The following is a 124979-nucleotide window of genomic DNA, read 5'->3' on the forward strand; positions in this document are numbered from 1 at the left end:
ATTATGCAGTTCTATCTTCACATCAGTCTCCAATAAATAAACAGACACTCATTTGCCTTACATATTATATTAATAATTTGCTTGTTTTGTTCAAGTTCCTTACTTTATTTTATAATTTTATCACATTCATTTAATAATTACTATTTGTAACTATTTTAAAAAGGAAATTTCGTTACATTTATTATATTAATAATATGTAACAAATAATATAACTTATATATGAAATTTTATCACAATGAATGAATCATTAAAAGCTTCGTATATAACAGGAATGTTAAAATCAAAAAACAAAAACATACATTCATTTTATTAATCATTGCAAGTTTGAATTATTTCAGAACTTCGTAGTCTAGGGTTTATGTTTGATACGAAAGTATCGTAACATGATATTTGTAGTGATGGAGCTGGTATAGTACATATGGGGAAATAATTATTATACAAACGCCAATAGATACTGAGCAGTTTTAAAAATTGACTGCCGTTCCAAATTTTACTACACGATTTCGACCGATATTTGTAATATTTTTACATTAAACGAATGCAGTACGTAGATATACGAGTAATATCGGTAAAATTACGCGTTTTATATCATCCTAGATGTATGATACTAAGACAAACGTTTTGAATCGATCCGCTAACCCGACGGACACGCATGAGTTTGACGATCGTGCGCGAGACACTCGACGAGCATGCAGGCAAGCGCGTTGCGAGTGACGCTAGACAGACACGCTGGAGTACGTGCAGGCGTGCGGAAGACCCTAGACTAGCACGCAGGCGCGGCCGAGGTCGTCGTCGTCGGGAGGGACGGGGCGGGGCGGGTGTGGAGCGTTCGCGGGCACTCGCGGCACGTAGGCGTCGGCGTGCAGACCGCGGCGCTCGTAGAACAGCAGGTAGGCGGCGCCCGCGTCCAGCGCCGGCCGCGCGGACAGCTCGCGACACGACGAGTCGTTGTAGCACAGCCACGCGCCGCTCGGGTTGCGAGCGTACGCCACGTAGTGCCCGCCCGACAGCTGGCCCGAGTGCGACTGCGGAACACATGCGGTGCAAGCTACTGTACACGCCCGAGGCGATCTGCTACTGAGTCTCGTGGTGGCTTATTATTTGTTGAACAGCTAGACTAGATTTGTAACATCTATAATACAGAACTGTTTTAAGTGAACATACACCACCACAACGAGTCATCTTCCTCTGGTGAAACAAAATAACACGTCGTTTACCTAATAGGTGATCAGATAGTAATCAGATTAAAATCTATAATCATCATCATCATCACTTCACCCTAATATAGTCCACTGCTGGACACAGGCCTCCACAAGTTCGCCCAAAAAATAGAGTGAACTCATGTGTTTCGTCCATAGTCACCACGCTGGGCAGGCGGGTTGGTGACCGCATGGCTGGCTTTGTCGCACCGAAGACGCTGCTGCCCGTCTTCGGCCTGTGTATTTCAAACCCAGCAGTTAGATGGTTATCCCGCCATCGGTCGGCTTTTTAAGTTCCAAGGCGGTAGTGGAACTGTGTTATCCCTTAGTCGCCTCTTACGACACCCACGGCAAGAGAGGGGGTGGCTATATTCTTAATGCCGTAATCACACAGCACAAATCTATAATATACTTAGAAGATAAATATACTATTTTACCATTATTTTTTGAATAATAATTTAATATAATGCATTTAAATATTTTTAATGAAAATATAAAATGTTGTCATTAACAATGTTTTTAATCTGTACTGAAACACCGACTAAAGTACGTGACGTCATTTGTTGAATCAAGCATTGGCCGCGTTCCGCTAAGCGTCCGCATCATGTTTTCACCATGCCGCCATATTGCGAGCACACAGCTGACGCCTGACACTTAACAGCGCGCAAATATGCGTTCCACTTATAAAATTCAACCACAACACCCGCGGCGTTTTTTACGTTAGTGGAACGGCAATTTTAGCGGTCGTGATAGATGGGGTTGTGGGCCTTAGGTGGAACGCGCCCATTGTTATTACTCCAAATGACGTCACGCGCTCTCAGATGAATAACGTGACGTTTTGGCGGGATTTTTAAACAAATTATATTAAAACATGACTTTGAGTACCTAAAAGGCTATAAATAAATAAAATTTTATTTTTTATGGAAATAAGTATCCATAAAGAATTATTTAAAACGATTTCTAAAAATTTGTCCTATTCCCTATTTTATTTACATTTCGTAGATCTGTGTATCGTATGGACACTGTGCAGTAAAAGTTTTTTTCTAACACACTTATGGATCAAATCGTTGAATATTATTTATTTTGCATTAAAAATTCTCAACTAAAAGACGCTATCACATTTTTTCACAAATATCGGTGATTTTCAGGTACCATTTTAATTAATTAGGAGTTACACTGCGAGGATATCTATATCTCATCACATATATCAATGAAAATGGTTTCAAATGAAAGATAATATATTAATATATAGAGTAACTCCATAAAAATTCTATAGCCTCATACAATTTTTTCACAGAAATACGTTTTAACCATCACAGAGTTCCTTGTGTATACTATGCTTGGACGAAGTTGATACTTTACAAATTCCCACTCAATCCATAACTTTGCAACTTAAGATCACACTTTATTGTCTTCAGATTCACAATCTATTGTCTTTTTAATACATTTGGTTTATATATATATATAAAAAATAACAAATGAAAGGAACAACACATCAATCTTCGCAGTCTAATGTCTTTACACTGCATTTGTTTCTTTTTTTTTTTAATATCTATATGAAGTGAATGACTAGACCAACTTTGCTAATTCTTTTCTTGTTGTTTGTTATTGTCAGGAGAAGGTTCTTATGAAAGACAAAATTAAGAAAATGCGCGAACAGAAGAGTGGTTATAAAACTTTTTTTTAATTACATGATATTATATTATTTTTATAATTCGAATCCAATATTCCTAGTTAAGACAGGACAACGTCTGTTGGATCAGCTAGTTTATTGTATATTTTAAAATTACTACAAAGTTTTTAAATATTATTTTATATAGATAACCAAATGTGTGCTTTTGTCTTCTATTGTATTGCTATTCTATTGTAATCTATCGTCTTAGAGTATTAGCGAGTATATTTTATCACGCATTTCTTAACTTTCCGCAACACTCTATGTTACTCCTTTATTACCTAATTGTCTACGTAAAATACAAAATGTTAAAACTACGTATATATAACTTTTAATTGTATGTGATTTTGAATTATAAAAATGAAGCGAATTATTATGTCGGTATTATATTTTATTGTATAGTGGGGCGAACGAGTAGTAGATACCCTGACACCTTTAGACATCCTCATAAACAGAGTAGGAGAGAGGTGCCGTGAATTGACACGCAGATAGTAGGTACTTAGTAACAGTTACCAAGTTCGACTTAAAACTTACAACCTAAATTTACTTAATACCAGTAAAATTAAAAATTAAAACTTACTAATAATATTCAAGTACCAAGATTAGTTACGTCGGTATAAAATCGAGCAGACAGCGATTTCAATGTGTGCGTACGCGTATGTTAATCTGTTACGATTTAGATACTTAAACTTAAGCAAGTTCAAAACGTGATAGCGTCCTTAATATTAAGATATCTAATTTTAAAATAAATTGACTTAAAATAAATCTCTATGTTACTGATACATTTATTTGGTACGATTTAATCAATAATATGAATAGGCACATTTGTGTATCTATCTACGTCTGGCTCTGTTTGAGTACAAGCTTAAACTTACCACGACGGCATAGAGGCGGTACTTCAGGTCGAAGGGATCCTGATCGGGCTTGAGGCGGTGCTGGTGGTAATCGACAAGGTTGTCGTCAAGCACTGGCGTGTGCGTCAGACTCGTTGACTCCAGCCTCTTTCTCTCCCTAATCTCCAAGGACTCTCGACTATTTCGATCGCTTGGCTCACTTCTCGATACGTCATTTGACATTTCAACGGACTTCGCCTCATCGTCAGAATGATCAGAATCACTCTCCGATATGCGCTCGTCGACATCGACAAACATGGAAGACCGTTTTTTGTTCATGTTCGACAGCTCCATGTGCCGGAGTATCGTTTCCTGAGGAACGGAGGCGAGGTACGGGGTGGGATCGAAGTCTTGGAATGGAAAGTTGACAACTTTGTGTGATTTTATCCACTTGTTGTTGACGTACTGGAACCGCTTCAAGTGAATAATCTGGAAAAGAAAAGTAAGTGTTCAATTGAGTTTCGCTAAGTAGAAGTTTCAAAATGATTTTAGTATTTAGTTGACAGCAATCTGGTCCAAACCAAATAAAAACTAATGATTTTGTTCGACTACACTTTATTTTTCTTGGTGGCGCGCTGCTTGGCGCGATGGCGCGCGCAGTGGTAGCACTGCTCCAGGCGCCCCTTGCGCGTAAAGGCCCGCAGGCAGCTGGCCAGGTCTCTGTGGGTACTCACGAGCACGGGCGGCAGGCGCCAGATCTGCAGCTTCTTGGTGGCGGGCTGCTTGGCGCGACAGCGCGCGCAGTGGTAGCGCTGCTCCAGGCGCTCCTCGCGCGTGAAGGCGCGTAGGCAGCTGGCCAGGTCTACGGCACGCGCGGCCGCTGCGGCGCTCGCCGCGACCGATCCGTGCTCTACAAAAGCCTGCCGAAACACGCTGTCTTAGATACTATATGCTTTGCAAATCTCTATCGTTAATTCCAATAAAAATATTCAGTAGGTTTATTCCATGTTATTCCAAATTATAGCTGCGTTCGATCATCGTCCTAACCTTTTCTCTCGCGGCTTGATACCGCAAATGTAGCGCCGTGGGATCCCAGTCGACGGCCAACATAACGCGACCATCGAGCTCTAGTCGTCGGAGTGTACCGCGACCAGATGTGTCCTGAAAATGTGACATGCACTTTTCTTAATATCAATTGTGTAACGCAATTTTCATTTAAGCAAAAATATGTACAGTGAAGGCAATGAGAAGCGTAAGTAATCCGTATGTATATATAACTAACATCGTTATCGTCGAGCCGCGAGCTGGTTTGCCGGTTGAGCTTGGCCTTCGCGATGGGCGAGTTGGAGTCCGGCGCGTCCGCCGAGCGCGCACCCATCGAGCGTCGTCGTGCGCGCATCGTGCCTATAACGTACAATCACTAAGATTTCTTTACATTACATTTACTTACAGCAATAAAGCTTTGCTTTGTGTTAGAGTTGAGGAAGTGTTTTCTGATCTGGGTCGGAGCGTAGATAAAATCCCTCCTATCTCTCGTTATCATCGCAGACATATCATGTCGATTACTTATTATTCATGATAGGGCAACGATTCGTCAAATATGCTACGCGCAGCCCTAACAATTCGTGTATATTATTGAAGAGACCAACAGCTGGACATTTAAATATTGATTCAGATAAGCTTGAATTTATCGGGTATTTAGCAATGAATAAAAAACCGATAATGGAGTCCGAGATGCGCACCGTTAGCGGCGACGAGCGGGCGGTCGTCGCACGGCAGCGCGCAGCCGCGGCACAGCGCCGGCCAGGCGCAGCGCGCGCACCACAGCGCGCCCGCCGCGCCGCTCACCGCGCGCAGCGTGAACGGGAACTCGTAGCCCAGGCTGTCGTCGCTGCGGGTCATACGTGGTACTAATGACATTTTCAGTTGTAATTACATTTTTAGAGGTTACTTCAAAAGAAATGACCTGAAGGTGAAAACATTAGGGCGCGTAATATCATGTGAAACAGTATCGTCGAGAGTGACGTTTTACCGAATAAAGTATCTTGCCAATGAATGATAGATATATATTTAAATATTACAATAAAACTGTTCTTAAGGAGCAAACTCCAGTAGTAATTATCTAAGTGCATATTTGCATATCAAAGGAAATGGTAAAATGACCGAGCAGTATCATCAGTATAAGCTGGATTGTGTCGTATACGACATATTGTTTTCTAATGTTTACGCGAATTTTACTCATTTAATGAAACAACTTTTTTCGGATTTTATCGCGGTTTATTATTAACTTTTGATTCCCGACGTTTCGGATATTTTACAGCAACCATGGTCACGGGAGGACTGGTTGCTGTAAAGTATCCGAAACGTCGGGAATTAAAAGTTAATAATAAACCGCGATAAAATCCGAAAAAAGTTGTTTCGTATACGACAGCTAGTTTTCGTGGTGTGTGGTGTGTGTAGTGGTGCGCGCTTGCACCCGCCCTCACCAGTCGGTGGCGTGGTTGGCGGCGCAGGCGCGCGCGCGCGGCGACAGCAGGCGCGCCAGCTGCGCCCACACGCGCGCGTACAGCTGGCGGCCGCTGGCGCCGGCGCCCGCGCGCACCAGCAGCGGCACGCCGAACAGCGCCACGCGCGCGCGCTGCCACGGCACGAAGTACGCGTCCACGCCCACCTGCTTCCTGCGCCGCGAGCGTCACACGCCTCGGTTATCATGATGAGACACTCATCGATTACGAGTCACATAGAAATGTTTCATTTTCGATTTGTAAGCTAATTACTTAGACGAGAGTGAATATATTGCAAAATCAAAATCAAAAACAGCTTTATTCAAATAGGCCCCAAGAGCACTTTCGAATCGTCATTTTACAAATTAAAACTTTAAAAATTAATTATTATTTTTGTAAAAGTTAAGCTACCACCGATTCGGAATGTGGATTCTGCAGAGAAGAATCGGCAAGAAACTCCACAGTTATTCTTTTGAAAAATAATATATAAACTGTGTTTTAATACAAAATTAGTAACATGTTGCATAAAATACAGCGTCACTAAGTCCACACATCTTTATCAACTATGTAATCCTGCACCGAATAATAAGCTTTCTAATATTATTTTTTTAATAAAAACTTTAAATTAATGTTGAGACAATTCAGAAATTGTTTGTGGGATTTTATTATACATACGAATACCATAACCCAGAAAGGAGACGTTAACTTTGCGCAGTCGGAAACTTGGAGTTTCAATTTTGTTATTCCTTCTCGTGTTTACAATTGCACAACTTCTAATTGGGTTTTATTCGACTTTTGGATCGAACGGTGCGTAATTTCTGTTATATATCTAATGTGTCAATAATAATAGATAATCCAACGTAATAGTATTTTATTACGTTTTGTATAGCAAAAGAAATTGTCACAGAATACAATCAACCGACATATAACATTATTTGAAATAAGAAAGCAAGTTAGTCTATTTCCGTTTCCCTGAGCTCGAAAAGTCGCATTGAATAGTGATGTCTAACAATTTCTTTGCTGGCTTTCGCCGGTACCGCTCACCTGTGCACAGCGACGAGGTAGTGCACGTCCGCGGCGGGCGGGGCGGGCGGGGCGGGCGGGGCGGGCGGCGAGGGCACGCGGCGCGGCGCCAGCGAGCGCGCGCTGGGCGAGGGCGAGGGCGGGGCGCGCGCGCGCGGCAGCGTGTGGCGCGCCAGCAGCGCCTCGGAGCGGGAGCGCTGGCGGGCGGGCATTCACGCTAGACTACTCGCTACACTTCGCCGAGTATTTATACGAGAACTTGTACGAGGCTATAATCGTCGTATAAATACGTAATATATATGAAATTAAGCTTTAATTCGGTCGAAAACTGTAAAATTAATTTTAATTAAAAAAATCTACAACTATCATTTACACATTTGTCTACGAAGAAACCCCAAAAAATGGTAAAAAAAATGTAAGCAAAACAGTTATTAATGTGTCAAATTTTAAGAAAGCTTATTAAGTGACTATTTACAAAACGAAATATTTACACAAAAAATACCGTGACCAAAAAAAAAAAAACAATATAAGTACCCGCATCTAGCCAAATGAGCTTGGAAAACAATCAATGCATCAAAACATCGTTATTATTTTATTAAAAAATATTAAATCTCGCTGATACTCTTTTAAATAAAATATAAGATAGTTTTTAATGATATATTTAAATATATAACTCAAATTACAAGATTTAATTTGCGGTGATTGTTTTCCAATAAAAACTTTTTAAAACATAACTATTCTGCTTCTGTGAGAAACTACAATAAACATTTTGACTCAGTATTATTGATAATTTTTTGCAGTTACAATGTTTAGGGTGCTGTGAGCAGTGAGTGAATGACGATGTGTAGGGGAGCTTACTACTTATAATTCTGATTAAATATGATATTCAACAATAAATTTGTACCTTTAGTTTGCCTGTGTGTCAACAGGAAAGTGAAATCTTAAAAGATTTTGCGATTAATCCGTAAATAGAATTTTTACATCATATTTTCTGTATTACCTTAATCGTAAATTTTGGCAGAGAATTTAAATTTAAAATTATCTTAATATTATATATTTATTTCTTAGCTATGTGGTTACGTCAGCAAAGAATATAGTCAGCCCTTCTTTTCCTGTGAGGATCGTAAGTGGTGACTAAGGGATAACAAAGTTCCACTATCACCTTGGAACTTATACAGCCGACCGATGGCGGGATAACCATCTAGTTGCTGGCTTTGAAATACACAGATCAAAGACGGGCAGCAGCGTCTTCGGTGCGATAAAGCCAGCACTGCGTTCACCAACCCGCCTGCCCAGCGTGGTGACTATGGGCAAAACACATGAGTGGGGTGGCCTGTGTCCAGCAGTGGACTGCGATAGGCTGAAGTGAAGTGATATATTTATTTCCATATGATTTTAATATATAAAAGTATATATGTAAAAAGTACAAAGCTGTGTATGGAATAAATTAAAAAAAACCAACGTAAGTAAGAAGTGTCGAGAAAAAGTGTAGTTGCGTTTTTTTTTTTATATCGCTCCCATCCAGCTCAGTGCGTGTACCGCGCGATAAGAAACTACGTTCCAGAAAAACTAAAGATAGTAATAACGTGTTTAATAAAAAAAATGCCGTATTTGTCTATGTGTGTGTGTGCGTGTGTGTGCGTGTGTGCGTGCGGCGCGTGCGCTAACCTTGAAGCAGAAGAGAGCGGGCATGCAGAGCGAGGAGGAGGCGCGCTGCGCCACACTCACCTCGCCGCGGCCCGCCGCCGCCTCGGCCTCCGCCTCGGCCTCCGCGTCGACTTCTATCTCGTCCGCGTCGCTGCCCGCCGCGCCGTCCACCGAGCCCTCCGTCACTCCCGAATCCGTCTCGTCGAGATCCAGTTCTAAGTCTGAAAGTGATATCGCTTTATGTCTGTCTCAATTCGAGTCTTCAAAGTTAATTTTTCGGTTCTTAGTTTCAGTCTGAATTTATAACAAACATTTATTAATACCTCATTAAAATTTTGTACTCGTATTAATACTACCTTACGCCATCTCAACAATCGCTTAAATTTGATTTATGCTTTCAGTAAATTTTCATATAAAGATATTTTTGATAAAGAAACTAGTCATAATTAATTAAAAAAGCAAACAGAAACATAAAAGTATTTGTTGTTCAAGAGCGAGACATGTTCGCGACGTATTATCAAATTAGACTGTAGAATTTCTGGTACTGTACTATTTTATGCTTAACTGAAAATAAAGAATGGTGTAGCGGCCGTAGCGTGCATTTCATATAGGCAGAAAGGCACTTCCTACCTTGGCATGTTACTAAAAATGATATATAAAACATGAACATTACAATTATTTTTGAATACATATTTTTGAAAAAGACATAAATCATAATGCAATTTAAATCGCTTTAAAAAAAAACCCGCCGTCATATATGCGATATCAGCGCTACGTGCGCATCGAAGACGGGCCTTTTATGAAACCTCTGCCTATAATCGCATAATAAATGTTGGCAATGACAGTAAGACATTATATAATCCTACAATTTTATAATGTCGCGCGCGTCATATGGAATACGAACAAAGTATTGTGTTTTTAACATTGGTCGGTTTAACAACGAAATTAGGCACTGCCTAAGAATAACCTGTCAAATTAAATTGTCTTGAATTCGATACCGTTTGTACTAATAATTATGATTTTTGACACGGTCGCGTAATCGCAACATTACACAGAGTAATATTATGACAATTCACTTTAATTTTTCGTTTGTTTCGGTCTTGTTATTATTGAAAATATTAATATATTAGTGATGAATAAGTTTACTTGTGAAATATGTAACGAAGATATGTGTTTGATGAAAGTAAATAGTGCATCGAAATTCAACACGTTCGATTTTACAGATAAATTAAAAATTGTTCAGACGTATCGATTTAACACATAAATAACAATGACGTTATAATTTTTCATTAATTAATAAATAAACAAATACTTTCATTAAGGATACAATTTCGTAACGAATTAATAGTGTTATCAATGATTTCCTATGTTTGACACAAACGAAATTATCAGAGTGCCGGCCTTATGAGATCACTGTGTCTATCTAGTAACTGATTTGTCTGATGTTTCATTTGTATCACTTACTCATGAGTTACCCAAGTCTAATAAGTATCAGTTGGTTGCTGCACGTGTATTTGTATGCCTGCATTATTAGTATAAATGCACTTTACGTTTCCAATAATTTACTTGTCTGTTCTTGAAATTATCTAAAAGCCTCTATTCCCAAGAAATTTAAAATAAATTAGGAAAAAATTGCGAGAAAGTAAGTGCAGTATGGCTGTTCAAATTTTTTTTGACTGCCTACCCTGTCTAAAGACTTTATGCACGCCACTGTGTAGCGGCGGAGTGCAGTTAGTAGGGACGTACCGTGGTCGGGCAGGTCTGGGTCTGGATCGCGCGGCGGCAGCTGGTAAGCGACGAGGTCGGCTGCCAGGCCCGACGGCCGCTCGCCGTCCGCCAGCACGCGGCCCAGCTGGGCGCCCGCCAGCTGCACCAGCAGCATGCTGCGGGGGGGGGGCACACTTATTAACTAATACCATTTAACAATTGTGTGTTGGAGCTTTTTTTATACGATAAGTCAGCAAACAAGCATACGGCCCACGTGTTGGTAATTGGTTACCGTAGCTTATAAACGCCTCCATCAACAAAAGCATCGCAAGCGTCTTGCCGGCCCTACCACCAAATCGCCCCAGGAGCTCTGGTCGACTTGATCACCACAGAAACACAACATTGTTTGAGTGGAATATTATTTAGCAGTGATCATCTGCAAGGTCGAGGTACTTCTCTAGCAGAGCTGATCCAGATTTTTAGCACGATATTTCCTGCTTTGGCCTACCTAAATACTGGAACTATTTAGTACAGTGGTTCTTAAACAGGGACCAAACTGGAAGCATATCATATTTTTCCCCAAAGCAGGTCCGTAGCAAAACATATACATTTTGACGAATTATCCCTCATCACTAAAATGTTAAGATTTTAAGAACCACTGATTTAATGTACAATATTATTCATTGTAATGTAAAGGTTTGTTATAGCCATTTGTTACAACCATAAGGTTGGGCTGTCAGGTTGTAGCCTGACAACTCACAACAAAATATATTTTACAACTGTTTTGATCTGTAGTTCAAGAGTCTTGTAAAATATTGTTTAGAATATAGGACTTTTTGAACTACAACCTTTGTTATAAGATAGGCTACATTCAAATAAAGTATTTTATTTCAATTGTTTATATGTTTAAAAAATACTCAAAAGCCACCAAAAACTTTTAATTTGAATAGTGTTTTATTGTAATTTAGCTTTTCAAATATATCAGTGTTAAAACTCACGATTCTGGAGCTAAGCCACAGAGTTCAGATAAATTCTTCTTCAAGTCTAAATAGGTTCCTTCTGAGTTGACCCGCACGCCGTATTTAACGGGCACTGATCCATCTTGGAGTATCACTAGAAAAACATTAATATAGTTTATTGCATCAAATCAAAATACAGGCAATAACAAAATAGTGTCACACTAACAACAAAAACTTCTTCCAGAAAACTTGAGGGTGAACGGAAATGTTTATTTAAATCTATAATATATATAAAAGCGAAAGGTCACTCATTCATCACGGAATCTCCGAAACTATAACACCTACAAACTTGAAATTTGGCAGGTAGGCTCCTTATAAGACGTAGGCATCCGCTAAGAACGGATTTTACGAAACTCGACCCCTAAGGGGGTGAAACGGGGGTTGGAAGTTTGTATGAAAGTCCTATGTTTTTGAAGTAAGAGACTTAAAATTTAAAATGTAAGCTCTATAGATGGTGAAAAGGTGACCAAATAATGAATATTTAGAAATCAACCCCTTTTTGGGGTTAAAACGGGGGATCGTAGGTTGACTCACTGATCACGAAATCTCCGAAACTATAACACCTACAAACTTGAAATTTAGCAGAGAGGTTCCTTATACAGCGTACACTACCGCTAAGAATGAATTTTACGAAACTCGATCCCTCAGGGGGTAAAACGGGGGTTGGAAGTTTGTATGAAAGTCCTATGTTTTTGAAATAAGAGACTTAAAATTTAAAATGTAAGCTCTATAGATGGTGAAAAGGTGACCAAATAATGAATATTTAGAAATCAACCCCTTTTTGGGGTTAAAACGGGGGATCTTAGGTTGACTCACTGATCACGAAATATCCGAAACTATAACACCTACAAACTTGAAATTTAGCAAGGAGGTTCCTTATACAGTGTAAACTACCGCTAAGAATGAATTTTACGAAACTCGATCCCTCAGGGGGTAAAACGGGGGTTGGAAGTTTGTATGAAAGTCTTATGTTTTAGAAGTAAGAGGCTTGAAATTTAAAATGTATGCTCTATAGATGATAAAAAGGTGTCCAAATAATCTATCTTTAGAAACCAACTCCCTTTTGGGGTTAAAACGGGGGATGGTAGGTTGACTCACTTATCACGAAATCTCAGAAACTATAACACCTAAAAACTTGAAATTTGGCAAGTAGGCTCCTTATAGGTCGTAGACATTTGCTAAGAACGGATTTTACGAAACTCAACCCCTAACGGGGGGTGAAACGGGGGTTGGAAGTTTGTACGAAAGTCCTACGTTTTTGAAGTAAGAGACTTGAAATTTAAAATGTATGCTCTATAGATAGTGAAAAGGTGTCCAAATAATGTATCTTAAGAAATCAACACCCTTTTGGGGTTAAAATGGAGGATGGTAGGTTGACTCACTTATTACGAAATCTCCGAAACTATAACAGATACAAACTTGAAATTTGACAGGTAGGTTTCTTATAGGACGTAGACATTTGCTAAGAACCGATTTTACGAAACTCGACCCCTAAGGGGGTGAAACGGGGGTTGGTAGTTTGAATGAAAGTCCTATGTTTTTGAAGTAAGAGACTTGAAATTTAAAATGTAAACTCTATAGATGGTGAAAAGGTGTTCAAATAATGTATTTTTAGAGATCAACTCCTTTTTGGGGTTAAACCGGGGGATGGTAGGTTGGCTCCCTCATAACGAAATCTCCGAAACTATAACAGATACAAACTTGAAATTTGGCAAGTAGTTTCCTTATAGGGTAAAGACATCTGCTAAGAACTGGTTTTATGAAATTCAACCCTTAAAGGGGTAAAACGGGGGTTGGAAGTTTGTATGAAAGTTCTATATTTTTGAAATAAGAGACTTGAAATTTAAAATGTGTGCTCTATAGATGATGAGATGGTGTCCAAATAATGCATCGTAATCTATATATATAAAAGAGAAAGGTCACTGACTCACTCATCACGAGAACTCAAAAACTGCTGGAGGGTTCATCCATCCAGGATGGACAAAGATGAAATTTGGCAGGGAGGTAGATTATAGTTAGTAGACGTCCGCTAAGAAAGGATTTTGCGATATTCCACCGCTAAGGGGCTTAATTGGGGTTGATAGTTTGTATGAAACATATAAGTTCGCCTGATAGGTTATTTATACTGCTGCCTGAAAATAAAACTAAGAATGTGGTGTATAGAGAGGTTTTATAAAAACAACTATTAAATTATACTAATTGTGCCTTTTAAAAAGTTACTCAGTGTGATAGGCATTTCAAGTAACTGAAATAAAACAATAATCTGCGTTAAACATCTTAATAGTAATGCATATCTTTATAACCACGTGGATGTAGTCGCGGGCAACAGTTAGTGTATTATAAAACAAAGTCTCCAAAAGCGTATGTGATAGATTCCCTCAAAATCTACTGAACGGATTTTCATGCGGTTCAAGAGGAAGGTTTACGTAACGGCTAAGCCAATTTTGATGAGAGTTTCACTGGAAGTTTGCCGGGAAAACTTTGTGACACACTGATTTCAACGCGGGCGAAGCCGCGGGCACAGCTAGTTATATATAATACTGTTATGGTATCTATAAATATATAAATTATATTTATTATTGAGACTGACTAAAAATATCGTGAATATAATGCTTAATCTCTATGTCTTTCGACTATCCTAAAAAAACTAGAGCATATCAGCAAATATTACTAAAAATAGTAAAGTTAAAGTTAGCAGAAACACATATTCCCAAGTCTTTCTTAGATTCAAATCAATTATTTAAGAGTTTAAACTTCTCAAACTTCTTTATTTATATATGTAATATTTCGACAAACATTGATCAAAAAAAAAAAAAAAGAAATTTAGCTATATCAGTCGGCTGTTACCTGTAATTAGCTATATATATATATATATATATATATATATATATATATATATATATATATATTTAAACGAAAAGGCTTCTGAGTTTATAAGATAGGTATAAACGAATTGTTTCATTAACTGATCGGGAACTAGTAGCCATATAAAATATCGTCAGACTACGAAGTAGTCAGTATTCATTATCAATATGCAGTTCAATTGGTTACATACATATTATGTTTACGTGTACATGTAGTGTCATCGGTGTCCATACCTCGGACCGTGGCGCGCACGTAGCTCTCCATGGGCAACGGCAAGCTGAGCATGTTGAAGGTGTCAAAGCGGCGCGACTCGAGGCCGCAGGCGCTGCAGCGCACCTTGGACTTCAGCTGCCCGTAGAACAGCTCCGTCATGATGGACTGGTTGCGCTCCGTAAACGCGGCCCACGCCTCTGCCGCTAGTACCTGCGGACAACCGCTACCTGTAGTGAACATCCTGCAGACGTTAACGCGAAAGTTTGTAAAAATCTGGTTGCGGTGGGGATGAGAACGATTGTGATAAAATACCTACATGATGAACTCTTGTGATGGAAAACGACTGACTTGGCAAAGTGTCATGTTAATCATTTTGGTGCATGTTGTCCACAAAATATACAGTATGTGTGGCCTGACATAATGGAAACAGTCGTATCCATAGATTATACACTTATATACTGGGTCGTATCTGTTGAGGGAAGGAACTTAGGAATGCCTGCTGTACCTACATGTACTTACACTGAGAAGTATGGATATAGTTCGAAATACAGTGTCTAGGAAGCTAGCTGAGAAAGTCACGCCGAATAGAGACGCTCGAGTCGAGAGAACCAAAATCGATCCGTATTACGTCTATACTGTTCAAAAGTTGGTTCCACCTCCGTCTAATACGTTGTATCCTTGAGCGTGTGTGTAAGCTACGCCAAAACGATATTTTAGGATTCACTACTTGTAGAAAAAAAAAAAAACACAACAACAAAGATCCCTATATCGATGGCTCCTAAGTATACTGAGTCAACTCTACTCCTAATAACTTTATTTTTTTGTTACATAGGTAGATAGGAAATGAAGTAAATATTATTAATATCTTAAAAAAATGAAATAGTCAAAAGTTGTAAGTTGACTCAGTATACTTAGGAGCCATCGATATGATTCGATTTCCCTCAAAGAGTAGAAGCCAGCAGAAGGCGCACCTGGTCGGGGCGGTCGTCGGGGCGGTCGTCGCCGTCGGGCGGCGCGGCGGGCGCGCGCGGCGCGGGCGGCGGCGCGCGGTTGAGGTCCTCGTGCAGCGCGTCCAGCAGCCACGCCAGCAGCTCCTGCGCGTCGTGCTGGCCGCCGCCCGCCAGCGCGCGCGCGTGCCGCGACACGCACCAGCGCACGCGCAGCGGCGCCACCGAGCGCGCGCTGCTCGACCACACCTGCCCGCCGAAAATGTTCCATCTACACTTCTATTACTCCACGTATAATGTTATTTCACTGAGAAATTGAATTTTTTTTTTACAACTAGATCGGCAAACGATCGCACGGCCCGGCCGGATTATAGACGCCCGCAACACCAGAAGTCTCGCAAGCGCGTTTCCGACCGTAACCCCAACCTCAGAGGCTCTTGTCACCTTATTCGCCACGGAAACACAACAAAGGTCGAAAGCAGTAGCTGTGATATTCACACTAAAGCGATGTAACAATATTTTTTTAATCTGTATGTATAATTTTTTGTGTAATACCCCCCCACACATGAGGAAATTATAAACATTTTTTAATATCAAAAATACCGACCGTTTCAGCGAGGTGAGTCGAAGCTGCGAGTTTTATCCCCGCTGAAACGGTCGGTATGTTTGGTATGATATTAAAAAATGTTTACAACATTTTTTTAAATTTACTTAAGTTGAACTCTGAACGTTTTCCGTGATTTTCGACGGACTATCAGAAAATAAATCCACATGTTTTGAAATTATTATTATCAACAACTATATTATTGTCAACTTTACCCTTTTCAGTGTTCTTACCAAATTAATTAAACTCACTCATTGCAAGCACAATTTGCATTTTATGTAAATAACAGACTTTAAAAAAGGAGGAAGTTCTCAATTCCACTGTAGTTTTTTGTGTTACATTGCGGAAGTGATTTTTTTTTTTTTTTTTTTTATATCGATATATATCCACGGGCTTATAATGCCCGTGCTCTTGTTATTCCAATTATTTGTTTGTTACTCTCGATACCTTGGCACCTACATATGCAACTTAGAGACTAATTAAACTAAGCTTAGTATCACTAATCCTACGTGAGTCCACCGACCAAAACTTAAAGTTATGCTAACTTAATTTACTTATATATATAATTACTACTATTTATTATTACTTTTTCCTTTTCTTCACTTTTATCTTACAATTGTCTAGGGGTAGAAGCTGTGTACATTTCTTGAAATTTTTGTATTTATACTGTTATTTTTATTATCTAAGTTTATATTTACACTTATATGCTAGTTATCATATATTTACACTTATTTCCTAGTTACCTTATATATACACTTATGGCCTACTTACAATATACACTTAGCCTAGGTTACTGTTAGTAAGTTTTTTTTTTTTTTTTTTTTTTCGTTTATACCATACCACCATATATGTATTTTTTTAAAATTAATATTATATAATTAATCTTAATTAATTTGTTACACATGTTAAGTATAAATAATTTGTACACGTTATGTTATATGTAATTAATCCTATTTAATTTAGTAATTATTATTTATATTTATATAATTAATCGTATTTAATTTAGCACTTAGTACTTATGTTTATATACACACTATTTATTTATTCAACAAGTGTCTTCACACGTCAATAGTTTTCAACATGTCGAGCACACTCTCAGTGACGGTGGCATCTCTGTGATGAATCGCCATCTTGAGACTGTGCTCGAGTATTTTCTTATCCGCGGTCTCCGCTGCCCTCGCCACAAAGCGACCAATTGCGTCGTCACGGTCGTCGGTGTAATAGACACAGGTGTTGGTGTGTCTAGTCACCGCGACTACAGCGTGCGAAACGCTGTCGTGGATCCTGAGCCTCCTCGCCTTCGTCTGGAGGACAATGACGTCCTCGTAGGTCTGGCCCTGCGCCTCGTGGATTGTTAAGACGCGCGATCCCTCCCCGGATCCGTATCCCTGGTCAGTCAGCAACCTCTTCTCCTCTTGCGTAAAGACCAGGTATAAGGTTCGGTCTCTTCTTGCAGGAATACGCGCGCCCGTGAGGCTCTCCACTCGCAAAGATCGGATCTTTGGGCTTGAGCTGTATACGTCTTTATAAACTTCGCTGATGGCAAGGGCTACGTCTTTGGGATTTCGATGCGTGCATGACAACTCGCACGAGATGGTTGTTATCCGGGTTGGTCTGCAGTACCGCATTTCGAACAGGTTGTCCCTGTCGATGTACGGCAGCTGGTTTATGTCTCCGATAAGGACTACCTTCTGAGCTCCTGATAGTCGGGCGGCCATTACTATGGCTCCGAAGTGGTTCATGAGGGCCTCGTCCACCGTTAGGCGGTTGATTTTTGAGCCCTCGTTGAACCCATTAACTAGAACGGAGGCCATAGTGCGCACCTTTTGCTTGGCTTTGTTGCCGTAGCGGTGCGCCAGTTTTTCTTTTAAGTCTTTGGCCGCCTCGACTGTGGTCGTAATCACGACCTCCGTGTCCTCATCGAAGTCCCCGACTATGCGAGTTGTCTTGCCGCATCCCGGTACCCCGTTTATCCACTCCAGTGATGGTAGTTCCCAGGGCACGGTCGGTAAGCCGTCCCGGTCGCCCGAGATGGTTTTCGCCATCCGTAGCATCCGGTCCCCCAGCATTACTTTCGTGCATCTGGCCACTACCACCACTGGGTCCCCTTCAGGTGTTTCGAAGGTTTGTGGCTCCTCGTCATTCCCCTCCGACTCGACTGCGCTCACGAAGCCTGCTGTGCTGTTATATGCTGCCATATACCTACCCGGCATCTTGCCCTTGAGTATTTGTCGGGTTTCACTGTTGTATATGGCCGCTTCGGCTTCCTCGAGTTCCACCTCCAGTAATCTTTGGTGATCGTACTGGTAGGCCTGCATGATCTTTTTGCAGGTGGCCAGGCTTACCTCGCGGTTTGCCTTTATTATCGCCAGGAACTCGATTAGGGCGTTCTCCGCATGTTGTAGCGGTGTGGAGGCAGGTCGAAGTCTCGGCGGTGTTACATGTCCCATGTCGGCCTTAGTACGAGCGGCCGGTGACGCCTCCGGGTGCCTCGGACTATTGTGTCTGGTGAACCTGCTCAGCGCCGCCGATTGCCGCTCACCCTGTCCAGCCTTTTTGGGAGAGAGGTGATGCGGGAGCTTGCCTGGTTTTGGGGAGATGGTTGCGTGGATAAAGGTCGCCAATGGCATCGAGCTCGGCTTAGGTTCAGGTGTGGCCTTTGCCTTAATTCGCTCTGCCTTCTGGGTCTCGATCCGTTGTTGTAGGCGCTCCGAGCCGCAGAGCGTGGACTCGTCGTCGGCCGGAGATGCAGGAGGTGTTGGTGTTATGGATTTCGGTCTTAGATATCCGAGATCCTCCCCCCTGTCTTCGTAGACTATGACCTCACTGTACTTGGAGGCCATTAGGCAACCGTACCTATCAGATACGTCGCCTCTATCATATCCGACCCTCATCGAATCCACGCTAATTCTTTTGGGGATTCCACCGGGGGTCTCGCTCAACCGGCGTAGCCACACACTAGACTGCGTAAAGGGGGACGTCTCTCCCCACTCGAACAGCACGATGGATTTGTTATTCAAACGCACCAGACGGTAGGTCGAGTCGCCCTTCTGTTCTTGCGATAGCGCTGTGATTTTAGTGCGCTTTATACTTGTCTTTTGCGTGCTACCCTTTAACAGTAAAGCGAGCCCCGGCGAAATCGCCAGCCGATCGCGTCCTTCGGAACGACAGAAACTTATTCCCATCCTCTCTACTTCGCTGTCCATGAACAGAGCCACGCATCTGGTTTTAATTCCCACTACTTCGCTTCCGTCCCCTTCGCTAAGCGAGGATTGTGTCATCCCGCTGTGGGTCGGTTGCGGAGGTGCGTTTTGGTCGGCTCTATTCCTGAACAGTTTCTGCAGCGAGGAGGGCATGACCTTTGTTATTTGACCCAGAAGGGTGCGGCCAGGAGAAATCCGCGGAGCCGTTGAGCTGTTTCTCTGAGTGGCTTGTTGGACACAGTTTTGTTGTGTTTGTAGTTGTGCGTTGTGTGTTTGGGTGTGTGTTGCGTGGAAGACGGTGTTAGCGCTCTGCGTGGGTATTACAGCAGGTGGTGGAGCGGTCGTGCTGTTCCTTTTTGCGGCTATATTGACGGCCTTTCTCGCGAATGTGAGGAAGGCAGTTCTGTTTTTTTCACTCTCCAGGATGGTATGGAGCGATGTCTGCTCAAGTTTGATCTGGAGTTTGAGTTCTAGATCTAGCCTATCCTTACTGAATCTCGGGCAGTCCAGTATAACATGCAGAACTGTCTCCTCACAATTCGGATCGCAGATACATGAAGGACTGTCAGTGAGGTGGAATCTGTGGAGATACGCCGCAAATCCTCCGTGGCCGGTCAGAATTTTTGTGTCGACAGCTGTTGGTGCCGATTTCCTTACCAGCCTGCAAGCGGTCTTTACATCCGGTAGGAATATTTTCGTGACCGAGCCCGTCTCCGAAGAATTATATCTTTCCTGCCACATCCTGACAGTCTCTTCCCTGATCTGCCTTCTGACATACGAGATGGGTACTCTGTCGTAGTCAGGTGCCGTCTTTTTTGTTAAGGCCGCCTTTTTGGCCAACCCGTCCGCTCTCTCATTGCCCGGTGTTCCAACATGGGCCCTCAACCAAAAGAACCGCACTGTCTTATTCTCCTCCCGGAGCTGTCTGATTCGACTCTTCATTTCCAGGGCCAGAGGGTGAGTCACTGAGGGGCTCCTCAGCAGATCTAAAGATGACCTCGAGTCGCTCAAGATGTTAATGGAGCATGACTTTGAGGTTTTTGCCATGTCCACGGCTCTGAAGAGTGCGTACATCTCCGATTGAAAGACAGTGTTGTGCGGCTCTAACCGGAAAGTAGAGTATCTTACTTCCCTGCCTTGGTCCCAGCATGTGAGGGCGGCTCCTACTTTACCCTCTATTTTGCTTCCGTCGGTAAAGATGAAAGGCCCGACGATGTTGTGTTCTTCAAGGACTTCGGGGTTCAGATTCTCTAAGCGCTCGTACTCTGTTGTCATGAGTAGGGAAGGGTGGGGATTTTGTATTGGTCCCACCCTGCGCTCTAGCTCTCTTCCCGGTGGAAGAAGATCCGTGCTGTGACCTTTTTTGGTTTTGAATAGTATGGCCGCCTCTCGGACGCGAAGGTCTAACGGGAGCAAGCCAGTGAGGACTAGTGCCGATGTCAGAGACACCGTTCTGTACGCCCTGCACATTTTTTGTGCAAAACCTCTCTGCAGTGAGTCTAGCTGCTTTCTTATCGACAGTTTCTCTGCTGCAGGGGACCATACGCTCGCTGCGTACAGAACGATGGGCTCTATCACCGCCACATATATGATCCGTACGATCTCCCCATTCAGACCCCAACTCACTCTCGCCGCGCGCGCGAGCTGTTTATAGATGTCCGCCGCTTTTTTACACACGGCGGATACGTGCGCGTTGAAAGTGAGCTTCGAGTCCAAAATGAATGCGGAATGCGGAAGTGATTTGGAATGACTTTTGACATGACACCGTCTAATAAATCGATGAACGCCGGCTGCATGCACGAAAAAGGATGACTCATTGCAGGGTTACGCTCATTGTACGCTTGCGCCGCATCTACTTCTCTTCCACTCGGTTGGCCTATGCGTCCTAGGAGATGTTTTGCTATGACGTTGTCACGTTAAAATATCGTCAGTAAACCAACTTTACAGAAAACCAATTTTTTTTTGTCTATTGAAAAAAAAATTTGGGTGATTTTGCCACCACCTTTTGTGAGGCGCCCGAGACCAAGATCTCCGCGGGCCCTTACGCTATGTCTACGTTACTGTCTACCACGAAGCACAAAAAGCTTAGTTTGGTAACATACAAAAACGCACAAACATTCTCACAAACACACTTTCGCGTATACATTCAAGCATACATACACAACCATTCACATACAAACACATCCATGAAGACGCATACACATGGCATACAATATATTTGTTTCCTTGATGTCTCAGTTGTATTTTTTTTTGATGACTAAAGAGAAAATCTGTTATTCTGATAGTTAACCAGTACTAGTAATTTCTCGCAAGTACTAAGTAGAACTAGTAGATGACAGTGTGAAAAACCTTCTAAAAGTAAAAATTGTACATATTATTTTGTAAACATGAAAACGTTATAACTTAATATTCTTATATAGTTAAAAATACTAATAAAAATAATATCATAATAAATATTAAATATACAAACAGAGACTTGTTATTTACACATGTCACGTTACCTCTTTGCAAAGCTCGCCAAAGCGTATGGCGAGCATGCCTTTGGTCCCGAGCGGGTTGGTTGTGTTCACTTCGTACAGGTGCATGCCGCAGTTGAAGTATTGTGTGAGCGTGCTCGTGTTCCACACCTGTGGAGCGGTGACGTAATGTTAAGGGTGGAGAGCAATGGTAAAGAGAGATCTTTAACTCTCTTTCTCATTGCTCGTTACAGTATTATTGGTACTAGAGAGATTGATTTCTAGTTCCCAGGATACAGATCTTTGTATGTGTACAACAACGCAAAAATTACGTCCTATTTAATTATTGTTTCTAAAATTTAATAGAAGCTGTTGTTTATTTTAACTTATCTTGAATTTTATTTTGTGAATTTTAATTTCTGAAGAGTGACTATTTTATAAATATTCAACTATCTTATCATTGACAATTATTTTATTATTTAAATAGCTGATTTATCCGATATACTCTTATTATTATTTTCTGTTCATAATCCAGTCATCGGGACAGCGTGTAAGCGATCCCGATATTAGACTAAAGGTTCGGTATACATATATCTATCGAGCACTCACGCTCTGCAGCGCCGCGTTCATGTAGCAGGTGTTGCCGAGGTTGTGCAGGCCCGTGGCGCCCGCCATCTGCGGCGCCGTCAGCGTCTCGCGGCGCTCCGCCCAGCGCGCCGCGCCGCACGCGCCCGCCGCGCTCGCCCTGCGGACACGCGCTGCTGAGCGGGAGTTGTGGTTGTCGCACATGGTGCACGTCGTAACGCTAAACTTACTAGCTTTTTATTCAAATTTTTCTTTAAACGGTTCATACTCAATTTTTAATTCGAGTATTTCGATATGTGATAATTTTATTTACGATGTTTTCTCTCACCGTCAAGCAAGATATGAAGCGATAAAATTGTTTTTGCACCTATGAATGTTCGATACCTAAACTTCTATATCCTATCTTTTTCCTCCCACTTAAATTAGTAGAATTATTTTTGCCACTAATATTTATTACCCAAGGTGAATACTCGACACCGGACCATTGCATGTATAAACATAAGTTTCCCTTCGTTAGTATAGACAGAGTATATATTCTGAGAGCAGTGTATGTCCGAGGTCGCACCCGAGCGCGCCGATCTCCTCGGGCCAGGTGAGGTCGGGGTTGCGCAGCTCGAGCAGCAGGCGCGCGCGCTCGGGCAGGCACAGCGCCAGCAGGGTCGGCCGCTCGTCGTTGAGCAGTAGCGCGCCGCCGCCCGCGCCGCCCATCGCACTCGCGCCCAGCGCCCACAGCCGCACGTCCTCGCGTGCCAGCCCTAGCGCGCCGCACAGGAACTCCGTCACCTGCTCAAATGGGCCACTCGTTACAGGAGCAGTTCACAGACGCTTTCTGGCTTTACATGGTGATTATTGTCAATTAAAAATATGACTGTCTAATTGAAAGTTAAAAAGTGTATGTACCGTCGGGCAAGAAAGTGGTGTACCACCTTAAGGTTGAATGCCGCTTGCCGATTCATAGGTGATAAAGATTAGTTTCGCTTGCAGATTGATCTGACAACTTCTATTGCCGTCCTTATCTGATTATTGATAACGATACTATTTATACCTAATAGAGTTTAAAATGTCATGTATAATAATGATGTATGAATACTTATCAATTAGGTTTACGTCATTATTATATGTCTCTTTCAGTTATATCTTTTAAAAACGAACCTTGTTGTAACTTTCGATGACCAGTAAACTAAATCAAAACTGGTACACCACTTTCTTGCCGACCGTACAAAGAAAACAATTGGCAAAAAATCGTGAATACGCCCTAAAATGAATCTAATTACAAATCGACCCAGTGTTTCTAAGAATTCGTCTTAATTCAAAAGAATTCAACATATCTCAATAATGGATCTGTGTCACATTAAGAAATAATAATGAATTCAATGATTAATAAAATAGATATTTTAGTTCTTTTTTATATAAAGTTCAAGTTATTTAATATATTGAATTATAGGATCTACGGTGACCTATCATTTAAAATTAACAAATAAAGTTGATTAACACGATTTAAACTTTATCAAAAATATTGGTTTAAATAAATAATTTAGTTTTAAATTCCAAGTAAATAAAAACATTTGGTTCGTTCTACATAAACATTATAATTACAATTTAGAATTTAACAATGACAATCTTGCTGTTATAATTGTCACAAAATAAGAGGCCCGTTTGGACATTTGACAAATACCCTAGAACAGTGTTTCTCAAAGTGGGCGATAACGCCCCCTTGTGACACTATAAAATAATTTATTCTCTTAGTGGGCAGTAGACAAAATAAGTTTGGGAACCCCTGCCCTAGAACGTAACTTAGTACGAAACTGTAAGAAACTATAAAAGAATTCTTAATAACATAAAGTGTCTTTAAAAGATATGTACATTTTTTGGCGCGTTAAATAATATGATAGAATATATTGGGAGTATTCTTTTCTCGTTTACTTTATAGTAGCATGCAATTTCTAAATATTACGAAACGTCTCAAAAACAGTTATATACTAAATCTTTTTTTAAACACTAGTGCTGTAATTAATTAATTACTAAATTTCACCAGCTTCATTCGATTTTAATCGTAATTAAATGTTGTGTCGTGATCTTTACTGAAAAAAAAAAAAATAGCTTAGCGGTCAAAGTCGTAAATAAAATTTTGATTTGCCTAATCGCGACAAAATCCGAAAAAAATGTTTCATTATGATTAAAATTCATGTAAACAATAGAAAAAAATATAAAAATATAAAATAAAGACAAATTGACCTTTTGTACCATTGTAATATTTCATATTTCATCACATTACATAATCAAATCGATCAAATGCTCATACAAACTTGAATCGATTTATCGTGGGTATCAAATACCGAGTTGTATGTTTACTTCGCTATTTACGTCCCGATGACATAATATGTCCAAAAGGGCCTATTATTTTGTGACGACTATAGTAAAAGACATTGCCTTAGTAATATTTGTCGAATCGAATAACTACGGCTTATCTCATGGTAAGCGATTACCGTAGTTTATAGACGCCTGCAATACCAGAAGCATCGCAACCGACCCTATCCCCAATTCCTCCCAAGAGCTCTGATCACCTTACTCACCAACAGGAACACAACACTGCTTGAAAACAGTATTATTTAGATGTGATCTCCTGTATGGTGAGGTACTACTCCAGTCGGACTGCCTCATATTTTGAGCAGGGGATTTTCCTGCTGGGGCCTACTTCAGTTAGTACGTTTTTTACTGACGCAGTATTTACTGTAGTTAGAAAGGACGTATCGACGCACCTGCTTGACGGTGGCGAGGCGCGAGAACGCGGCCGTGTAGGCGAGCTGTCGCTCGGGCGGCGCCGGCGCGTACAGCGCGCTCGCGCCCGCGCCCGCGCCCAGCGCGCCCAGCGTACTGCCTCCTGCGGGCCGCGCCGGTCATGTTACATTCTCGTAATTACGACACGCTGGCTTCGATATGTCACTGATATTCTAAAACTTATTTTTGTGATTATATCTACAAATAGCGATTAAAGACTAGTATGACGTCTAATGCCATAACTGTAATGAGTCATAATTTTATACAGAATATTTTTGTTTGATATCTGATGTATACTTTATACATTACATATAAGACGTCTATTAAGCGGTACATAGAAAATTTAACAGACTAAAATGACAGGAACACTAAATACAATAAGAATATTATTTTTCAGTCAAAAGTCGTGTCACGGTGTTTGTAGTTAAACTCCTCCGAAACGGCTTGACCGATTATCATGAAATTTTGTGTGCATATTTGGTAGGTCTGAGAATCGAACAACATCTACTTTTCATCCCTTTAAATGTTAAGGGTAGTCCACCCCAAATTTTTTTTTAATTTCTAGATATTATGATTTGGCGTTAAAAAATACATACAACCCTAAATCACCCTTCTACCACCAGCCCCTATTTTTAAATAGCATTTAGCGGCAAGACAACGTTTGCTGAGTCAGCTAGTATAATATATAGTTGTACGGGTTAACGTGCACTGAGCAATATGATTATCTTGAGTTGACTATGGACAATGGAGTCTATTAAAAGTGTATAAGTATACACTTTATAATATATTTATAGTATAAGTATACTTCGTTGAGAACAAGTTGTGTTCAACAGACGCCTGTGGAGCTGGGTCACTCACTGTGCGCGCTAGGCACGTGGCGGTAGATGTGCAGCTGCAGCGGGTAGAGCTCGAGCTCGACGTCGGCGCCGGGCGGGCGGATGACCTGGCGCGGCAGCGGGTCGGGCGCGCCGTACCACAGCGCCAGCGCGCGCCACAGCGCGTCGGGCACGAGCTCGAAGTCGCGGTGCTGCGCCAGCGTGGCGTCGCGCCGCAGGTGGCCGCCCTCGCCGGTCAGCGTGCGCGCGCCGGGCGCGGCGGCGCCGGGCTCCAGCAGGCGCGAGTTGTCCACGGGCCCCGGGTGCGGCGGCGCCCGCGGCGCGCCGCCCGCGCTCACGCCGCTGCTGCCGCCCGCGCTGCCCAGCGACGCGCTCTCCGCGCGCCACAGCAGCGACCCCATCGACTCTGCGCCGACACACGCCCACGCGTTATTCGATTGACGTTTGCGATGACATTGATAACTCGATATATTCATGATGAGAGAGATAACTAAAAATTATTCGTCAGATCTCGATCAAATTTAAATGGTCCTCTATTTCAGAACTTACGATTAAAAAGATACACTCAGTAATAATTGTGTTTGCTCGCAAACGAAAAAAAAACCGACTTCAATTACATCGACAAGTAATACAACGTAGATCGACGAAAAAATAGTGAAGCAACTACGCGTTATCAAAGATTACTCAAAAAGTAGTTATCAGATCTCGATAAAATTTATATAAAATAATATGATAAACATCAGCTTTCGATTAAATTAAAAATTATCAAAATCGGTACACCCAGTAAAAAGTTATTACGGATTTTCGAGAGTTTCCCTCGATTTCTCTGGGATCCAATCATCAGATCCTGGTTTCCTTATCATGGTACCAAACTAGGGATATCCTCTTTACAACAAAAAAAGAATTATCAAAATCGGTACATTCAGTAGAAAGTTATGCGGTATAATACAACGTAGGTCGACGAAAAAAGCGTCAAGTAAAAACGCATTATTAGATATAACTCGAAAAGTAGTTGTTAGATCGCAAATAAATTTAAATGGGACCAATTGGCACACACCACCTTTCGATTAAAACAAAATTTGTTGAAATCGGTCCACACGGTCAAAAGTTCTGATGTAACATACATAAAAAAAAAAATACAGTCGAATTGAGAACCTCCTCCTTTTTTAGAAGTCGGTTAAAAAGTTGTGAGATTACACGTATTAAAAATGCAGTCTAATTGAGAAACTCCTCCTGTTTTTCGATTATTTTTTTCTTCTACTAATTTGCATTTACTACTGCATTGAAAGAAACTAATATAAGTTTTGGATTGATAGCAATCCTGTATCACAAATTATCGATACTTAAACTGTTTCAAACTGTAACAGATGCTAAATATCTTAACAGTCAACGTGAACTAGACGACGGGCACGCCCGCAGTCGCGCACGCGTACCGGTGGAGTTGGTGGTGAAGCTGTCGTCGCACACGAGGTCGTCGAGGCGCGGCGGGCGGCAGCAGGCGTGCGGCGGCGCGGACGCGTGGTGCAGCCAGGCGCCCCACCAGTCGGCCGCCACGAGGTACCAGAACTGCCCCACGGCCAGCCCGCGGCACGTCTCGCGCCGCAACCAGCTCAGTACTAAGTTCAAATACCCTCGTTAACACTTCATTCACGAGAACGGAATTATTTCGCGTATTATTAAGTATGTTTTTTTCATACAACTAGGTCGGCCAACAAGAGAACAGCCCACCTGATTGTAAGCGGTTACCGTAGTCTACAATCACGCCTGCAACACAGAAGCATCGCAAGTACGTTTCCGACTCTACCTCCGATATTCGCGAGGAGTTCCGTCCACCTTACTCATCAGATGAACACATCACAGCTCGAAAACAGTATTATTTAACTGTGATCTTCTGTAAAGATGAAGTACTACCTCAGACGAGCTGCTCCAAACTTTGAGTAGCATATATCCTGCTGTGCTTTACCTCAATAAATAAATTAGCAAAAATCTCATGATAATTACATTATACAACACACACGCAGCGCGACACTCACCGACGTCTCGTTCGCGATGGCGGCACTGCGGGCGCAGGCCCAGCACCACGTGACACACGTCGAACAGCAGCTCGAGGAAGGGCGTCACCAGCGCCTCTGCGCTCTCTACCGCCCATATTAAGAACTCTTCGGCGCGAAGCGCTTGCTCTTCTACGTTCTATATCATAACAACATAATCTTTATCAAAACGTTTATCTGAAATCACTTTGTATCACTAATCAATGACTCTTATAAATGTAATAATTAGCAATAATATGTATTAGATTATACATGATTACACATGTATTCGTAATAATAGTCATTGGCTCAGAATATCCTATTTTATCTTAAACATGACTGCTATTACAAGCAAATTCAATTCAACCAAGATAGTAAAATACAACTAGATTCATGTAGACAGATTATATAATATTTACAAATTATTTGTAACAAAACACATGAGTTCACGCCATTTTTGGCGTGAACTTGTGGAAGCCTATGACCCGTAGTGGACTGCGAAAGGCTGCTGTGATGATTTACCAAATGGGTTAGACACCAAATTATCAACTTAAGCCATTATATCGAAATTATATCACTGACGGAAAATAATCATATCAAGATCAAATTCTTCATTTCAATAAAGCGGTAATTTTTAAAATATTGTTATAATAAACAATCTTTTAATACTGGAATACCATTTATTTTGTACTTTAAATATAAATACTTCGAATCAGCAGAGTTGGATTTAGGAGAGGGCAACCGGGACTATAGCCCCGGGGCATTCACAAAAGAAGGGCCCTACAATAGACTTCAGAAAAAAATTCAAATTCAAATCAGTAAGCACCAGTTAACCAATTTCTTTCATATTTTTTCGTGTACTTTTTAAAAATATATCCATTTTATTTGGAAAATAATTTGGGGTCAAGGGGCCTCATCTCCCTTGTTACCCCGAGGCCTCCAGACCTCTAAATCCAGCCTTGAGAATCAGCTTAGCCTTTGTAGCACGCAAAAACCGAACGAACGCGAAAATTTCAAAATAATTACTGTAAAATGGCATTTCAATCCTATAGACATAATCTTTAACGAAGTTTAGTAATGGGGCGGAACGCCAGGTATGCAGTTGCGGCACGACGACTAGATGAGGATGTGACGACATGACAACATGAGGACACGACGAACAGATAGGGAGGAGGCAGTAAGGAGGGATATTTCGTAGAATAATATCTATTACTAAAATTATTCTACCTATACTATCTATTCTAATTATCCTATCGAGATGAGACTTTCTGAGAGAAACCGGTCAAAAGACACAGTAAGAACACTTAATGAAGACTGTGCACGAACTAAGCACTAGAGACTAGTGTACTACCTAAAGAGCATTCCCTCATTTTGACAACTGATAGCAAAAGGAAGGTATATTCATTTTTCCATATAACTGATAAAGTGATGTAGCTGAGGTTAGAGCCATCTAGTGATGAGTGCGTTATTTAAAAATGTCATCTTATTTTAATAAGGATTGTTACAAACGTTGTATGTTGATCAAATACTCTTTAGAATAAACAGAGAAAAAAAATATGATATGAAAGTGACTAAAACCATAGTACTAATATTTTTCCGACTCATTTGTCAAACCAAATTCCCAAACGAGGTGAGTCAAGTGTTTTAGTAAGTCAGCCAACGTAACAGATTTGTATAGCGTTAGTAATGTGAATAATTGTACCTAATCCGTTTTAGTAATGACTGTGAGCAATTATCTTTAACTAACAGGTAAACAAATTCGTTGGGTTTTTCCTGTTAAGAATTAAAACTTATATAGATAAGATAAATAAAAATTAAATTAAATTTAAATAAATATAAATAAAACCTTTATAAAAAAATAAAAGAAATATTCCTAACTAGCTTTGCCGGTGACTTCGACCGCGTGGAATTTAACAAAAAAAGTTATTATTCAGTTCGCAGTTACAAAATAAACAAATTTCTAAAATAAAAGTAGACTAAGTTACTCCTTAGTCTACTTTTATTTCAGAAATTTATTTATTTTGTAGCAGATTGCGGAATAACCATCCAACTGCTGAAGACACTGCTGCCCGTCTTCGGCATTGTATTTCAAAGCCAGCAGTTGGATGGTTATCCCGCCACCGGTCGGTTTTTTAAGTTCCAATGTGGTAGTGGAACTGTGTTATCCCTTAGTCGCCTCTTACGACACCCACGAGAAAAGTGGGGGTGGCTATATTCTTACTGCCGTAACCACACAGCACATTATTTGTATAGATGTATAGATATAGATTTAGAACAGACACGAGACCCGGCACAAGTACGAAACAAATTATCGAATGACCAATTTTCATTTCATAGTTTAGGTATCGTTTAGTAAATCATACGTAACATTAATTTAGAAAAGTTGATAGGAAACTTACCTTATCCGAAACTACTATATCTTCACCATTAGTGGGTCCGAGGTGAAATACAGGTTTCCTACCCTCGTTGGGCACTACGACCAACTTGTCTCTAAGGTTTAGCAAAATCGTCACAGGATCGAAGCCCTTCTCGCTTTCGGATTCTCCATCTGACGGTGTTGAGGAACGCGAACCCTGATTCTTTAAGGCCTCGTTAGCAACTGTGCACAAGATTTCTACCATATCGTGCAATTCCTTCTTGTTCAGAATCCCATCTCTGTCCAAGTCAAATATCTTGAAAAGAACTGTAATAAAAAAAAAATTGTTGTTTAGCTGAGCGAAATCTTTAAACTAATTTTATAATTAATTAGTTAATATTTCTACAAGTGGTCATTAAAACCAAATCATTGACCATACGTTTCGCTACGCTTCAGCCTGTAATATCCCACTACTGGGCATAAGCCTCTTTCCACATGTAGAAGGATCAGAGCTTAATCCACCGCGCTGCTCCAATGCAGGTTGGCGGATATATTCCCTACTATGAGTAACGATCGCTATCAGGTGTACATGATAACAACCGCGACCGACGGCTTAATGTGCACTCCGAGGCACGGTGGGGAGACCCACAAGGTCTGCACAAACACCCAGACCATGGCAAACACCTGTATGGCCAATACAAATGTTTGTCATGTGCGGGGATCGAACCCGCAACCGCCAGCGCAACAGGTACAATCCATGGTTGTAACCGTTGCGCCATTGGCCATATATTATAAGAAAAAAAAAATCTTAAATAAAATTTTCGGAAAAATAGCTGACGACAATGTGAGAAAAGTTACTTAAAAGGTATCAATAACATTTTTCAGTGGCGTAGCGTAGGGGATGCCGTATAGTGGACGGCATACGAAGGGGGGTCGAAAAAATCACCACGATTTTTTTCAATTGACAAAAAAAAAACTTCCAAATCGTGCCCTTAATGTAACTCACATAAATAGATAGCAGCATTAAGAAACTGCTCCTATGTTTAAGTCGGTTGATAAACATAAAAAAATTGCTTGCAATAATTGTGTTAAATTAATTTGGTAAATAAAAAATTAAATGAATTGGCGGCAAATTATCGGTGGGAAGAGGACGGCAAATTGTCTGGCCCTGGATGGCAAACAACCACCTTTGATATACTCGTACTTTTTATTGTAAATAAAAAGTAAAAAAAAAAACTGAATATCTATCTAATAAAACGTATGTAAGTCACCAAATAGTTTAGAAACTATTAATGATATCTGCACTAATTATACATATAAAGTAGAACTTGTTTTTTTCTTCATTGAACGCCCGTGATTTCAAAATAACTGTGTTTTTCCAAGTATATGTAGTTATTTGCGCAATACTAAAACACAAACCAACGATTTGAATTTTTTTGTCGGTGTCTGTCTTTCTGTTTGTCCAGCCTAAATTTTCAAAATGGTTGAACTGATTTTTATACAATTTTCACAAAACGATAGAAGAGAGAGAGAAGTTAGAGGAGAGAGAGAGAGAGAGAGAATCCTAGAATTCCTGCAAAATCGTGATGTACACGGGAGAAACCATGTTTACCGCGCCCGAGCACCTACCGCCCAGATAGGTAGGTACATGAAATAAGCAAACATTTTCTACTAAATACGACAACATTGAGAACAAATTTGTTTAAAATATTTTGTTTATAAACGTGCTATTTTCAGGATCTACTGGTTCGATTTGAAAATTCTTTTTGTGATGAATTTAACCCATTTACCGAGAAAGGCTATAAGGTATTTTTTCCTCAAATTAACGCGAGTTAAACTGCAGGGCAGAGCTAGTATTAAATAAATGTCATGACATGTTTGAGTTTAGCTACTGCTCCAAAAACGTTCAATTACGTTTATGGGTTAACCAATCTAACAAGTATTTAAATTTAAAGTTGTTAAAACCGATAATAAAACAGCCTACTTCAAACATTTGTGTAATGTTATAGGTGTCGTCTAGTGGAATGCATTTATGAACTCTTTTGTTTATAAACTCGCTTAAAGTATCACAGCTGTTCTACAGCAATGTCAAGACTTAACATGCTAGTTTGGTTACGAATATTCGCCACACGTGCTTAACCTGCGACTTTTGTGCTTAATAGGTACTATTTATTGCACGTATTAATTTTAGCAAGACTTCACTGTACCTAAATTTCAAAAATATCTTTGTGCATTCTACCAGATTTTCAAAATAAATTATCACAAACCGACCAAAAAATTATAGTACGCATATACATTAGGTACACACCAATTCATATGTATTTTACAGATGACAATAAATTAAAGGTGTTATATTTTTGAGGAATTTATTCGAATCACACATTTTCGAAATTGATCTCTGGCTTATACTATAATAATAATAATAATAATAATAATAAACATTTATTCATACTCACACACATACATCGATATACAGTAAAGACAAAAAAATAGAAATCACAATATAACAATTCTATTACAATATAACTATATAGATATTATGACAAATAGCTAAATTCGAAACAATGAACACAATATACAACCGAAATAAAAGACAATGAAATTAAAAAACAATAATAATAGGTACTACCCACACAGAATCAACAATAACAATTAAAAAAGCAAAAAAAAAAAAAACAAAATAATGAAAAATAAGCAAAATGTATATAAAAAAAAAAGAAAGCGGCAATCTGTATAGCGATGTACTGATGGGAGCATTGAAATGGATGACGCTCGGCATTTGTTGGAGAATCAAGACTCCAACGCCGATTTTCAGCGTCACCCGTAAAGAGATAGGCGGAAAGCAGTTCTTATATAAAATATATTAATAAATCTATAATAATAATAAATTTTGAACATTGGTACACATATAATAAGATACTAAAATTATATACATATGATAAGGCAAAACAATTAATACGTCTCACTTTAATGAATAAAAAAAAAATGGATAAATTAATATAGAAAAATGGATTGATGTATTAATTTTGTTATATAATAACACATAAAGTAACTCCTTAAACAATGACAATTCCGGTTGCGCATATTTCTGTTAACTTGTGTATATATATTTTAATACTACCTTACATAGTGTCAATTTCTCGTCTCCACTATGAATTGCTTATATGTTGTATTGCGATGTACCCTACCTATTCATTTTTGTTTAATTTAGTTCTTGTTATTTCTCATGTAAGTGTTTTTGTGAGAAATAAGTGATCTTTAACCTTATACAGAAAAAAAAAACCATAAGATTTATTATGAATATTTGTACATATTATAAGACTCGAAACACAAAATTGATTTCAATTCAATTAAAATAAATTGATTTGTAGTGAGCACTTGCTCGTTGCTTATACATATACACACATACACACACACACACACATACACATATATATACATACATACATACATACATACGCACATACACACATATACACATACACATACATATATATACATACATACACACATATACACATATACATATACACACACACATACATATATACATACATTCACACATACACGCAAATACACACACATACATTCATACATACACACCGATTTTTACACCATAATTATTAATTAATAATTATGGTGTAAAAACATATGGCATGTAAATACTGTTTAAATTAGTAAGTATTCATGTAACCAATATTTTAAAAGCAATAAAAATTAGCAGTGTATTTGCACATCCAACAAGTGTTTTTTAAATTTAATTTTGAAATTATTAACCGTTTCAAGAGATCGTAATGGCGGAGGTAAATTATTCCAGCACTTAGTCGCCATGTACCTGAAACTACCTCGAAATGCTGCTGTTCTGTGTGCGCATGTGATGAGCATGAACGCGGATCCTCTAGTGTTATGATTATGCCTATCACTCGCCCATTGCAATTTATCATAAAGGTAAGGCGGTGTTCTGTAACGAATTATGCCAAATAATAGAGTAGCAAAGTGTAGTTCCATTCTTTTGTCCATACGAAGGATCTTAGCCTCGTTGAGGAAGGGCGACACATGCGCACGGAAAGGTACGTCAAAACAAAATCGGGCACATGCGTTCTGTACTTTTTGTATTAGTTTTTTTGATCGAGAGAGTAGACACGACCCTATCGCGGCATCAGCGTAATTAAACTTCGACAAGACCAATGACTCACATAGCTTTACACGTAGGTCAACAGATAATGAATTTCTTATTTTATATAAAACTTTCAGTCGGTAGTAACAATTGCTTGCGGTTCGTATGACGTGTTTCTCAAATTTTAAACCTTCATCCATCAAGATGCCCAAATTGCGCGCCTCAGCAACTCGTTCAATTTGCTCGTTTAATATTTGGATGACGGGAGGTGAGTACGTCATTCTTTGTACTTGAGATCGGGTGCCTAATAAAATATATTTGGTTTTATTTGGATTTAACGTCAGTGCATTAGCTTGAGACCACTTAGCAATACGGGCAAGATTTTCATTTAATTTTTCAACAGCTGTGCGTATATCAGCAGGCTTACAAGATATATAGAGCTGTATATCGTCTGCATAAATGTGGTACTTACAGTGTTCGATGTTCTTGATAATATCAGCACAATACAGTGCAAATATTAAAGGACCAATATTGGAACCCTGCGGGACACCTCTATATGTATGGCTGAGGTCAGAGCATACTGTAGTACCATCATGATTCTTTACCTCAACCACCTGAGCACGTTCACTGAGGTAACTGTCGAACCAGGATATCGTGTCAGGACAAAAGCCATAAAACCCGAGCTTTGACAGTAAGAGTGTTCTGTTAATCGTATCAAACGCACGTGAGTAATCCAAGAGAACGAGAATAGTACCCTGACCTTCATCCTGAGCAGACAGCACATTGTCAAACACATCCGCAAGCGCCGTTGTAGTACTGTGCCGCCTACGGAAGCCGGACTGAGTAATGGGCAATATCTTATTTGTATCAAGATATTCAGTCATCTGATCGCATACTACTTTTTCCAGTATTTTTGAAAGACACGGCAGTATACTAATCGGGCGTAGATCCCTAATGTCAGTGGCGTTATCTTTCTTAGGCACAGGCCTTACAATAGCCGTTTTCCACATTTTAGGAAACGTATACGTAGTTAAAGATCTGTTTACTATTCCCGTCACGACATCAAGACTGTTAGGCAGCGTTGACAACAACATATCAAGCGAGATACCGTCCACCCCTATTGCATTCGATTTTAGGGATTTTAAAATTCTCAAGACTGTACGTTCGTCTGTTGGTTTGAGTGAGAAATTAGATGTGCAATACTTATTATTTTCGAAGAAGTGAAGGGTTCCAACGGGTTCCAAAGGGTTCCAAGGGTTTTGTATACAAGTAATAAAGACTTCAAAATCTGTTCCCAACTGAGAAAGATCGAACATATACAAAAATACAAACGGATATAACCCCCTAATTTCATATTAAGTAAATGACATATACAATTTTTATATTTGGTGATAAAATTTTTAAGAATTTGGATTTTAAAAAAATGGAGAAGAGAAGATATTATTGACGGTTCGGAGGGCCCCTGATCTAACATATCAGATTGCAGGTTGAATGGTTACCGGCGAGCCGTGATCAAGAAATATACTGTCATCTACGTCTTATTCAAAAAAAAAAAAAATATTCCTCTTCTATTCGTAATATTATTTTAAAAAAAATGTTATCCATACGGACATATTTATTACACAATACCAATATTGGGTGACATTAATGTCAATCAATTTTTAATTTACTGTTGGTTATAAAAAAAAATCACTATCGTATATCAAATTTAAATTTAAAATGATTTTAATACTCCCAAAAAAACAGTCAGAGGCGCAATACGCATAAGTAATCGTTTGATTTATTTCTAATTAATATACATTTTAAACGTGTGAACTATTTTCGTGTAATTAATTGAATGCTAAATCAATCAGATCCCCCTTCCGTCTTGTTCATCTTTAGTATCTTTCTCTAGATTTGCTTATTTCAAATAAGGCTTTTTACCTAGTCGCTTGTGCTTGTGTATTTCCGGCCCATGAGAACAGTCGCAGATATTGTATTATATCAACATCGTATTGACACAATCTACTCGTTCTTATTTTTAATTTTTACTATTTTTTTATTTTTATTTTACAGTTGCGACGCATTAACACTATTAACAGTTATACGATACGTAAATAGAAAGGGCCGGACATCCGTTGAATTTGTCGCTATAATCTATAATTCTACACAAACGATATAACCCAATGTTACGAATACTAATTATTATAAGTTGATGGGAAATCTTTGATAATGTTTTATGGTCCAGCAGTTACCTTAATGTATACAATACAATAAAATATAAATCAACATTTTTTACATATTATTTATTTAATACGTGGTATCGTTTATATATATCTACTATATCAAATTCTTGTGTCGCGGTATTTGTAGTTAAACTCTCCCGAAACGGCTTGACCGATTCTCATGAAATTTTGTGCGCATATCAACATCTATTTTTCATCCCCGTAACTGTTAAGGATAGTCCACCCCAAATGTTTTTATTATTAATTTTTAGATAAATTATTTGTCATTTATTTTTAGTTAATTAAAAATTACAATTTTATACGACGCGTTGGTGCAACGGTCACAGCACTGGTTTGTGGCTGTTGCGCTGGCGGTTGCGGATTCGATCCCCATACATGACAAACATTTGTATTGGCCATAGAGATGTTGGCCGTGGTCTGGGTGTTTGTGCAGTCCTTGTGGGCCTCAACATTGTGCCTCGGAGAGCGCGTGAAGCCGTCGGTGCCGGTTGCTATTATGTATACCTATATCGATAGCGATCATTACTCATAGTAGGGAATATATCCGCCAACCTGCATTGGAGCAGCGTGATGGATTAAGCTCTGATCCTTCTACTATATGGAGAAAGAGGCCTATGCCCAGTACTGGGATATTACAGGCTGAAACGTAGCGTAGCGTACAATTTTTTCGATAAATTAACATTTATTTATTGGAACTGCTAGCTCTGACGTCACGCGAGAAGAGACATAAATGTGTCACAGGCCAACGTTTGGGCCGATCGTGCCTCTCTATCGCTCGTTCCGCGCTGTTGCTTGCACGCTTAGGCTCAGGCGGAACGTGACACTTTTTCGTGCATGCAGCCCGTGTTCATTGATTTATAAGACGTTATTATTACATCAAAAACGTCAACTAGTAAAAAAGTTTAAAATAATCTTTTTATTCACAACAATATCTATGTAAAGAAGATTAAGTCGTTAAAATAAAAATAAACGTTTCACACTCAACGGCAGGACAGTAAAGCAGGATTTTATCCTGTGTCGGGGTTCCGAAAATACAAACAATACACAAGTACAAACGCCCAGACAACGACAAGCATCTATATGGCTAATACAAATGTCTGTCGTGAGCAGGGATCGAACCCGCGACCGCCAGCGCAACAGCCAGTGCTGTGATCGCTGCGCTAACGCGTCGTCAAAAAGTAGCAATATTATAAAGTACATATTTCCAAATTGGTGACTAATATACTAATATACTTTTGCTCGCAGAAGTTTCATGAGTGCTAGATTGAAATTGATTTTGAACAAAAAACAACTAGTGTAATAAACAGCCTGATAAACATTAATAAGTCACAACAAAAGTAATAAATTATCACCTTTCTAAAAAGTTTATAATAAATCTCGCCGCAATATTTTTAATCTGTGATAAATAGTGTCATCCTTGTGTACGTTATAATCGTCAATTGTCCGCGATCGAAGGATTAATTTATATCCTATTGAATTGGGAGCAGAGATAATATTACACAGAGAGCTTATCAAAGTTGCGTGAATAGATACTTCATTCGCAAATAATGGAACAACACAATCATTATCAAATAAGATAGAATTATAATTGTACCCGTCATTCATTTACATTTAATTATATAAGTACTATTTATAGTAATATAAATAGTTCAAGTGTGCAGCTGAATGGAAGTAGACTTTACTATTAATTTTTAATTTTAAATTTTAGGTACTATTATGAAGAAGCCAATTTTACGTGTCAATATACTGATTATCTAGATACTGATTGAATTTGTGTCAAAATTCTCTACCATTGTATAGAAAGTAAAATCTGATAGATTGGTATTTTTCTTTGTACCAAAGCTAGGACGTAGTCTGACACTGAAGGTTTCATGCGTTTGGTTTCCTTAAACATTTCTTTCGCTGCACTTTTTACTTCATTCGTGGATACAGAATACCGGCTGTTGGAGTGTACGTATAGAGAAGTCACAAAATGTTGTCTTAAAATTATTATTCTAATTGTAGTAAAACAAGGACAAATCGCAACCTTACTTAGAATCGAGCAAATTATATCTAGAATGTATCGTACATAATGCACGATAGCATCCTTACATACGTAATTACGTGTTGTAAGTGAGCGAAAGATATAAATAGTTTGACCTTGACTGATTATTATTAATCGTTTTATGGTAACTGTATTCTTAATTCTCTTATTGACTCACAAAAGAAATATAATTGTGATATTTTTATGTATACGACAAATTTTGTAAGGATTTTAAAATTCTATACAAATGTTTTAACTTGGGTAAAAAAAAACACATCATAGTAAAAGCGATACGGAAGTGTACCGATATAATTGTGTTTGCAGACAAACGAAAAAAAAACCGACTTCAATTACATCGACAAGTAATACAACGTAGATCGACGAAAAAATAGTCAAGTAACTACGCGTTATGAAAGATTACTCAAAAAGTAGTTATCAGATCTCGATAAAATTTATATGTGACCACATGACAAACATCAGCTTTCGATTAAATTAAAAATTATTAAAATCGGTACACCCAGTAAAAAGTTATTGCGGATTTTCAAGAATTTCCCTCGATTCCTCTGGGATCCCATCATCAGATCCTGGTTTCCTTATCATGGTACCAAACTAGAGATATCCCCTTTCCAACAAAAAATTTTTTATCAAAATCGGTACACCCAGTAAAAAGTTATTGCAGATTTTCAAGAGTTTCCGTCGATTTCTCTGGGATCGCATCATCAGATCCTGGTTTCCTTATCATGGTACTAAACTTGGGATATCTCCTTTCTAACAAAAAAAGAATTATCAAAATCGGTACATCCAGTAGAAAGTTATGTGGTATAATACAACGTAGGTCGACGAAAAAAGCGTCAAGTAAAAACGCATTATTAGATATAGCTCGAAAAGTAGTTGTTAGATCTCAAAAAAATTTAAATGGGACCAATTGGCACACACTACCTTTCGATTAAAAGAAAATTTGTCGAAATCGCTCCACCCAGTCAAAAGTTCTGATGTAACATACATAAAAAAAAAAAAAAAAAAAAAAAAAAAAAAAAATACAGTCGAATTGAGAACCTCCTCCTTTTTTGGAAGTCGGTTAAAAATAATAGTGTCGGCATAATTACAACTCCTAAGGAAATTCCATAATTAAAATTTTATAAAACGAGAAATCCTTTCAAAAACTTTCACCACCGTTTTACCACTCATAAATATTTAAAAAAAAATATTTAATTGTTAGCAATATCTTGATGGTAATTTTCACAGTTGTAAGTCCACTTTAACACCTCCCTGCCCTTTCTATCTCTTTATGGAGCGAGTTTTTTAAAACGGTTTCTTAGCTGACTGCAGACTGATGACTGATGCGCAAATTAAACATACGATATAATTTTCGAAATTTCACGAATAGTCAGTGAATGATTTAAGTGACCTTCCGGCAATATATTTATAGATTTGTTTAAGGCTTAGTTGTTTGTCCTTATAGATGATAGTGCCTTGGAGAGCACGTAGAGCTGTCGATTCCGGTTTTATTATAAACATCTGCAGTGGCCAGAAGAAGAAGGAGGATAAAGCTCCAACACTTGTTCTTCTGTCTCAATACCTAATTTTTATAACTATATAATTTTTTATTTATTTTCTGATTCAACTAATTCAATAATACTTTGATGACCATTATTTTACAAATTTATCAAATAATAATAAAACTCGGTAACTATTTCCTCGATTACAAGCACTCATAAATTACATCAGAAGGCTACCAAAGCGCATTGTTCTGCGAATTTCAATATAAAAGGTTGCTCACACTAGACGCAGTGTGTCACTTTTTTTTCGAATTGTCGAGTGCTGTTGGCCCCTATCGGCCTTAACAGCGTCACCGGTGAGAAGTGTGTCAATCTGTGGTTGGCTACTCATATATAATAAAAAATTATAGGAGCTATAATGTACCTAATTTATTTTAATATTGGATATGTATGGTTATTTAAAAGTTTAATATCAGTTATACATAACATTTTTATTTCAGAAATGCGATTGGCTTTTTCGATTTATAATATTCCTTTAGCATTTTTTGAAGTAAAATGGTGCATGCGTGATGAGTGTTACGAAAAGTGTGATCGGGCGAGAAGAACGGAAGTTGAGAGGGATATATAAGTTAGTGAAGATAGAAAAAGAGGTACGTTTTGTATATTATTTTAGGGGCAACTAAAGATGTTTTACTTCAGTCGTGTGGTCTAAAGCACGCTCATTTTTTTATTTATTCCTTCCTATACTTATTTGTACCTATACATAAGCTGTGTGGCTACGGCAGTAAAGAATGTAGCCACCCCCTGTCCTGTGTCGTAAGAGGCGACTAAGGGATAATAAAGTTTAACTACCACCTTGGAACTTATAAAGCCGACCGATGGCAGATAATCATCCAACTGGTGGTTTTGAAATACAAAGGTCGAAGACGGGCAGCAGCATCTTCGGTGCGACAAAGCCAGCTCTGCGGTCACCAACCCGCCAGTCCAGCGTGGTGACTATAGGTAATACACACACGCCATTTGTGGAGCGAACTTGTGGAGGCCTATGTCCAGCTGTAGACTGCAATAGGCTGAAGTGTGTGTGCGTGTGCGTGTGTGTTTGTGTCACATATTTAGTATTTTTTATATATTTGTGATTTTGAATGCTAGTTGTATAATTTTGACATAATTGCAGTCCTGAAAACCGACGACAAATATGACATTTGAAACTGTTATACGTTACCTACACTTACATTCTAAGCGCTCTGTATTGAACCGCATAGTGTGTAAGTCTTTTTAACCGTCTGAACATGATTTATCTCGCAACCACAACATCTCTTAATAAAGAAAAGATTAACGAATAATAAAACTAATCTTAATTATTTGTTATTTTTTAAACTCTCCAATGTTGTTGATTTAAATTTACTAACGTGTTTACAACGCTTTTCGTATTTCTAATAATTCTAAATTACTATTTTTAAATTTATGAATTATGTTTCTATACAATTTGAGAGTTAAGTCATAGAATATACTCTAGTACGCTTCGGCCTATAATATCCCGCTACTGGGCATAGGCCTCTTTCCCCGTGTAGGAGAAGGATCAGAGCTTAATCCACCACGCTGCTCCAATGCGGGTTGGCGGATATATTCCCTGTACATTACGATCACCATAAATCTATATTTTTGTACTGTATTTTTATATGAATTTTGTACTAGCTTTGAATATTTGCGTATTCAAACGAATGTTGTAGACCCTTGTAATAATTCTGTGATGTACATACAGATATAATGTTCAACAATTGTAATTTTCTTTCATCGTGAACACTTGATAGGTAGAAGATATTAATTACACGTTTAAATGTGTACGACGTACATAGAATATAAATATAACTTATCAAATAATCAACTCGGTAAGCCTATCTTTAAATAAATATTATATACGTACGTTCTTATTCGGTCATATATTAGCTAAGAAGTTTTAGAGATTGTAATATTTAATTAATCTTTAGCTTCTGAATTGTTTAAAAATGTTTTATAATTATACAACTCTAAATTGGAAATAATAAATGAAATAACAACATCTTTCAATGCAAGATATGATTTGAAAATACATGCACTTCAAGTCTTTTTAGCTATAGGTCCCTTGATACTTAAATTTTTTGTACCATGTGTACATTACGAGTGTTTTAACTCTAATTACATATCACCAAAAATAAATAGTAAAACAGACAATTTGAACTATTTCTAACTAACCTAACTAAAGTGTCATACTTGAATACCGGATTTACATTCAAACTTTCGTTTCCTAGCTCAATTCTTTGGAATCGAATACCCAAATACAATTCTTCCTACTTCTCATTCGGTGTTCTTTAAGTAAGGGCATTTACAGGCCAATTTCAGGTGATGACGAGTCAGGTCCTGACTATGTTACTTTCTAAGTTTATAAGTTTTAGATGTACAAAATAAGGACAGGCAATTAAGAACTAGTGTTGTTACTTAATAAGAAAAAAAATCACTTGACGTGGGTTCGACGCCAGTCGTTACAAACATTTGCATTTACCCACAGAAATGACCGTTGTTTGAGTATTTGTGTTTTGTTTCGCGTCAGGTGTGATCGCATGATATCCTGGAAATGCTGTTAAGTGTGGTATGTTTATTATTTCAACTTAATGACTTACACTTGAGCCGCTCTGTGGTTGGTCCCCGGCAGGCGGCGCTGAGGCCGCAGCACAGTTCCTTGAAGTCGACGTGACCGTCGCGATTCTCGTCGAAGGCCAAGAAGGTGCCCTCGAAGGCGGCACGCGGCAGAGGCGGCGATAGCAGCGCGCGAAGGCTGCTCGCGTCCAGCTCGCCCGTCGGCGCCGAGTTGCGGAGCGACCAGAAACATTTCTCTAGCTCTATTATATCCTACCAAATGCAAAGCAAACACTATAACAAATATGTATTACAATTTCTATGTTAGAAATAAGGAAACTACTTTCTAAAAGTGAGTAGAGTTATTCAAAAATGAGACCTTTTTTGTGAACTTTACGTTTTAAACCTGACAGTAATGAAAAAAAGGCTTATCCAATTTGGAGCAATGTCTTACGCTTACATTCATTTAGGCGATTTATTTTTATTTATATAGACAGATTTTGTATTTTATCATAGTCTATACTAATATTATAAAGAGGAAAAATTTGAATGTTTGTTCGCATTGAATAGACTCTGAAACTACTGAACCGATTTTAAAAAAAAATTTCACTGTTCGAAAGCTACACTATCCGCGGAAGACATAGGCTATATTATATTTTATTTATAGTTTTTAATTTTGAAATTTGTGTTAAATACCCTTGCAAAGCCGGGGCGGGCTGCTAGTATAATATATTAATCTTAATAAAACCTTGTGATTGGAGGAGTAAAAGAAAAGTTAAAACTGTAAAAAGTAAAGTATGTCTAACATTAGATACTCGTTTAGGAAATAGATGACGGAGCTACTAATAAAATAAGCTTACGCTTACGCTTCAGCCTATAATACCCCACAGCTGGGCATAGGGCACTTTCTCCATATAGGAGAAGGATCAGAGCTTAATCCACCACGCTGTTCCAATGCGGGTTAGCGGATATATTCCCTACTATGAGTAACGATCGCTTTGAGGTGTACACGATAACAACCGGGACCGACGGCTCAACGTTCTCTCCGAGACCAAGGTATGGAGATCCACAAGGACTGCGCAAACACCCAGACCACGGCAAACATCTTTATGATCAATACAAATGCAACCACCAGCGCAACAGCCACAAACTAGTGCTGTGACCGTTGCGCCAACGCGTCGTCGTAAAATAAGCTTATTTTGACTTAATTGAATCCCGCCCCTTTGATCGATATTGACGAATTAACGTTACGTTAAAATTTCTGTAGTTAAATGTTACATCATAAAAGTTAAAAAATACGAGATGAATTTAAAAGTAAAACTGGCTTATGTTTTACGTTTCTAAGTGACTAATCGAAATTTAATATATTTATTTTTAATTTTTTATGACATTTACACAGTCTAGTTAAACGTACAAATGTCCCAGCGATCAGAGTTTAAAAACCACTTCCTTATATGGGTAGAAGTTATTGTAGTAGTTAATGAACGTGTGAACAATTCGTTGTGTGACCGTAGACGATAAGCTCACTGGAATTTTCCTTTGAAAATGTATGTTTTAGTCTAATTATCAATTTACAAGATCTACGACGGATTTTAACCGATTTAATTTTTTTACATAAAAATAATGATCAAATAACAAAATATCCAATAGAGTTGAATTTTGCTTTAAGTCTAAGAATAACTTTTTTACACACATAAAATCGATGGAGAATTTGGGAAGGTTTTATTTCTACTGGTGTACCCTAGGGTTTCTAGCAAAATTCAGCTCAGTCAGTTTTTGTAATTTGAAATTAAGAATTAAAAAAAAAAAACAGTTGATCTAATTGCCGTAAGCTAAGTTCGAGCATAATTTTTCATTTTCATTTCATTGTTTCGAAGTATAATTTTCGTCAATAATTTCTACTAATAAGCTAAGGTACTTTTGCGTCTGTAATTAATGAATGAGTTGTTGTTTATATTTCTGTTTCCTTTCATCACGCAAAATCTTATTTTATTTATTTTATTTATTTACTTATAAGGGATGGTACACAGTACAGAAAAAATTATAAAACAAACTAGAATGAAATATAATCAAAGAGGGCAATTACGACCGATTAAAATTTAAATTAACAAACGTGAAAAAATAAAATAAAAGGAAAAACACAAAAAAAAAACAAACTTGTTTTCATATTAAACCTATAAATACCCCTGGGAAGTATAATTTAAAAACAATTAACTCTATATGGAAGGAAATATAACATAATATATAATAATGATAATAATAATAGTGAACATTATATAAATATTTATGAAATATATGTAAATTATAATATTTAGTTGTAGTTTTGATTATTTTTTTAAAGAACTGTTGTTTTATTTTGTTTTGAAAAATATTTTTTGAACCATTGAAAATATCTACGTTTTGAAATTTCAAATTGTATGAATTAGGTAATCTTGTAAGTAAAGAATTCTGTGCATAGTAGTTTAGAGCAGTTCGGGACATAAAATAAGGCATTGTGTCTTGTGCGCCGTGAAGGGTTGTTTAGTATAATGCGTTCAACAAGCTCCGGGCAGTTGATGCGGCCACGAAATATATAATTCAATAGCCCCATGTCTAATACCTCCCTGCGTTCCGTTAACGTCAGAAGGTTATAAGCTCGGCAGATATCTACGTATTCATCACTTATATCGGCTTTTTTACACTAAATTTAAGGTGATGAACAAATTGCTTTTGTACACTTTCAATGCGTTTTATATAAACATCATACCTTGGAGACCATATAGGAGCAGCGTATTCTAAGATGCTTCTAACGTATGCATAATAAACTATTTTGAAGCTAAGAGGATCTTTAAAGGGACTACAGGTTCGTATGACAACACCAAGATTTCTTAGTGCTTTAGATCTAATTATATCAATATGAGAAGACATTAACATTTTGGTATCAAAATATACACCTAAATCACGGACCATATTTGTTCTGCCAATTTTAACACCATTAAAATTATATTTAAAAACAATGGGGTTATTTTTACGAGTAAAACTAATAATACATTGACATTTCTGAATACTAACATTTATATTGTTCTTTGTATAGTAATCAAATAGGTTGTTAAGATCATGTTGTAGCCGCTTACAATCATCAACCGTGCGTAAGCTCATGTATACTTTTTTGTCGTCAGCATAGAGTGTTTTGAGTTTACAAGAACCGTACTTATGTCATAAATATACGCGCTATAGAAAAGAGGGCCGAGAAATAATAATAATATATTCCTAAGATAGCAAACAGAAAAACAAATAATATTTTATTTTTATAACATTAGTACAATGTCTCATTGACTTTGATATGTCATTCGAAAACAATGTAAAAGATTTTATCGAGACATTTGGTTATACGGAAAGTCTCCGCTCCAGGCTTCAGACTTATCAGAGAAAGATAAGATTTATCAAGTCATGATTTTACGATGAAAGTACTAATAAACTAAATTTTATTATAAGTTGAAGCAATACAAGAAAGGAGATAAATATTAGCTAGGGAATTGATTATAATTAAACCGATATTTAGCCAAACGAATCTGAAACGTTACAAACATTTTATATTAATAGATTGTTTTCACAGACAACGAATATATATTTTTTAATAGCTTTCATCACTTTTGGTTGTATTATGTAGAATATTAATATTAAATTACGTTAAGTACAAAATTATCTATTGCAATCACTTTTACTGGGTTTTACGACTAGTAAACAACAACATACGACTATCATTATGTTGTTACAGTAGGAACACTTAAAGGCCTTATTCTCCTAAACAGGTCAGACCTCTGACTACATATATTTTATGGTATCTAATTAACTGCATATAACTGCGAGACCAGACTATATAGTGTATATATACATACTATAGTGATAATACACAGCTGTATTGGTAAATTTGAAAATGAAATCGATGATCGACTATTTTGTTAACAAGAATTATGCATCTAGATTGATTATTTTCATACAATTGCAATAAGACTTGCGCGTTCAGATCAATTTTAACTTGAACAAACCATAATTATAACTTCTCAACCATTAATATACTTCTACATGTAGAAAGAGCTAGCCAAGCTGTAAGATATTATATATTCTACACTGAAACAAGAAATAATAATATAATAATTGCATCTGTTTAACATTTTTTTTCTAAACGTCCTAGAACCTCCCGTAATAGTTTCATATTCATTGGAGAACATAAATAAACGTACAATTTTTTTTTATTTTTTTATTTTACGAATTTCCTTAACCTAAACTTTTAGATAACGTGTCAGGGTAAGTACATAGCTATTTACATAGTGATCAGGTAAATAAATAGTGTCCATACCTCGTTAAAACAAAGTGAGCAAGCTAAACCTCTTTGTGACAAATTACTAAGTTTAACGTATATTTTCTTATATCCTTTAGCTTATATATAACAAGGTTGAATGGTGTTTATTTACTTACTAGCTGATCCCGTAAACGTTGTTTTGCCATAATGTTATTAACCCCCCCCCCCCCATAACTAGAGTTATGAAAAATAGATGTTGGCCGATTCTCAGACCTCTACCCGATATGCACACAACATTTCATAAAAATCGGTCCAGCCGTTTCGGAGGTGTACTGTTACTAACATTGTGACACGAGAATTTTATTTATAAGAACATTTAGGGAACATACAGTTTAGACATACATGAAAACTATACTGTATATTGCAATGCTATAATATTACCTCACATAACGAAAGTCTTACGTACACATAATAATTAGATTTACCTACTGGTGTGAAAACATTAGTACAAATTAAATTGAGGGTTCTTCAACAAGAACTTTGTTTTATAAATCAAACGCAATAGTCCCATAATTTTGTCAAAACAAAAAGAGGTTGAAAACTTTGATAAAAGTATCGACATCTGTAACCGCGATCTAGGTGGACATTTATTAGATATCATTTTTCATTAAAAAATACCAAACCTTAGTCTTTTTTATACAATAAAAAATTGAAATAGTTGTCATTTAAATTTAGTTTTATTTTGATTTAAGAACCAAAGTTCTTGTTGAAAACCCCTATATTAAGAAATTACGCTTTGTTGTAAAACCGCTACGAGGCTAACTTCATAGTTGTCCATTGTTTCCATCTATTCTATTTGGGAGCATGCGCTGAGAATCTACTTTTATAAAATATCATAGTTCTTGCGCTCAAAAGGGCTATGAAATTAAACGTCAAAAAGTAAGTTCAATAAAATTCAGAAATATACCGCCAGTACACAGCCTAAATATAATTCGACATAATGCGCATTCGCAAACACGTTATGAAATGATTAAAACAAAAACACATAAAAGTAAAACTTTTCAAATCGGAACCCAACAACTACCTACTTGCGAAGGAGGAAAAATGTTTTAAGCACTTAAATTGTGTGCTTAGAATATCTTGCAAGAAAGTTAAACTGCAAGGCTTTTTACTTTTAAAATAGAGAAGAAAAATTTGTAGCTCAATCAATCAGTAGTAACCAACGGTTTTACGTGCACTACGAAACACGTTAGGGACAAGAAAACACACACCAGACCATACTATATCAAAAGCAAATACTTGTTTAGTTGACTTCTCGAACCACTACACTAGAACGGTATTCTCAAGACCGATGTAAAAAAATTGGATATGCGTTTTTTTTTTTTTTTTTAGAAGAAAAAGTAGACGATGAAGAGGATCACCATTAAACCTTTTATTTTAAATCTAATTTTTTATTCTTATTTGTTTATTATAGTAACACGAACTTGTTTAAAATTTAGAGTAGCTATCGACTGAAGTTCTAATAGCAGTCTTGTGGCAGCTCAACAGCGGGAAAAGGAAAAAATATCTTCTATAGGAAGTATTACATTATGGAGTCATAACTACGCTTGTTGTATTATTGTAATGTTAAATAAAATCATTCTAAAACATCGTATAAGTACTAAAACTAATAATAAAATTAAAAAACAATATAACAATAAAAAATGAAATCGATTATTTTTATGGCTTATCGCTGAGATCAAAAATACATAAATATATGTTATTGCCTCTATGTAATATATTTATTTATTTGTGCCTATTTATATGTTAGCGATTTGTTTATAAACTTTGAATTAGGTATTCATAAAATCTATACTAATATTATAAAGAGGTAAAGTTTCTAACTTTGTAGGGGGTAATCTTCGCAAATACTGATCCGATCACGAAAATTCTCTCATTAACAGAAAGTTACACTATTCAAGAGTGACACAGGCTATATTTTATTGTGATTGAACAAAAAAAATCACAATTACAATGTTAATTACAATACTCCTCCGAAACGGATGGACTGATTTTTATGAAATTTTGTGTGCACATTGGGAAGGTCTGAGAATCGGCCATCTATTTTTCATACAGCTATAAGTTATAGGGGGGGAGGGGGGGTTAATAACATACATGGCAAAACAACGTTTGCGGAGTTAGCTAGTAATAAATATAAGGTCGAAATATTTTTTTTTTAATAAAATAAAAATATTAAAATGCGGCCTTGTGCACAAACCACAGACTTGTCAGTCGACATTAAATCGGAAAACAGTTATTTCGCATATTGTATATGTGATATAAACATTGTTTTCTCCGACATATCGCTAAAATAAAGTTATATTTCAGAAGACATAAATTGTTTAATAACTATGAAGAATTATTATTGTAAACTAAATGAAACAAAACACAAAATATAATGCCCTGATAAAAGAAACTTTCTAAAAAGTTTTACGTTTGAAGTAATCGTGTGATCTTTTTTTTTTTTATTATTTGTTTCGAGTCTGATATTTTTTTTGCAAAATATTATAGGCTATAAAAAACTATGCTATTACAGAGAAACGAGAGAATTCTTCACGCGGATACATCGATATGTTGAAACTCTCATTGAATAAAAATAGTCTAGTAATAGTCTAGTAGTCTCAACTAGACTCTAGTTGAGTATAGGCGTTCACTTTAAAATCTATCGTACTATGATCAAACCTGGAAATTATTATAGAGCACTAAGCATTTTTATGTAGCAGGAGTAGGAAATAGCTAAATGTAGGCAAAGAATAATTTTGTTGGCATTACCGACACACTAACTTTACGTAACATAACTTTAATACCTAATAGTCAATTTACTTAGTGACTTCGTGATATAATCGTAGTTAATTATAATAATAGCGCTATATTATAATTTCCTACTTGCGTACATCAAATTACTGATAAACGACTAAATTAATCTATAAAACACAGAAGACAGTCTGTGCGAGCCATAAGAGTTATATTCAAACTTTGTAATTCACTTTTTCTGCACCTTATACTAGTGTTTTAAATATTAAAATATTAAATAGAAGGACTATTTAGAAAAATATTCGTATATTAATGACAAAAGTTGCTACTGCTACTACTACGAGGGATTTAAAAAAAGTAATAACAATAAAAAACACCTAACATTGAGGACTTAAGATTATGTTAGTTATATCTGTCATATAATCTCGAAGTTGTTCAGGACACACCATTCAACTAGGCCGAAACAACTTCGCGAAGGAAGCTGATAGGAGGATTCCGAGGGGGGGGGGGCGGGGGGTTTGGCAGTCTTCGTCGAGTGTTCACTTCGAAGATTCTACGATGCTTGAAGACAAAAGTTTTAGAGCCGTCCTGCCTGTTTTAATATACGGTGCCGAGACGTGGACACGGACGAGGTTACTATAGTCCACAAGTTTAAAGTCGCTCAACGTGCAATGGAACGGGCTATGCTTGGGGTCTTTCTCAAAGATAGGATCAAACATGAAACTATCGGCTATCATGTACATTACAGGTAGATTTTATTTGGGAGGTTAAATTTTTGTTGTTTCTGACTCTACCTTAATTCCGGTGCTGCGGTAAGTGTACTCATGCTCCGGACTGCGACTATCACGCGTTATTTTCGAACAAATTTACGTAAAAACGATCTTTACTGCAAGATCAAAATACGATACGAACTGACCTTTAACGACTGACAAATAGACACTTTTAAACAAAATAACACGTCAGACATAATATTCTAATAAAATTAGTAACATTGCGTGCTAGAATATAGGTATAGAAATTCGAAAAATACCCGAAACCGAATCGGAGCACCCCACTGTCCACGTGGTCTTGGTCTGCCCTCCCCTTAAAGTGTTTTTTTTTAAGCCGGAGGCGCGGAGGGAGGGATTAAAAATTTAAAAATTGAACCTCAAAACTTCAACCACGATATCTCTGTAACAACGGGGTTTACACGAAAATAGTTGTCCGGGGGGGGTGAAAAGCCACACTCCCCCCCAACCCCATAAATTTCTCGCTGGGATTGTACACAATTACCAAACTATCCTCAAGAGAACGAAAGTTACCGAGCCCACGGAATAAGCAAGTTGAAATGGCAGTGCGCTGGTCAGGCCTATGTCCAGCAGTGGACTGCGATAGGCTTATGTGATATATATGTCACATGTTAGCGAGAATTTTTTTTTCAACAAATTTGAGTAAAAATAATAATAATGATAAAAAAATATACTATATATAAAATCTTATACTAATCGTAAATTTACGCTATTTTAAATTTATTTTACACTTTTAAGCTGTTTAGGTATATATTGTACTTGTAAATACTGTAGAGGACATAAAATCACCATGAAAAGTTCAAGGTCAACATTCCTTATTAATTATTTAAAAAACGTTCGAAATTATTTCATGATTTAAAGCAAGTCGAGCGTCCTTCAGCGAAGTCGTTATTAAAAACTCCAATCGTATGTTTCCTTAACAAATAAACTATTGTAACATTTCTCAGAAATATGGTCAGACGGTCAATAAACGTTATCGATTGGCGCACATACAAAGTTAGTACGATTATCGATTGGTTCGTGACTCCCAATCAATCACAATCAATTAACTGATTGACAAGGAATTGGTTCAATTATATTGACATATCGGTATTTGAAGAGGGTAGTTTATACACTAATGTTACTTAATCGAAATTTTTGTTATTGAATAAACGACGTGAGTTTCATATTGCGTTTACGAATGATTTTAAAATTTTATAAGCTCCTATCCATATTTTTAGGTCAGATAATTTTATGTATATAAATTGAATTTTTTAACTAAAACTATATACTTATCTTAATGTATTATAGAAAACAAAGTTTTCATCATCATCATCATCCCTATCGCAGTCAACCGCTGGACAAAGCCCTCCACAAATTCGCGCCGAAAATGGCGTGAACTCATGTGTTTTGCCCATAATCACCACGCTAGGCAGGCGGGTTGGTGACCGCAGAGCTGGCTTTGTCGCACCTTAAACGCTGCTGCCCGTCTTCGGCCTTTGTATTTCAAAGCCACCAGTTGGAGTATTATCCCACCATCGGTCGGCTTTATAAGTGCCAAGGTGGTAGTTAAACTTTGTTAACCCTTAGTCGCCTCTTACGACATCCACGGGGAGAGAGGGGAGAGAATATAGCCATATTATTTACTTACGACACATCACAATAAATACATAGTCGATTCCAATAACAAAATCTGTATCTGCAAATTCTATATTTTTATAACGAGTTTTATGAAAATGAATAGATATTTTAAGTATTTGAATTAAATTAATAATGATCAATAGTTGTAACTATTAATTAATGATACAATAATTTTTTTGTCTTCTGAGTGCATGATTACCAATTTTTATGAAATTTTGTGTGCATATCGGGTAGGTCTGAGAATTGGCCAACATCTTTATTTCATACCCCTAGGTTACAAGGAGGAGGGATTAAGGGGTTTAATGACATATATGGCAAAACAACATTTGTGGGGTCAGCTAGTTCAATATATTTATGAGATATTTCTACTTGCATATATTAATCGCAAAATACATTCGCATATATTAAGATGCAGTTTATTAATTGAGGTGAAACAGGTCTTCCTGGCCTATTTTACCTCACCCTGTCAAAGTCTATTTATATTAATATCATCATTTCACAAATAGTGTTATCCACAAGTGGTGAAACAAGCCTAAGTATTAAGAAAATTGTAACATTCTACTTTTGAATCAACTAACATCAAGTTAAAATTTAAAAGAAGAATTATAAAAATATATAAAATTACAAATTCCAATTTAAATTTAACTGACATAGTTTTAGACTAACTATGAATTGCTAAATAAGGTCATTCTTTACAAATAATACCTAACAGATGCAGTACATCACAATCTTTTCTACTAATTATAAATAAAAAATATAACATATTTTACATAACAGACACATAATAGGTAAGTGAAAACAAAATATATAATCACATCTTATTAAGATGAGACTTTTTTTACACAGACAATGTATTCACGAGGAAAATATCTTTCTGAGGTTATTGGTGTATAAATAAAGATAGTACATAATGATAAGAGTGCAAATATAATGAGTTAGATAATATATTGCATATTAACCTTCTAAATTTATTGTTACTCAACATTTTTTTTTAATTTATTTGTATTTTTTTAGATATAGCTGTACTCGCAATTTCATTTACGTGAATATATCTGGATACTCATTATTCTTTTAATGGTGTGATCCTGACCCCGTAATAATTACGGGATAAAAAGTATATCTTGCCATGTGATCTCCTTTATCTTATTTTAGCCATTCCAGAGACAGTTGAATGACTTATCGACATACATTTAATTTTTTTTTAATTTATAATGGCAATAAAAAATTTACTATGATGACTTGACAAAACACAGTAAATTTTTTGGTATAGAGAATCTAGTATTTTAATTTTATTTGTTTTTTATTATTTAAATGTTTTAAGCTATATTTTTTAAATTTATTTCACAATTTAAAACTTGTTTTTGCATGCACAAATTATTGTATTTGATAGAAAAATCTAGTCATTTCATATCTATTTGCGCGGTAGGTTTGAAATTACCAAACATTGAGTCGCAAATGTGGTTTTTTCAGCATCAGTCTCGATTTCGCGAGAATGCCAGGATAAAAAGTAACCTATTTTTTGCTTCATAAACTCCTCAATCTTACAGTGAAAGTACAAAAAAAAAGATTTCAGCTGTTCCGAAGATTGGCCCGGACAAACAGAAAGAAAGACAAACAGACTAAAATTTTATTTTCTGCATATATTTTATATTACCCAGTTTTTGGTTAGCTTTGACACATAATTTTTTCATTATTATAAGGAAGAGATTTCAAACAATAAAAAAATAACACTTTCTTAAGTAAAATAATAGCTTTAGTAACTACAATAACTTACCCTTTCCTCCAGATGAGTAACACCAGCTAGACTTTGATAAAATGTTGGTGTCTCCAAGTCTTGAACTACATGGCTCCTATCATACAGGAGCCACTTTGATAGCACTGTGGCGTCTTTGTGAATAAGTAGCCAGGAACGAAACTGATCAAATGTGACTTTTTCTCCACTGCCAAACAGGCTTGTGAGAATTTCCACTGTGCGATGTGCTTCTGTTACTGGAAGGGATGAGTTTTCCAAGTGCAGGGCTTTAGCAAAGTCCTTTTTGTAAATGTATGTGCCATTTTCACTTTGATTATTCACATATAGTGTCCAGAGGAACCTGTAGTTATCAAATTATAATTAAATTTTGATTGTTCATAAATATTAATTTAGCACATTGATGTCATTCAAATATGATTTAAGATCTTTCAAATTTATAGTTTGGATATATAACTGAAAATATACGAGTTACTAGTTTTAAATATTTTACTAAGTAAATAATATAATTGAATTCATATTTATTTATAAAATATTGATTGTGGACATTATTTCACAGAAATATTCTCACTTTATCTTTTCTTCGATGTTTCCTTTAGTTAGGACAACAACACCACAGAGCAAGTCCTTGAATGTAATACCGCGTTTGGTACCTCCACAAGCCTGGTACAACCACTCTGCAACTTCATACGGAACTCCATCGCACAACACTTCATGGACAAATGCTTCCAGGCTCAGGGTTGAGCCGTTTGCTCCCGCACATCTCTTAAATGCTTCACGTATACGCCTCAATTCATTATCAGACACTGCAAATCAAATAATACATTGATATTTTTCGCTACATACAACGCACTTTATTTTTTAACACTGTATACCTCGTTTAGCCGCATCTTCGTAAGATATAAAACTTGGTTTTGAATCTTTCGCACCCATAGTCACTTATTTGTAACGATCATAACATTTTTAGGCGTAATAAACACAAAGAAACAAAAAATTATTACAGCTGACAGCTCACGTCGTATGATCTGTAGCCATATTGAATATTTTTAATTTTTCCATTACATACCTTAAAAATACGTTCAGAATTCGGATAATTCATTCAATAAGAAAAAAAAAATTCTTAATAACAAAAGACCGAAAAAAATATCTTTTTTTCTTAAAAAAGTGCTTTATAAGTTTTCAACACATAAGAATTATCTTATCAATTAATCAAAGAGTATTAACTAATAAGAACCATTTAAAATTATATATAAGTCAGACAAAATATATACAGTAAAACGATTAGTTAGTCGATGAGATTATTATTACATTATGAAACAAAAATTGAATATGTGATCTTCAAATTTTAAAGTAAAATAACACATTCTTTATCTCAGTCCATTCCTGATTTATTGCTTCAATATACACCAAGTTGACTAAATCTTATGAGGATACATAAATATATAACTGCGTGTTTATAGTTTTTTCAATAATGTATTGCGATCTAAATATTAAAATTTATTAAACAAAAAGAAAGAAAATTTTTAATGAACGAATTTCTGGGACTAATTTTACTAATAAAAATAAAAGTCATCAAAACATGTGACGTAGTATCGAAAAAAATTGTCTGTGCATATTATACTGTAAAATTAAAAACATACCTATAACGTTGCACGGAAATCGGAAAGATCAACATACTTTTTAAACAAGATTATATTATTTAGTTCTATAACTTTGTTTGATAAAAAATAAAGTTGTTCGTGTGTAAATTAATTTAGTTTACTTTTATTCAAAATTCTTACTATCTATATTATAAATTATTTGTTTATATAAGACAAGTTGAAATAAGTTTAATCCTATGTCATTTCGTCAGATAAATAGAAAGCGCTATGTCTTGACAGATTGTTCTTTGTTGTGAAACACAGGATTGTTTTTTTAAATGTCTGTATCTTTGTGCGTTTTACGGATAGAAATAGACGAAGAACTAGCTGAAATGGGTGATAATTCAGCTGAAGTCGGTAAGTGAGTGATAATTTCTAAACAACATGAATAAAGAAATTTCAATAATATAAAGTACCTACGTTTTCCTCCTTTCTTACTAGTAACAATAATTAATTGAAAAAAATATGTATATAGAATAGTAACAACTTTACTCAATTTCAGAACATGCCAAAGAACAAAAGAAGAAAGACAGAGGTTCCCGTGATTCTAAGATCATAACAGTGGAAACTTATGCCAGTGTTTTAATGGGTCCTAATAGTGTTTCTGGTATACTACCTACTAGTTCTCGCAGATCGCCTCGTGAGGGCAGCACCTCTGAAGATGAGAATACTATTAGTTTCTTCTGTGGTAATCCCCTGGTAGAAGTTACTAAAGGTGTTCTACACTTGTATAAAGAAAAGTATGTATATTTACTTTGTACATTTTTATATATTACTCTACACTTATAATAATTGACGACGAGCTAGCACAGCGGTCATGGCACTGGCTTTAGGCTTTTGTGCTAGCAGTCTCTGTTCAGTCCCCGGACATGGCAAACATTTGTATTGACCATACGGATGTTTGCTCTGGTCTGGATGTTTGTGCTTATGTGTTGTATGTTACAAGACACCCAAAACATGAGGAAATTCTAATAAGGACCGTTGAGTGTGAGGTGTTTAATAATTTATTTATTTAATAATAAAAATAATTTTATTTTAAGTGAATTGAAAGAAGCTGAGGAAGCTAAAACACTGTGTCTCCTGTCAGTGCCTGGAGCTTTAGGTGCTGCTGATCTATTAGCATTTGCTGCAGCTTGTCAGGAAGATATTTCACATGTAAGGGTCTTAAGGGATGGCTCACCTGATCATTACATGGCTCTGCTTACGTTAGTATTTGAATAATTTTTTTTTTTTTTTTTATACTACTAGGTCAACAAACAAATGTATGGCTCACCTGATGGTAAGCGATTACCGTACCTTATAGACACCTGCAACACCAAGCATCGCAAGTACATTGAACTTACCACTAATTTCCAGGAGCTCTGGTCATCTTACTCACCACAGAAACACATTTTCCTTGAAATAAGTATTATTTAAGCTGTGATCTCCTGTAAGGTTGGGGTACTTCCCCATTTGGTCTACCATAGATTTTGAGTAGGATACATCCTTCTGTTCCCTATCTCAGTGAAAAGTTTCACCGAGATAGAGCTATGTGTATATAGAGGCCACTAAAAGTTGTTTTTGGCCAAATTATTGTTATTCTGTTATTTAATATCATTTCATATTTGCTCTAGCTTGATTAATAAATTAAAATAATTTTAATGAGATTAATTCAAAAGTTGGTTAATTCACCTGTTGTAGAATTTACAATGGCTGTAATAAAAGTAATGTAATGATAGTAAGGTTTCATCTTCATTTAAATAGGTTTAGAACATGTCAGTCAGCGAGAGAGTTCCACTCTGCATTTTCTGGAGTACCATACAGTAGCTTGGAGCCACAGGCTCTTTGCCATATGGCATGGGTGTCACGAGTAGAGTGGGCACGTCATGGAGCAGCTCCACCTTCCCACACAGAACTGCCTACCTGTCCAGTATGCTTAGGTATTATTTATTTGCTTTAAATTATATTTTGGCTAAAAAACTAGACAAAGTATCTACAATTTTATTCTAGTCTTTGCTGTTATGTTAATTTTGAAAATTAAAAGTGAATGTGAGCTAGATAAATTATCAAAAGAAATAGCAAAAAAAAATTGCCTTGAGATTGATTTTGATAAAAACTGGTTATTTGATTTTAAAAGTTAATAACATAAAATGCTTTACTAGCATTGATCTCTTTTTCAGATAATTAGCTTACACGGTATTGGCTATGTTTCAGAGCGCATGGATGAGAGCGTGGCGGGCGTGCTGAGCGTGCAGTGCGCGCACGCGTTCCACGCCGAGTGCCTCGTGCGCTGGCGCGACGCGCGCTGCCCCGTGTGCCGCTGCGCGCAGACGCCGGAGCCGCGCGAGCGCGCCGTCTGTGCGGAGTGCGAGAGTGAGAAAGGTACACAAGAAGGTGCCAAGTCCGACATAGACAAGTATAGTTCGCGTCATGTAAAAAGAACGCTGGCCTTGAAGCTGCGCAGAAACGATTTATCGGTCTATTTGGTGGTACGGGGCAGGGGACGGGAGTGTTTATCACGTGTTGCATGCTTGCCGGTGTGCTATTGGTTGGACAGTTTGACGTCGACTCAAAATACTATCGCGCACAAAAGTTTTAAATTACAAAATTCTCCATTTACTATTTATTTCACTAAAAAACAAATATCAATTTATCATTTTAAATACATAAAAACTATTGAGATACGAATATCGAGAGTACAGATAATTAATATTTTTGAATACGACATTTCAATAACTAAAAAATTTGTTATTGCTTTTGTTTAAAAAAAAAAAATGTGATTTTGTAAAGTGATAATTATTATACTTATTTAGTCCGAATTATTCGCACTTGTATTTCTAGTATTTTTTAATGTACCCACCAATAACCATTATACGAAGCCGCGAGTGAAAGCCTAATTAAAAAATAAAACAGTAGTACTTGTGCGCGTGTATACCTATGCGCAAACGCACCCCCTCCAGTTTCTTTCAGCGTTCTTTTTACATTACGCGAACTATAGTCCGGTAGAAATTTTTATTAGACTTGGTATACACTTTGAACCTCATAAGGGGCCGTCTATAAACTACGTTACGCGGAATTTTACCCCTCTCCTTCTTTATCACACCAAGTCATACCTTCAGCGACCCCTCTAACAACTATTGTCACAAAAAGTAGCCTACCCACCTACCCCTAATAATGACATTTTATTGTCATGATAAAAAAAAAGAAATCAAGTTATGGAAAAAAATAATTAAGTGCGAACGTCATAATTATTTCCTTAGACCCTTCCGCTACCATTTATCATAATTTATCACGTTAAGCAAAGCCTCACCTTCCCTTGTTTCCGAACGTATTTTATGAATTATCCCCTAAGTCCTAATAAAAGAAACGAAATTTTTGGTTTCCAGAAAAGAGACAAGATGTATATAAAATATGGTTTCAATCTTCAGTGGAGATGTTAACTATGAGATAATGACACACTCGTAGGATTGTGTAATTAGAAAAAGAGTTTTAATTAGAATTTAGTTTGTGTTTCTGTTTTAAAATAATGTGACAATATCTTGTTGAATAATTGTAGACATATTTCTGGTGAGTCACTTCTAGAAATTTTTTCGAAAGTATATTACTCATATGTAATTATGAAAATTTTGTTTTTATCATATCTTAGATGTCTGGAATTATATGATCTTTGAGCCTTATTATTCTTCGTTTCGTTATCTGCCTATGCCTATTCGAAAATATCAAATAACATACACAGGAACTAGTACAGAAAAGTCTACTAGTCACAAGTAAGATGGGCAGTGATCGAGTAACAAACTCAGAGTTTTCTAGTCAGTCTAAACTTTCTTTTTAATTATTCTTTGACGATTAGCAGGAACAATATAATAATGGAATTATAACAAATGGACACAACGATAAATAATTTCTTTTTAATCTACATATATACGCTTCAGCCTTTAATATCCCACTGCTGGGCATAGGCCTCTTTCCCCATGAAGGAGAAAGATCAGAGCTTAATGCACCACGCTGCTCCAATGCGGGTTGGCGGATATATTCCCTACTATGAGTAACGATCGCTATCAGTTGTACATGCTAATAACCGGGACTGACGGCTTAACGTGCTCTTTGAGGCACGGTGGAGAGACCGTGACGTTGGTAGACAGACAATAAAAAAAAATGCTTAGTATAATATAATAGGGTTGTTTCCGGTGACATGTAATCGCGATCGTTGAAAATCAAATAGGAAAATTTATCTGTAGTAGTCAGTGTTAAGTGTATAGATTATGCGACAGTTAGTAAGTGTTCATTGGTCAAAGACGGCAAAGTTTAGAGGATATGATAATAATACAGAAGGCGAGGAGGAGACCGAGGAAGAAAATAAGCACGTGACAGAAGGAAAGGCAGAGGGCGAGGTGGGCACGTGGCTCGAGGGCGCCGGGGCGGCCGAGGGACTGGACAGTGGCTCGCTGTGGATCTGTCTCATCTGTGGACACGTGGGCTGCGGCAGGTGCGGTAGATACTGTGTTTTATAGTTATGAAAGTCTTGAATGAGTGTTGGTTATAAACTTTAGATGATTTCATTTTATTTAGTATACTAAAATATAAAACTATATTTGCAGATATGAGAGGGGCCACGCTGCGAAACATTTTCTGGCCTCAAATCATACATATGCTTTACAATTAGGTTCCAACAGAGTGTGGGACTATGCAGGTATCTTTTAAAATAATACTTACAATATTTTATCTCCAATAGCAAGATTTTTATCGTCCTCACAAACCCTCCTCGGTCGTCCAGAAAATATATTTGTAAATGATGAAGAGAAAAGGCTTAGAGTGACAAGACAATACAAGGGAAAGATTTTTTTTTTAGAAAATCGAATTGTTACTCTGCAATAAAAATGAAACAATAATCCAATATTAATTTATTCATATCACCCATAGGATATCTTTGTGTATTTATGCTATTCCATAATTTAGTACTTCGTCATCAACGTCTTTAACTTCACTCTACATAATGCGACCGTTATCGCAGGCGATAACTTCGTGCACCGGCTGGTGCAGAACAAGGCGGACGGCAAGCTGGTGGCGGCGGAGGGCGCGCCGCACGACGACAAGCTGGACGCGGCGCAGCTGGAGTTCACCTACATCCTCACGCGCCAGCTCGACGGCCAGCGCGCCTACTACGAGGAGCGCATCGCCGAGTGCGTATGAGCTATGACTCAGATCTACGTTAAAAATGTTGATATGCAATATCAATTGTAGCGTTTGTAAAAATTTATGCATTGTTGTTTGTATTATATTTAGTCATATTACGTCTGATCCGAGTTGGTTGTTTTCAATATTATTTCTTGTTTCTATTTACCTTCCATACCTCTACTACCTGCTGCTGGACTCGTAACTCAATAACAGAAAATTTCAAGCTGACTGACTTGAGATCTTTCCTATTTAGCTATTGAGTCGGAGTTCCCCAGGGTTCTGTACTTGGACCAGTCCTCCACAATATATTTACTAAAACATATATGCTGAAATAGCCGTAGCAACCTTTCTTAGTTTTAACATAATGAAGTAAAAAAATACTTAGCCACCTATAAGGACCATTTAACAACTCACTTAAACCCATTATCCAGTATGTTCCTGCAGCCAAATCTATTTAAAAGACTCAAGAGAGCTGACGTTTTGCCTTATTATGGAGTATGGAGCAGTGGCCAACCAAATCCCCAACCTCTTATAACTCATGTGATTATAGTTTATATGACTGATTGCAGGTTCCAAAAGACAAAAAATGTTTCTATTTTGAATTAATGTGCAAAAGTGTGAATATTTCATTAAAGTAATAATTTCTTATACACAATCTTGAATAGGAATTCTACTAACTAAACATCAGAATGGTGCACGAGTAGTTTTTTATGTTTTTACAATACTTTGTTTTTTATGATATAGTATTATAACAACATAACAATGGTTCATCGTCCTCACGCTGACATGTTATTGTGTCTTTAGTGCAGGAAGGACTTGTTGACGAAATGATAATTGAATCGAGTTGAAAAAATAGCGCATTTATCTACTGACCACATATGGGTAGCTCAACAAAAATGACACACATGAAACGTGAGCTGTGCAGATCAACCCAAGAGTCACGACGTTGAGCCGGAGTTGTGAACCGGCTCATAAAACAGCTCAACATTTTATGCCTAGTTCTATAGATAATACATTAAAAGCCCGAGAGCCGCGACACGACTCGCGATGCTATGTTCTATATCTCTGTTAATGATACGTTGAACCGTTTGATCCGTTTAGATCGAATTGTAGCCTTGAGCCTTGAGCTGTTTATTTTGCTATCGAGCTGCAGCTCCAGTTCAAACAATATGTTAGCCGAATATTTGAACGTCGTCTTGCCCTCGCAGACTGGAGCGGCTGCGCGCGGCGGAGCGCGGCGCGGCGGAGGGGCGCGCGGCCGCGGCGGAGGAGGAGGCGGCGACGCTGCGCGCGCAGCTCGCCACGCTGCGCCGCGAGCACGCCGCGCTCGACCGTCGCCTGCAGCAGCTCACCTCCAAGTGAGTGCTCGCCAGTGTTGCAAATTTGATTGAAACGTTGATTTTGTGTTACCGTTTTCTTTTAGTGTTACCGTATTAAGAATATTATTTTACCTTTTTTTTTTAGAAAATTATTTTACATTAGTTGAAAATTCAAAAATTCGGTAGATAGCACTGCTAAATCGGTATATCGGTAGACAAGGGCCAAAATCGGTAGATCTACCGATAAATCGGTAGCTTTTGCAACGCTGGTGCTCGCTGAATGTACCCGTACCTATATCTAGCCGACCCCACAGACGTCCCCTGTGAACTCCGAAATGCGTGTAATTAAAGTATTCGTTGCCTTTTTTTGAAATTTTTAAAGTTCTTTGACAGTTTTTACAATTTTGTCATTCTATAAGAATTTTTACAAAGCATTAAAAATATCGGCTGTAATCGGTCCACCCGTTCTCCAGTTTAGCGATCGTCTTGCGATTAATTTTTATTTATATAGAAATTTAAAAATATTTATAGTGAAACTGATAAGATATTTGTTCGTGCCAGGGTGTCGACCCTGCAGGGCGCGCTGACGGAGGAGCGCGGGCTGGCGGCGGCGCTGGCGCAGTCGCACGCGCAGTGGCAGGAGCGCGCCGCGCAACGCGAGACCGCTTTCGCGGCTGAGGTGCTCGCGCACAGCCACGTGCATGTTGCATTGCACTCGCACTAACACAAGGATCATCCACCATGTCTCGACTTAGTATAACATTCACATAACTCACCGCTATAGAGCAGAGGTTCTTAAAAGGTGGTTTTGAGACCACTATTAATCACCGTAGAGTGAGTCTCTCTAGGTTCATTTGTTCTGTTTGATTACTTCATTGTTTTTTTTCTGTTATTATTGTATACAAAGACAAAATATCGTCAATTACCGACATACGCCTACGAAATTCTTTAGAATTGTATTAAATAACTAAGGACTTCAGATTTTACCAACTACTATTTTACAAATAGTTGGTTGTGGCAAAACAGACCATTTGGCAAATGTTCCTCATAACTTAACCAACTGCTATAGAGGACACACCACTACAGAATAAACACAAACTCATTCTCATTCTCACTACTGTATAGTAAACTCATACACCTTACTTACTTTATTAATCTGTTTGTTTAATATTTATATATTCTTGTTATTCTTTTTGTAAATGTACTTGACAAATATTTTTTACCTTAACAAATTACCTTCGATTGATTGGTTTCTTTGCTTCATTAACACTCTTTTTATACTACTAGGTGGACAAACGAGCGTACGCGTTTGTCGAGCTACTCCATATTTTGAGCAGGATATTTCCTGCTGTGCCTTTAGTAAAAAATACTGTTTATTGCACACTACTAAATGATAGTATTTTTACTAGGTTGCAGATCTTAAAGAGCAGCTGCGTGACGTGATGTTCTTCGTCGAGGCTCGGGGTCAGCTGGAGAAGACTGAAAGCGCGACTCAGGAGGAGATAGCTTCTGCGAGTGTAACAGTACAGCCTCCAGCCAAGCCTCGTCGACGGCGGCGATAGTTTTACCCCTTTTTTTTAATTTATAGAAAATCTAGCGTTATAAAAATTGTTTGTTAAATATTTAACACTGGTGTCAAGATCTAATCCCAAATTTAAATGATTTAAATGTCGTTAAATTCTTTATGGAAAATCCAATGGTCCAATTAAAAAGCCTCTTCCTTCTTTAATTTCGGTTCTCATTTATTTAATACTATTCTGTCTTTATTTGTCTTTTGAGGCAATCGAATGTAGTCGTCCGTACGCCGTAAGCTTTTGAAATTTATTGTTTTTTATAATGTGCATTGAATCGCCATTTTTGCCCTTCGTTGGCAAAAATAATATTTCAATGACTAATTCCTATTTAATTTGATATTATAAAATAATAGTAATCTGAAAAATTAGGAAGTGTAAGATCATAGTAGAATGTAAGTGATAATTGTAAATAGCTACATATTTCGCATTGTAAAAAAAATACAGAGAAAATTTTAGATACTGCTTACTACTTTTGTTAATATATTTGAAAAGAGACCATTTTTCTGAATAGTAGTTGTTAAACTTGGTTATTTTGTTCAACGAGCCTTTTTAAAAATATATAATGTGTTCGACTCTCAACTGTGTTCCTTCAAATGGGGAGTTCTGTATAGATCACGTTACACAAAAAAAAATTGTATTCCAATTTTAAAGATGATTTTGTTTAAATAGACGAGCTAGTTTGATAGACTCGTTCCGCACGATCCCTTTACCTTTACAATAAAAAAATTCTACAAGAAAAATAATTCGTTTCTATATGCTGTTCATTAATTGTATGCGGCAGTTAGTATTAAAATTTCACTTTCTCGACGTTTTTAGGGCTAAGAAAAATGTATTGGACTGTTATGCAGAAGTACGTCGCCAGAGTATATGAAGACATAATAAAATAGAAAAATGGGCCTGGATTTGTTTTTCACGTGGAACGTAATCTATTACACCTACAGAACCCCCCTATTTGAAGGAACGCAGTTAGGAGTCGAACATCCTTGCACATTTAGCAAAGCAGGTTTTTCTAGCAGTTCTGCTCTAGCTTACAAATTTCGACATTCTGTGATATAACTTAAAAATAAAATAAATAAGTAGGTGTCATTTTTGTTCTTTCATTTACTATTGTTCCTGGTAACTTGATTCAGTTTTTAAATGTCATGAAAATTTGGAACAAATTACATCAGTATCGTTTTTTTTTTCTTCTTTTTTTTTAAATGTCACTAGGTCGGCAAACGAGCGTACGGCTCACCTGATGGTAAGCGATCACCGTAGCTTATAGACACCTGCAACACCAGAAGCATCGCAAGCGCGTTGCCGACCCAATCCTTAATCCCCCCAGGAGCTCTGGTCACCTTACTCACCAACAGGAACACAATACTGCTTGAAAACAGTATTATTTTGCTGTGATCTTCTGTAAGGTCGAGGTACTACCCCAGTCGGGCTGCTCCATATTTTGAGCAGGAAATTCCTGCTGTGCCCTACCTCAGTTAGATATTAGAAATGATATGTGCGTTCTTTTAAATTAAAATTACATGTTTTTCGGTGTCAGGCAATAACCCTTATGATATAAATGTATCTTTGTTTTAAATTTAAAATGTACTATTTATTTCATACCAATAATTTAACAAAACCTGATCAAGGTGTTATAAATAGAATGATGAGTGAATTTTATAATTCCTGTAATAAATAAATATAAGTGAATAACTTCTACTACTACTTACTTAACATTAATTAATTAATGAATAGTTGTTTAAAAGCGAAACTAAAATCGTAATGTAAACTTTTTTGTGAAGATATCGTAGGCGCCGCCTTGGGGAAGGATATCTATCGTGATAATAAAACTCCTTTGTTTTATTATCACGATGTTTTTTTGAGGTACCCGTTCCAATTTACCCCGGTTTAAGTATGAATGGGCACAGCCTATATTTTATTAAAAATATTTTTATACAAGAATATATTTTATAATTTTTGTCATAATAGTAAAATAAAGCATGCGGAAAAAATATTCTGTTATTGCATATAATTTCAACGATAATGTTGAAAATTTTTCGTGTGAACTTCGAAATCATGCATATTATTAAATTACGATGAATAAAATAATAGCCTTTGATAATAGCCTAATAAAGTAATTGTGGTAAAAAAAAAAACGAGTAACAATAATCGATTCACATGCGGGCAGTGGAAGGCAGCGGCGGTGGTGCTAGAGCCGGCGGGCAACGCACACGCAGGCCCGTTCTCGAAACCAGCGGGTAGGTAGTGTGGCCTTTGCGCGTGGCGCTATAGTGGCGTAGCAGTGATACCAAACGATATACGATCACTACAACTACATACGATCTTTGATCGTACCCTAGGATCGTGGATCGTACGCGATTTGTACGATAATTCTGCCTGTCCTATCGAAATACTGAAACGTAACGATTTCTCTACAAATTACGAATTTAAAACTTTTCTGTTGGACGACTGATTTGAAGCAACGACGACCTTTTTTTTGGCCGACTGATATTCGAACGGTTGTTCAATGTAATTTACTAAAAAATTAAATTTGAATTGTTTTTGTTGGGTGTACGATAATTGACGGCTGACGGCACTATGTCGATCACATGGGCAATAATTGTGTTAGCTGGCAAACGAAAAAAAACCGACTTCAATTACATTGACACACATACAACGTAGGTAGATGACAAAATAGTCAATTAAATACGCATTATCAAAGATTACTCCAAATGCTGTAATCAGATCTCGATGAAATTTAAATGTGACCACATGATAAACACCGGCTTTCGATTAAATTAAAAATCATCAAAATCGGTAAACCCGTAAAAAGTTATGAGGATTTTCGAGGGTTTTCCTTGATTTCCCTGGGATCCCATCAACAGATTCTGGTTTCCTCATCATGGTACTACACAGGGCATATCTTCTTTCCAACAAAAAAAGAATTACCAAAATCGGTTCATAAAAGACGAAGTTATCCCCGAACATACATAAAAAATATATATACGGTCGAATTGAGTAACCTCCTCCTTTTTTCAAATCGGTTAAAAATATCTTGTTTTCTTGGTTGTGTCGTCGGATTCACAGATGCGCCATAATTGTCATTTTTATAGCTCACGTACGAGAGGTTATAGAGTTAGTACAAAATAAACATTGACTGTTAATATTTTTGTTCGGTATTTATTGGTTTTCATTTAAACTTAAGTGAGATACTACTGAACTTAAACTTAAGTGAGATATAACTACTACGGAACTAGCTAGGTTTTTTTTACTCACACACAGCCATTTATTTTATGTTAAAATCGTGTAAAGTCATAACATAAATGTGTTATAATTTTTTACCATATAACTGGACTTTCTGTAGATATGAAATGTAAAGAAGAACGGGTAAATGAATGTTATTTTAAAAGGTATAGTGGTAGGTATTTTTGGTGCTGTATAGCGTTCACGCAGACGACGTCGTGGGCAGCAGCTAGTAAATAATATAAAAAATACTATTATAATAAGCTGTGTGGCTACGGCAGTAAAGAATATAGCCACCCACTCTCTTTTCTTGGGTGTCGTAGGAGGCGACTAAAGGATAACAAAGTTTAACTACCACCTTGGAACTTATAAAGCCGACCGATGGCGGGATAACCATCCAACTGCTGGCTTTGAAATACAAAGGTCGAAGACGGGCTGTAGGGTCTTCGGTGTGACAAAGCCAGCCCTGCGGTCACCAACCCGCCTGCCTAGCGTGGTGACTATGGGCTATTGCCCATAGTCACCAAAAGCTTAGAATGAATTTATGGCTAAAGAACAAATTCTTCTCCTTAGTTTCACTATCCTTTATTTTCATTTCTTAGTTCATTCATCTCACCCGATTATACTTTTCGTAACGTTCTCATCACGCATTCACCAGCTTACTCCCTAAGTCAAACGAGCGTAAATTACTTTAATAATCTTATGCCGAGCCAAGACTAGAAAATATTACCCGTTACAAGGCATATTACACACGACAATGTCCAAGACATACAATACCCCATTTCTTTAGGCCATATTTTCATCATCATAAATAATCGATTAATGAAAAATGATTATATGAATCGACTATTTTTCAAATTCCTAAATTAATATTATTTATCTGTTCTGTAGCCCTAGGCTATAATCAGGGGTCTACTCTATGGCTATAATACAGATAACGTTTCGTTTGTCTACTTGTAATAAGTTATAAAATTTAAAAAATACTATTTTTTTTGTGTATATCATTACATTGCGAGCACAATTTAAATAAAGTAGTATAAGTACAACATATTGTGATTTAAATAAAGTGCATTTTTTTGGGTTCGGTGACTTAAATTCTTATTATAAGGCAGCTTGCGTGAACAGGTAAGGATATGTGACTTAATGATCTTGCAATGTGGTCTTCTAACTAGTTTATTGTATAAATAAATGTAACAAACTATTGAATAGGCACTAATAATGTCTGATGATGGGAACTTTAGTGACCACATTGCATGTTTATTATTTGATATGTGATCTTTACAGGGCTGACGAGAATAACCGATTGCGCTCGGAAACATCTACAATCGTTGTACTAATTGCGGCTTTGCAAAAGACTGAACTCTGTCTTAGCATCAGAGTCAGTTTCTCGCAATGTCGCTAAATTTCTTCATTGTAATACGATGTGCAGTTCGCTCAAAGCAACATCGAATGTCTGCATATAGCGATGGGGAATATCCAATTGTTCATCTTCATTGGATGTTTACGCTATCGCTATTTGTAGATGATCTTTAATCTAATTGTACACAGAAAGATGCCATAATAACGTAAAGGACTATTGGAGACACTATTTTCTGAAAATTTCACTAAAATATTTCTTTTTATTCCTTTTAAAATTGTGTTTGTTTAAAAGTAATTTAATTTTAATACATATGTTAATAACTAGTCTAATATGGAATAGTGCTATAACACCAACATTCACAAGGGGATTGTCCAAAAGGTGCACCAATTTGGAAGCACACACTGTATGGTTTTTTTCGGTAGGTAGCACTAAAATCAAAATTTTTGCAACCAACTACTTCATTTTAGAGATAATGTCCCTCATAGTTGCTTGTGAGGGTTCACAGTAGAAATTTCAAGTGGGTGCTCTCAACTTGATGCAACTGTCATACTGTCTCTTCATTAACATGTTGAACACCATGGGGGACACCAGTTGGGCCTCACTTGCTGGCCAGGTTAAAAGTTCTTATTTACAAAATTTTAATGATAAGTTTTTATTGCACTACCGTATTCATATCTAAAGATCTTACTTGTTTTTCCTTACACTATATGACATATTTTTTAAGTTAACTCTGGCTCGCGGTCATGTGGTGTCCCGCGTGGCACAATTGTGTTAATGACTTGGTGTCCCCCATGGCCCACACAGAAAAAATAAAAAATCAAGGCGGTGTTTAACATGTTAATTACATATAACTATTGTATAGTTTGGCTATGAAAAAGAGAAGAGAATTTAAAGTAGTTTTAAAATTTTTGTGAATCAAAATCTAAAATATTTTATTTTTGTTATAAAATAAATAGGTATGTGTATGTATTATATAACGGTTGTGGGGGTGACTATCTATTATGTGTATTGGTAATAGTATATCATAGTTTAATATTGAAAGTACATGCTATAATTTTTTTTATATGATTGTATGAATTATTTTTATTAGGTTATATCATATAACATAATGAACATAATTCATATAAATTACATTTATAATTGTGATGAAATCAAAGACTGCAATGACTAACTATAATTTATTCAACTCAACACGACGCTCAAACTAGGTCATAAATAATTACAATTGCTGAGTAGACTTGATTAGGCCTTTTGCTTTTGTAATCGAGTGAGTCCTTGTCCACCATCTTCTGATCTTTTAATGAAAATACTTGTGACCCCCCCATGGCACTTGATTCTGATTGGTTGTTACCAGTAAACGGGAAAGTGAGACCCCGCAAGAAATAAATTTAGTTACTAATAAATTTATACTGCTTAAGTAAATTTTTATGATTACTATTTCTGAAAATTAACATACATTTTAAATTTTCTGCTCAATGTAAGTAAAATAATGTCTTGTACTTTTAAATTTTAACAAATGCTTTGAAACATTTTTTGTCTATACTAAACATTATAAAGGGGAATGATTTCATTGTTTGTTTGTTTGAATTAAATAGGCTCCAAAACTACTGAACCGATTTGAAAAATTCTTTCACTGTTCGGAAGCTACTTTCTTGGGTGACATAGGCTGTACTATATTTTCAAAAAACTTAGGGTGAAAATTTTGAAATTTTTTTCAAACACCTGTGCGAAGCCGGGGCTGGATGCTAGTTGTTTATAAAATTAAAAACTTACTCTTTAGGTGGGTACTTAAATTTTTATCCAAAAATACTTGTAATGACGCATACAGTTTAAGGTCAATTTACTAATTTCCAAGATCCTAATTAAATATAATTACAATACAAATAATGCAGGATATAGACAATATTTAATAAAAATCATCTAGTAACAACGTTATTCAAAACAGGTCTTTCGTTTTAGTTACGTTTACTGTAAAACTCAGGTAACTCTATTACTGAGTCGACATTCAAACTAGGTCAGATTGAAAAAAAAAACTGAAACACAAACACTTCAGCCTATCGCAGTCCACTGCTGGACATAGGCCTCCCCAAGTTCGCGCCACACATCCCGGTCTTCCGCAATCCTCATCCAGCCTACACTGGCAATCTTACATAGATCGTCGGTCCATCGGGCCGGAGGACGTCCCACACTGCGTTTGCCAAGACGCGGTCTCCACTCTAGGACCAAAAAAAACTGATTTTCAGTTAATTTGGTTAGCTTTGCAGAGTTATCCTCTTTGCCCATGCCTTAACCACATCTTTTTTTCACATGTGTTGATTTAAGGTTATTTAGCAATGAGCTGTAATTTTCTACCTTTCCATTTTATTCACTTATAATATGCCGGCTATGGTATGCCTCCAGGCTCTATGTATGCCCCTTTTCGAACCATATTGTATAATAATATTATGTCATTATATTGATATACTTTCCACAGAAGTAATATAAAAAGTAGTTAAAAACTTTTTTTTTGCAATTAAAATGACATATTTATAGATTTTTTTTATGTTAACAAATAATGATTTTAGGTAAATAATCTACAATGAATGAAGAATATGACACTGAATTTCCACCAGCAAAGAAGCAAAAGGTATCAGATGGAGAAGATGAGAGTCATAAAGCTGGTGGACCTGAAAGTGAAAATAATATAGATTTTACGGAAGATACTGAAGCATCGGGAGACAAGTTTACTATAGACGATAAATGTAACAACTTTGTAACTCAAGAAGAGTTAGAAAAGCTTAAAGAATTTAAAGTGTTGGATGAAGTGAAATCAAATGATGGTGACAGTAACGATGAAGATTCTGACAGCTCTGATGGTATTTATAAACTATTTTAATAATTTTACTGTGTTTTCTATAAAGGCTAGGAAATTTTTTAACTGCTTAAGCTTTTAAACTTTTTTCCATAAATTCTAAAAAAAATTTTGTCCAAATTTAAAGTTAATAGGACCAATGCAGTATAAAAAACATATTTTGTATTAAACTACCATTGCCCTGCAGTTCAACGGCGTTATATTTAAGCAATAAAATGTTATTTAGCTTATAAATGGGCTTGGAGCTTGGTAAATGGACTATCCAACACAAGCTTCCTATAAATAAAATTTGAACATGTACTCTTAAATTAGCATTTTTATTACTCTTTATAATTATTTTGATTATTTAAGTGTTTAAAAAACGTTAGTAGTATTCCTTAGCAGATAAGTTGATTTTAGGCAAATCAGAGGAATTGCCTGAGGAGGAAATAGAGAAAATGCTGGACGAGAATTTACCAGAAGATTTTAAAGGAGCACGTAAACCAAAGGAAAAACCTTATGTCACACGTACAAAAACTTTTCTTGAAGGTAAGTATTTATATATTTACTAGTCAAAAAAGCATTTTGCACTGTTAAACTTTACAATATGATATATACCATATGTAAATGTCACATTATAACAAATCCAAAAAAAAGGTTCTCAATTCTGTGTGTTACCTCATAACTTTTTACTGGGTGTATCGATTTTGATGATTTTATTCGATTTCTAATTGAAAGCTCGTACTTGTAATGTGGTACCATTACAAAAAAGTTGAGTTCATTGCGTCATATTTTTTTGTAACTTTTCAACCACATACACACCTCCCTGGTCATAAGAGGTGAATCCATAGACACCCCCACTGTACGGGTTAACGCACATTGAGCAATATGATTGTTTTGCTAATTAGTAACCTCTTTAATTTAGCTGATTTATTACGAAATTGTTATTTTACTTATGCAGATTTCTAATGAAATTGATATTTGTTTGCTACGAATGACGTCAAATGACGTCTGTTTTTCTGCCTATATATACTCAAAATAATCTTAATAAATTTAGTGTTTGATCGACTTTCATTGGGTTTGGTTTCCCTCATGACCTTCCCTCACATGTCATCTCTCACTCAACCATAGACTGTTCCATACACCCCCCATACAAAAAAATTACATGTATTTCTGGTATAACGTATTTTGAAATGTTCAGGCATAATATGATTATATTATAGGTAGATTCGTTAGGTAGGGTTAGGTAGGTAGAAGCATCGTTATAAAAATATCCAGGCAGAATGAAGCCGATGCTAATGCTGGTGGCCGATGAAGGTTTGGAGGGTGTGTTGTGGTTGTTTGTTAAAAATATAATTGATATCTTATTGCAGCCCCTCCCCCTTCCTTGTTATATTTCGTGATTTTTTTCGAACGATGACCCATTATCTCTAATAATGCGTATTTAATTGTTTTTTTTTTTGACGTAGGTAACCTAGTATCTACTTGTCGATGTCAATTGTAGTCGTTTTTTCTTATTGGTCTTTCCTTTTTCTCTTTCAGTGTTAAGTGCATGTCTCAATTTTAAAATGTACGTGACCATGAAAGCTTTTAGAGTTGTATTTGATATTATTTCAGAAAAGGGCGTTAATCAATTTGAAATACTACCGTTGGATTGGATGATGGTGAGACATTATAGCGGTATGCCGATATACATGCATCGACCAACACGTGTTTGTACTTTATCGAAACCTTATTTTCTTGGGAAGGGAAACACTAGGGTAAGAAAAATGATAAAAGAACTACCACCATTGTAAATAAGGTCCTTTTCTGAATAACAATTTTTATTATTTTTACTTTTATTTTAGAGACATGATATACCCATTAGCGCTATACCTTGTCTGGCCTATAGACGTGCTTTAGAGGAAGAAGAGAAGCAGAAAGAAATAGATCGCCGTGTTGAGGAACAGATAAAAAACAAAACGTGGCTTAAAAACCAAACAGATAGCGCAAATCAAAGTCAAACTGCTGATAAAGATAACACAAATGATCTGGGTAAAATTGAAATAAAAATAGATAATGACAACGAAGCAAGCAAAGGTAGCGCTAAAACAACTTCCAAAGGCAAATGTCCATTTAGTAATCAATCTGTTGTAAGCTCAGGTAGATCGCAAAATGAAACTACTACTGTAGCTAACGAGATTATAAACGAAGCATCAACATCAGCAGAGTCTAAAGAATTTGAAGTACCAGTTATTGACACAATTAAAGAAGAAAATGTTAGTGAAGATTCACAAGATAACAACGCTAGTAGTGAGGGTGTAAATAAGGAAAACGTAAACAATGAAAATGAAAAAAATAAGAACGAAAATAATGGAAACGCAGATAATGGAGATGCAAATAAAGGAGGGGAAACTAAAGTTGATGATGAGATTCCTCTCACCCGTCAACCGGTGGTGTTACCTGATGGAATGGTGATGCCGTCACCGAGAGTCGAGTCTGTTAACACAAGCTGGAAGACTCAACATCTTACGGCAGAACAGATTAACGACTACTGCAAACGGCTTTTTAAATTTAAAACCGTTAATTTTATGCATTTTAAGTAAGTAGATAGTGACGATGCCTATACAAGAATTACGGTAACCAAAGTCACAAATCTTTCAAAGATAAGATATATAGGTTAAGAATTTAGGTTATTCGTAAACCATATTAGATACGTTACGAATGCTCGCCCGCTATTAGTTATTTAACCTATTCTCCCGAACCAAACCAAATTTAAGTTAAAATAATATTCTGCATTAAAAACATACAGTTACTTACGTGAGAAATTAATAACAATAATTTGGGTAAAATACAAAAAGTATCCAGGAGTTCACAGATACATTGAGAATTATTTTTTGCTACTTTACTACTACTAATACGACTACGACTACGACTACGATTACGACTTGTATACCACAAATATATTTTAAACAAAGCAGAAATCTAGTTACAGACAGTGAAGAACTATCATCATCATTATCCTACCAGCCTATTGCAGTCCACTGCTGGACACAGGCCTCCACAAGTTCGTAATAGTCACCACGCTGGGCAGGCGGGTTCGTGACCGCAGGGCTGGCTTTGTCGCACCGAAGACTGCTGCCCGTCTTCGGTCTGTGTGTTTCAAAGCCAGCGGCTAGATGGCTATCCACCAGCGGTCGGCTTCTTAAGTTCCAAGGTGGTAGTGGAACCTTGTTAACCCTTGAAGAACAATGGGCGGACTTATAGCTAATTAGCCATTTCTTCCAGATAACCCAGTATTTTTCGTTCGTAAGAATTGATCTACTTGGCTAATAATAATGCAATGAAATTATCGTTTCATTTTTTGTTATTTTAAAACTATGTTATTTTCTAAGGTATTCATTGAAATCAAATGATGTCAAAGACAGTTTGTTAAAAAAGAAATACTTGTGATGAATAACGTACTTATTTGGATAAGGATCAAGGATATCATTCCTATAAAACCACTTTCGCAAATAATGCATTATTTTAGAACGAACTTGATTAGGTACCATAAAAAATGTTATAATGAACCTTAAAATATAGAAATAATTATTTATTTATTTATTTTATTTATTTTAAGCTCGCAAAATAGGGTTTTTCCCGTTTTCGTAACATTTCTTATTAATGCTCAGCTACTATAGAACGTAGCGTGCCTTTCTCGATAAATGGACTATCCAACACAAAAATGATTTTTCAATTCTAGCTAGTACTTCCTGGGATTAGCGCGTCTAAACAAACAAACAAGGAAACATCCGTAATATTAGTAAAACTTAATCGAATCTTTTTTTTTCTTTAACGGTCAAGATTAGGTTAAATATCTAATATTCAATAAAGTAACAGTTTGTAGAATTAAGATTACATCAAATTGAATATGTTTTAGTTAAATATTAACACCACAGTAATATATATAACATACATTTCACAGGAACAGGGCAACAATTACTAAACTAGACCATAACAAAAGTCTGTCTAATATTTGGCCTAAACTTGGTTATGTCACATTTTTATTTATATATTTAATGCCGTTTCAGCCGTTGGGCGGATCGACGCAAGTACACAAAAGCAAGGAAAGCACTTCAATATCCAAAGCTACCAGAGGGGACCAAATTAATCACGATACCCGCAAGCAGCACAGGACAAGAAAATGGTAATTAAAATTTTAAAAACTTTACTTAGATCCCTTAAATAAAGCAATAATAATAAATTTAAATAACTCTCACAAACTCCACAATCACATGATCAAACCGATTGCTAGCGCGATTGCGATTGCACGGCTTCATAAAAATATCGCTTGAAATCAGTAAGTAAATTTTTATTCGTAACAGCCTAAGAAGTAAGTTGGACAGAAACAAACAAGAAAGAGAGGTGCTGAAGCTTAATTTTACGACGCTGATTCATTGCCCATGGCAGAAAATTGCTAAAAATTAATGTGATTTCCTTTCGAAAATAATGATCATGTGTTTGAAACACCATAATGGAATTTTTTAGTATTCAAGTGCAGGTGTTTTCTATGCTAAATGCATAAAAAATTAAGGAGCCAGTATATTGTTATTAAAATTTGCAATATCAAATATTGTAAATACATAATATTGTAAATGTGTTGTGTGCAGGTGGCAAGACGGCGAAGCGCGACTGGGTGATGAACATGAACGGTTGCAGCTACCTGTCGGAGTTCCACGAGTACGTGTGCCGAGCACTGCAGAAGCAACCCGTCTACGAGTACAAGCAGCTCGGTGAGACGATTCTCCTTAAAGGTTGTTTGATGGATAAGGGTGACGCATAAATTGATGATTTGGAAATAATACGTAACGATGCATAGAGCTGGAATTCTTGACCTACATTACCATCTTCGTCCAGTAAGAAAATAAAAAAGCAATTACACTAAAGCTAACAATTACTTTCAATGTACTACAAGAGTTCGTTAGTATTTTGCGAGTAAAAGAAAAAATTCTATTGATAAAAAGTGTTAATTATTTTTACTCATACTATATATTAGAAATTAGTGATAACACCAGTTTAACTTAAACATAGTTTTGTATATTAAGTTACCAAGGAATGTGCAATCATCTTCACACTTACACAACTTAATATACAACTTAAAAGAGGTGTTGGAACTTAAATGACGTGTGTGCGTTTCGTGCAGAGAACGCGACGACACCGTACCAAGCCACGGTGTACATCGGCGGTATGCAGTACGGGGTGGGCCACGGGTCCAGCAAGCGGCAGGCCAAGTACGCGGCCGCGCGCGCCTCCATACAGACGCTCATCCCCGAGATGCGTCAGTTCCTTGAGCCCCAGTCAGAGCAGCCCTCGAAGCCCGACTTTAGTGTGAGTAATATCATCCCCTCCCAAATTTCTTACTGATTATATAGTAAAGTAAAGGATCTTCCTTTTTCTTACGGTTTTGTGTTTTCCTTTACCTTTTAGTTTTTCTCTTCATATGAAAAGTATCATATAGCAACATAGCTACACAAAGTCTGGGAAAGCTGTGCAAATATGAAGATTTACTTCGTTGTCGTCCATTATCATTACATAGTATAAAACAAAGACAAAGGCGCTTCCCGCTGTCTGTATGCTTAGATATTTAAAAGTACACAACGGATTTTGATGCGGTATTCTTTAGTAAATAGAGTGACTCCAGAGGAAGGTTTATATGTATAATACATACATAATATAGTAGAGGAACACTGATAGTTTTTACAACCGTGCGAAGCCGGGGCGGGTCGCTAGTTTAGATATAAACTTGATATACTAAAGTAAGCATCATTTTCTGAAGAATAGCTGTGGAATCTCTACTATTGAGCGAGTCAGTTTCGTTTTATGGCGCTCAATCTACACCGACCCAGTCGTAACACGTTTTGGTATTGTAATTTGTCCGCAGTTCTTCGACTACGTGGGTATCGAGGACCCGCGCATCGCGGAGTTCTGCGCCGCCACGTGCGAGCCGTCCCCGCACGCCATCCTGCTCACGTGCCTGCTGCGGAACTTCGGCGCCGGCGACTGGCACGTGCACACCGAGGTACCCGTCGGGCGTATTTGGAAATATGTATACGTCATCCCGTAGACTTCTTGCCTCAAGTGCAAGTACAGTTAAATAAAACTTATGTTTGCTTGCTACTTGCTACTGTATGTACATGAGTTTCAGCACTGCAAAACAAGACAAAATGAAGCATCTGTATAATTGTCACAATGTGACAAAATGCTATAAACATTTCTTAAGATTTCACAGCTCCATTATAACTCCATAAAACTTTTATACTTTTTTACTAGTCTATGGATTGCATTTATGTCTAAATCTAAATCATTGTGTAAAACTAAAATATAACATTTTGTAGATGAAGAAACTGGAATATCAGAAAATTGAACTGACAATGCGTGTGGGAAAGCATAGCGCCACGGTGGTGTGCAAGAACAAGAAGACAGCTAAACAGCGCGCCTCGCAAGCTATTCTACAGGTAAAAAAACCGACCAACAGACCGATATATTGACTTCCCGGAAATACCCACAGACCAGAACTGACCAACACCGAAAATGACTGACAGTGTGGAAATAACTGATACACCGACTTACCGGGAATTGCAGACAGACCGCGAATGACCGACTAACCGGAAATCACTGACTGCCCGGGAATAACCGATTGGCCGGGAATGACCGACTGACCGAAAATGACCTAGTGAGCGATTTTTATAAAAAGTAAATAAATGAACTTTGTCTCCAGGCGCTGCACCCGCACGTGCGGTCTTGGGGTTCACTGCTGCGGCTGTACGGCTCGCGCTCCGTCAAGAGTTGCAAGGAGAAGAAGCTAGAAGAGCAACAGATCACGCTGTTGCAGGACAAGGCGCGCCACAATGAGCCCAACTACGCCGTGCTGGAGAAGCTGCGCCACGAGATGACCAAGCTGCGGGAGCGCGACGAAGCCGTCGTGCCCATTGGCACGCTGCTGCTGGCCGACCAGCTGCCGCAGCACTCCGCCTCCAACCTCAACAACGTCGACCTCTGAGTCCTGCTTATTGTTGCCTGGACGTGTGGTGAACTCGTGATTTTCATTTGTTCTATAAGTAGGCCATGACCAGAGGCCAGACGTGCCCTGTCCTATTTCATTAATAAAAAAAAATCCTATTTCATATACCTTTCAAATAGCCGCAACGATTCGCCTACAAAATCAACGACGTCGACCTTTGAGTCGTGACCGCGGTGTAGCTGTAACTTCGTTGTGCTTGTACGTGAAGTGTACGCGGGACTTTTGTTGTTTTGATGGGCTCGGACCAGAAGCGAGACTTCGTAGCCTATTTTATTCATGGTTCAAACAGAAAATTAAGAACAAACCAAAACAATTTTTACCAAAAGTAATAATATTGTTCAGTAATTGAAGAACAAAAAGGCGAGTTTTTTAAACTATTACTTTATTGCGTAACTATAATTATAAATAATTTTTTTAGTTGGTTATGTCCTCTGAAGTAATTATTGTATACTTGTCTGGAGTTCCGAAGTACTAAAAATTGTGAAGTGTTCTAGTTATTGTTATTAATTTTTTTTTTTTATAGCTAACAATATGTCAATACATATTGCATTTAAATATAAGTCTGAGCTTTTTGACGTAAGTATAATGAGGTAAACTTATTATATATTAGCTCTCATACATTTGAAAATGTCTTCACTTAAGTCTACGAGGCAATTTATCTTAAATAACTTTAATATTTTAATGAAGAATGAACTCACATTTCTAAATTATTATATTTTTTAATTTAATTAAAGATTTAAACGTATTAAAATATGTTTTGTTTTTGACGGCATTATTAACACATTGTTAAACAAAAAGTCATAAAAGTTATAATGATATTTCATCCTAATTTCTCTTTTCTTCTTTCATTCGAACAATCTATTTAGTGTTTCTATTGAGCTATTCTTCTACTTTTCTTGTTAAGATTTTCATCTCACAAAGGATCTATTTATAAGTCAGAGATTAGGATTCTAAGAAGGATTTTTAGGACCCCTTGCAACTAGCTTATATTCTAAGAAACCTACATAATTTTTTAACTTCTTTAGATCATTATCTTGTTGAAATAAGTATTGCTAATTAAATTAATCATAAAATACTATAATTGGTATATGAGAGTTGAGACCATTTATTTTTATTTATATACTTTATTGCACTCAAAAATACATATAGAAACATATGTCATGAGTAAGTGTTTCATATAGCGAGGCAAACAGTGCAAGAAGTATTTATTAAGAATAAAAATAAAAAAAATAAAATAAAAAAAAAACACCAAAGAAAAATAAATAAATAAAAGATAATAAAGTTTTCAATTTCCTTATCTTAAACTTAAGACTATTCAATTACCTAATTAATTTTGTTTGGTGCTCAAAATTAGTACTATAATTTAACAACTAGGTATGTATTATAAATAATAGAATAAGCAAGTGTGCGTTTTATTGGTTGTCACTGATAACTTTAGTGTTTAGAGATTATATGTTTTTATTGATGGTCTCAAATTTTTAAGAAGCAATGTACACGTCACATTTTATATAAAAAAATGTTTATTAGCTTTAAGAATAATATCATTTTGAGGCAAACATTATAATGTATAACTATTAAGATAAGTTTTAATGGAGCTTGTTGGGATATTACATAAAATATTTAGAGGAGGGAGTTTTATCAGTCAAAGACATTGAAATTTCAACTAGAAATATTAAAATAGTTAAACGGTTCGTAAGTGCTGCTTTAGTTTATTATTTTCGAGTTTTTAGTTGATTGTTTTTAAGGTCCTGTTTGAATTTTCTGCGCAATTTCTTAAAACACGAACCTTAGTAATGCAAATAATTGTTATTTTTGATTTTAGGAATATCTTTATTCTTTGTAGTCTGTGTGTGTCAGAACCATTGATGTAGTATAATATCAGTAATGAAATTTTAATGATAAAATGAAAGACTTTCTTCAGATACACTTCGTCTGCCATAGTCAGCGTCATATGTGTGTGATAGACAAAAAATAAAGTTTTTTTTTTTTGCACAGATTTTTTTGTAATCATTAGTTTGTTTTTAATTTAGAGCTATGTATATCGCTATTTTATCATGTTTACTTAGACAACTGTCGGTGCAACGAGTCATCATTAGATCTATGTAACAAAATACCACTACATACAATAAACAGTTCTCACTATAGTAAACCAATGCGTTTATTAAATCCTTCAAACGGTAGTAACATTACATTAAAATATTGTGATCAGGTTATACTTTTTCTTATTGTGTTAAAACAAACTCGGTTTTTACTAAAAATCTTACCTGTGTATGTATTAGTTTGTTATGATACTATGTTGTAGGATAGGAACACATTGTAGCAAAAATAAAAATATTATAAGCTTCTCAAAAATTTAGTCTTATTATTTTATAAAAAAATATTTATTTCTAAATAATTTAGAGAAATGAATCGGTTATGAAAAATGTATATGATAGTAATGAGTATGACATTGATAAAAAAAGTAATGATTACAGTTAGTGCATTCGAAATTCCCTAGTTTTTTAAAAATGACCAAGGTTTTTCAAACCTTTCAACGATCTCTATAGTAGTAGCTCTGTATTTTAATAAGAAAACATTATTTTATTGTATGAAATACATCTTGACATGTGGCGTGTTCTGGTTTAAAAATCAATTCCGATCATGAAAGTAAGTATAAAAGAATAATTTTATCATAAATAGTGTATTAATCTAAGTATTGACTATAGCTAATTCTATTTGTACATAACGAAATAAATCTATATAATTATACAAAATAACATGTAGCTTAATTTAAATTATTTGTTTATGGTAACTTTTTTACTTAGAGTAAGAGATAGTGAACAATTTTCACAAAATAGTAGAAAAAGTATAAAATTGTACATTTTTCGTTATTTCATAACATTATGTTATCCAAGTATAAATAGGTATCGGGATTATATCGAATAACTTGACGGTAATATAAATTAGAAAAAAGTATATCAGTAAGATTTGTTTGGGCTTATTCTAGGAGTATTTTACTAGTGGTGTCTTATAACTAAAGGTGAGGTCGGATCAGTTGAACCGCTGCCAGATCGGGTACCGACTCTCGCTCACTGACAGCACGTTGGACACTCCTTCCTCATTGTTGAGGGGGTACGGGATCTGGGGAGTGAGACGAGAAGTAAATATTTTATTTCGTCTTATGTTCTATGTCACAATAATAGTTTCGCATCAGTTTGGTAGATTAATCCAATTCTTGTAATTATTACTGCTTAAATATATTGTCAATTATTGTCTAATTTTAATATCCTCATTCAAACGCCATAAAAAGGGATTTTGTTCGCTAGGTGCGGTGGTCCACCAGTCATGGCGGGGTGAGCCACCCCAAGTATTCTTTTAAAAAAATATTAAATGTACAGTTTTGACTTTCCTACCATTTTATTATATGTATAGATGTTCGGGGATAACTTCGTCGTTTATAAACCGATTTTAATAATTCTTTTTTTGTTGGAAAGGAGATATCCCTTGTGTGGTAACATGATAAGGAAACCAGGATCTGATGATGGGGTCCCAGAGAAATTGAGCGAAACTCCGAAATCCGCATAACTTTTCACTGCGTGCACCGATTTTGATAATTTTTAATTTAATCGAAAGCCGATGTTTATCATGTGATCATATTTAAATTTCATCGAGATCTGATTACAACTTTCGGAGTAATCTTTGATAATGCGTATTTACTCGACTAATTTTTTGTCTACCTACGTTGTATTACTTGTCGATGTAATAAATTGAAGTCGGTTTTTTTTCGTTTGCCTGCAAACACAATTATTATTTATCAAGTAGGGTTTAAATAGTACTATCAAAACAATTATATATTTTAGAACAACGTGTGCCGAAGTAAGTTTTTTTTATACAACTAGGTCGGCAAACAAGCGTCCGGCTTACTTGGTGGTAAGCGATTACCGTAGCTTATAGACGCCTGCAACACCAGAAGCATCGCAGGCGCGTTTTTGACCCTACCCCGAATCCCACCCAGGAGCTCTGGTCACTATACCCACCACACGAAAACAACACTGCTTGAAAACAGTATTATTTAATTGTGATCTACTGTTAGTTCGAGGTACTTCCCCAGTCGGGCTACTCTAGATTTTTAGCAGGATATTTTCTGCTGTACCCTACCTCAATTAAGTAGTATAGGTTTCTACACTTCAAGCTTATTGTTTTTTGGAACTTACGTTGGATCCTCCTAACCAGCGTTTCTTGATGAAGTCAGCGGCTCGCTCACCGATCATGATAGTGGGCGCGTTGGTGTTACCTGAGGTCACAGCTGGCATTATACTTGCGTCCGCTACTCGTAACCGGTCAATACCTTGCACCTGTTGGTATTTAGGACATTATTAATACTTATAAATGTTACTACGTTTTATGCTACTTTTTTCTTAAAAATAAGGAAATCAAATATATACCTAGATTCATAATTTAAAAAAAAATTGTAAAGTGCTCTTGATGTAAATACTGTATTTTAAATTGCAGCAGTGGTATGTCCCGCAGTAAGGCAATAATATGTATTTTGTCTATTTTTGACTTAGCTATTGGGATAATGAATGTACCTACATATTTAAAGTAAAGTGTAAAGATTCCACGGTGAAAAGTTATTATTTCTTTTCTGCTGGCACGTATAGCTAGCTCGCCCAGTTAGTTAAATAAAATAACGGATATCTTCATCTTACCTGCAACAAATTATCAACAACGGCGGTAGGGTCTCCCCGCGGGCCCATCTTGCAAGAGCCAGCCTGGTGGTTCTCCGGTGCAGTGCGCATGCGCACAGCGCACTCCCAGTACGCATCGCATCCGAACTTGATCTTCTCACAGCCTTTCACTGGCGTCTTGTCCAGCTTCATGCCGTACTTCTTCATAGCCTTGGTCTCGGAGAGCTTGATTGCGAATTTGATGCCTTCGATTAAGGTTTTGACGTCATCAGGGTGAGTGAGGTAACTGAAAAGATGCGAAATTCTCTTATGATGTTTATCACGGAACAAAACGATTGCCTAACTATCAGTAACTTTTCTCTTTATTATAAAACATATGTACTTGTAACGGTTAATCGCATAATATTCATTATTTTTATTTATTTCAAATCATTTCGTTTTTTCATTGAGGCATTTTTAAAGCAAATTAATAATACTTTTGTTACTGCGATATGCTTGTAAAGTGTAAACAATAAAACAACTTATTTAACTCACTTGGCGTATATTTTTGGGTATTCAAAAGGATCAGCGCTCGCTATCTCCAAGCGCCCCCTACTCTTCGGATGCAGGACGGCGGGGAACATTTGCACGGAACGATAGCCATCCCCTAGCTTCTCCCCCACCATACCGGTCTTGGCGCAGTCTGCGAGGAAACCGCCGAAGAACAGTTGCACGTCAGGGTTGTCTTCTTCTGGGTTCGCATATTTCGTATTGAAGAACGCTGTCACTTCGGATATACCTTTTGATTAAATGAAATAAGGTCAGTAAAGCATTAAGTATTATTGTTGTGTATGTATTTGCAAATGAAGAAATAGATTGTTTTAATCAATAAGATTTTTCTTATTCCGATTAGCAAACGTTATTCCATTTAATTTATACTTTAAGAGTTATCGCAAAATTAACATGACTAGAGATAATAAACTCAAGCAGTTATTTAACGTAACGCAATAAGAGTAATGCACTCGCCCGCACGCTAATAAATTGAGGCTATACCATTCGTGCCAAAAATTTGAGCAGCTCGCTGGTTATGAGGAACTTTAAACAACATTGAAAAAAGATATTTAACAATAAACTAACCAGTCCCAGACATAAGCCCATCTCTGAATAGTAAATACTCCATCGCAGTTGCCCAGTTCAGAGGTGCAGTGTTGTTGTCATTCACGTAGAAATTCAAAAAGTGGGCAACGTGGTTGTGCAGGTTGCGTCCCACCGCTGGGAGCTTGTGCACGAGGCGGACGCCTGCGCGGGAAAGCACGTCGGGGTCGCCGATACCACTGAGTTGTAGGATTTGGGGAGACGCCACTGCACCGGCGCTGGAACATTAACAAGGATAAGTAAAGCAAATGTTCAGCTAGTGGTAAAATTACGTACCTAAGTACGTTGTAATTGTTAAATAATAATTGATATTTTATAATAGGCGATCATTTTTATATATATTTTTATAGATCTAAAGTTGTATAAAATTAATGAGCAAAGTATTTTTTTAAGTAGGTATAATTTATATTTTTTCAGTTTTCTTATAGATCCATATAGTTAAAAATAACGTATTCTCGGGATAAAAAAGTGAAAGTTTTCGGAATCGATTTATAAGATTTTTTTTTTAATTTTTTAACAAAATGTAGAGCAGAAATTGAAAAACGATAGCTCAAAAGAAAAATCAGTACCTTAAAATAATTTCATTATTAGCAAATATAACTTCAGTTCCGCCGAAGCTGTTCCTAACTTCAACAGCGTATGCCTGCCTCGTGGTCTGGTTGATGAGAACTTTCGTAACAGTTGCGTTGAGCATAACGTGGAGGTTGGGGCGATTCTTGGCCGGTCGCAGGAAAGCTCGCGCTACACTCAGGCGGGAACCGTTGCGGTTCGTGGTTTGGGCGATGGCAAAGCCTGTGTGTGCCTCACCGTTTAGATCGCGAACCTGGTAGCCTGGAAATTTTTTATTAGTTATTTTGATACATACTCAAAAACATTGCTTTTATAATATTTAAGTGATAAATTCAGCTTTGTAGTTTTGTTTTGTGAATTTCCTCTATCCAAAAACTATCTTTTGAGTATTTTACCTACTTCAAATATTTTTTTTTATTCAAGTTATATGGTCTAAAAATATTACAAAATAAAAACTCATACGAGTTTCTAGTACGCTAAAATATATAAGTACTAGATTATTTAAAATTGCATTAAAAATGATATATATTATGTTATACATGATAATGGCACAACTTCTTAAAAATCATCAGTAATTTTTAAATCAGTTAACGACTTACCTAACTCCTCTCCTGCTTTGATAATACTGTAACTCAAAGGCGGATGATATGGGAACTGCGATACTGTCAAAGGCCCTCCAGTAGCGTGGTAGCCCTTGTCCATCTCCTCCACCTGTTTGTTGTCTTCAGATTTCAAGAAGTAAGGTAGTACATCCTCGTAGGACCAGCCTTCATTACCTGCCGCCGCCCAGTCGTCGTAATCCTTGCGGGAGCCTCGTATGTACATCATTCCGTTCATTACTGATGTTCCACCTAATACCTACGAATAATATTTTAAGTTTTAACGTACTTATAATGTAAGTCGTCGGTGGCAAGATTTTTCAAATTAAAAATAGAATGCAAGTTCCGAAATTCCTGATAAGTATATTACACATAAGATTTTAAATTAACATGGCTATTTTCATTACCATTATAAAATTATTTAAACTCGAGAGCACGAGTCTCACTCTCGTGAACAAGACCTTCGTAGATTGTCGAAATATCGAGCTCCGCAAAATATAAATAAAAAACACGGTAAATATCCCGTTTTAAATAATTTTAGCAATTTATATTATAATCACGCATTACAAAAATCTATATAATAATAAATGTCAACAATAAATTATTTCTTCAGGGTACCATGACCTATAACTGTGATTGAATTTACTACTTATACTACGAAGTTGTAATAAAAGAATAAATATAGTTTGTTTAGTTCTTAATTAGTACTTTTCCTCTAGGCCAGTAGCATTTTCTGTCCTTTTCGCTGAGGCAGGCTGCGGGTTCTGGTTCTGTGTGGTATCCCCAGTCTATACTAGATCCAATAAAGTTCAGGAACATAGACGGCACCTGGGCGCCCGTGGGCTCATCGAAACCTAGAAATAATAATTTAACTTTGTTAGGAAATGTTAAACTATTTATAGCAACCAATAAAGCGTCAACAAAAACTGATTAATTTATTCAAAAATAATTATAAGTCATACTTATTTTTATTGTATCACATATTATTTATTTTCATTAGCTATACATTATTTTCTTAAGGAGAGCAATTGAAAAAGAGCAGCGGTTAAAGAGTGTTTGTTCCAAAATAGTCCACTTACTCCTCTATTTTATTTTCTATAATCATGTAGTAAGTAATATCAAGAAAATAAGTTTTTCCTTAGCCCGATTTGCAATAAATTCTTTAAAAACACTAAATAGTTTTCATTTGTTTAATTAACATTTTTATATGTAGGCGTAGAAATGAATAAACATTGAAGACATTAAATTGTCATCAAATTGTTTTCTACTCACCAGCCTCTAGTAACAAAACTCTCCACTCAGGGACCTCAGACAGTCTGGATGCGACCACAGAACCCGCAGAACCACCGCCAACTACGATGAAATCGTACACGGAGTCCATGTGACGACGATACTAAAAAAGTGTTTCTATTGTTGTAATAATTTAATAGTAAAATGAAAGGTTATACTTAGGTTGACGTAGAAAGTAGAAAAATCTCTTTACAGTTCAGCTTCTCTCCAAAAAAAAAATAACAAGAAAATTGTGGTAAATCTGTCTCAAGCAAGAATCAGAAATTATTAGGTCTCTTAGTAATGAGTAGTAACTAAGTATATACGATGACATAACAGTCAACAACATTTTTTCAAAAACTGAAGATTTCTATGCTAGGGAATTGTACCGGAATTACCTATCTTTATTTATTTATTTATTTATTTATTTACACTTTTTGCACACCCACACAAAAGTAAAATAAGTTTAATGAGGTTAAAAAAAATAATAAAGTAGCATTAGTTGCAACTTTACCTATTATTTTTCTTTTAATTTAGTAAGTAGATTGTAGTTTTTTCTCGTACTTGTTTTTAACTTATAAGTCATTAAAAATAAATTAATAGATACATGTTGTATGATAAATACCTAATTTTTATGACAAGATAAATCAACTTTATCTGATTCTTAGTAAAATTATAAGAAGATTTAAAAGTAACCAATTTACAAGTGATATTAAAAAAGATAAAAATCGTATATTACAAGTATATATTTCTTATTTTCGCCAAATAACTTCCTGACAATTTATATTATTTTAAGTAAAGATTATAAGATGCACAATATTGCTTTTATTATTTTTATTGTTACACTAACATGTACACATTTATTAAGACCGAAAATTCACACGATGTGTACGAGATTGCTTTGAAACCGTGAGCATGAGATGAAATTTTATCAAATGAGATTGTAAGAAAAGGAACAAGATTATTTTAATTTTTTTAATGCCGTTAACATCGACTTTGTTTCCTAATCTAATTACTCTCCCATAAAATAATAAGTTCGTTTTTCAAAGCAGATTTTAAGACTAGTTACGTGAAAGGGAAAGCCTTAAAACATTTGTACCTACATATGTACACCTAAGTCTTAGGTACACCTTAGTTTAAAATGGTAAGATGATCCTAATATATTTCTCTTTTACGATATCAACGATATATGTATATTTTGGAGTCTTTTTCCTATTTAGAAATAGTCCTGTTATGTATTGAGGTTACTTTGATGTAATATATTTGACTTTGAATCTTATAACACAAGATAACATATCAAGATTGTTTTGAAACAGGTATAAAAATTAAAAATGAGTATGTGTTTTAAATTAAATAAGCAGAATAAAGTTCAAATTGCGTTTAAATTAATATGTTATATCATCTATTTTATAGTTAATACCTCAAGTAAAACACAACATTTCCTGTCATAAATACGTGACATAATTACGCATTTCAAATGCTGTTTTATTTTATAAAGCACAATTTTCGAAGCTATCAGAACAGGCAGTGAAACGTCGACCGCTGCCGGCTATGATTTGCGGTTGATTCTATACTGCTGTGACCTGGTAAAGTACCAATTTCACGTAACATTGACAGTTTTCTCCAATGAAATTATAATATATAGGCGCATGTATGTATAAATAAAATTTTTAATATGATTATGACACTGCTACAAAATAATAATTATTATTTATTATATACTTACTATTGGAAAAATAGTAGAAAAACTTTCAAAGGTAGATTTAAAAGAATAATTATCTGTGCATACCTAACATATAAGTTTAAATATACCTTGTAACACAGCACAGCTGATTCAAATTATGTATGTGATGAAAATTAACATATATAGTAAGTAAATAAATCTATAGTATAAAAATATTTTATATACATAAATTTTGAAATAAAAAACAATGAAACAGCTTACAAAATATTACAAAAACTTTACAAGAAGATTTCATTGACGAACAAAGGTCGGGATTTTTGTTTCAAGTTTTTTTCAGTGTGTACCTTCAAGTTAAATTACCTGCGCTCTTCCACAAGGGTCTTCCAAGTCACATTGGCTTCTGAGGAAAACTTCCAGTAGACCCATGAATAGCATGAAGGCGCCTCCACCACACGTAGCTGCCAGCGTAGGGCCCGGCTGGGACATCGGGCAATTGCAGGTTATCGACATCTGAAGATAAAGAAAACCCCATTTAATATATTTAAAATAATGTTCTACAAATAAAATTCGAAAGTTTTAAATCTCTTAATACATCATTGAAACACTGGAACTTAGTAAAGCGGTGACATATTGACTAAAGAGGCAATCAAATCAACTGTGTTTTTTGTTACTATAACATAACGTAATATGATATACCTACGAGTATTGTTATGTGAGTCGTCATAAGATATAATATACCGTACAAGCAGCTTTTATCTTATACTGTATTACCAATAGTTGTTACATCAATACAATTATTCTGGTGACGTTATTGTAATTTTTGTAACGTGATATTATGTCAAAATATCATATAATGCGATCTGTGATGAGGGTTTCTAGATTTTTTATTAGTATTTTTTACTTATTCCTGCATTTGCTTGCACCATACCTCTAAAATATTTTTTAGCTAAATCTAATATATCGATTTTTATTATATATTAAATAAAAAAATAAAATACTGAAGTAATAATAATTGAGTTACAACAATGCCCCCAGGGGACGTTGCTGAACTTACGACACTTCCACCAATAACGATAAGCAGACAGCCATTTTTACTTGTCAAATTCGACCGCACCTTGGGTATTATATATATCAGTATATCTAGAGCGTTACTCGACATACATTCGCGAACATTTATGTAATTTGAAATAAACTAACGCGCTAACCTCTGTCCTTGTAAGATATAAATAAGTCCAAACGTCAATAACATTTCAACGGTTCTATATTGACAACACTTTATTTATTGTAGCCTTTGCCGCAGGCAACATGAAAGAGCTTTTATGAATAGAATGGGATGATATTGCATAATGTTTCGGCTATCAATTAATAGTTATATCTATATAATATAATTAAGCTTAAGTGTAGAAATATACTTCATTTATTAATGGACCTTAATCTGGAAATTTAGCACGATTTCAGCTTTTTTTGTCTTAAAAGCTCATTTGTTCTTATGAAACTTTATAGTATAGTTATAGTAACTTTATAGTTATGTATGTATATACAACTTCAAATACAGAGGTAGGGCACAGAAGGATAGATCATGCTAAAAATCTGGAGCAACCCGACTGGGGAAGTATCTCGACATAAGATAATTCATAGTGGCTTCACCAATACATTGTCCATTACTATAAAAATTATAATTAATTATTTGTATATTGTTATAATCTAATACATATATAAAACGATTGTGCTTTAGACCACACGACTGAAGTATAACTTTGAAAAAACGTAACTCTCTCTCTTTGTATCTTCACTAACTTATATCTCCTCAATTTCCGTTCGCCTCACCAGATCACACTTTTTATAACGCTGTTGTCACGCATTCACCAGCTTACTCCTCGAAGAAGCGTGTGTAAAGAAGTTTTACTTCAAAAATCTCGTGCCCCGGTGTTATCGCACTTCTCCGAAACAACCGAAGACGGCCACAATCGCCGTCCTATGTGTTAGTAATATTTTTAGGCGATTTTTTAAAATAATTCATTATTTTAATCATTCTCTCTCCTTAGGACAATCACTCTCTCGGATACCTCCATTACGGTTTAGGTGGCTAACAAAAATATTTCAAAACCATGAACATAATTTAATTTGATGATAACATAGATCTAGAGATCGTCAACATATCATAATATAAATACATATAAATAAATTAGAATTTATCATTGGGGCCTTATTATAATTGCAGAATCGTGCCAGTAGTAGGTAAAAAATTTCTTTTTAAATTACCAGGGCGGCAAACAAGCGTACCTACGGCCCACCTTATGGTAAGCGGTTACCATAGACGCCTTCAACAGGAAAAGTAGGTAACGGACGCGCGTTGCCGAACCTACCCCTGACTGTCCCCAGGAGCTCGGCCACCCTATCTACTCGGAGGAACCCAACACTGCTTAGAGAGCAGTATTAATTAGCTGTGATCTTCTGTAAGATTGAGGTACTTCGCCAAATGGGTAACTCCAAATTTAGAGTAGGATATTTCCTGCTCTTGCAGGCAACAAGGTTAACCTTTTAAACTAATTAACAAACATTCACTTTTATCGACAAATTTGTCTACTATATTTTCATGGACGCTTGGACTTTTACAAGTCCTTTATCTAATAAATAGAAAGTGATACTCACAGACAGATACTCTGCTTCAGTTATCTGTTACTATTGAACAGTCAATCATAGTGAGAATCAATGGCAAAGATAAAGATAATAATTTGCTTCGTGTTATTTCGTCTATTCGTTAACTACCTACAAAGTATTTACACTCAAGGTAATTTATGTGATTAAGTTAATGTTACTTATGCTCGGGCAAATTTGCTATCTACCTCTACATTAAGATAAGATTATGGTCTAGAGTAAGAATTGTATATGCCTACTTTATCAATAGTAAATAAAATGGTAATGATGATTGTCATGAGTGGCGCTCCGATGGATACGACGCATTACACTCTAGAGGAATGCGTTGCTTGGGGACTCCAGTGCCAGGTCTTGGTGGCTATTGTAGGCGGAGACCTTTCGCTGTCGAGTGTCGTCGAGGCCGCCTAGCCGACATCCATGCGGACCTACTCCGCAGGAGACGACCAGGGAGAAGAAGGCGCCGTTATGGACTCCTTTACCCTCCGCATTAAAGTGAGGGCAGAGTACCATCCCTCTCACTATACAGCGCGGTAATAGAGCACTCACGGCGCCTGTGAGTGCACTATAGGCAAAGGCGGCCCCGTACAAGCGGACCAAACGTCGGGGCGATACCGTGGCGCCCCACTATGACGATGAGGGCATCGCTGGTTTTTAGTGGGTATAAGTTCGTGCGCGTTCTGTCTGCGTCGGGAGTCTCACACTCCCGTCGGGTGGTCGGATTAAAAAGAGGTATAATATGGGTTGTCTGGAAGAAATGGCTAATTAGCCATAAGTCCGCCCATTGTACTTAACTGTCTGTAACTATCTTTATACTTTGTTTGTAATATATTTGTGGTGTACAATAAAGTATAAAATAAATAAATAAATAATAAATATAATTTCAGGTAAAGAAGCGAGAGCGACTTTTTAGTTTTGTTCATTACCTATACCCGCAGGGAAAGAGAATCGTATGAGTATTACCTCCATCGCAAAAGTCTTACCTAGGACTTTTTAAAGTTGTCTGACAAAGCTTTTTTAAATAAAATTACAGATTTTGTAATTAATGTCGAATTTACTAATTTACACTTCTGATATATCAAATTGATAAATAATTTAATCAAAGACAAATTAAAGGTAAGAATTATGCAAGATAAAAGTAATTTTTGAATAACAACAAAATAACTGACTGTCTGACGGGTTCTCGTAACAAAATAATTTCATATTTTAAGTAGACTAAGTATTTGCTCGCAAACGAAAAAAACCGACTTCAATTACATCAACAAGTAATACAACGTAGGGAGACGAAAATATAGTAAAGTAAATGCGCGTTATCAAAGATTACTCAAAAAGTTGTTATCAGATCTCGATGAAATTTAAATGTGACCACATGATAAACATCGGCTTTCCATTAAATTAAACATTATCAAAATCGGTACACACAGAAAAAGTTATGCGGATTTTCAAGAGTTTCCTTCGATTTCTCTGGGATCCCATTATCAGATCCTGGTTTCCTTATGATGGTACCAAACTAGGGATATCTCCTTTCCAACAAAAAAAAAAAAAAAAAAGAATTAACAAAATCGGTCCATAAACGAGGGAGTTATCCCCAGACATACATAATATATATATATATATATATATATATATATATATATATATATATATATATATAGGTCGAATTGAATAACCTCTTCCTTTTTTTGAAGCCGGTTAAAAAAATGATAAATTGTTTGTAGTATGACGTACTTTGGACCAGTGAACTGGTCATTATGACCTCTAAGAGTTCGCAACCAGTAAAGTGTGCCAGTTTGATCGTAACACAATTATTTACGCCCACGCTTAAATAAGTATTACGTAAAAAACGTGAATAGATTATGTTCTCGAAGATTATAAATTTTATTATGAAAGTTGAGAATTATCTTTTTCTTTTCAATGGTTTATTACTCCGTTTAGTCAGTGAAACGACAATCAATTAGGTACGATGTTTTATTTTATTATTTCACTAGGCGACTCACCTGGTTTTTTCGCATTAGTTTAAATATTTTCAAAATTGTTTAATATTTAATACTACTTTTCTGTTGATTTCAGTCTTTATCTTGATATTTTACTGCCCACTATCTACTTCAAAATTACAAACGACTTCGTAGTTTAGCATGCTAAAACCAACAAAAATACTAACACTTTTTTATAATTTATAATATAAATAGATTATACCCTTTAGTAAGAATTTTGCAACTTTGTTTATAAATATAATCTACAAAATACAAACTTAAAGAGATTTTCATAATTAGAATAAAAATAATTAGATATATTTGCTCGCAAAGTTCAAAAGAAGGAGGTTCTCAAATCGACTGTATTTTTAACCGACTTTCAATAAAGCAGGACATTCTCAATTCGATTTTATTTCTTATCTATTTTACCTCAGAGCTTTTCACTGGTTGGACCAATTTCGATGTTTTTTTTTTATCGAATGTTGGTGCGTGTCATCTGGTTCCATTTAAATTTAATTAAGATCTAAATAAGCACTTTTCGAGTTTTATCTAATAATGTGTATTTACTTGACAATTTTTTCGTCGACCTACGTTGTTATTATACCTCATAACTTTGTACTGGGTGTACTGATTTTGATGATTCTTTGATGAAAAGTTATCAAGTTCTGTTATACTTATAATTATAATGTCATATTTCTGTGTAAATGTAGATATTTAATGCAATTAAATACATGAGAAATATTAAAACGTATATTAAGGAGCAATCAAAAACAATAGAAGAAACAAACAATAAGTCATTTTGTTTTTATATTGTGAAAGATCAATTTTTATGCCTGAAATTAGCTTTTAAAAAATAAGTTTTCTCTGTTATTTATATATTTGATACAGGAGCTAAGTCATTAATCAATTTTTTTTTATCTGTATAATCCAAATAATATAAAATATCTGTATGTGTCAAATGCATGCGAAATCACGGAGGATGTATAGTTAGTATAAACTAGGCTTGCTATCTTGGAAAATATATGAGTCTGTAATGTTAATTGTAATTAGTTGGTTGTTGTAGAAGCCTTACTTTCTTAAGCTCGAGTACGTCCACTTACAGGAAATGAACTTAGGATCCCATCGGTGAAAGTGGAGCTGTAGGTACAAAGTTCTTTAACACGATGATGATCCAGTGTTTAACTAGCTCTTGCAAAGTAATGTATTTTACATAACACTACGATAGAATAATAAAGATGCATATGTTACCGGCCAAACCCGATTTCAGGACAAACCAGTTTTGCCTAGGCTAAACTAGTTCTTCCTATACGTATTAGTATTAACTAGTATAGCCTAGGCAAAACTAGTTTGTCCTTAACGCGATAGGATAAACCAGTTTAGGCTAGTCCAAACTAATTTGTCCTAAGCCCGATAGGATAGACCAGTTTAGGCCAGGCCAAACTAGTTGATTCTGATATAAATACGTACACTTTAGGATAAACTGGTATGGCCTAGTCTAAACAGTCTAAAAAAAATTCGGGACAGGACGTTAGCCGAAACATCAAAAAAAATACCAATATCACAAAAGAAATGATAAGCTTATATTTATCTATGTGTAGTGTCTGTCATCAAAATAAAACAAAGAAGAAAAGAGTATTAGTCTCTAAGCCCATTCTTCATTCGGAAATGAATAGTAGGTGCCAGGTAGATCTGATCGATTTTCAGACACAACCAGATGAAAATTTTAAATTTATTATGGTTTACCAAGACCATCTAACAAAATTTGTTCTGCTTCGCGCTCTACAATGTAAGAGGGCGGCAGAGGTGGCTTACCATTTGAATGATATATTTCTAACTATAGGAGCGCCGTGCATTCTTCAATCTGATAACGGTAGGGAATTTGTAAATAATGTTATAAGTGAGCTTACCAGACACAGTCAAAGCCAGGGCTCAGTTGAACGTGCCAATCAAGATATTGAGAATATGATAGGGTCTTGGATGAATGACAACGTTTCAACGAAATGGTCAGAAGGTTTTAGATACGTTCAATTCATGAAAAACCGCCTACTATTCAGGGATAAAATAATCACCATACAAGGATTATTTGGAATAGAACCCAGAGTAGGACTTTCGACTTCCTCTTTGCCGCAAGAAATCATAAATGATATTCAGGAGGAAGATGATTTAAGGAAATTAATAAAAGATGATCGTAATGTTAACCTAACAGAAGATAGAAATGATAACGTTGTTGAAGTTAGTAATCGAGAAAAAGTTTCTTCATCTGAAAATGACAATTATAAAGCTAGAACAACTGCAGCAGAAAATCTTGTGAAACACGCTAAGAAAATGAAAGCTACTTCTGACAAGTCTCATCCACCTGCCAACATTGGAGATAATGTGACTATACCGTTTCCAGATGTTGACAAAGGCAAAGGTGATCTCAGAAACATTATTGGAGTTATTCTTCAGAAAAATGACGAATCAATATTGCAGGTTTTATTTTTTTGTTACTTAATTACTTATCTATCTTTCTGAAGCATTAATGATATTTTAAAGTACCTAATATGTTTTTACTTTATTTTTTCAGATCAGAATTCGGCGTTTGCAATCAAACTTTTTTAGAGGTAGCAGATGTAAACCAAGGCTCTGAAATATCGTTAAGGACTGCAGCTACGAAATATTCAGTTGGATCAGGCCAAGGTTTTGTGAGATGCAGCTGCTACAAAAACTGTTCCACAAACAGATGCCAGTGCAAGAAGGCACTCATACTCTGCAATTCTAAGTGCCACCAAAGTAAACCATGTAAAAATAAACAACAATTTTAATAATTGAGATATGATTATTGCTTCTATTAAAAACACTTATTATTTGTTATAGTATGATTGTTTGTATTACCAATTATCCATAATTTTTAACGACGAATCATTATGGTTTTAATAAAAATGATTATTTTTTCAATTACAGAGTATTTTATTCACTTTATCCATTTATTTTGACTTTCTTGATATACTATAATGTTTAGACTAGGCCATACCAGTTTACCCTAAAGTGTGCGTATTTATATCAGGATCAACTAGTTTGGCCTGGCCTAAACTGGTTTATCCTATCGGGCTTAGGACAAATTAGTTTGGACTAGCCAAAACTGGTTTATCCTATCGGGTTAAGGACAAACTAGTTTTGCCTAGGCTATACTAGTTAATCCTAACACGTATAGGAAGAACTAGTTTAGCCTAGGCAAAACTAGTTTGTCCTGAAATCGGGTTTGGCCGGTAACACATACATATTTTAAAATTCACTCATCTTAGTACTATGTAAATTTATGCATCGAGTAGTATTTTTTATGCTTCAACGTCTATGATTACCGACACAATACCATCTCCTATGCCTCTAGGCTACCTGGAAGAGATCAATTTTCAGCGATACGATCGCCCTTATCAGCTGACTGACACGGTTAAATTAATTTTGCTATGTAATATTTCTGTTTTTGGTATACAGTAAAGTGTATTATTATTATTATTAATACTATTTTACAGTGAATTTAAATGTAATACTATAATATTATAATTACGTTAGATTATACGTGTATTATGAAATTCTTTTTTATACAATTTAATTCGACACAGATATAATTGCGTTGTAGAAGTTTAAGAATTCGTTCGTTTATTCCAGTGTTTATTTCTATACCATGAATAATTTCTCAAACACAGAGATGAATTATTGTATCTAATAAATTGAAATAAGCAATACGTTAGAGCACATCATCCAAGTAGAACAGATTTGATATCTATTCCGTACAAATAAAAGTGTTGATAATGAGACTGTAAAAGCTTAAAAACATATATATCATTTATTATTAATAAATAACTTTCTTTTGTGAGCGATTATTTTTTTATTTCTTATTAAATTATTACTACTGCGGTAAAAAATTACTGTAAAAAAAACGGTTACATAATTCGTATTTTATATAATTCAATAGCAAATACGATAGCATGTGACTTTTAACACCAATTTATATGTTGAAGGTAATGCGTCTATATTCTATACATTTTTTTATGTCTAACAATGAACGATATTATCTGCTTTGCCTGGGAAGTGGGTCACGTAAACGAATTAATGAACTAAAAACTAAAAGTAGCTTTGCTTGTCAACTTTTATTTGCCGGTATTTTTTATTAATTTTTAAAGAGATTCCTCCTCTTAATTCCATTTGCGTTATGTATTTTCTTTGTGTTAATTGCATTTGTTTATGGGTTTTCACAACTCATTAAATACACACCTGGTAACAGAGCGAATTATTTTTTTTGAGAGATTCGAATTTCTACTAGAAATTTTGACACACAATCCACGTGGATTTGAATCAAAATTAATATAATTATCTACAAAACATTATTTTTATATGATATAATAAGAGAGATAACTGGATTATTAAGATGTGCGCAAGTAGCGAATGGTTCGAACCCGGACAAGACAAATACTTTTACAGGCCATTCAGGTGTTGGTCGACGTCTTATTGTTAGCTTATGTTATTATTTTGTGATTATTTCAGGATCCTCGGCCCAAAAATTTAGATCCTGCTAAGAACAGTTGAAAAACGCAATGTAAAACGCTTATATTTTATTAACAACCATGTAATTTTTTAAATAATATATGTAATTAGTTACATGATGTTTGTAGATAACTGTAATCTAGAGTGCACAACCGCAGACGGCGTGGTTTGTCGCAATTATCGCGTCACTACAGTGGTTGAAATAATCTCTTGATTCTATAGCAAAATGTGGTTTTTAAACAAAGTATTGAAGGTCTCTGCTGTGAGAAGTTTAGGTGGTGCTTATTACAGTTTAGTACAATTATAATTTATCGTAGATATAAATGTGTTTGCTCGCAAACGAAAAAAAAAACCGACTTCAATTACATCGACGAGTAATACAACGTAGATCGACGAAAAAATAGTCAAGTAACTATGCGTTATCAAAGATTACTCAAAAAGTAGTTATCAGATCTCAATAAAATTTATATGTGACCACATGACAAACATCAGCTTTCGATTAAATTAAAAATTATTAAAATCGGTACACCCAGTAAAAAGTTATTGCGGATTTTCAAGAGTTTCCCTCGATTTCTCTAGGATCTCATCATCAGATCCTGATTTCCTTATCATGGTACTAAACTAGGGATATTTTCTTTCCAACAAAAAAAGAATTATCAAAATCGGTACACCCAGTAAAAAGTTATTGCGGATTTTCAAGAGTTTCCCTCGATTTCTCTGGGATCCCATCATCAGATCCTGGTTTCCTTATCATGGTACTAAACTACGGATATCTCCTTTCTAACAAAAAAAGAATTATCAAAATCGGTAAATCCAGTAGAAAGTTATGCGGTATAATACAACGTAGGTCGACGAAAAAAGCGTCAAGTAAAAACGCATTATTAGATATAACTCGAAAAGTAGTTGTTAGATCTCAAATAAATTTAAATCGGACCAATTGGCACATACCACATTTCGATAAAAAAAAAAATTGTCGAAATCGGTCCACACGGTCAAAAGTTCTGATGTAACATACATAGAAAAAAAAAGGAAACCAGAATTTGATGATGGGATCCCAGAGAAATCGAGGGAAACTCTTGAAAATCCGCAATAACTTTTTACCGGGTGTACCGATTTTGATAATTTTTAATTTAATCGAAAGCTAATGTTTATCACGTGGTTACATATAAATTTTATCGAGATCTAATAACTACTTTTAGAGTAATCTTTGATAACTTGACTATTTTTTCGTCGATCTACGTTGTATAACTCTTCGATGTAATTGAAGTCGGATTTTTTTTCGTTTGCGAGCAAACACAATTATTATTGCAAGATAAAAAGCGTTCTTAATATTTCATTATTTTTATAAGTTCTATAGGAGTCGTATTGCTTGTTAGATAGATTACATCTCTACGTGAAGTCAGAAAACTACCATACCTAGGAATCATTTAACCCACAGTGCGACATCGTTGAGGATTTAATTACTGAAGTAAAACTTCTTTACGCACGCTTGACTTGGGAAGTAGGCTGGTGAATGTGTGACGAGAGAGTTACGAAAAGTGTGATCAGGCGAGGCAAACGGAAAAAGTGGGAGATTTCAGATGGAGCTAAGATTTTTTAAATTCAGTTGTGTGGTCTAAAGCACACTCGCACACTTTTTAAAAGAGAATATTTCTTTGCCTAGCTATCACCGTCTACAAATCACTACTACAAACGAATACGAATGAGAAATTATAAAAAAAGACATATAAATCTAAATTAGTCATAAAATCTGTGAGACGTGTTAGTTAGATGTTAAACCGCAAGTGAGATATGATGACGTATGGTTTGCATTTCATACAACGATCAGAATTAGTGTGTAACGTAATACAACACGCTACTTGCGGCTTTATTAACAAAATGTTATAAAATATAACAATGTCTATATAATACGATGCCTAATACTTTTTCGTTGCTTGTAATGGTATTGTATTAACATTTAAGTTTTATTTAATTTTCCATGTTCATTGAAGCTTAACGAGAAAACGAACAATCGGCTGCCGGGTGTTGATTACGATACACATGAATTTTTGCGGCATCAGAGAAATCGTGAATGCGATGCCATATGAAATGGAAAACAGTATTTACTTCTAGCTCTGCAACTGATACCATAAGAAATTTTAGCTACTTCACCTTGTTATTTAAAGAATTTGGTAGTAGTCCGGCCGAATGGCATTGGCCTATTCTTTCTGCTACGCTGCTAAACTGTATGTATGGTTAATGAAATCATAATAAGTCTCTTTGCTGCTTGCTCGCCAAAACTTTTATAAAAATATAATTAATTTTAAATTTAATCACAAGTCAATTAATTTGTTTCTGGTGTGCATAAACAGAGGTTGATTAATAAGATCGGTCGCTACTGTCATTAAGTAAACGGTATTTCGTCATTATCACATGTCAGTTACATACACATAAAATATTACCTATAAAATATTAAAATTTTGTTACAGATTGGACCGCATTAGCTTTATTTAAAAACTAACGACTTCCGTTGCTTAATTTTTTAATAACTATTAACAACTTTAAGGTGGCATTTACAAAATTAATGTAATTTTTGCGTAAACGTAAATTACATCATTTCTAATTTATATAAATCTCTATTTCTGATATTTCGGCCCTTTTGAAATTCGTGCTACGCACCAAATCGCTGTGATATGAAACGCTGAAGAGAAAGATGCGTTGACCTCCATATTATAACTATAATTGAATATATTAAACGAGCAGATAAACAAAATATAAATAAAATTACAAATAATTGTGTATAGTCATTAACTGCCACAAGAAAGTTAACAGGTTAAATATTAAATTAATTATTCTGTTTATTGTATTTAAAACAAAGTTTAAAATAATTTCCTTGAATATAATAATAAATTTATTTATCTTCTTAACATTATAAATTTGAAAGAGTAACAATGGTTGTCATTTTTGTAAGGAATGTTCGTTACTTTTTTCCGCAATGTCTGATTATGATGAAACTTGGAATGTAGAAAATTGAAGAACCAAAATAATACATAGGCTTTAGAAACCTTAGCCTATAGGTTACTAAATACGCCGAAATTCCAATGAAATCGGAACGCGAGTAAAACAGTGAACCCTTGCTTGTGTTACATAGTGTCACATATATAACTACTAATATATAAATAGGAAATATTTGGAAGATAATGCTACGTTATCACTGGATGAAATAGGCTATATTTTAACGGAGGAAGACGGACCAACCTAAATCGCTTAATCCACCCGGTCATAGTCGCAGGCGGAAAGCTAGTATGTAATAAAGTATTCTAATCAAATGGTTGACGGTATCTTAAATTGTTACGTAAATAAACTGTCACTATAATGTTAGTAAAAACTATATAGGTATACTAGACAGGTAGGTTTTTGCGTGATATTCAAATTACAGCGACAAATTCATTACCGAATGCCGGAGGCTTTGCGATAATAAAGCGTTTAAAGTGCTTGTTGTTGCAATAAGGTCTTCGGATGAAGATGACAAATGATTTTCTAGTTTAATAATAAGTATAAAAACAGAAATAGAAGTGAAAGATTTATGTTTTAAGTATCTTCATAAATTACGTTTCTGATGTCCGACGAATATAATGAGAATAATAATTTAGACTTTGAACCTAAAACTGTTTATTAAGTAGGTTCAGTCTTTTTTAACTCGTTAGACATTTTTTAGTAACTATTTTTTATTATGTTTCACTTAATAATTTAAGTCATTTTAATGTTTGATTTTGTCAAACTAGTATAGTATAAGTACTATATTATATGGTATAGTATCTATAATAATATACGGGAACTAATATTATAAAGAAAATACACTTGAGTATCAATTCGAAAAGCTTAGAGCTACTATTCAGTAGTTACAAATCAATTCTGATTTTAATAAAAGTATTTTAGAAATATATTTTACTTAAGAGTCAGCTTATAACGTCAAAACAGGTAGTCGTTTATAAAAGATTGTTGCAATGTTTTAAGTGCGTTTAGTGAGTAGACTCGTTGCTCGTTAGTATAGAAAGGCCACGCGCCAATGGTTGAAGCTCCGCTATTAGCTTAGTTCTTCAAGTTCGAATGAACGGCTTCTTCGGGTAATGTCAAGGATTAACAATCTTTTGAATTTGGATGACTACCATATAATCGAGATGGTTCAGACGATACAGCATAGTTGAAATATAATAACCAAAAGGGTGAGGCATGAAATAAAAAAATAGCGAAGTTTTATATTCAAACGAATTCTCACACTCTCTGTTAATCTCTCTCTAATGTGTAGATCAATGTGCAGTGAATTATCGTAGTAGGCCAAGCGATATCCTTAATATATAAAAATGACTTCTTTGTTATAGCACTGTTCTTGATTATGTGTGTATGATGTGAGTCATGTCTAATTAAATGTCCACGACAGAAGAAAACGACAAATCTTAATGTTGTTCTTTCCACTGCGATTTTTTCTGGAGGATCTTTCCTTAATGGACCTTTTTAAGCTATGTTATTTTTTAACTGAGGTAGGACACAGCAGCAGCCCGACTGGGGTAGTACCTCGACCTTACAGAAGATTACAGCTAAATAATACTGCTTTCAAGCAGTGTTGTGTTCCTGTTGGTGAGTAAGGTGACCAGAGCTCCTGGGGGGGATTGGGGATTGGGTCGAAGAGTAAGCTACGGTAATCTCTTACTATCAGGTGAGCCGTACGCTTGTTTGCCGAACTAGTGATATAAAAAAAAAAAACCTATACCTAAGGTTTTGAGAGGTTTCCATCAATGTAGCTTCTAGAAGCGTTACAGGTACACAAAAATAAAAATAAAAAATGTAGACACAGTAACTTGTTATATAATAATTGTGTTTGCTCGCAAACGAAAAAAAAAACCGACTTCAATTACATCGACGAGTAATACAACGTAGATCGACGAAAAAATAGTCAAGTAACTGCGCGTTATCAAAGATTACTCAAAAAGTAGTTATCAGATCTCAATAAAATTTATATGTGACCACATGACAAGCATCAGCTTTCGATTAAATTAAAAATTATTAAAATCGGTACACCCAATAAAAAGTTATTGCGGATTTTCGAGAGTTTCCCTCGATTTCTCTGGGATTCCATCATCAGATCCTGGTTTCCTTATCATGGTACTAAACTAGGGATATCTTCTTTCCAACAAAAAAAGAATTATCAAAATCGGTACATCCAGTAGAAAGTTATGCGGTATAATACAACGTAGGTCGAGGAAAAAAGCGTCAAGTAAAAACGCATTATTAGATATAACTCGAAAAGTAGTTGTTAGATCTCAAATAAATTTAAATGGGACCATTTGGCACACACCACCTTTCGATTAAAAAAAATTTGTCGAAATCGGTCCACACGGTCAAAAGTTCTGATGTAACATACATTAAAAAAAATACAGTCGAATTGAGAACCTCCTCCTTTTTTGGAAGTCGGTTAAAAAAATATATGACGCGGCATCACAATGGATTATTTAATATTTTATTCAGTTGTAGGATTTTTGCTGTGAGTATTACATCAACATTTAAAATATATTTCGACATTGTAAGTAACTATCACTGTCATCATGTAACTAAAACTACTCTTCATATGTTACTTCTAACTTTGTATCAAAAAAATTTCATACATAAATAACATACAGTTTTCTCAACACACTAGTATACCATTATCACTGTGCCCTAACAAGTGGTAACTCTCAGACCACAATAAACATACCTTCATATGTATTTGTATCGAACTTATAACGCATGAGCCAGATAACACGTTATCGTTGTTTTTCTCTTAGGTTTTATTGGTTACAAATATCTAATTGTTCCTTGTTATATAATACTAGGATCCGACTCCGGCTTCGCACGGGTATTTAACAAAAATTTCAAAACTTCCAAATATTTTTGTCCCTAATTCTTTTTGAAAATGTATGTCATACGCGAATAATTTAGCTTCCCAACGTTGAACGATTTTTTCAAATCGATTCAGTAGTTGCATATGCAATGCAAACAAACAATCAAATTTTCCTCTTTATTATATTAGTACAGATAATCTTGATTTACATTCAATTAATTTATCAGCTCAGTATTAAAATATAATATACAGATCCTCATTACAATTTAACTAACTAGAATGAATGTCACTTTCACAATTTATACAACAATGTTAATTGCAAGTTATTTTACAAAACTGTCGTCTATTGTATATACGTTATACAACTTTGAAAATGTCATAAAGACGTCTCTATAACTGTCACTTGGATCATTTAAAAAGTAATCGACTACAAATTATCGATACAGTTACAACACTGACTTTCTAGTGATGAATAATAGACGCGTTATATCGACGTTCATCAATCAGTCGATTATGATACTATGAGGCATATTTCTCGGTGGTATTTGCGTCAATTTTTTGTCCATTTGAGATTGGTTTATAGTTATGGCTCCTGTTCCGCTCCTATAAGTCATATCGTTATCAAAATCAAAAACAACTTTATTCCAATAGGCTTTAAAATCACTTTCGAATCGTCATTTTACAAATTAAAATTTTTGTGATTATTATTTTTAAAAGTTAAGATACCATCGATTCCGAATTCAGATTTCAGATTCAGAGAAGAATCGATAAGAAACTCCGCAGTTACTCTTTTAAAAATAATATATAAACTGCGTTTTAATACAAAATTAATAATATCTTGCATGAAATACAGCGTCACTAAGTTCACACATTTTTATCATCTATGTAATCCTGCACCAAATAATATATCATAATAAGCATTATCTATTAATTTATTTTAATTAAACACTTTAAATATATGTTGAGACAATTGCAGAATCGTTTGTGGAATTTTTATTATATACGCGATTACGATAATCCAGAAAGGAGACGTTTACTTTGCGCAGTCTGAAACTTGGAGTTACAATTTTGATATTCCTTCTCGTGTTCTCGTTATGTTTTATAGTTCATGAACGTCACAAATTAATAGGCCATATATGACAAAAGTTTTTTATTATCGAAGCCGTAGTTCCCGCTTGCTTTCAAAGAGATCATTTTTAGGGTTCGTACCCTAAAGGAAAAAAACGGAATCCTTATAGGATCACTGTGTTGTCCGTCTGTCTGTCAAGACACTTTTTCTCAGGAACGCGTGGAGGTATTAGGCTGAAATTCATATCAAATGCACAGGTCTATTGTCACTTAGAGCTGTAAAAAACTCAAACTTCTGAGCCCACGCAATCAAAAAGCCGTTTATGCTGCAAATTTTCGACACATGCACGGGAATCAAAACCTACAAGGTACTTTCTGTGAAATCATAATCTTGAAATTTGGTACAAAACAACGTCTTATACTACAGATAAAGGAAAAAATGCGAAAAGCATAACATGTGGTTAAATAATATACTGAAAATATTTTTAATAATTTTGTTTGTACGGAACCTTTGGTGCGCGAGTCAGATTCGCACTTGGGCGGTTTTTAATCTATGATTAGAGGATTTAATTAACTTGAAATCTAGTATAATAACATGAGGTGATTTAGCAATGCACAACACCATTGTCTAAAGACTTGCGTTAGAACGTATATCGTCATTGCAGTCTTAGAATATTTTGTTAATTAGCGTCAATTTAATTAGAAACAATGTAAGAAATTTTATATCCATCTTAAGTCAAATAAGCATCTGTTCGTCGATTCAATTCAAATAATTCGTATGAAAAGCTTTGTTATATTTAAAGCTTTGTTAATTATCATTAAATAAGCGATCGATAAAAAAATTACAGATAAAAAATACAATATTTATTTCTATAGTAGTATAGTATTCATAAGATTAAAGATAAATTCATGCCCATTTAAGGTCGCGAGTGCAGCGGTGTTTGTATGCAAAATGTTCAATGAATTGTTGTTTAATAGGTATGTCTCTAATAATAAGTCAAATTATTACTGGATCAAGCATATATTATTATTTATTATTAAAGAGGATGCTTACCGTATTTATATTTTCAGCTGTCTTTGGGTTAGGGGTTTTAAACAGATGAGAGTTATTATCACCACAACGTAAGAACGAAGTTAAGAAAAGTTAAAGAAGTCACTTAGTTTTTGAACAATATTAACACGATCACACACAGGACCTTATTGTTTTAGGAGCTGGTTAATATTGAGAGATACGGACCATTCTTAACGTATTAACTCATGCACTCTGTTTTTGCTTCGCGTGCGACTGTTTCATAAAACGTGCAGATAGACGCACCACGTGGAATTTAATCCCACAAAAGTATTCAAGCTATTATAAGTCTTAAGATTTTTCTTTTAAGAACTGCTATGGATTGCTTACATTCCTCGAATGGTGCAATTATTGGTGAGAAAATTGTGACATCGAGATAGTTTGATATGTCGCAGGGCAAAAATATTTAGGATAATATTGCAAATATGCGTTCTAAAGAAAAACGCAATGAAAAATTCGTTACAGTTCTTGTGATCTAAGATTGTATCTATTACCCATGTTGTAATTAAAAAGTTATGGCCGTGTTGAGGCTAGACAAGACTAGCAAGAAATGTAGAAACCTAAATACGGAGACAGAATAAATAAACTTAAAAAAATATATTAACACTTTAAGCATAGCGTAACAGTAAATTTAAGTTTTGTAGGAAGTCATTCAGTGTTAAGAATTAAAGAGAAAAGAACTAGAGCGTTTCAATTATTTTAAGTTCATGTCGAAGCTTGGTTGTTAAAAATTTCTTGGCTTATTTGTTTCTTGGCTGAAATATATCTTTTCCGCTGATATTAGACCGTATTCCGTCCGTACCACGGTTTGGAACGTTCATAATCCTTAAGCACCTTTTCTTCTTGAAAGAATAATAATTTCTTTTATAAAATTTTCATTAGAAGGAGGACAATAATACCCTATATGTAAATCAATATTTCGTATATATGTTTAGTGTATAATAATCCGTTTTGATGATGATGATGCGTAAACGATGTGCATCTTTAGTGCGTAGAGTAAGGGGTAGCCAAAACAGTGTGCTAAAAATGATCGCGGAACGTCTTGACTGCTTCTACCTTTGGCATTGCCGTAATAGACACCTTGCTGAATGATGCTGGAGCGAAAGCTTTAAAAATTAATAACATTTGATATTTTGTATTTGGGATTAGTTGTTTTACTTGTTTTTTTTTTACTTTTATTCTACTGGTCAATTTTATAATGAAATTATTGTTACTTATTTTATTTGTATTATGTGTGGTATGTGCTTGTGTGTTGTGTAGTATACATATATATATATATATATATATATATATATAAACGTTCAAATATTGAAGATATATTTTAGATGCCTGATGATGATCCAATAAAGGATCGAAACGTCGCATGAATTTGCAATTAGTGGTTTGATAGGTACCTTATGTCCTTACCTGCGAACCGTCAAAGAATACTTATAACAAATGGACACAACGATAAATAATGAATATATATGTATGTTCGGGATAACTTCGTAGTTATGAACCGATTTTGATAATCCTTTTTTTTTTGGAAAGGAGATATCCCAAGTGTGATACATGATAAGGGAACCAGGATCTGATGATGGAATCACAGAAAAATCGAGGGGAACCTCGAAAATTGTAGTGACAACTAGTACGTTTTTTAATTTTTTTCGTCTACTTACGTATGTCGATGTAATTGAAGTCGGTTTTTTTCGTTTGTGAGCAAACACAATTATGTTATTACACATAATGGCCTATTAATTTCGTTACAAACTTAATAAGAAATTAATTATTTGAACGTTTCCAACATTATAAAGATTTTAATGATAATCTTTTGTTCCAGTTCCTTTTTATTATTTTTTATTGTGTTATTATATAAGCTGTCACGGTCATCTATATAAAAAGACTTAACGATTGAAATTAAAGTAAGGCTTAATTGAAACGAAATATTGGATGTGCTTCTTTTAGATTGGCCTCAAAGTTGGAATAAAGGGGCTGCATTATTTAATTACATTATCAACTACGTTTTTACTAATGTAAGTAAGGTATTTTTGTTTATCTTGTTTTTTTATTTTGTATACAACTCAAGATCTTTATTTGTCAGGGATTTCATAATTTAGGAATTCAATAATTGAATTAATTGTAATGCAGATAACCAAAATAATGTTAACAGATTTAATTTTCTTTTCTTTTTATTCTTAAAATTATGCAATTCGTTCTGTTGTCGTGATGCGAAATTTTGCCTTAACACTAGCGGTCACGATTTCGATTTTCGCTCGGCGTATTTCGTGTTAACTTGTATAATAATATTTTTTTCTGGTCTGAATATGTGTTATTGTGGTTAAGATTTTTTAAACACGTGATGCTTACTCTAGCGTAGTGGTGAAGCAAGAAAACGTCGAATATGTTTTTCTCCTTTTTCCCAAAATGTTCCAAGTGATCCGAATCATTACTATAATCACCTGATAACGTAGTATAATCCACCCTGATAGGGAAATTTCCAGTAAACGTGAGAACTAAGAGGAGCAGCGTGTCTGATTAAATTTATCTTAAACTAGACAAAAGGTCTGTGAGTGTGTAATTGACAATGCAGTTCATTTCATTCAGACTACAAAAAACTTACGATATTTTATAAAAATGTAGTAAGAAAAAAAAAAACGAAATATTACCGCTTTTATTTAAATATGTTTGAAGTAACGTAAGATATGTCAGAAATTTCTTATTTCATAATTAAGTCAAACAAAAATATGTATACAGTTAATTAACCCAATTAGAACAATGGAAATCTTTTTCAATCTTTTAATTGTATTTTCGCATTGTAAATAGTGTGTCAGTCAGACATGTCACAGACAAAGGTTTTTGTGTTCACGACAACTATTGCAGATTGCAGAATCGATTTTGAGTGATGTGTGAAATTGAGTACCTATCTATAGTAGCTGATACGTGTTTAGGAGTTACATACGAGTAACATAAGCTGAAAGTTCATGATTGGTTTTTCAGGATTCCGGATGATAATAATGAATACCAACATAATGTGTTTAGTGAGTTTTTAGAAGTTGGAAGAAATAAATATACAATATTGTATTCTAAATTTTACGCGAATTTCACTCATTACAATGAAACAACTTTTTCGGATTTTATCGCGGTTTATTAAGTTTTTTAGATACCCGACGTTTCGGATACTTTACAGCGACCATGGTCACGGGAGGTCCTCCCGAAATTTAATAGACCGCGATAAAACCCGAAATGTTGTTTCATGGTAATAAATATACAATTTTAATATTTTTTGTTTTATGTTTTCTAAAATTTAATTTCCGATTTTCATAATACAATTTTCCCGTATTCAAAATCATAGGTAGATTATACAAAATGTCCATCAACCAAGTGGGGTTAATAATTTAATTAGTTTCATGTTATAGTATTACTAATAGGAATATTTACAGATTTAGCCAGAATGACTTTAAATTATATTATGAAACATTTATGTGACATCTAATCTTTTCAAGCATAAGGCTTAAGCAACTGATATTTTGCGACGTTTAATGAGATTTCGAACAGTTGAAAATCGGTGTAACTCAACGTCAACTCTATGAAACAAGAAACGCCAGGACATATTAGTTTTGACCGTTCTGTGTAACTAACAATTTTTTTTTCTAGCCTCTACTCACACGGTCGTCTGTTCCTAAAGTAAGCAACTTAATGCTTGTGTTATAGGCAGCAGCCGACTGATATAGCTACATTTTTTTTTTCGATAAACATACTTATAAATATATAAATAAATATTAAATTACACTCAGACTCAAGGTGGGAATCGAACCTACAATCCTCGAAAACAGAGTCATTACAAACTGCGCCAACGGGCTAGTCGAATTTGTTTAGAAATAAGCCGAAAAGAAGTTAGTAATTATTTTACAAAGTTAATTTATTTTCTATTCGTTGTTACATAACTAAATTTAAGTTTATGTAAGTTTATGCCTAAGCTGAGAAATTGACAATTACTTCAATAAAGCCTAGAAAAACGTAAAAAGGTAGTTGGTAACTATAAAGGTTATCAGGTATCGCAATGATTCCGATCTGCCGTCCTAGTTTCCACGGAACACACACACCGTGGGCTATTCACTATTGTTTCACACTTAAATAACTCTTCGTTAATTATATTATTTGTGACCGAATTTTTTTTGCGTATTACGTACCAAATAAAATAATTATACAAAAAAATGTGCAAAATTATGACCTAATCTGTCAACACAAACATAGATTGGGTTTTTTATGGTTAGTGTGTGTGTTAATGTGCAACACTTGTAATAATTTATAATTTGACAGTCTTTAATGTTCACAATAATACGTACCTATATATATTTCCTAAGATATGATAAGATATATATTTTCCTAAGATATGATAAGATGATCCCCATGAGTGTAAGGGTATGCTAAAAAGTTTTTGTTTAGCTAATTTTGTTTTAAGCACATGTTTCTGTTTATAAATTACGGTTTTATCTGAAATCGCAAAATATAAAAATTAAAGTTAATATAGTATACAGTTTTCCAGTACGAAAATTGCGCTAGCTTAGACTCAAAACCTTTCTTTGTCTACTACGGAACAAATTCTAATTATATTTAAATCCGGTAGAACACATATGACGACCGTATTTGTATAATGATGTTAACTTTACCTGCCAATTATCCGCCAGTTTGCAGGTGGGCTAGGTTTGGTATGGAGCATACTCCAACATGTTCGGATTGAGTCTTTTGGAGAAGTATTTGCCAGCCGTGCGACTTTTGTAAACTGTTTCAGTATGATCATTTTAAATCCAATCTAGAACTAATTACCAACCTTAAATTCTATTGCAATATGGAAATTTATTGTATGGATAAGATATTTACAAGATGTTATAGTGCACATTAAGACACTCAGTTTCCATAAATTATGTTCAATGATCGCTCTCCGTTTGATGTTTCCACATAATCGCTTAACTATTGCAATTTCAACTTAGGGTCAATGAGTAGCTATTATTTTTGTTTCATAATTGTTTTGAGTTATACATTACAGCATTACAGTACTCCTGCGCTGTTTCTATATTTGATACATTAGTTGACACTAACAGGCAAAACTAGTAAGCTATTGTGAGCCCTAGAGAGATTTATGGCCTTTAAAAAATATTGATTACAAACGAATGCAAAATTAATTTGGATAAATTCGAAGATTTCTCAACTCAGTACATTATGTTATATTAGATTGTATTACAATCATCTTGTTTAAACTTATGCTCATCGCTTTTATGTATAAGTCATAGCTGTAGGAGAGAGAAACATAAAATAAACGCATAACATAGGCATAGATAGGTATTTAAGCACAAATTATTTACGTTCTAATTTTCCCGTTTCTTCAAATGACAAAACATTTGTTATTGTATGTACAGTGCAATAAAAATATGTTTTATCAACCAGAAATGACGTTGTCACGATCTCTTTAAATAAATCTGTTTAAATTAAAATGTATCGCCGATATTTGTGTCCGAGTATAATTTCCGAATTATTGTACTAACCTATGTAGATAATCCTTTTTTGCGTAATTTATTGTTAAAGACAAGATTCTTGTAAAAAAGGAGCATATTTATGAAAATAGGGCAAAATGAATTTTCCCAGATTAGCTAGTGTAGTAAAGAGATTTAAAAGTATGATAACATATTGTCTACAATTACAATCTTCAACTTGATCATCTAATCAACTTGACCAAACGATATTAATGCGATTGGTCATTTATATATTACACATTTATTTAAGCTTTTTCTACAAAGTACTAATTAATATTTATTAAAAAAATTAAGGCTTATTGTTATAGGTAAGTTTTGGTTATATTTGTGTTTATGAGAAAAATACTACCTTCAGAAATATATACCAAATGTTGCAGTTCCCATTATTGCATTCCCCTGCTCAGAGCCGGATTTATAGGTCTGGAGGCCTCGGGGCAACCAAGGAGCGCAGGCTCCTTGGCTCCAAATTATTTTCCAAATAAAATGGAGAATTTTTTAAAAGGTTAAATGCGAAAAAAATATGAAAGTTGTTTACCAGGGTTTACTAGTCTGAATTTGAAAAAAAATCCGAAAATATGCGGTTGCCCTCCCTTAAATCCAGCCCTTCCCCTGGTAGGGAAAGGCTTCCTTTTTAAGAAGAAGGCTTCAACATTATTACACCACACTATTTTAGTGCATAGTAGGCGAATAATAATTAATCGACTTTAAAAAAGGAGGAGGTTCTCAATTCGATTGTATTTTTATCTGTATCGCTTCATAGCTTTTTATGGGTGTATTTGATGGTGCGATTTTGATGATTATTTTTGTATACGAAAGATGGCGCTTGTCATGTCATTTAAATTAAGCGACATTTGACGAGTAGTTTTTAGTTATCCCTAATAATACGTATTTTAAGTCAGTATTTTTGTTTGATAACTAACGACGTTTTTTTCGAATGAGAAAGACAAAAGAAACACATATAAGAAGAATAGATTATTTAAAATAAAAACACAAACCTCTTTAGCCAATCAGCCACAATTCACAAACACGAGAACCCAATAAAAAAAAAGAAGTTAAATTCTAATTTCAAACGTAACGTCAAAGTGCGTGCGTCACTTGCGCGTAGTTCTCACGTACTGTAGCTTGAAAGCCTGCCTTAATGCCTTCCATCCCCGGTTACTTTTTCAATCTTTGATGAAGAGTAAGCTTCTGTGTATCATATTGTAGAGATACCCGATTAGACAGGTAAGGCAAAAATGTTCAATAAAGGGAAGAAATTTGTAATTAGATCGAAATTTAACATGGAATAATCCACACAGAGTGACCTAAAAAATTGTTCTATTAAACTGTATCATCAATTTTGAACTTAATTAAAAATTTGGATTCCAGCGCGGTGATGGCATCATAGAAGTACTAATGTGTTGGATCTTCTTGTCTGTAATGTAAATAAATGGAGGATTTAATTAGGAAAGAAGCTACGAGAAAAATGATAGACATACGCAACGTCTTGAACACAAACGCAGTCGCAGTGCATCTTTGTTATAGTTAAAAGTCCAATCAAAATTTTTGGTGGATATTATACTTCATATTTAGGGCCTGTTTGACCGGGTAAAGGATAAAGTTTATTCAACACACATAAGTTATGTCATTAATTCATATTATTTATTTTTGTGTTATCCACACATTAGGGAATTCTAAACATTTTTAATATCATATAAAAAATCGCCCGTTCCAGCGGTGCTCGAACCTGCATCTCCGACTGACCGTGTCGGTGCTCTAGCCAATTAAGCTATGTAACGATGTACACTCTGGATCGAAATTTTTGATGTGATGATTTTATATTCGATTCTAAGCGACCGCGCCTCATGTCATTAGTGTCATTATCACTTAAAAAAAGACTCAAAACTATCTTGGATAACGTCATATGCCTGATATCTTTTACGGCAACCGGATAAAACATACCCATAGTATTGTTTATGCGTGATGAGCCCAAAAACACAACAAGTTATTTTTTTACCTTTTTATGCTGTTATTGTTTTCAATTACCAAAGGCAATAACAATGAAAAAATTAACGAAAAACTACATTATGTAACTGTAATTTCGGAACCTTCGCCTTGACTACGGCCGATGGTATTCATGCGTTTAAAGTTATGTCACAACTCTTGAACGGGCACCTACCTACAGGTTCGATCTTGACAAACTCATCTTATTCAACATGTTAACGGTTCTGGACATCTAATTTTTATATACATTCCTAAATTAAAAAATGATAAATACATATTTAACTGACCTATACAAAGGTTATTTATATTAAAATAATCTGAAATATAAACACGTGATTCTTTAAAACAGCTAATCCATATTCTTTACCAAATAAAGTTTTTTTTCTATTGCAAATGCAATGCAGTGTCATTGAAATGAATTAAGTGTACCTAAAAGAAAGTTTTGGTCTATTTCAGTTCAGACCGGAGATGACCATTACGACAAAGCATCTTTATTAAATACTAGAAATTTTAATTTGTTGTATTGTTGATAAGTTTTACTTTGCAAAACTCTATATAATAACACATCTTTAAGTAAAGTTCATTAGGTAGTATGTCGTAGGTAGCTCAATGGGGCACGTTCAGCCGTCAGTAGACTTATGTAATTACTGTATACCAGTAAGAACTGTATCTAGACTAACTTATGATATGTCGTGTTATCACTAACAGGCAACTTTCCACCGCGTTGCGTCACATCATACGCGTATGTGGACGACATTTGTGGTAGCGACAGCACGACATTGACATTTATATATTTACTATTATTTTAAATTTGGAACTTAAAAATTATTTATTAAAATTTAAAAGTTTTAATTCACGACTCAATACCTTAAGTGAGAGGAAAGACTAGTATTAACCAGATAATCGGGATTGTGGGTCAGGTCTAAGGTGTAATGTAAACTTTTAATAAGATTCGATTTTTATTTTGTCTGTGCGTAATATGGTAATTATTACTCGAAATAATTTGGTTCTTTTATAGTCTGGATGTTTCGCATCTGTAGTCTGTGATCTTTATGTACCGTAAAACCTTACAAGATTGCCCAGCTATCTAAGTCTGCGAGACTGAATGAGAATTCACGGACCGATTTGTTCGATAAAAAATTACAACAAGGATAATAATAACAAATTAATGCTGACTAGTGTACGTACAACGTGTGGTAAGAAAACAATATTGTTTGAGGGAGTGCAGCCAATGCAGCTATATAATAATTTACCTAATCATGTTCGAGATTCAGATAGCATGAATATTTTTAAATCAAAATTAAAAGAACACGTATATACAATGTAATTGTAAATATTCGATTAGGCGCTCCTGAGGTAAATATTGTTACATCCTATAGTATATTGATTGTATTTCATTATAAGTGAACGTTATGTTTTTATGAGATATAAATTCTTTAAACCAAATAATTACCCAGTAATACGTGCATGTACTTTACACTACTGCTAATTATATGATAGTTCAAATATTTTTAGATTAATGTTTAAGAGCGAAATAAGTGATCGTGACGTCAAGTACGTAACGTACGTACACCGTACTGCAACAACCCTTGTTCAACGTTTTATTAGAATGAAAAATTACAAAAAAAAATTTTGACTTTGCTCACTCAAATTTGACAGGTAATATTAATATTTAGACTTTTAGTATTAAGGTCCTATAATAGATTAAACATTTTTCTAGAATTATCCTTAAAACTGGTGTTCTTAAGATAGTAGGTCCGCTGTTCAAATAGAGGTTTTTGGCATACAAATACTCGTCATTTTGATATTATCACATATACTCTGCAAAGAACACTACATTTACCAATTACGTAGCGCAATAACACATTAGAAATAGTATTATTAAAAAAAAAAAAACTAATTTAATTCAAATTCGCAAGAAATCTGGGCAAAGTTGTACGGTTTTACGGTACCATTGTAGTGATTCGGTAATTCTTTTAATTATAATTAATAACACATATATAATATAACAATAAAGTATTATAAAAAAAGACGCACAATTCCAATCAAATCAAGAATTAAGATTTAGTGGCTGTTTCAAAAGAGGCATATGAGAATTAATTTAAGTCATCTAATAGACGATCGGTTCGTAGAATCAAACGCGCTTATCCGTATTTTGTTTCGAGTGTTTAAATTTCGTGCATGAGTGTTTTTTTCTTCAGTACTCTATTTTGCTAACCTTATTTACATACACGAAATTGATGAAAGGATAGGTAAATCCTTTTATAAATCTTAGTTCATATCGAGATTACAGATCTCTATCATTCCTACACAAAGTAATGCCGCAACATTTTACTGTATTCCCGGAAATTCGCATGGGAATAGTTTAGTGGATTTAACCCCAACAGTCAATAGTATTGTATTAGCCTTTTGTGAGCAATGAGAAGCTTATAGACTGTTACAATCACATATTTAAATTAAATATATTCTAAAAGTGGAGCATTATATTTATACATTTTGGTAACACAAAAATTATTCCACTGTGTAGTTGAATGTAAGTTTGAAGTACATATATTTGTACTGCGATGCTAAATTGCTAACTAATTATGCAATTGTTTATTTTGTTAAATTTTACTTTCAGGTTTTTTCACAGTTTCGTGGACAAAAGTAACAGATGACTTTTTAGTAAAATTAATCACGTTGTTACCTACCTTATAATTTTTTATACGATACTTTTTTCATAATGTTTATTATATGTGTAAATAAAAGTATATGTATGTACCTACTTACGTAATGCAATATTTAAAATTAAATGTGTATTTTTTGTTAACGGTACGTTTATCTAATTCAGATCAAGTAAGCGATTAATACTGTTGCACTTACCATATGTCTAATTATAATCACTACTGCTACTATTTACCTTTTCATAAGAGCGAGTTTACTTTGACAAATGAATTAATTGATTTGCTTATTCTAAGAAAAAGTCATAAACACCTATATGATTATATTCTTATAGAATTTTAATTCTTTTATAATCGTATTTTGTAATCGTTTGATTTTTAGGGTTCCGTACTTCAAAAGGAAAAAAATGGAACCCTTATAAGATTTTCACTTTGTCGTCAGTCTGCCTGTCAAGACCCTTTTACTCAGGAACGCGTGCAGGTATCAAGCTCAATCAAATATTCCGTTTATGCTGCATATTTTCGACACTCGCAAGATAATCTTAAATTGCAGGGTACTTCCCGTGAAATCAGAATCTTTAAATTTGATACCTACGAAGCAACGTCTTATGCACAGATAAAGGAAAAATTGCGAAAAGCATAAATTTTTAGTTACATCATATATATATATATATATATATATATATATATATATATATATATATATATATATATATATTTTTTTTTAATAATTTTGTTTGTACGGAAGCCTCGGTGGGCGAGTCCGACTCGCACTTAGCCCGTTTTTGACAAGATAGACGGCTTATGGCTCTGATTTATATATTTTATTTATCAAACAATATCATGTCGTAGTACATCATTTGAAAACTTTAGTTACATAAAAACTTCTATTTTATATATTTTTTTGTTTAAAATACTATTACGATTACAATATTTTCTAGCAATATAATCGTTGTGACATGTATAACTTTTTTATTGTATTAATGTGTGTATAATATTTGAATTGTAAAATAATAAAAGAGATTCTTCGTTGCCCTTCTGTACACGACATTCCTTACAGTTTTACTTTGTGTTAGTATACAACACGGGCGTTGCGCTGAAACGCTGGGAAGACGACACTTACGTCTTCCTTGCTGAGCTGGATCAGTTCAAAAAAAGATTTTGACTAATTTCGCAGTGCCCCTCAGCCGCAACCCGCCGCTCAGCGTCGCCCGAAGAAAGCACCGTTAACGTTTGCCACAAGGTAGTATGTTTATTCACACTACTGTATACACTATGATAATTTGCCTTAACTACGTACATGCGTTGCATTGTGTATACGATATGTGGAGAAGATATCTTATGTTCGTCTAGAATGGACATATTTAAGTGATAATAAATCTAAAATCATAAAACATAAGAGGATACGTTATAATGTTTACTTTCACATAATCTATCTGAAAACAGGATCAACAAATGTCACAGCCGTGACATTAATAAATGTTGAATCCATTAGTTATATGCCTGGAGCATTGGCTTCTTGGACCTATACTTTATTACGAAAACGACGTACCTTTTAAAAAGGATTCATTACAGATTACTGGATTGGATGTTTCGCAACGTTGTCAAAATATAGAGAAGGTCAAAGCTATTGCAACATTTATGTTTACATCTAAATATACTAACGACACTCCTTTGGTACAAGATGGAATGATAAGATGATAACATATGACGGTTGGGGTTTCAAAGATATCGTTAGAGGTTCCGTAATGTGTTGCTACGTCCACTAATCTGTATTAGAGTAGGTTATTGTTAATGAATTAAGTCCTAATCTTCTTCACGGTAGATTAAACAGGCTGTGTCGTGTAGAAAGTAAGGCCGACCGAAATTTTTAGTATCGGTTTCAACCAGTTTTGGCCAAAAAATCTAGTGTGCCTTAGTTTCGGCTTTGGCCAAAAATGTACCGAAACTACGGCTCCTCCGAAACTCTGTGGAATATCATACGTCTTTCGGCTAACTTAGCCCCCCTGTTTTGCTGGCTTAGGTTTCAAGAAGTAACTATTATTATCTAAATAATAGTGTAAACACAAACACAATGATATCAAAATGAAAGTTTAAGAAATAAAATGCTTATAACTAATTATGCTTGCTTGCAAATACAATTATAAACATAACCGACTTCAATTACATCGACGAGGTAGTCTATAAAACGGTCAATTAAATACGCATTATTAGGGTTAACCCAAAAAGTACTCGTCAGATCTCAACTAAATTTAAATAAAAATCAGGGACGGATCAAAATGAATAAAGAAAAAAAAAAACACTTGACAAGCAGCTTCTTTTAATTAAAAAAGAAACATCAAAATTGGTAAAGCTAGTCAAAAGAAACGAGAAGATAAGACACAAAAAATATAGGTACAGTTAAATTGCCAACCTCCTCATTTTTTTTAAGTTGTTTAAAATATACTTGCCTTCAATTATACTTACAGTTACTTATTCACGTGAATTTCGGTTTCAGTTTCGGCTCCGGCCAAGAAACCTGTTTCGGTCGGACACTAGTAGAAAGACATTTCGTAGATTTACAGTCAAGTTCAGAACTCCTTCTCAACGGTTACTTGTTATGTTAATCCTAATTAATAATCAGTAAAAATTAAGCTAAGCTAAGAAGCGGAGTAGAAATCTTGGTTAATTTGTATTAAAACAAAAGCATATATACGTATTATTAAAATCGTGTCATTAACGACTTGAAGATTATAATCAATAATTTGATCTGACTTCTCATGTGTATGTACTTACTCGTAGTTCTTTAAAATATAATAATGGATTTTAACGATTTTAACAATTATTTTTTCAATCACATTTCAATTTTACGTAGATATATAACAGAAATAAACTGAAACAGTATGTAAAGTTAAATAAAAATAATTTCCCTGCCAAGAGCGACAAATGTTAGCTGTAAAAGTTGTCTTTCCGAGTTGTGGTGATGACTCGCACAATACAAGTATCGAAAACAAAAACAAATGTTTGTCAAGTCGAGAGCAAGTCAATGTTTTGTTATCTAAAGTGCTCTTATTAAAGCAGAATACCAGATTTAGTCGAACTTATGTAACGAATAGCCGTGTACGCGATGGGATTTCCTAGAGGCGATTCTTCAGAAGCCTAAATACTAGTTTCCGCGTAACTGCATTCCTGACTTAAATAATAACCTACTTTCTAAACAAGGATATATTGGTACTCGTATATCTTATACAAGATCGATTTTTAAAATCTAGTCTGCAAAACGAATGCTTCAAGATCATCCGCTTAATCAGTTTCGCCACAAAACTGAGGTGTATTGTTCGAAGAGTTATGTTTATTTTTATTGAAGGCGAATTGACAAAAATATGAATACTTAGTAAAACCAATCAAGCCGAGTATTTTTGTATATGTGAAATTATTTAAATATGTAATTAACTAGTTGACTCGGCGAATGTTGTCCTGCCCGGAAAACAGCTACCAAATTTCATAGCTTACATACCGATAGAAGTGCCACCTACCGGGTCCTATTGAGATAAAAACTACCTTATCTCCCAAGTTGGACCAAAATAGAGATACAAAACTTGATAAAAATTGGTTCAATAGTTTCAGAGTTACATATCGCTCACCTCCGCAATCCTTATTGGGGATGTGAGATCACAAAATCCGCTCATTGATCATTCTACATCATATATAGGAGATTCCTACCAAATTTGGATTCGATAGGAGCTATAGTTTAAAAACAGGAATTTTCCATTATTAGCGCCCCCGCAACCCCTTGTGGGTGGGATTTCAAAAAATCTGTTCTTAATTGACCTCTACTCGGCAAAAGGAATATTCCTACCAAATTTCAAGTCTCTACGCCTTATGGTTCCAGAGATATCGTGATGAGTCGATATATAGGTGGAAATCTCTTATATATATATATATATATACGGCTTTGCCCGCATTGAAATCAGTGTGTCACAAAGTTTTCCCGACAAACTCTAGTGAAACTCTCATCTAAATCGGCTTAGCCGTTTCGTAAACCTTTCTCTTAAAGCCCTCTCTCCATTGGTGAAACCGCATGAAAATCCATTCAGTAGATTTTGAGGGAATCGATAACATACACTTTTGGGGACTTTGTTTTATTTTTACACTAACTGTTGCCCGCGACTACGTCCGCGTGAAGCGCGCGTCGCGTTGTACATAATGGTTCGTTGAATTCCTCAGAATTGTGGTATGAAATAATGTAATAATAATATAGTATTGTAATGTAAATATGTTTAAAATATACTGCATGTAATTTAGTTTTTAATATGGTTCTAAGTAAATATATGCCACGGAATAGTGTAACGCACTCTCCTCCGTGACTCTGTGACGACAGGGGTAAATAAAAAAGTATTCTAGTAACGTAAAGGTTAGATATTGTAAAAAAATTTTTTTGTACTACTTATAAGTGATCAATATAAATGTTTCTTGAACATATAGGGTTGCGGATATTTTCCTTTAAGCCGACTCTGCTGTATATGTTTCATAAAAACTATCAACCCCAATTAAACCCCCTTAGCGGTGGAATATCGCAAAATCCGTTCTTAGCGGACGTCTGCTAACTATAATCTACCTCCCTGATTGAGTCAGTAACCTTTGTCTTATATATATATATATATATATATATATATATATATATATATATATATATATATATATATATATAGATGCATTATTTGGACACCTCCTCACCATCTATAGCGCATACATTTTAAATTTTAAGTCTCTTACTTCAAAAACATAGGACTTTCATACAAACTTCCAACCCCCGTTTTAAGGGTCGAGTTTCGTAAAATCAGCTCTTAGCGGATGCTTACGCCCTATAAGGAACCTACCTGCCAAATTTCAAGTTTGTAGCTGTTATAGTTTCGGAGATTTCGTGATGAGGGAGTTAACCTACCATCCCCCGTTTTAACCCCAAAAAGGAGTTGATTTCTAAAGATACATTATTTGGACACCTTCTCACCATTTAAAGAGCGTACATTTTAAATTTCAAGTCTCTTACTTCAAAAACATAGGACTTTCATACAAACTTCCAATCCCCGTTTTATCCCCTTAGGGGTCGAGTTTCGTATAATCCATTCTTAGCGAATGTCGACGTCCTATAAGGAGTGTACCTGCCAAATTTCAAGTTTGTAGGTGTTATAGTTTCGGAGATTTCGTGATGAGTGACCTTTCGCTTTTATATATATATATAGATAGATAGACTAGTTGACCCCGCAAACGTTGTTTTGCCATATATTTTATTAACCCCCTTTAATCCCCCCCCCCCCCTTTTAACTTAGTGGTATGAAAAATAGATGTTGTTCGATTCTCAGACCTACCCAATATGCACACAAAATTTCATGAGAATCGGTCAAGCCGTTTCAGAGGACTTTAACTACAAACACCGCGACACGAGAATTTTATATACGAGATAAGTCAATTGTCAATAAATAAATAAAATAATAATTATACAGTTTTTTTTATTTGTGACAGTCACAAAGTGTTCATTGCTCGCTATGTAACAACTTAAATGTAATTTTTTTTATTTTCATTGGACCTTTTTCGTTTTAATTTTTCAATATCATAAAATAACTGTGAGTACGGAATGGATAAATGGTTATATAGGTTAGTATAAATAAATGATTGTTGTGTTTCTGTGGTGAGTAAGGTGACCAGAGCTCCTGGGGGAGATTCGGGGTAAGGTCGGCAACACGCTTTCAATGCTTCTGGTAATCGCTTACCATCAGGTGAGCCGTAATCTTGTTTGGTGATCTATTTGTATAAAAAATATTATAAATATTTATCATGTCTTATTTTTATCATAACAGTTGGGATAATTTTTTTTATATTATCTCATCGTTATGCTACGAAAAGAGATACATTTTTTTCGATTTTGGAATATTTTTATTTTATTAATCGTTGTAGCGTAATATTTTATAGATTGGTTTCGTCAATGAATTGGCTCTCAAATATCATATCATATATTATATTAATACACTTAGGTTAAGATGTTTGCCTTCCTATTTGGAAAAATCTCACAATTACTCCACATAAATTGTATATCGCACTGTGAGGATTTATGGGTTAAACTTGAACTGCTAAATACCAATGGTCAAACTGATTATCTGTACATTTGCACCGTTTATATTTCCCCTCCTGTATTGAAACATATCTTGGAACACTTCATTTTAAATACAAGTCATATAATTGATAAACTTAGCTCCTTTAATATAATCGTTCTTGGGGATTTTAACTTGGGTGGTCTGTGTTGGAACTAGACTACTGGCCTGCACTGACTCCGATAACAACGAATAATTTGTTGAATAAGATGATTACTGATTTAATGTCATTAAATGCTCTTACACAGTATAATTGTTGTAAAAATAATAAAAATCGCGTTTTAGACCTAGTAATTAGCTCTCTGGTTATCTCCCAATTTAGCGAAAGCAAGGACCCTCTTTCCGGGATAGAACCATTACACCCTCCTATTGAGTTTTCCGTGAAAATTAACTTTCAGGAAAAGCTCGAACCTTGTTTTGGGGCTAGGTTCCGCTTCTACAAAGCTGACTGTGACAGAATCAAATCAAAGCTGATTGTGACAGACTCCCAAGAATATTATTCAGGGCACTTTGCCCTGAATAATATTCTTGGGACAAGAAATTGTTGAGTTATGACAGCTGTTCTGAGAATTATCATTGCTAAACATGTGCCCAAATCACGGTCTAGTAAATATCCGCTATGGTTTTCTGCAGCACTGATAAAAGTCATCAATGAAAAATTTAAATATCCTAAAAATGGCAACCCTCGTGATTTAATTACTTTTAAGTTGCTCAGGGAGCGTTGCGCGAAGCTTCATAATCTAAACAATAAATTGTATTTGAATAGCCTGGAAACAACTTTGTCTTCAAATCCTAAACTTTTTTGGAGCTTTATCAAGCGCAAAAAGGGTAATTCAATTTCCTATCCTGCCACGATGTCCTTAGATGACGAAGTGGCTTCTTCCGGACCTGAATAGATATAATATCATAAATAACGGTTCGTTATTAAACAGGTTTGTTATTTTTGTTGGCGTCCTGTCGTGTTGGCGCATTGGCGCGTTGGCACGTTGGCGCATTGGCGTGTTGGCGTGTTGGCATGTTGGCGTGTTGGGGTGTTGGCGTGTTGGCGTATTGGCGTGTTGGCGTATTGGCGTGTTGGCGTGTTGGCGTGTTGGCGTGTTGGCGTATTGGCGTGTTGGCGTGTTAGCGTGTTGGCGTGTTGGCGTATTGGCGTGTTGGCGTATTGGCGTGTTGGCGTGTTGGAGTGTTGGCGTATTGGCGTGTTGGAGTGTTGGCGTGTTGGCGTATTGGCATGTTGGCGTATTGGCGTGTTGGCGCATTGGCGTATTGGCGTGTTGGCGTGTTGGCATGTTGGCGTGTTGGCGCATTGGCGTATTGGCGTATTGGCGTGTTGGCGTGTTGGCGTATTGGCGTTTTGGCGTATTGGCGTGTTGGCGTATTGGCGTATTGGCGTGTTGGCGTGTTGGCGTATTGGCGTGTTGGCGTATTGGCGTGTTGGCGTATTGGCGTGTTGGAGTGTTGGTGTATTGGCGTGTTGGAGTGTTGGCGTGTTGGCATATTGCCACATTGGCGTGTTGGCGCATTGGCGTGTTGGCGCATTGGCGTATTGGCGTGTTGGCGTATTGCTGTGTTGGCGTATTGGTGTGTTGGCGTGTTGGCGTATTGGCGTGTTGGCGTATTGGCGTGTTGGCGTGTTGGCGCATTGGCGTATTGGCATGTTGGCGTTTTGGCGTATTGGTGTTTTGGCATATTGGGGTGTTGGGGTGTTGGCGTATTGGCGTATTGGCGTGTTGGCGTGTTGGCGCATTGGCGTGTTGGAGTGTTGGCATGTTGGCGTATTGGCGTGTTGGCGTATTGGCGTGTTGGAGTGTTGACGTGTTGGAGTGTTGACGTATTGGCGTATTGGCGTGTTGGAGTGTTGACGTGTTGGCGTGTTGGCGCATTGGCGTGTTGGCGTGTTGGCGTTTTGGCGTGTTAGCGTGTTGGCGTATTGGCGTATTGACGTATTGGCGTGTTGGCGTATTGGCGTATTGGCGTATTGGCGTGTTGGCGTGTTGGCGTGTTGGCGTGTTGGCGTGTTGGCGTATTGGCACATTGGCATGTTGGCGTGTTGGCGCATTGGCGTGTTGAAGTTAAGCGGACAATAAAAAAAATGTCGATGTTTCCGATTTTAGTAATTTTCCAATATGCAATGAAACAAAACTAATGAATGAAAACTATTGCTAACGGGCGTCAGATGTAGCCCGGACGACGATTACTGCGCTCAGTCAGGCGTTATACACATTATATAATTTATATGTAGAAAGCCGGTAGAGATAACTCTAGAAGAAGTCTCTTCCAGCTAACCTGCGGTAGTTGTTTTATTTATTTTTTATTTTTTATCTTATAACTGGACTTTCATTTGGACAAAATATCTGTGTTGTTACGGTAATAAAATATATAGCCGCCCCCTATCTTCCCGTGGGTGTCGTAAGAGGCGACTAAGAGAGAACATAGTTCCACTACCACCTTGGATCTTAAAAAGCCGACCGGTGGCGGGATAGCCATCCAACTGCTGGATTTGAAATATACAGGCTGAAGACGGACAGCAGCGTCTTCGGTGCGACAAAGTCAGCCCTGCGGTCACCAATCTGCCTGCCCACCGTGGTGACTATGGCAAACACACATGAGGAGCTTGAACTTGCGGAGGCCTATGTCCACCAGTAGACTGTATCAAGCTAAAGTGAAGATGATGATGATGATGAACACGGAATCGACTATCTGTTTAAGCGTTATATCAACTCAGTCAGTCAGTCCACTGTTGGACAGAGGCCTCACTGAGTTCGCGCAAGACATCCCGGTTTTCCGCAATATAACAATATATTTATATATAATTACTAGCTGTGCCCGCGGCTTCGCCCGCGTTTAAATCAGTGAGTACCAAAGTTTTCCCGGCAAACTTCCAGTGAAACTGAAAATCTCATCAAAATCGGCTTAGTCGTTCCGTAAACCTTCCTCTTGAAGTCCTCTCTCCATTGGTAAAACCGCATGAAAAACCGTTCAGTAAATTTTGAGGGAATCGATCACATACACTTTTGGGGACTTATTGTTATAATCCACCAACTGTTGCCCGCGACTACTTTCGCGTGGTTATGAAGATATGCATTACTATCAAGATGTTTAAGCAAATTATTTTTTTATTTCAGTCACTTGAAATGCTTATCACGCAGAGTAATTTTTTAAAAGGCACAATTTAGTATAATTTATTAGTTATTTTTATAAAACCTCATCAAAAATCAAAAAATCAAAAATCCGTTCTTAGCGGATGTTTACTAACTATAATCTACCTCCCTGCTAAATTTCATCTTTGTCCATTCTGGATGGA

The 124979-nt window shown here is 35.6% G+C and overlaps 4 protein-coding genes across 4 annotated transcripts; 2 read left to right on the forward strand and 2 right to left on the reverse strand.

The window, feature by feature from the left end:
* Positions 1 to 292: 292 nt before the first annotated feature.
* Positions 293 to 55219, reverse strand: LOC123663710 (ubiquitin carboxyl-terminal hydrolase 32). The gene is made up of 25 exons (XM_045598376.1): positions 55063 to 55219; positions 54759 to 54993; positions 54212 to 54530; positions 42999 to 43227; positions 30533 to 30804; positions 28125 to 28281; positions 27525 to 27707; positions 26110 to 26497; positions 25237 to 25315; positions 23043 to 23260; positions 22502 to 22637; positions 21938 to 22063; positions 15654 to 15878; positions 14703 to 14892; positions 11584 to 11698; positions 10625 to 10761; positions 8900 to 9099; positions 7253 to 7428; positions 6191 to 6382; positions 5447 to 5595; positions 4978 to 5108; positions 4752 to 4862; positions 4439 to 4624; positions 3747 to 4193; positions 293 to 1025 (listed from the first exon to the last, which is right to left on the reverse strand). The coding sequence occupies exons 1-25, from the start codon at positions 55118 to 55120 to the stop codon at positions 759 to 761; spliced, it is 4926 nt and encodes a 1641-aa protein (XP_045454332.1). The 5' UTR covers positions 55121 to 55219; the 3' UTR covers positions 293 to 758.
* Positions 55220 to 55923: 704 nt separating this feature from the next.
* Positions 55924 to 64960, forward strand: LOC123663174 (BRCA1-associated protein). Its single transcript, XM_045597870.1, has 11 exons — positions 55924 to 56184; positions 56330 to 56567; positions 56868 to 57032; positions 57571 to 57746; positions 58021 to 58188; positions 60136 to 60292; positions 60405 to 60496; positions 60818 to 60986; positions 62190 to 62339; positions 62862 to 62979; positions 63710 to 64960. The coding sequence occupies exons 1-11, from the start codon at positions 56106 to 56108 to the stop codon at positions 63860 to 63862; spliced, it is 1665 nt and encodes a 554-aa protein (XP_045453826.1). The 5' UTR covers positions 55924 to 56105; the 3' UTR covers positions 63863 to 64960.
* A 3871-nt stretch (positions 64961 to 68831) lies between these two features.
* LOC123663423 (microprocessor complex subunit DGCR8) lies at positions 68832 to 78425 on the forward strand. The gene is made up of 11 exons (XM_045598108.1): positions 68832 to 68871; positions 71018 to 71308; positions 71704 to 71832; positions 72901 to 73043; positions 73131 to 73864; positions 75336 to 75451; positions 75915 to 76037; positions 76448 to 76632; positions 77186 to 77323; positions 77640 to 77759; positions 78023 to 78425. The coding sequence occupies exons 2-11, from the start codon at positions 71032 to 71034 to the stop codon at positions 78302 to 78304; spliced, it is 2247 nt and encodes a 748-aa protein (XP_045454064.1). The 5' UTR covers positions 68832 to 68871; positions 71018 to 71031; the 3' UTR covers positions 78305 to 78425.
* A 2239-nt stretch (positions 78426 to 80664) lies between these two features.
* On the reverse strand, positions 80665 to 88764 carry LOC123663424 (glucose dehydrogenase [FAD, quinone]). The gene is made up of 10 exons (XM_045598109.1): positions 88609 to 88764; positions 86568 to 86688; positions 86004 to 86149; positions 85296 to 85554; positions 84696 to 84957; positions 84109 to 84344; positions 83527 to 83770; positions 83014 to 83278; positions 82519 to 82659; positions 80665 to 81445 (listed from the first exon to the last, which is right to left on the reverse strand). Exons 1-10 carry the CDS (start codon positions 88756 to 88758, stop codon positions 81356 to 81358), a joined length of 1914 nt encoding a protein of 637 aa, XP_045454065.1. The 5' UTR covers positions 88759 to 88764; the 3' UTR covers positions 80665 to 81355.
* Positions 88765 to 124979: the final 36215 nt, after the last annotated feature.

This window comes from Melitaea cinxia, chromosome 20 (genome assembly GCF_905220565.1).
Source record: "Melitaea cinxia chromosome 20, ilMelCinx1.1, whole genome shotgun sequence".
NCBI classification, from domain to species: Eukaryota; Metazoa; Arthropoda; class Insecta; order Lepidoptera; family Nymphalidae; genus Melitaea; species Melitaea cinxia.

Excerpts from the sequence above, each read along its gene's own strand:
- LOC123663423 (XM_045598108.1), top strand. The coding sequence starts at position 71,032 with ATGAATGAAGAATATGACACTGAATTTCCACCAGCAAAGAAGCAAAAG. Across the intron at positions 76,038-76,447 it reads CTACGAGTACAAGCAGCTCG|AGAACGCGACGACACCGTAC; the intron begins GTGAGACGATTC and ends CGTTTCGTGCAG. Across the intron at positions 76,633-77,185 it reads CCTCGAAGCCCGACTTTAGT|TTCTTCGACTACGTGGGTAT; the intron begins GTGAGTAATATC and ends ATTTGTCCGCAG.
- LOC123663710 (XM_045598376.1), bottom strand. The coding sequence starts at position 55,120 with ATGGGTGCGAAAGATTCAAAACCAAGTTTTATATCTTACGAAGATGCG. Across the intron at positions 7,429-8,899 it reads CCGCTCTCTTCTGCTTCAAG|CGCTCCCGCTCCGAGGCGCT; the intron begins GTTAGCGCACGC and ends CCCGCCCGCCAG. Across the intron at positions 4,625-4,751 it reads ATCAAGCCGCGAGAGAAAAG|GCTTTTGTAGAGCACGGATC; the intron begins GTTAGGACGATG and ends GTGTTTCGGCAG.
- LOC123663424 (XM_045598109.1), bottom strand. The coding sequence starts at position 88,758 with ATGTCGATAACCTGCAATTGCCCGATGTCCCAGCCGGGCCCTACGCTG. Across the intron at positions 86,150-86,567 it reads AGTTTTGTTACTAGAGGCTG|GTTTCGATGAGCCCACGGGC; the intron begins GTGAGTAGAAAA and ends TATTATTTCTAG. Across the intron at positions 84,958-85,295 it reads CAAAGCAGGAGAGGAGTTAG|GCTACCAGGTTCGCGATCTA; the intron begins GTAAGTCGTTAA and ends AAAAATTTCCAG.
- LOC123663174 (XM_045597870.1), top strand. The coding sequence starts at position 56,106 with ATGTCTGTATCTTTGTGCGTTTTACGGATAGAAATAGACGAAGAACTA. Across the intron at positions 57,747-58,020 it reads TACCTGTCCAGTATGCTTAG|AGCGCATGGATGAGAGCGTG; the intron begins GTATTATTTATT and ends GCTATGTTTCAG. Across the intron at positions 58,189-60,135 it reads GGAGTGCGAGAGTGAGAAAG|AAGGCGAGGAGGAGACCGAG; the intron begins GTACACAAGAAG and ends ATAATAATACAG.